The sequence below is a fragment of the Corvus moneduloides genome, chromosome 27 (assembly GCF_009650955.1).
Source record: "Corvus moneduloides isolate bCorMon1 chromosome 27, bCorMon1.pri, whole genome shotgun sequence".
In the NCBI taxonomy this organism is placed as follows: domain Eukaryota; kingdom Metazoa; phylum Chordata; class Aves; order Passeriformes; family Corvidae; genus Corvus; species Corvus moneduloides.
This window is the reverse complement of record NC_045502.1, coordinates 4,026,590-4,169,148: the sequence shown is the minus strand read 5'-3', so window position 1 is coordinate 4,169,148 and position 142,559 is coordinate 4,026,590. Positions and strand designations below refer to the sequence as shown.

Below are 142,559 nucleotides of genomic sequence, written 5' to 3'. Positions count from 1 at the left end.
CAGGCGGCTCTGAGGGCTCCGTTCTCAGCCCTGGGCCATCCCTGTCCCTCTGAACTCCAGGTCACAGCTGTCCTCCAGGCCGCTCTGCTGGGTGACTCCCGTGCAGTGAACTGTGCACAGCATTTCACTGGCTGGGCTTGCTTTGTCTTCCCTTTGTGCATTAAAATTTTAAAGACTGAAAAATGAGCCCTGAAAAAATGTCCTCACTCAGCAACCTGCAGTCTATTATGGCAATTAATCAAAGACACAATTTGTCAACTTCCCCTTGTTCTCTTATGCTTTATGGTCGTGTTGTTATTTCATCCACACAATAAAAAGGGATTCATCTTCATTGCTGGGGAAATTCTGTTCGGGACTGAGGGTGGCAGCCTTAGCTGTGCTCCTGAGCTCATGGCCCTGAGAGCTGGATTAATTTCTGTGCATTCATGAAGCCCATGTGGGTGTATTTTCTGTCCTGTTGTTATCGTAACACACATCTGCCACTCAGAGGGGACATCCCCACAGTCACAGCGGGAGTGAGGGCTGCAGGTGCCTGAGCAGGGCTGGGAGGGTGGCCCTGGATGTGGGGCTGACATCGAGCTCCAAAAGCAAAGCAGGACGGGCTGCACTGCTGGGGCACCGAGAGAGCCGCTGCAGTCGCCGCCTGTCACACTGACGGCGCCACAGAGCAGGACCAGGAGCCATCACTTCATCCCCGACATCACCAACTGCTCTGTGGCACCTGCAGGCTGAGATCCTTCCCAGGGCGGGCTGACACCCTCTGGCACTTTGATACCGATTATCAGTGCAGGAACAGGAGATTTTCCAAGAACAGGCACAGCAAGGGCGGCTTCCTTCGGTTCTCACCAACAGCCATTCAAATGGGGGGATTTCACCTCTCCCAGAACTTAACTCCTGCAGCAGAGCCCGTTTGGTAGAACGGGCCAGCAGAGTGATTGCAGCAGTTTGCCTTTCACTGTCTGACTTTCAGGGCTTTGCAGAAACGAGGCTTCCTCTGGATGCCTCCAGCAATTGCAGGAAGCAGCACAAGAGCACAATAATCGCAGGTCTGGACACACAGGGAACTCAAAGGCCCAGAACGCGGCCCCAGCCCTGTCCATCGCTGATCTGAGAACACCGGGGCACTAAAAATGAGAGCTCCCACAGCTCCCACAGCTCCCACAACATCCAGCTCCTTCAGCCCTCACAGTTTCTGTAAACTTTTCCAACAGCTCACGAATTAGAAAAACCATGCCCTGAGTTACAACTCCTCTGTATTAAAGTGATCATAACAGATTAGTGATAAATACGAAGTAATTGATTTTTTTTTCATCTCCTCCCTCCCCCAAACAAGCTTAAACTAATAACAATAATTACATGAAAGTGTTGCCATCGGGAAGTTTGTGCATTTCTGGCAGTGAAATCAATTGTTCCGAGGACGAATTTTATCTCAGGAATTAATCACTGCTGCCTTCAATTACTGCATCCCCAACATTATCCAGGATGTAGAACATGCAGGGGAGCATCTTCATTAGGAAATGAGGCTGTGCACAACCACCGAGCCTCGGGAAGGGAAATGGGTGGGAAAACTTCCCTGGTGGAGCACAGGGACACCAACACTGCCAGGCCAAGGCTTCCTGGGAGCTGCTAAAAGTGTCTCTTGTGCCCAGAAATAAATGATGTTTATCCCGTGGTTCTGTCCATGTCACTTCCACAGTGCCCAGGGATTCATGTCCCACAACGCCCCTTCCATCCTGGAGCTTGGAGCAGGTCCCAAGGGACACTTGGAGCATCTCTGTCAGGCACCTGCAGCCCCCTTCTTCCCAAAGTCAAAATCCTTTCTTTGTAATTCAGCTAAATTGCAAATTTCCCCTTCTAAGTGATACAAATTTGCTTTTGTGTGCAGCTGGGGGTGCTGGGCTGGGGAAAAGCCTTCCCACAGCCATTCTTTAATAATGTTATTTAAAGAATCCTTTAGGGACCGAGGAAAACTATGTATTTTAAACATTAAAGTATTATTAGTAGTAAGCAATAGAAGTGATTGTTCTGGAATAGAAAAGCATTTCCTGAAAGAATCTGTGCCAGCCTTAATTACACTCCCATTGTATTTTATCTTCCTGCTCCCCACACTGAGACAAAGGGTGGGTGGAAAATAATTGAAACAAGGTGAAAATGAGTGCTCATTAAATTGCAGACTACACAAGTACTCATTCCATGTGAGAGGGCTGTAAATATGACTTTTAATGAAGTTATGACATGCTTGCCAATAAAAGTCATTTACTTCACAGTATTACAGTTAATTATACACAGCTGGAGCCATTTATTGCCCATCCCTTGTTAACTTTGCCTGGGCTCATTAACCCTTTCACAGCTCTGTGCCTGTCATGCTTCCAGGCAAGAAGGAGAAGCCAAAGAAGCTGCAGGGATTTCAGGAGAAGGGGTGGGAGCGTGGGTGCTGCAGAGAACAAATGCTCCAGCTCCGAATGTGCACCCAGGTGTGGGAGGTACAAACCTGGAGGAACCCCCGCAGTTCATCCTTTGTTCCTCCCACCTGTTAATGGGGACTGGAAAATGGAACTTTGCCTGGATTTTTCTGGTTTGATGCAGCTCACAGCAGGTCCTTTGTGCAGTTCTTTCAGCTCCCCCAACATTTATCGCTCCTATGTCCTGGAGTGTTTACCTGGTTCGTGAGTTGGGTTTGTCGTGATCTGACCTGCAGCCCATTCAGACCCAAGACTTGTGTTATTCTGAACTGGGCAATGCCCAGATTTAAAAAAAACTATCCCAAACTGTTCATCCAGCCTGGCACTATAACATAATTTGCTCCAGTTTGCTAATGAAGACTAATTACCCCGATAATTCAGCATGGCTCTCTGTCCCTGACCGCTGCAAACCATCCTGCTGCTCCTCAGAATCCTGTTTGTTCCTTCTCCCTTCTCTTACTTTAAGCTCCTGACTGCTCCATGTGCCTTTTATTTAAAGGGGAATTGGCCACCGGCCTGCAGGGAGTCCTTTCATGGAGACTCCTGCAATCTTCTCCAGGAATACTCCAATAATTGCAGTGACTGGGGACTTGCACTTGGGTATCTGAGAGGAAGCAATAAAGGCATGGGGAGGACTTGTTTGTTAAACTCTGCAGAGAAGAGAAAAAATAATTGTGCTGAAGCCACAGGGCCTTCAGAAGCAGCAATGGGCTGGAGGGGTATTCAGACCTCTGGGATTTTGTGGTGGTGTTCCTACAGCTGGGACAAGAGAGGTGCAGGTTGGCAAGGGGGAGTTCGAAAGGAAGGGAACAAGGAGGAAGAAAGGAAGGAGATGAAGAGAATGAGAGAAGAATGTCCCTGTGACTTCCAGGGATTAGGAAGAGCACCTGCTGTGATCCGTGACCTGACCCAGCCATCAGCTATTGCACACCCCCAATTTAAAGCAGAGAATTTATTGTTTGTAACCCAGACAGTGGCTGTCATGGATGCAGGCAGATCCACGGGCTGCTTGGGAGCCAGGGGAGTGCTGCCCGGGTGTTGCCTTCTCCATGGGGGAAGAATTTTAATTTGAATTGTGCAGTTCGGGTTCCTGCACTGGTACCACGAACACTCTGCTCTACTGCAGAAGAACAGGATGAACAAAGGCAGCGAACGCAGGCACTGCTCACCTCAGCCACCAGAGCAAGCACGAGACAGGAGCTGCAATGGCAGCCCCTCTCCTGCTGAACGCTGAGGAGCCACTGGTGAAATATTAATTAGAGAAGGAGCTGAAACTTGTAAAGATAAAAACTTTAGGAATCGTATTCTAATGGCTGGAGTAGTTAAAAAGCAGAATACAATATCCAGCAAGTAATGCTTAATCTGTTGGATCTCTCTCCCATTGGAGATTTTTAAGGAGAGATTAGAGAAACACGAGAGGAGTGCCAAGTCTGGCTGATGCTGCTTTTGAACACGCGACCTCCAGAGATTCCCTTCAGCTCTGTTTTTCTGTAATTGCGTGTTGTGGAAGGCTCTGAAATTCAGCCTTTATTGAAAGACAAATTTAAAGCTTGAGAGAGTGCCTGAATATGAATGCAGCACCTCCCTCCCCCCTCCAGAATCTGGGGAAGTGATTAGGAGATCTCAGGAGCACAGTCAGGCCTCGTACTGGCTCCCCACAAACCCTCACTACTGTTCTAATGCCTTCTTTTAACTCTCTGAACCATCTCTCTTGCAAGCTGAAAGGAAATGGTATTTCACAGAATGCTCGGGCAGCCCATGCACCGGGAGCTGCCCGGCAAAGCCTCTGCTCTCAGGCACTCGGGGAATTCATGGACTGGACAGACGAGGGGAGAAGAGGCAAAGAGAAAATAACCCCCCGAATCCAAGGAAAATAAAGGCTGGAGCTGGAAGAGAATATGGAGATTTTAGCTCTGGTCTCCAGCAAAATTCCAGCTCCAGAATGTTCTTTATTCTGCTCTTTATTCTGCCTCACCTTTATCACTTCAGACAGTGCAGCGAACGATCAGAGGAGTCCTGACTCAAAGGGCCCCAGAGAGAACCTGGAAAATGCTCCAGCTCTGCTAATTTCCCAGGGAATGATCAGCTGAGGGTTGCAGCAGCTGTGATAAGAGGATTCCTGTTTACAGCAGCAGCCCATAACCTGCTCTTGTTTAATGGCACCTGTTTCATCCCCAGTCTGGGAGTCTGTCACAGCCAGCAACTATAAATTACTGCCACAGCAGTTCCTCACCACCTGCAGCCTCTCTGTGACCCATAAATCTCCCTGACATCTTTTTCCATGGCTCTTTTAATGCTCTTCATTTTCTTCCCTGCCTCCCTTTCTCCCCCTCTTTGCTCTGAAGAACCCAGCGGTTCCACCAGGAAGAAAGTGGGGAAAAGGAGCAAGAAGCAGAGAGCAATCAGAGTTTGTGGGGAAAGCTGGAGGTGAGAGCAGTGTGGGAATTAACAGACTCTGGACACAGTTCAACTCCTTTAAGTGCTTTGCAGTGTGGGAGTTGCTGAGGGGCTGGCAGTGACAATAAAGTCCTTACAACAGCAGCAGTTTGGTCCCAGGAATCAGCTGATCACAGATTTCTTTGCCGAGACCACTCAGTGTCCTGAGCCACCACGGGTCCTACAGGAGATGGAGCTCCCGCAGCTTTTTGGGATGACTGGAAGTCACTGGAGTGAACGTGGGACCTTGCAAGGTCCCTTTTCAGGTTCTCAGGAGTTCACAGAGACACAGCGACACAAAGGGCAGTAAGAACTCACTCCGTGCATTTGGATTTCACAACCCCTCACCAAACTGCAGCATCCTCTTAGCAGAGAAATTGCTTAACTGATTTATGTAATCATAATTTCCCCTCACACTCCTCGTTGGCTCACTGGACAATCTGACCACAGCACAGATATCTGCTCATGGGTTTTCTTATTTCATTACTCATTTTGCTTTTTGCTCTGTTACATTTATTTGATTTAGACAATAACATCTCTGTCAAGTGCAGTTTAATTGGTATCTAAGGCCTAGTCTGCATTTACATTTTACTGGAATAATAATGTTGCTAAGGGGGAGGATATTTTTTAGAAAAGACTTATGCTGCTCTGAACTCCTCGGTGGCTGCAATGAGGTTGGAATAAAAGTGATTTACTCTGGTTTGCTTCTTCCCCTACTCTGTTGTAATAGCAATCTAATTATAAAGTATGTTTATGCTGACACAATCATATCCACAATCGGGGTTTGTTCTTTCATTCTTCATTTGTCTTAATGTAAATTCTGCCGGAGGAAAATGCCACGTGCGCACACAGACACCACCAGCAGGATCATCAGAGCCCCCAAAATCCATTTGGGTGAATTCATCAGCAGATAATTCTGTCCCCGGGGCTTTAATCTCCTAAGATCGGTTTGTGGGGACCATAACTGCTCGATTTGCATTACAGCAGTAATAAAAGACTCCCACAGTGCTGAAAAAAATGCCATTTGTGGGACTCCCTTTTAGAAAATAGGATCAGCAGCGCAGTGAGGGGCTAAACTGCTGTTACTTACAATGGACATCAGATTCATTTAACCCTTAGAGCTCTGCACGCAACAGATCAATGAAACTTCACTATCAAACTGTCTTGATAAGAGAATCCCAGAGTTTCTGCCACACAATTCCCCAGTCTCCTATGGAACAGGCGAAGCAGAACAGCTGGAAACAGCAAAGCAGGAGCTGGGCTGATGTGGCTGAGAGAAAGGTAAAATGTAGTTAATTCCTGTGGGGGAAAAAACAATTACTGCTGTTAAAAGGAAGAATAAAGTGGCCCTTGTGGGAGGATCAGTTCGGGGAATGCACAATTAGGGGCAAGAAGGAACAGTTGCATTAATTGGTGCTTAGTCTTGTCTCATTGAAGAGCCAGGACTGCACTTTCCCACATGTTTGGTTTGCTTTGGCTTTGGTGCTTTGTTTGTTTTTGGGGTCTGTTTTAACTGCTCGTGCTGGCTGTGCCCATCTGTGAGGTTGGATGTGACCCTGAGCACTCAGATAATCCTATTTTTGTCTGGTTTAATCTCATTAAGTTCCTCAGTACCAGTCGAGATTAAAACCCATGACCAACAAATGCTGGAATAAAGATAAAATGCAAATGGTGTTTTCTGCACCTCGGTGTCAGGGGGTTCATAACAATTCCCAACGATGTGCAGCCTGGTATTAGGGCTGAAGAAGGTGAGCTGCGGAGATGAAGAGCTGTGGTAACTTTTCATCTCCCAGAATAAAGATAAACCAAAAGGATTACAGTAGAAGTTGCTCGAATTGCCCTTGGGCCATACAGCACGATGTAATTCTGGGATCACAACAGGAGCACCCTCCTCGAGGCAGCCCCACAGGAGGGGATTGGGGATGAGGAATCCTAATCCTGCTGTCGGGATGGGAATGGCTGCGGATGGGAGCGTGGGGTGGGAGGGGAGGTGATGGAAGTGGGGTGAACCTTGGCTGGGTTCTGGGGGGCTGCTGGAGACGAAAAGCAGCTGGGCTGAGTGGCAGCAGCACCGGGATGGAGCCAGGGGCTCTCAGAGGTGCCCAAATCCATCCCCTGCCTGTTCCAGGAGCAGCAGCTCCCAGGGGACGCCAGGGCAGAACAGCCTCGGCCGCCGTTGCCGTGACAAATAATGACAGAAAATGACTGAAGCCTTTTACAGGTAATGCTGCAATAAAAAATATCCCGGGGGTGATAATAGGGCTGGGCTCTGCCAGGGCTGGGTAGGGCTGAGGGCTCTGCGGGATGCACGAGCTCTGAGAGGAAGGTGAAGCTTCCAAGGAGCTTCCAAGCAGGATTTTAATTTGGTTTTAGAATGAAGTTGCTTTGGCCGCTCTCCCTTCGTTAAATCCTTGTTGCTGATGATGTTTGTGAGCTGCTCCCCCCAGGACAGGGTACGCAGGGCAGGAAATAAACCTCAGCCTGCACTGGGCTCTTTGAAATGGTGTAATGGGCACTGCTCTCTTCAGTGGGACAAAGGCAGGAATGGCACATTTCCTGCAGTATTCAAATAATCCTGTGCATTTCTGGGGTTTTCCGCTTCTTCGGTCATTCTAAATAGATTGTACAAGATCTGAAGGTACCTCACACTCCCAGGCCTGGTTTTAGGCACTGTACAAACATGGAGAGCTGCAGTTTCCTTTGCAGCTTCAAACACCACACTCACACTTTTATCTCTGAAAAAAACCACCCTGAACGAGTTAGCACCAGTTTCAATGCAAAAGAAATAATCCAGCAGTGTGGGAAGTCCATAATTTGCAGGCTCCTGCTGCTCCCCTTGGCCTGTAATGACCAAAGGCTGTCGGAATGTCATAATTCCAACGGGGAGCGAAGTTACAGCCGTAACACTGTGTGTGAAGGCATCAAACATTCATGACCGTATCTGAGGCTTTCTAGTCCATAAACCTTCTCTGAACTCAAGTAATGGAGTTATCAAAAAGACAGAGCAGCTGTTCATGGGGCCTGTGTGACATTCACGGGCTCCACCGGAATGTTCCGGAGCATGGAGCACCTTGGGATAATCAGAGCTATTGTATAAAATATGAGCCAGACCTCAACTTTCAGCTTTTTCCAATCTTTTTCCCCCAGGTTTGAGGATAAGCACGTTACTTGGTGCAGAACCAGACCAGTGATGGTGCTGGGACTGGGGACTCTGGCGCTGTCCTGCACACCCTGGGGACACTTAAGCACTGCTTTAATTCCAGTAACACATCCCCTGATGAACGCAGCAGCAAGTCTAAGGAGGCTTTGAGGTTGTGAAGAGCTCTCTGTGTGCTCAGTACCCAGCTGCTGTCCAGGATCTGTTTGCATGCAGAGCCAGCAGGGCATTCTGTTTTCCATATGGCAGCAGGGCAATAGGATTTGAGAGCATTTTGCTGGACAGGTCTTGCTCCAAACCTCGTTTCCTTGCCAGGGAGCTGGAAATCTCCTGCTCCTGTGTCACTGCAGAGCAGCCCTGGCTCTGTGTGTGTCTGACACCCAAATCCTGCTGCTGCCTGAGCTTTGCACTATTTCACCCTGTGCCTGACTAAACTTCAGAGCATCACACTTGCAGACCGTGCACGTAAATAATTTATGGGAAACGTTCTGCAGATTTTAAGCCTTGCCCTTTTGGCACCTGCGTTCTCATCTGTGGATGTTGCTCGTGTCATACAGGGCTGGGATAAATGAGCTTCCCCGTGAATTGGTGATGGTGGATTTTAGAAGAAAGCAGAAGTAGCTGTTATCCACGTAAATATGCAAAACTTTGCTGGTAACAAACTAGAAAAAAAAAGACTAATTAGTGTAATTACTGTCATTATAATTCTAATTTAACGGCACAGACTTGTATTGCAGCAACATCAGAGCTGTCACATTTGCAAACTGCATAATTGTATGTATTAAATGCTGTCTCTGTTGCATCCAATGTATGAAATGGGCTGTTACCTTAGACTGCTCCAAAAAAGAAGTCAAGATGTCACTAAAGGGCTGACTTCTCCTTGATTTTTCTGATTACCAGTGAAGGGTGAAACAAAAAGCTTGTCTAAATAAACGTCTTTTCAAAGTTTCCTTGACAAAATTCATAAATAGATGGTGAGCTGGAAATGCTGAATGAAATCATTCCAGGCTTGTCAAAGAACTCCAAGACCTGGCACCACTGCCACAGAGGAGCAGTTATCAGCATGGAAATGTGTTTTAGTCGTGTATTCAACATGCAGCTCTTGGCTGAGTGCAGGCTTGGGCAGAGCGAGAACTTAAAAACGGTCAGAAAGTTCTCCCAGAATTTGCCGTACACTGAGAGACTGGTTTGTTCCTCAGGCAACGTTAAATTCTTCTCATCCAGCGTTTGAAAACGGGGCTGGTGTTTGTCCTGAAGTGGCAGGGCAGGGATGGGGACACTTCTTCCTTTGCTTGGCCAGCGTTCCCAGTGGGATTCGCTGCCCTGGCTGGGAACAGACACAACCCAGGGCCTCGGAGCAGAGCCCTCAGCCAAAGCCTTCAGCTCTCGTGAGGAGGAATAGAAAACTCCAACAGGAGCAGAGTTTTGACATGACCCAAATGAAATTTCGAGTCTGAATCTTTGAACTGGGTTTTATTCCCTCAGACCATGACATGTTGCACGCCCTCTCTGAGCCCCCAGCCCTCCTCCAGCAGGCTGGGGAAGAGCATCCTGTGAGACTTCCTTCGTTAATATGTATTTATGCTTCTGGAGCACTCTTGACGGTTTGTTTTCTCCCCCTTTCTACATAAAAAATGAGTTGCTTTTGTAGCGCTCAGCATTGTGTTATGAATATTAATCCAGAGGGTTTATTTTTGTTATTCTAAATCTGCCTGTATCCTTTGTAAGAAGAAAAATGGGACATAATTAATCTCTCTGTTAATCTTGATATTTGCATGGAACAAGTGAAACAAGCTCTTCAAACCACTTGGTTGACTCTTAAGAAGTATTTACACTGCAGTTCAGAGGGAAACTAGAGGGCTTATTTATTTATTTATTTTCGTCATCTAAGATCCAATACACACAGTGGGAGGCAAATTTTTCTAATTCCCTGGGAGTTTTTATCTGGCTCGGTGCAGTGGGGGGAGGATGAATCCAGAAGTGCCTGCGGGAGAAGGGGTGGGAAGTTCCCAGACTGGAAAAGGGAACTTTTCCTGGAAAAGTTTTCCTTGGAAAACAAACCCCTGGCAGCTCAGTCCACAAAGCCGGGGCACAGCTCAGGGCAGCAGGGCAAGGGACGCTCTCCAGGTTTACACCCGGATCTGGTGTTTGGGAAGCTGCTTCAGGGTCAGACACGGGGGTGACCTGGATGCGCTTGGGAATGGTGCTCGCCGTCCCCGTTCCCTGCCTCAGGGAGAGGTGTGGTGCAGGATAAAGCCCATAAATGCCCGAGGAGCAGGGGCTGGCAGCAGCAGGGCTGGTACAGGAATAATTGCTTCCAAAGCCAAGCCCTGCGTATTCAAATCTGAGAACCAAGCTGGGCTCTGGTGTCTCCCTGCGCTGGGGATGTGGAGCAGGAGGAAAGCAGAGCTTTATTCCCACTGTCCCCAGCCAGGTGTGAACGAAGCCCTGCATAATCTGCCTTAGAAGTTCATCTCCTCAGAACTTCTCTGCCAAATTGCTGAGGGGTCTCTTCTTCTTTTGCCAAATAGCCCTTAACTGGGCAGGGAGATGGGAGCAGCCTTGATGGCTCTGGGGTTTGTTTACTGAGGAACTTGGGTTCCTCTGGGTACCAGAAGGACTTTTTAGGGGTGTGTGAATGAATACAGAGGATCGTGGAGCCCCCTGTAAAATGCTTTTGGGTTGTTGCTCTGTGTAACTTCCCATCCCTAAGCAGTGTTTTTAATGTGATTTAAATCCTTTCGATGACTTCTCTGTAGACTGAAGAACATGGAAAATAACAACAGATAGTGGACACCTTGTCTGGGAATGCAGCTTCTCCCAAGTCTCTGAAGTGTAATTGAGTTAATAACTGGTTAACCACTTGCTAATGTATAATTTTCTCATTTAGGCAAGGAAGTTGTAATTAACACATATGGCCTACGGATACATGCAGGGGTGGGAGGGGAGGGCAGGGAGGATGTATCTCATTTTCCTCCCTGTTTTTCCAAGTATGGATAGATTAAAATGTCTTCTTCTGTGGGAATTACATTTTAATGAACTCTAATATGTACCGATCCCTTTAACGAAGGGTTTTTATCAGTTCTTTTAATTACAAGGACCAGCTTGAAGCAAAAGGGCTTGAAAAGCTTTGTATTTAGGAGGAAAAAAGGGAGAGGGGGGCGAATCTCCATGACAAAGGAAGGACCTGTCCTTCCACTCGTGCTGCATCACCGCGATCTGGAATCCACTCTCAATAATTCACGCTGGGGAGGTCTCCAAATTCCCCTGCTGCTGCTGGAGATCCCTTTCTTCCCTTTTCTCCCCCGAATCTCCCACGGGGCTCACTCTGATTTCAGCCTTGGAGGGTGCAGATCCCTTCTCCCACTGTCAGCGCCGGATACTTCCTGCCGGGCAGGATCCTGGATGCCCGAAGTGCCGCTGATCCTTGCACAGGCAGAGGCTGTGGCATCCTCTGAGCTGTAATGTCACCCGCTGGCAGCAGGTGTCCCTTCAAGCTCGCCAATACTCCGCATTTAGATTTGTAGTTTATATGGCTGTGAGGGATATCGCCGAGATTACCTTGAATGAAACGCCTCCTGCGAATGTCCCAAATTTTATCTTTGTTTTTTTAGTGGCGTAGTCTGAGGAGTTGATTTGGGGTTTTGTCAATAATATTCTGTAAAAAGATAAAAACAACCCAAAAACCAACAAAACAAACAAACAAACAAAAAAAGAAGAACAAAAAAAGCTGTTGATGCCCCATGTTCCACAGTTCTAAAATTATGGTCCAAGAACACTCGTGGGTTTTGGGAAGGTGGATGAAGGGACTCCTGTTTGTTCTGGAGGAAAGTCTGAGCAGAGGCAGGGTGTGAGTGCTTTGTTCCCTACCTCCACACACAACGAGACTTCCAGATCTCAGGGTTTGCATGCCGTTTGTTCTCATCAGCAAAATTATTCTCATTTTGGAAAAACGAAGCTGCCATTGGAAAGGGAACCTGGGTCTTTCTGTTCCACACGGGGGCTGCTGATTTTTGGTGCCTCTAAACAACCCCAACTCCTCGGCTGTGCAGGGGAAGCTGCTCTGGCTTAGGAGAGCTGCAGGCTGCCTCCAGCTGTTTTGTAGGTTGGATAAAGGGAGGTTAGAGCTCGGTCCCAAAGGAACAAATAGATTGTCCTGGCCAGGTTCTGCAGAGCAAATCAGTCCTGCCCCCATCTCCAGCTGAAGCCCTGCACAGAGAGTGTCCGGGTTGAATTTTGCCTCCTCCTCCAGCAGGGATCACTCCGATGTTCTCCATCCCCCCTCGCACCTGCTGGAGGCCGTGGCATCCAGGGGGTTCTTGGGGAGCTCATTCCTCATTAACTGCAGATGGTTTCCAACGCTCAGAAATATAAATAACAGACACCTACGATGGGAAGAAGCAATAAATGCCTCAGACTCTCCTGGGTTGTGTTCTGTCTTCCTGTGCCTCCCCCCTCCTGCTCCTCTTTTGGAGCTCCTTCTGCGAGAGCCGTGACAGCCATTTCCCAGAATGTTCCTCTCCGTGTCGGTATCCTGGTGCCATTCTGAGCTCCCAGAGTTGTAAATAAGTGCCTGGTTGCCAGGGTGACGGGCATTTGATGATAGTCAGTTGAATAAATAAATATGCTGGGAAATTAAACCTCCTGGGTCTGCCAGTCCCTGAGTGCTGCTGCTCTGAGCTGCTGCTGCCATGGAGGGAAGCTGGAACCCTCCTGGCTGCTCCTCTGCTCTGGGCAGGAGGACACAGAAACCTCACCCTGAGCTGGGAACCCTCCTGGCTGTTCCTCTGCTCTGGGCAGGGGGACACAGAAACCTCACCCTGAGCTGGGGACCCTCCTGGCTGTTCCTCTGCTCTGGGCAGGGGGACACAGAAGCCTCACCCCAGCAGAATTCCACATTGGAATTCCTCACTTTGGCACTGCCCCTGCAGAGCCCTGAGCAGGCACCAGCCAGGTCTGTGCCAGCCCTGAGGGGTTTGGGGAGAGAATTCAGAAATCTCAGTGGAAATGGGATCAAATTGTTCAGGTTATACACAGGGATTGCTCTGCTCCACTTTGTCAGAGGGGTCTGAAGGCACCGGACACCTGGAACTGGTCAGCGCCTGCTGCCTGCCCATCCCTGGGTCCTGCAGGTCAAATTACACCCGTGGCAGTTCATCAGTTCCCAATTATTTTCCTTCTTGCAGTGCAATGTCTTTGTGCTAATTTGTTACTGTAACTGGGGGTAAAAACCAACAGGCTCTGAGGCCAGAGTCAGAGTCAACAAGTGAGAATCCTGTGTTTGTTCTGCTGGAGTTCGTAGGCACCAAGGAAGTGAGATCAAGCCTCATTATGGTATTTTGGTTAATTTGCCTGGCTCGGGCTGTTCCATTTCTCCTCTGCTGTGTTTGTGCTCCCCAGTGTTTTCAGCCTGCCCTGCATTCCCACCACTGAACTCATCCATACGATGCTGTCACCACCAGACTCCTGATGGATTCCTGCCCCGATGGACTCTGCTGCTTCCCTCCAGCCCAGGAGCTGATGGAAACTTCCCCCGCTGTTTGCAGCATCCTGCACAGAAAGCAAACCCCAAAAACATATGATGAGCTGCTGCCCTTGCAGACAACCCGCGACCGCTGCTGTCATCAGAGCAATCTGGGCATCTCTTCATCCTGCATTAACAGTTGGTGTTTTGATTCCTAATTCGTTATTTTAGCTTAAATCTTGACTGCCAGGGACTGCAGAAAACAGAGCAAGGGGTTATCTGGAATAATTTGTTAGAATTTTTTTTTTTAAGTTAATTAACTGTGAAGTTGACTTTTAAAAAAATGACCCAACAAAAACCAACCACGAGAAGGAAAAGTCGCATTAACTCACTGCTACTCAAACCCCAGATTTCCTACAGCATTCATGGTGCAGAAAAAATGCCCAGAACTCTGAACTGTGCTGTAAAAATAACCAGATTGGGCCTGTCCCCTGCCTTGTTCCCAGCACTGGAGGGATGGAGAGGAAAAGACAAGGACAGGCTGCACAAAAACCAGGTTTTTGTAGCAAGGAGAGCGTTTGCCATGGGATGTGCGGAGTGGAGGGTGTGAGGTGAGGCTGCAAAACTCACAAAGCACCTCTGTGGCAGCTGCTTTACACATTTCAGCCCTCTCCCACCTCCAGGTATTTCTCAGTTTGCTGCTTCCTTGCTGTGTCAAAAATAATTGGAATTTCCTGCTTGATTGTGTGAGCAAATTCTTGTACGGTTTCTGTGAAAATTCAACAAGAAAACAGATTAGACTGAGGAGAGGGAAGAGCGCAGGAGCTAAAAAAACCAAATAAATTACCAGAATCATTGCCACAGGTGCTTGTACGTGGAAGGAAAACATCTGAGCAGAATTCCTTCTGAAATAACCAGGCAAAAGCAGCTCCAGTGAGCGTTTGGCAGCTGCAGCCCAGGGTCTCTGGAATCTCTCAGTGAGGGTGAATCAGCAGCACCTCAGGGGCCCAACGGGAGTGATTCAGGCTCTGCACAGCCCATGGTTCACAGATTACCAGAATTAACTGTGGAAAGGGAAGAGGAGGAAAAGGCAGGGAACAAAGGCAGAACTGATAAGAGAAGTGTCCATCAGGTACCACACTGGGTGCTGATGCCAACATCAACACAAACCCACCCCCAGCTGGACTGGAGGGCCCAAGACCCCCCTCCAGAACCCCATGAACCCAGTGCCAGTAACAGGCAGGGCTTTTCCAGTCATCCTTCACTTTAAATGCTTTCAACAGCCCTGGAAGTATTCATGAATTCAGGTTTCCTCACTCCCCTAATCATGTTGTTGGCTTAAAATTCCCATTTAATTAACCTCCTCACCCCAGGCATAAATCAATAGCCCGGCTCCAAACGCTCCCCACGCTGATGGGGATTTTCATCGGGGCTCTCCTGTTGGAAATTGGAAATGAAGGTGCCTGCAGGAAAGCAGCAAACTGCTTGTGAGGAACTCGAGAACTGCAATAATGGATGTCCTCGGATGGGATGGGAAATCCATTCCTTGGAGTTCCGGGGGAGAAAGTGAGACCCTGAGCATGAGGCACACCCAGACAGAGCTCACTGGGCTCGTGTGTGAGGATGGATTGTGCTCCTGGAGCCTCAAGAGGCCCAGGAAGATCCTTAAAGTAGCACTGGCAGAGCAAAGCCAGCTGGAATTATGTGCATTTGCACATGAAAATCCTGCTGAGTGTTATTCCTCCCTTACTGCTGTCACCCCGTAGTGCTGGGATGTTTTTTAGTGCTCCCGGGTGTGCGAATCTCAGTCTGCTCCTGCTAAAAGAGGCGGGGGAGACACCAGGGGCTCCTGGCAACCTGCACAGCAAGAATTTATCTCTGTTTTTCCTCGGGCTGGGCAGAAGTGCTGCTCCCTGACCGTGGCACTGACACCAGCACCAGCAGAGGCGGGGCTGGCACTGGCACAGAGAGAACCAAACCACTGATTCTTCATGTTGTCAGTCTATTAATTCCTATCCAGAATTAATGACAAGGAGAGCAAAAGAAGGGGGTTCCTCCGTTTTTAAGCTTCAAGAAGAATTTCTCCATAGTTCTGAAACTCCCTGCTATTTGCTGATTTGGTGTCAAAGAGGGTTTGTTTTTTTCACAACTATTTTGCTGAAGACAAACTAAAAAAAGCCCAGTGCTGTAAGCTTAAAACTCTCCTTGATCTGTTGTTAAAGCTTGAGTACCCCCTGAAATAATAATGGGTAATAATGGCATAAATAATTAATAATCATGAGTTTTAATGAGCTGATGAGGTGGTAGAATGAGGTTGTTCAGTGAGATGTGATGGGTTTTGTGAGTACCTGCTCGAGTCAGGGCTCTGTCTGCAGGAAGGATCCCAATGTGTGAGTGCTGGGAATGCCAGGATCTTCCACAAACCCTGGGATGCTTTGCACACCTTGGTCACAAAGGCAAATCCTTGTTCTGGAACCCTTGAACTGCCGGAATTGCATCACTCACTTCACCCTGGCATTGCAGTATCTTCACCAGAGCCGCTGGATAAAGCCCTTGCTCAGGAAAGTGCTGAACCACGTGGGTAAAGCTCAGCACATCTCAAATCTCCTGCGGCTGGAGGACCTTCAGGCAAATTCGTATCTTCAGTTCTGTGCCTGTCACACCTCGGCTGAAGGGGGATTGCTGGGGTGTAACAGAAATGGGGCAGAAAGATCCCATCTTCCATGGGCTGGTGGCTTTTCCTTGGAGCTGGACACTGTGGCACAACGCTTGGGCAGGTTCCAACCCGTGGGGTTCTCTCTGTTTATCTCCAGTGCTCAGACTGCACAGGGTGATTTCAGGGCTGGGGATGCAAAGCTGAGTGTCTGTGACCAGGTAAGTCAGGAACCAGAGGGAAGCTCTCTCTAATTTAATGTCTGAGCTGAGCTTATTGCAAATCTGAGACAAACCTGGAGCCCCCAGGGCCCCAGGACACTGCTCAGGGCAGCAGCACCTCCAGCCCATAACCCTCCTGTCCTGCCCTTGGCAACGAGGGCACTAATTACCCCATGTCCTTCATTACCTCTCCCCTCAGCTGGGGAGGTTCCTCCCCAATTTCCCCTCGGTTTTCTTTACCCAGATCCCGTTCAGCAGAGTCCTGCCTGCAACCTCTGCGTTCCTTGACAGACTGGGGACAGGGATTTTCTTCTTTAAATAACCTGGAGGCTGCTGCTCTGCCCAGGCCAGAAGCTGCTCAATGACGCTCAATTTTCACTTCAAACCCCTCAGGATCAACCCGGTGCTGCTGCATTCGTCCTGCAGGAAGCAAATCTGGTTGGGGGCACCGTGTCCTGCCTGCATCCTGTAATGAGCATCGCCTTCCCAGGGCCTGGGAGGGGCTTGGCAGGCTCAGCTCTGTGCTGCTGTTCCAGGCCATAACAAGGAGCTCTTCAGAGCTCGAGGAGCAGCAGTTGGGCTTTGGTTCCTGTGCCTGGCTTAGGGCTCCTGGTATGGGTCTGTCTCTTTTGAGACAAACGGACTGTTTACTGCTTGTTGGGGAAGATGAAACAAGAAAGTCTTATAAATATGATTGCCTGACAAAAGATTTTGGGAATATGAAAACTACAGGCAACATCGAAATGAAAGCCACTTTTGAAATACCAGGTCTTAGTTACTGAACAACTGGAAAACAATGGTATGGCCGACTGAAGGTAATCCCCTCTTGATTGAACAATACCCTCTGCTTGCAGGCAGGTCCAAGGGTCAGAGCAGACCCTACTAGCTCAGCAGAAGGGGTCCAAAGAGTAGTTTTTAGAAGTTAAGATGTAACACTCTATGGTAATATAAGAACTCTTATAGGCTGTATGTAAATGCTATAGGATTTGTATCTTGTATTAGATTGGTTAGTGACAATTAGAATATTCAGTACAGAAGATGATTTATTGTATTGTAACCAGAACTTCAGATACTTCCATTCTATTCTCTTGCTCTTAGTTCCACTTCTACTCTTGCTCTTACTCTTACTCTTGCTCTTACACTCTCTCTCTCTCTCTCACCCGCTTACTCTCTTGCTCTCTTGGGCCTGCTCAGAGCTGAGTCTGGCAGCTCTAAGCAGTGCCCCTATACCCACACCCTTTGCAATAAACCCCATGTGTCCCAAGATCAGACTATAGAGATCTCTCGTCACCATCCGTCCCGTCTCCGACCGTCCCGACCGAACCCGCCTATAACCTACAACTGCTCACACGAGCAGGGCTACTGTGTCCATGCTGAGGATTTTGTTGTTTTTCTGATTTTCTGACTGGAGTGGGAAAGCCTCCTTTGTTTCCAGAGTCACCCTAAAATTCTCTGGTTTCTTGATTTGTGTAAGGGGGAACATTTTGATTATCTTTGAGGATAAAAAAAAAATCTGACGGCAGGGAAAAGAAAACCCCACGCTGGCCAACTGAGCTGTACATTTTTATTTCATACACAGAGTATTCCAATCCCTTCATATCCCAAAAGAAAGGAAAAGCAGTGAAGATCTATTTAGGAAAAACCCTCAAAGTGGGCTCTATTAGGAGGAGACCTCTCTGTGCTTGTAAATGGAGCTTTATTTTCCAGGGTTTAGGAGTTTAAGCCAAGCAGGCTTGCCCAGGTTTGGGCTCAGGACACACTTCTGGGTTCTCTTCAGGGTTCCCTGCCGTGCAGCTGAGGAGATGCACAGTGAGAGAGTCACTGCAGGCTCCATTTCCCCCTGTCACATCCCATTTATAAACTGGGGCTGGAGTGGGATGACAGCAGCCACCGCATGGGGAAGGCCTCAGAAAATAAATAGAGATCGAGGAAGTCAGAGATCATTAGAGCTGACACCACCTCACATGTGCATTAATTATGAATCCCCTTGGAAGAGGCTCGTTAGGCTGCTGGCGAGGGCCTGACGCAGCTCGTGGGAGCACTGACTGAACTCCTGGAAGATGGAAACGGAGAGCCCAGCAGTAAGCTTCAGCCAAGGCTCTTTAATTCATCTCAAACCCAGTTTGCTCAAGGCTGGAATTCTTGCCAAGTGTGTTTCTTCTGCAGACTGACCTCCAAGGTGTTTTCCTTGTGGCAAGGAGCTTTTCTGTGTGGAAGAAGTTGTTTTTCCCCGTGGGCTGTGTCACCACAGTCGTACTGTGACTTTCCCAGGGAAATCCCAGCAGTCCCCAGTGTAGCCACGGGACAGAAATGAAAGGTTTGGTTGTCACTTGAAGAAATGACTGCAACTCTTTTCACTCCCCGGGTAAATCCCTGTCTGTGAGGAGCAGTGTGAGTTCACCCTTTACTAACGGAGGGGGAGAAGCAGCTTGGAGCAGTGTGGAGATGATCCCTGCCTGGCCTCCTGCAAACCACAAAGCGTGGAACTTCCATGTAAACGGGAGAACCGGGGCTGGGGAATCATTTGTGTGCAGCGTTGCACAGATTTACCGAGACAGCACACTCGGACTCCTGGTGTGGCCCTGGCTGGGGCTGTGCCTGGTGCTCCTGGGCTGCCCAAAGTGCTCAGACAAAGCTCTGCTGGGGACAGCCTGGGCTCAGCAGGAGCACTTGGGGGTGGGAAGCTTTAGAGGGTTTAGATGGAGTGGTTGGAGATGTTACCTGCTCACACAGTGAGACGTGATTAAAGGCAGTTAATTAACCTGACAAGTGCCTTCACTGACATTTTACCTTGAGCTTATTTTTGTTTAACTGAAGAGGAACCCAGTTAAGCCATCGGTTTAAGCTGGATGTGCACACCAGAGGTTTGCCCAGGTTTAACTGGAGCACCTGAGGTAAAACAGCAGCAATTCTTGCGTGGGAAAGGTGCTCCTTTGGCTGCTCTGGCTGTGGTGCAGCTCCTCCTTCAGTGCACCTCCTCCTGTCCTCTGAACTAATGGAAACACAAAGGCAGGGCTCGAGGAGCTGCTGCCGGGCTTTATCCGGGCTCCTCTGAGCTCATTCCTGCTTCCCCCATTCCTGCCAGGCCATGGAGACACCTGGAACTCGTTCCTGGAGCAGCTCCTGTGTTCCCACCGTGTGTCCTCGCCGATCTGCCCCAGCTGAGCGCTGGCTCTGCACAGCTGCAGGGTTAAACCTTTCCCACCTCCCTGCTGCCCTTTGCAGCCCCGAGCCGGTGTCCTTTCCTGCTGGGAAGGGAGATCCATGTCCCAGGAGCATCCCTGGCTGCGTGCAGCCCGCGCAGCGCCTTCGGAAACGCCGCAGACATCGACCTCCCGCTGTAAACACGGGGCAGTCGTGGGGCTCTTAAATCCTCCTCCGTGAAAAGGTCAATGAAGGCGAGCAGAGCGATTTATCCAGAGTCAAATGGGGAGTGACTGATTGAACCACAGCCCCGGGCTTCGTCATCCACTGAACGCGGGTTTTGCTGGAGCTGCTGTGGCACAAAACCTCTCCAGAGCTGCTGGTGGAACTGGGGAGCCCTGGAGCTGTCCCGCCTCAATTAAACCCCAGAATTAATGAAGTTCGTGCGTTCCAAAGGTAGCACAGGGGCAGTTGCAGCAGCCAAGGCTTCCTGCAGCACCTGGGGTGTGCTGAGGGCCTGAGCTGCGGTTTGCCCCCGGGCTGGGACCTGCAGTGACACAATTCCAGTCCCTCAGCTGAGCTTTGGGGCAGCTCTGCAGCACAAAAAGAGAAGCAGAGAAAGAAACCCAGAGGTGTCCTTGGTAATTCCTGCAGCCCTTTAATGATCTCTCCAAGGAGGTGCAGCGTCTGAACCGGGAGGGTTCAGTGCAGGAAATGAACCTGGATTTAGTTTAATATATTCCCAACAATGTATTGCATGTTTGTAAGTGTTACAAATCAAACTCAAACGAAAAAATATTCCGCTGTTCAAACATTCTCACACGTAATTGCATTTTCACTGTAATAACATTATCAGAGCATCTTTCAAGCTCCAATTAATGCAAACCTAATTCTCCTTTAATACCAGTACCAGGAGGATTTGAACTTAAGAACACACAGATTTATCTTGGAGCTCCAGGATGATTTTCAAATGCCTTTTGTACAAGTTTTACACTGCGTGGAGCTTACAGAATGGAGCTGTGCTGATGGAGAGATCTGCATCCATTTGAGGACCTGGCTCTGGTGGTTCTGCTATTTGCACTGCAGTTTCTGTGCAGAATGGAACTGTGACCTGCAGAGACCGTTCTGATTATGCCAGATAATAAACGACAGACTCTGGGAATTAACCAAGATTCCCTGACTTCTATTCATAGCTACTTCTGTTATAACAAGTAAATAGGTAGAATTACTGACACTTCTGTTTAACTGCATCTTGGCTCGGGATGGGCAGCACTAACTTTTCATTTACTTCTGATTGCAGGCTGCCATTAATGGTAGAATGTATTACTGCAGTTAATGATAGAATGTTGTTGGTATTTTTTTACAGTGGACTTTTTTCCTGAGCTATTTTAAACCACTGTTCCTGAGAATATCAAATGTAAATGTGCAGAGCAGGCAGCACAGAACATTTCAGTCATGTCTGAAGTTGCATTAACATCACAGAAGTTGGGCGGTTTTTTTTATGGGCGCCTGTGAAACGAAAACAGGTGTAAAATTTGTGTCTGGTTTAAAAATTTATCAGGGAAGGTACACCAGACGTTAAGTGGGTCGTTTGCTCATACCATAAAGCTCAGTCACAGGAGAGGAGAGAAGGGCAAAGCCTTGAACTGTCTGTGCAGAACTGGGAGAGCTGGATCAGGCGAGAGGCTGCTCCCCGCTGCAGAGGCTGGCAAAGCGGGAGAGGCTGAGGGAACACAGATCACTCCTTACACTCTGAATTTGAGCCCAAGGTCACCCAGAGTCACACAGATTTCATATTTACAGCCTGAGCTTGTTACTTCCAGCCTGGAACAAGCACAGGGGAATTGGCACCAACAGGAAAATCCCAGGTCTGTGCCTTGATGGTGTCCTTGGCGTTAATGTTTAAGATCCAGTAGGAAAATCAGGAGGCTCCTGCTTGTAAAAACCCAGACAGAGGGATCGGGAGCTGGGTGGCATTTGAGGGTCTCAGATACGGAGTTAATGTGTCTGAAGCCATTTCCAAGCAGCCCTCTGTGCAGTGGGAACTGAGGAGGGCTCTAAAGAACCCCTGAACATCAGAAACGCTGACAGGAGCCTTGCCCAGGGCACACCTCCCTGGCCACTGGTGAGCACTCGTTGTGCTTCAGCACCTAAACCCCAGAAAAGGGGCAGCAAAAAGGAAGCTGAAACCTGAAGCTGGTAAAAGCAGATTTATCTCATGAAACCCCTTCATTTGCTGCTCTCAGGAGATCTGCAAAAGCCTTGAATAGGATTAAGGAAAGGGCATCGAGATGAGTGGAGCCGGATCAGCGAGGGGGTGCAGGAGGCATCGCTCCCTCCTGGGGAAAGATTTCCGTGCCTGGAAATGATGTGCAGGCAGCTCCGGATCAGCAATGTGCCCTCAGGTGGGGGAATAAGCAGGAAAGCAGCGCAGGAAGTGAAGCCAAACGCAACGAGGGGATCTTTGGAGGCTGGAAGGGTTTTCTGGGGGAGAGCAGCATCCTCCTCCCAGCAGACTCACTGGGGACATTTGGGGTTCCCTCCTCTCCTTCTGTGGACTCTCACCAGGGGTAACACACAATACATCAAACCTCCGTCCTTGCAACTTTTAAACGAAAACTAAAGCAGAGAGGAGAGGAGGGAGGGGTTGATTTCCTCACTGAACACAACCACAGCACAACCACTGCTGGACAGGGAGGGGGATCAGCTGAGCCGGTGAAAAAGATTTTCCTCCTGTACTGGGAAACTTTTACACTGCAGTATTTTCCTGCCCTGTCAGGAAAGGGACGTGTTCAGAGCTTCTACAGAGCGAAACTGAAGAAAACTGTTGGGAGATGTTGAAGAACCCGATTTGAGTCGCTGTTTCAGTGGGAGTTCCTGTAGCAAATTATAAAAATAAACCCCTCAAAACAAGTTCTTCGATGGCACCTGGCAGACCTTTAGTGTCAGATCAATATTTACAGCGCCAACACAGGGCTGCAGCAGCCCCTCTCTGTCCCCACAAAGGAAAGGTTCATTCCCTTTCCCCCTCTCCTTCATCCACCAGGAGACTCTTAAGTACAGCTCACAACCAAATGTTATTTACGTTCCTCGCTCCATTCAGCAACTGCTAATGAAGGCTTTTGTAGCAAGACTCCGAACTAATTAGGGTTAATTGAGCTTGCTTGTATATTAGCTACTGCAGCACTTGTCCTGATAATCAGGAATTTTGAGCACTTGGAATATTTTTGTGATTAGCCAGCCTAAATTTGAGTTCTTTTTGTGGCTCCCGTGGCCTTTGGTGATTGCTCTGATTGTAAACACGAGGGTCGCTTTTTTGCTGCCTTATTTCAGTGGGAAAAAAAAGAATTCGTGGTCGCAGAAGCAGCTGAAGCTCTGAGCCGGAGCTCTGCAGTGCCCGCTGGGGCCGGACTCGATGGTCTGCCGGGGTTTTCCTCCCGTAATGACTCCGGCGGGGCCATGCCAAGGCTGGAGGCACAGCCCTAGGTCTGGGAAAAGCTCCTTTTGCCCAAACCTGGCTCCAGAGACTTCCCTGCTACCGCAGCGATGGGAGAGGCTCTGCCCAGCCCCTGCAGACCCCTCGGAGCTGCAGCCGCCCGTCTCAGGGCAGAACTCCTGGAACATACGGCAGGAGCCCATTAAGCAGCACGTGGCACATGAATATTCATTTTCTTGTCTTTGTTATTTACATAAATTTAGCGCAAGGCAAGGCTTTTTACTGTCGCTTTAGCTTTATTTTTTTTGATAGAAACGCTGATCCAGCTGCACACATTTCCTTGGATCAGAGCAGTACCTTTTGTTTTTCTCTGGTTTTTTTTTTTTTTTTCTGTTGGAACTGAAAATAGTTTTTCTTTTTGGATGTTCAGTCTGGAAGTGTGTGGTTAGGTACACGGAGTGCAGGTGTATCAGACTTTCTGGGGCCAGGGGGAATGGCAGATCCCGGTACTCAAAAACAGGGAACGCTTAACGAGGAGCCGATCACGTGATTGCAGCACCGAATTTGGAGCCCGGACAATTAGAAGACGCTGTTAATAAAACCTGATGAAACAACAGCAAAACATCTCGGTTACAAATTAAATCTAGGGATACAAACTGAGGGGAGGGGGGAAACACCCGTGATGGAGGGCTGGAATCAGTTGTTCCAGCCGGGAATGCCAGGGATGCTCTGGCTGAGCCCAGCTCGCTGCCAGCAGTGGGTGGCAGGCAAAGGACAGAGCTGGTTCGGTGTTTAGTGCTTTAGGAAACGCTGGCGTGGGACGGATCTGGGATTTTGTCCTGCCCGGATCAGGGTGGTGGTGCGGGATGTGCCCAGTGCAGGGCTCGGCTGGGGGGCTGATGAACGCCCACCCCGTCTCTGCTGCTCTTTGCAGTCCTCAGCCCCTGCCTGGTTCTGCAGCTCGTGTGCCGGAGCCTGGCACGGGCTGCAGCGAAGGGGTTTGCCACAGACAGCAGCAGAATCGTCACTTGGGCTGCACCCAGTGCTTGATGAAAAAAAATCCTGTGATTGCTTCCAAAAATCCTGTGATTGCTTCCAGAATCCTGTGATTGATTCCAAAAATCCTGTGATTGCCTTCACTGCCGTTCTGGACACTCTCTGTAAACGTTTTCATTTACAGTTTGTGTGTCTTCACACTGGATACCGAGGAAAACGGGGCACAGAGCTCACTGTGGTGCAGGTGGGTTTGTCTCCTCATCCTGGTGTTGTTACTTGGAAGGGAATTTTCTCATTAAGCACCAGGAAAAGTATCCGAAGGAACAGGTGTCTGAAAATGAGTAATTCTGAGCAGCCCAGCAAGATGTGCCTGATTTAATTGTTGTGGGGACGTCGGTAGTTAGGAAACGCAGCCACAGAGGAACTGTTGATAGAAATGAAGGAATCTGATCTGGCAGAGCAGCCCAGCTTTTCTCAGAACGGGATCTCTCCTCCTGAAACCAGAGCAAAACCAGCAGCAGGTGACTGGGCTCAAGCACCCTGTTCAGCGCTCTTTTCACATCCCTTTGCCTCACCCAACTGGTTTTGATCCATTTCCACCTGCCTGTTCTGATCATAAACTTTGCTGGGCTAAACTTCTCTCCAGTTACACTTTGCTGGTTTACAACTATTACATTTTTTAATCCAGAGAAAAGGAAAATGTGTCCCCACAAAGCGTTGGAGTGGTGAAGGCAGCCAGAAGTGTGTCCCACGCAGAAGAGAAGCTGGGAGAGCTCTGCAATGACCAGGAGCCCTCCAAAAGCTGATTTATGTGAAGGTGAAGGGGGATAAAGAGGGAGCAGCCATCCCCCCTTCATCTGCAACCTTCACTTGAGCACTGAAGGTATTTAGATTTACCACTCTGGGTTTGGCCTGAAATACACTTCCATCCTGCCCCAGTGGGAGCGAAATAAAATTGTTATCAGTTATCACACAGAGATTTAAATTAAAGTTTTTTTCTTTCTTAGTGAAACTGAACTTCTAAAACAAAATCTCAGAGAAGAGGAATTAATTGCTGGATCTGCACTGAATCACCAAGAGACTCGGTTTTATTTCTGTGGTGCAGCAGAAAGTGCTTCATCAGGAGGAATTCACGTGGAGGAAACCAGGCATGTCCCACTTACTGAACACAAGTATGTCCGGGATGTTTAATTATCTTTTGATTAATTAATTTAACATTAAAGCAGTCAAGGACTGCAGCGTGCTCAGCACTGCACAGTTTGGTACCTGCGTGCACCCCCAGCTCTGCTGAGTTAAAGGCACCTTGTGGCTCTCACCTGCAGCTGCTGTAAATGAATTATTTCTTTTCTGAGCTCCTTCATTACCCCGAGGAGATGCACAAAACACACCCGAGCTCAGGTGATTTGCAGCATCTGTGCTGAGGATTTAATGCCATGTACTCCGTGTTTGCAAGGATAAAACATGGGGGGGGGCAGGTAAAACAAGTGTAAGGCATTAGATGAAGTACTTGGGAACCTCTCAGTGCGCTCAGAGTGAGGAGGAAGAATAATTTCCTTGGGTTATTGTGCATCTCTGATGGAAAATGAATGCAGATGAAGAAGCAGACACACAGCAGGCACTGAATACCAGAGGTCACCACCAACGTGGGAGTGTCCCCTGTGCCCCTGGCCACGGGGAGATGCCTCAAGTGGCAGCCTCTGGTCTCCCAAAAAGTTCCTCAGAGTTAAAAGAGGAAATATTTAATATGACCAGACAGATTGATTGCTCCAAGACCAGTAATCTGCAGTGCCTAATTAGTCAATCAAGTCAAATTGCACTTAGCAAACAAGACACAATTGCATTACAACGGGAACACAAAGGGGATTCTGTTTTTGTTACTGGTGGTTCGGGAGAAATGAGAGGGTTTCTTTGGAAAAATTGAGGGTTTCTTTGGGAAAATTGAGGGTTTCTTTGGGAAACACGAGGGTTTCTCTGGAAAAAGGGAGGGTTTCTTTGGGAAGCGCGAGGTGGGAGCTCTCAGCCAATTCTGCGGTCCTGCCTGTGGTGTTGGGTCTGTGAACCACCTTTCCTTCCATCCAGGAGTCCTTTAAGCAGTGCAGTCACACTGGGAGCCCTGCCTGGCTGTCCCCGAGCTGTGATGGTGAATAATCACCCAATGATCATTGCTCCCTGTGTTAATTAATGTCCTGCTCAGCTGTCGCGGGGCGGGGGGAACCCTTGGAGTACAAACAGAATCCAGAGAGTTTGGTTCACTGAGCACTGCCACAGAGATGGGACTCTGCTGACTTCCTCAAACTCCCTCCCCCGGGAATGGGGATTCTCAGAGGGCAGAGCAGAGACAGTGGAGGCTGTTCTTTCACTGTCTCTTTCCAAACACTGCCACACAGGAGCCGTAATTAAATGTGCATCCTTTGGAGGCCAGAGAAATGGATTTACTGCTGTGGGAGGCTCAGATATTAGAGGGAGCAACCGCTGCATAGATCACCTTCTCTGTGGAAGTGGAGTTTGGTTTCCTGTCTAAATATGGCAGCCTGGTAATAAAACTTAATTTATAAATTATAGATGGGTTTGGCCTGTAGGTTTTCTTGTTTAGTTTTGTTTTGTTGCTCCTCCCTCCCGACCCCCCTCCCTTCCTGTCCAGGTAAATGCTGAAGTGTTTAAAACACTGGTGGTGCAGGTTGGGCACGCGGCAGAATTAATCAGCCTGTCAGGCTCAGACCAGAGGCTGCAGAGAATGCACAGTGGTGTGTCATGGTTACTTAGCAACTCCAGCTGAAGAGGTTCAGGTGGAAAGCGCTGTCATTTTCCATGTGTGAGCTCTCCTCTCCCCCCTCCTCTGTATACGCAGGGCTTTTTTTCCCCCAACAGACAAAGTCTTTTGTATGTTTTAATGATCTTTCAAATTGAGTTTTCGAAAGAACCTGCTATTTCTGCAGGGCAATTGGAATTAAGTGATGAATTTGGAGGATCTAAGAGTGGCTCATAACAAGAGCAGGAGGTATTAACCCGGGATGGATAAGAACATCCCGCTGTCACGTGGGGAGCTGGTTAATTCTCCTGTCATTTTTCTCCTTGAAAGTTGGTATTGGTGGATCTGTGTGGGTCAGCACTGAGCCAAAGTTCTGCCCTGGTGGCACTGGCAGGGGGAACTGGTTTGCACTTCGCCGGCCCTGGTGAGGACACGGAGTCTGTCCTGCCAGGAGGAACTCGGCGGCTCCTGGAGCTGCCTCCTCCTGGAAGATTCGCCTCTGGCAGCAGGTTAAAAATAATAGCAGCTCTGAAAGTTTTATGAAAGCTTCGGGGTAAGTGTTACCTTAACGCCAGCAGCTGTAACACAAACAAGCCTTAAGCCCTGCAGTTTATGAAACAATAATGAGGACAGGCTCCAGGAGTTCTGCCATGTAGGGGAGGGGACCTGTGGGGCTCAGGGGGTGTGAGCTGAGTGGGGCAAAGGAACAGCCACTGGTGCTGAGCTTCAGCCCTTCAGCTTTGGATTGGACACAGTGGACACTGCTCCAGGCCTTGGGAGCCACAGAAAACTGGGATTCTGCTCTGCTGCTCCTGCTGGGGCCGGGGCTGTGCAGCCACTGCCACCTTCGTGTCACCCTGCAAGCCCTGGGGGGGCTGGACCAGAGCTGCTGAAACCATTGGTGCTTTCTCCCTTTGGCAACGTTCCAGAGGCTTCTGAACCTGGAAAATGAGTCTGTGCTACAGAGATGGAAAAGGGGCCTGATGAGGCTTTAATCTGCATCTCGCAGCTGAGCTGGGGATTACCCAGGGACCCTGAACCTCCCGCTGGCCATTCTCTGTGGGATGGGGGGAGATGGCTCTAACGCTGCCTTCTCCAAGCAGAACACCAGAAAATCCTTTCAGATGTCCTGCAGGAAGCTCGCGGCCTCTTCAGGAGCACTGAGAGGGACGGAGGTGTGTGGAGAGGAGTTGTCCCAGCCCAATCATTGCGACCACAGAGCTGCTCAGAGAGTTCGGGAAAATGCTCCAGGTGATCAGTGAGGAGGAAATTGAGCCCCTTAAGGACATGGGGCTGATTTGAGTTGCCAGAAAGAGCATGAATAAATAGTGCAATCAATGCCTGCTATAAATACACATTAATTTGACTGCAGCTCTCTTTCTCTTCCTTTGTCTCGAAAAAGAAATAGAAGCCAAGAAAAAGCAGGATTTAAAACAATAACCCTGAGATGCTGGAGGTGTTACACCTGAAGTGGGTGTCTCGTTTGGACTGATTTGATTGCCAGGGTTCTCCAGCCCCTCCAGCGCTGATCCTCAGGGAATTGTTATCCTGCACTGGCCTCTCTGGGGAAGAGGAACAAGGGCAGGATGCTGCACTCAGAAACTCTGAGGTGTATAGAGGAAATTGCTATAAATGTGAGGATATTTGGCATTTAAGGGGGAGATGGGAGAGGTGCATTGTGAGCTTCATTTTTGGGCAGTGATTTGCTCAGGTGTGAACAATGAGCCCAAGCCCTGCTTCAGATAAATAACAAGGCAGTCCCTAAATATGGCTCTGCTTTATTTATTGTTTGCAGGATTTTTATATCCCGGTGTTATATCTTGTGCTTCCATTGATTTTCACGGGCTGTGTAATTTAACTGTGCATTGATTCATTGGCTTTCCAGAGCTCTACATCTGTTCCTGTAATCACCTGGCTCTGGGTGTGAGGCAGACAAGGAATAACTCCGGAATCTGGGGCTGCTCCTGCCAGGTTTACTCACCAGTTGCTCTTCCCTCCTCACCCTCTCTGGTTTCTGCATTTGTTTCGTTTTTTTGGGAGCTAGCGATGATTCTTTGTGGTACCTGGGCAGCCTGGAATGAGATCCCGGCTCGGGGTTCCCTTGGATACCCTGACGCCTGTGTGACGGGTGATTAACGTGTTTTACAAAAGACTGACTTCAATGAAAATGGAAAAAACGCTTTTAGCGTTAAGAATATGCTGGAAATGCTTTCTTCCCCCTGCAGTTTGGAACGTCAGGGTAACATTATTTTATTACTCGTTCTGCACTTCCGCAGTGCTTTGTCCACGCAGGAGTGTAAATAATGCATCAGGATCTCACTGGGAATGATCTCAGGAAAACAATTATGCAGCACCATCGTTTCAGATGGCATCACCTGAATAGCAGCTTAGCGCTACCTTTAGGAAATCTGGGGGCCTCTCAGAAGTTTGGGGAAAATTGTGATGTAAAGGTCATGGGTTGGCAGCTGCCACCAAGAGGGAATTTACTCCTGTGGAGTAATTAAGTGGGATAAGGTGCAAGCCTGAAGAATAAATTGCATTCCATTGTGGGCCTGTCTTTTTAAAGTTATTTGTTGGGGGATTGTTATTTAAAAAAAAAAAAAAGCCTTGCTTGTATTCAGTTTATGAAAGGGGCTCATGGAATGTTTATTTCCTCTGAAGAGCTGCTGACAAGAGAAGGGGGGGAAAAAAATCATTGATTAAGTTTTTCCCAACTGTTAAATGGTTTGGAGGGGTTATTGTTGGTGGGATTTTTATTGGGATGTTTATTTTCCACAACAGGTTCCCAGTGGCTCTCTGGTGGAGAGCAGTTAATTCATCAGAGCAGAGAGAATTTGGGTTAAATGCATTCAGAAGTTGGTGTGCAACAGGGTCAGCCCTCAAAGGGTCAGCTCTGGGGTTGCTGGCACTGCTCACAGGATCCTGCCCACACACGCTTCTGTTCCACCCGAGGGGAGACAATTTCTGCAGAGCTGTTCACTGTCTTTGCTAAAAATCCCTTTACAGAAGCTCTCTGAAGCCGCAGATGATGCTGTGCATATCATTCTTTACTAAATCAAAGTGTGGGATCAAGTGTGAGGTTCACAGAGAGGTTTAGATTCAAAGATTGGTGCTCCAAGGGCGGTGGTGTTGGTGTAGATGAGCATCTACCTTTCAGTATTAAGCTTCGAGTTTCCGCAGACTTTGCTTTTTATAAAAAAACAGAGCTGAAATAGAGATGGAAGAGGGATAATCCTGACACTGCTTGTGATCTCAGCTTCCTCTGTGACCTTTTCTCGTGGCATTAGCTGGATTCTCAGTATCTTTGTGCTTCCTTCTCTGAATTTCCTGCAGAAACATGAAGGCTGCTGATGCTTCAGGGAGTAATTGTCCCCAGTAATTGTGCCCAGGGAATGCCTCTGACCAGCGTGCCCGTGGCCTGCACTGGTGTAAATGGGCAGACCCCTGGTGTGGCTGGTCTGAGCCCTTCCCGGGAGTGCTCAGGGCGGGATCAGGAGCAGATGGGCTCTGCAGCAGCAGGAGCGGGGCCGTGCTGTGCTGGGATGCATTAATGAGCGGCTTTGGGAGGGCTGGGAAGAGGCGCAGGGTGAGAGGTCAGCGCTGATTCCTCCTCTGATCTGCCCTGGGAGGTGAACCCGGGCAGCGGGAGGAGAGGAGATGTGAGGAGATGTGGGCGAGTGCGGAGCTGGTGTCTTTGGGCTGCCGGGCGTGTCCCGTGCTGGGTGTGTCACCTGCCAGGTGTGTCCCCTTGGATCCCTGCTGGTGGGTGGCTCTGCAGCCAACCCAACCCAACCCTCACCCCCGGGAGAGCCCTGCACCCCTCATTGCACAATTCCCTGGGGCACAGCTCCGGGAACACCACGGGAATGGATGGGCAGGGCACTCGTGGGGGGATTGTCCCCTTTGGTTTTTCCAAAGCCACCAGGACTGTGACCCACTGGAGCTCTGTGTGGAGCTGATCCCTTGGGTGGCCTGGGAGTGGCTGCATGGCCCGATCCCGTCAGCAGCACTTTAATTTAATAACTCCCCAGAAGTGGCTGCCACTCACAGTAATGCTGCAAAGTGATTTTGTGCAGTTCTTAATTAAGACCTGCTCGCAGGAAAAATCCTAATCCATTAGAGGTCGATTTATGCCTTGAAGCAAGGTCGATTTTTCTTTTCCTGCCTTAAATCCATGCAAAGGCGGAACTTTCTCAGTGTGTGAGCTTGGTTTGGCTTTTTTATCTGTTTGGAATTTTGATGTCTGATTGCTGCTGCTCAGCAAATGGCACACAACATGTCCTGGGCTTTCTGAGTTTTGTTTCTGGTCCGCTGCTCTCCCTCGCTCTTGAATAATGAGAACTGGAATGGGAAGTGTCTGATTTACCACTTTTTGCACCTGTTTTAACCTATCTATTTAACCTGTTTTAACACACGTATTTACACATACGAATAGGAATTAAACACCTATGGAAAGATCCTGCAGCTCTTTTCACGGGAGATTCCAGTGAAGCCATCAGTTGGAAGTAAGGAGAAATCTCATATAATTTAATCAAGAGATTGTAAACCCCGAATTCACAGAAACAACTGCAGCCTGCAGTGGGCCCCCACCACAGCTCTGCTGTGCCTCTAACGGGTTAAACCAAACTGGCGTGAAGAGAGCAGAAATGTCTCTCTGCAGGAGGATGTTTTTGGAATTCCTCAGCAGCGCTGGCTGGCCCTTGGAGATGTCCAGTCATGTCTGATGCACTCGAGCAGAGCTTGCTGCTAAACTAACCTTGATAATCCCGGGCTCCAGAGGCTGCTGCTCTGCCAGGGAGCCAGGGATTAATTCCCTGCCAGCCTCGGCCTCCACAAACCCTGCCAAGGCAAAAATCACATCCAGTTACCACAACTCTGTGAGTACAGCGCTGAGGAGCAAAAAAAAAACCAACAAACTTTTAAAGATGGAGCCTTGATAGACTGAAGAAAATTCTGGATGTGTTATAAACCCAGCCTCAGTTTAGTAGAGCCCACTTAGGAGACTTGGAGCTGCTTGGCCAATTTCTCCCTGTAACACCTGTTGTTCGGGATTCCACTGGAGAAGTTTGAGATTTCTGTTGTTCCAGGCTCTCATTTGAGGGGGCATTTGCACAGGTGTGCACCCACAAACTGGGGCTGTGGGGAGGATTCCCTCAGAGTGGGAGAACATGAGTCAGGGGACCTGGCACTGGCAGCCTGGGGAAAACACAACCCTGAACATAAAACACTGGGCATTTGTGCAGTTCTCTGTTGGTAACCCAGCAAAATTGGGTGGGCACAGGGAAAAAAAGCAGAGAATGAAAAATGAAGTAAAAACCTTTCCTGAAGAGTGGGATCCTTTGAACTGGGCTAATCCCAGCCCTAGGAGGATGAGAGCAGGAATTTGTGATTGAAGGTGCCTGGTGAAGAGCAGAGCAAAATTTGTTGAGGCTCTGAGCACTGTGACTTCAAGGGAGCATCCATTCGCCTGCCAGGCTGGAGATGCCAGCTCTGAAGAGTTAACTCTGTGCATCCTTCAGGGAGCACGGGCACAGCTGGTGGGGGCTCTGCTGAAAGAAAAAGCCTCTGGCAAGTTCCTGCTCTGCAGAGGCAGGAAGGGAGCAGTGGGTTTGCACAGACAGATGAAGCTGTTGCTCAGGATGGGAGCTGCTGTTTTCTGTCCAGCTGCTGCTCCATCCTCCCTGCTCACTGCTGCTCACAAAGCAATTTGTATTCTCTGAGGGGGCTGCTTTTTCTCTCCCTCGGATCTCCAAAGTTCAAGGTCCTCTTCTGGAAGCTGCATTTAACCTTTATGAAACAAGCTGGAGTCTCTGTCCGTGACCTTGAAGGATGAGGGCAGAGAGGGGAAGAAATACCACAGAGTCTCACCAGAGACACCTTTAGAGGTACCTAACAAAGCATTTAATTTAAAATGGGAGAAAAGGACACTTAACTCGAGTGGCAGGACCTGGAGAGGGGCAAAGGAACATCCTGCCACAGCTACGTTCAGGACAGGGGGTGACAGACACGTGAGCTGGACTGGCAAGGTGCCTTTTGTCACACGAGTCCTGGAAGAGGTGCCAGAGGAACGAAGATAAGAGCAGAGCAGGTGTGGGGAGAATGGAGCCCGTTCACGTGGCAGGTGACTTTTCATGATGGATGGAAAGGTTATCATCGCACAGATTGCAGGCGATAACGCTGAGGAAATGTCATTTCTCCGTTTTCTTTTTCCTGCCTTTGTTTTCCTGTTGATCGTTCGGATCTGTGGCACACAGAGGGGTCATTGCCTCTGCTTTGGAACTGTCTGGAGGCAAACGCTGATTGTGATGCAGATGGTTTGTCTGATGTGGTGCAGGGAAGAAATTCGGTCTTTGTGAGGCTCGGAGTGAATAGTAACTCCTGTGGTATTGATCATTAATCTGATAGGAACCTTCAAACAGACCTTGCCCGTTCGGAGCTGATGATAATTTTTGTCTCGGAGTTGTTCAGGAACCAGGAGGTGCTGCCCTGATCTTACAGGCGGGGGCTGAGGCACAAACAAGAGGCTGAATTCGGCAGTGCCAGAGGGAGGATCTGCGCAGAGCAGACCTTTAGGGCCGGGCAGTTGAGCTGTACCTGCTGAGGTCCCGCTGTGGGAGCTGTGTCCCCCTCACCTGGGGCCCTGGGGCTCCCGCAGCCTGTCAGGGGCTGCAGTTCTCTCCCCAAAATCTCCTCTCCACCTGTCACGCTGCTGCTCTGCCCAGCCCGGGCTGGAGCCAGGGAAATCAGCTGTGTTTAGTCAGACACTTGGGCACCAATCTGTTGATGGTGCTCCCGTGTTGTGTCATCCCTCAGAGGGCTGCGGAGTGGGTGGAACCGGGATAATTGGAGTTGTTGGGACGCTGGGGGTCAGGTCCGCAGCAGCCCTTGCCCCTCCTGACAGAGATCCCACCGTGCTCCCATTTCCGTGGGAGCTGCTCCCCACCGCAGCCCCAGCACGAAGTACCTGCTCTGGCACAAGCACACTCACCTCTGCAGAGCTATAATTGAGTTAGGGAGGTTGCCATGGCAACCCCTGCAATTAATTAAAGTGCTTGGGCACGGTAAGTTTATAGATGCAGAAAACATTTTCATACATAAATAGTGCAATCTGTTTGTGCTCCGAGGATTTGCCCCTTCCCTATTTCTCTCTAATCTCAGCTGAGAAATTGGGCTTTTTTTTTTTTCCCCCGTTTTTTTTTCCCTCTGGGGATTGATAAATCTTTGTGTTATTGCCCATAAAGTGGTAAATAAAGTCTCTGCAGTTCGTGTCCACCTGCTGAATGCTGAGCGAGCAGCACAGGGTGGGATGAGCCTTCCCAGGGCAGCCCAGGCCACTGTCCCCACACGTCTCCTGTCCCTCTGGGGTGGGTGGCTCGGGCACCGCGTGTCCTCCTGTCTGCTCAGCTCCGGGGCTCTGCTCTAACAGGACAAGGCACTCCCGTGGCTCCTGTGAGCCCAGCCCAGCTGTGCCACAGGTCAAATGTGTGACCTTGGGCAGGCAGCGGTGCCCATGCTGCAGCCCTGTCTCTGTCCTGCCTTAGGTGTTTGTTGGGGGGTGTTTTACAGAGGAAAATCACAGCAGCACCCAGCCCAGTGCCCCCAGCCAGCCCAGTGCCCCCATCCAGCCCAGTGCCCCGCACCCTGCACTTGGAGCTGGGAATGGAACAGGGAGGCCTCAGCAGTTTCCCTTTCCAAGCACTGAACTCAGGTTTGGTTCTTTCCCTTTCAATGCCAGTTTTTCTCCTCTTGATCCCACGCGGGGCTGGGGAGAAGGTTCCCTGTGCTGTCTGGAGTTTGTGTGGGGATCTGCGGCAGCGGCTGAGATGATTTGAGAGCTTGCTCCTGCCTCCTCCAGGGTGGATGGTGACCCAGATCCAGTAGGAATTGGATGTGTTCTGTCACCAGGATGGATCTGCAGCACCTCACACCCTCCAAGGGGAGGACAGAGAGCCCCAGAGAACATTTCCATGCAGGGCTTTAATCGATCCTGCCTGGTCAATAGAACTGTGCCTTTGTCACCTGTGTGCAAATCAAAGGCACCGACTCAGGATTGCTGCTGCAAGGCTGAGCTTTGAGCACTGAGCTGATCTTCAAACACCACCAGCTCCCATCTCCCCTCCCTGCTCTCAGGTTTGGTCATCAGGGTTGTTATCAAAGCACTGAGCACAAACAGGCTCCTAGCCAGGGCTTTCAGAGCCTGCTGGGACAAATTGTTCAGGATCACATCCACACATGGTCCCGGGCAGCCCCAAAGCTCCCAGGGAGGGTGCAAGGGGCTGCAGGAGTGGGGGGAAGGGGTTGGGAGTGTCCCTGGACACCTGAACACTCCAAGCAGCAGTTTTCTGAAGGCTCTTCTGCTCAGGGATGCGTTTTTGGGTTGCAGGAACTCTGTGCAGAACCTCAGGGATGGAACAACAGATCCCTCCTAAATACGGGGGCATTAGTGGGGTTGTGGTGCAGTTGATGCTTTGTTATATCTACCTAGCACGAGGGAGCAGAAATTAACAGGCTACAAGAAACTTCAGAGTTACACACCAGGCAGTACAGGATTTGAAAAATATAAAAGTTAAACCCGAAGGCATCACAGTGAAACCCCCGGGCAGGACAGGCAGAGCTGAGGAGGGATGGTTCCATCTGGACCTCATTAAGGGGTCAGTGCCAGGTGGGACGGGCAGAAAAGAGGCAAAGATAATCTCCAAGAGGACAAAAGCTCCAGAAGCAAAAGGAGAAAAAAAGATAAATGGTCGTTCGTGGCAGAGGAATGGATCGAGGCTGGCAAATTCCTGCTGGGGGTGAGTTCTGACCATGTTTTGTTCCTTCAAACTCTTTGCCACTTGTTCTTTATGCTGCACCTTTAGGAATGATTGGATGAAGGTGTTGGGGACAGTCCCAGCAGTGTCCGGAGAGAAGTCCCCGAGTTAGAGCTGCTGCCATAAAAAGGGGACACATTCTCAGTGTGATCTCCTGCCCTTCCCTGCATTTCCACCTCCTGGGAAGGTGCACATTTCACTCCCCAGCACTGTTCCCTCTCTTCCCATTATTCCATCATTTTATCCTCATGTACTCCAATGCACTGGGGATTTCTAAATGGTGTGTAAAATGAACATCTGCCATTGGCAGGGTTGGCACATCTGGATCCATTAATTTTTCATTATTTCCCCGTGTTGGAGGTCAGATGTTCACGATGTGGTAATGCAAGAGATTCCACTGGTGGGTTTAATGTCTCTGAAGCAGATAATTCTATTTACAGAAGTGTTTTAAACCCCCAGACTGTGAGAGCTAACTGCTAGAAAGGTTTCATTTTCTAATTATATTTTGTTTTGGATCAAGAATCCTGCAGAACTTACCCAAACACAGACCCATTTATGCCTTATAAAAGTTTGGAAAGTGGATTATTTTTCTCTCTGTTGTTTCATGGATGGCTCTGCTGGGGTTTGCTCTACCACTCGTGTGCTTTTTACCTCTTTCCTTTTCTAAGCAGGAGGAATCAACTGTTGGCATGAAGAGTTTGGAAGCAGAATAAAAAGAGGTCAAATGTATTAAACATACAAAGCTGATAGGCTGTAAGGTGACTCTGTTTTGGCACCTGGGCTAAACCGTTGTCACTTTTACTTGGTGCCACCAGGGAGGTGCCCCGATCCCAGAATCCAGGGGCTCTGGAGCTGTCCCAGGTGGAATTGTGCTGGGGTGGTGACAAGCGATCGGCAGACCTGGCAGTCAGAGCTTTGTCCTTGTGTCCTGGGCTGTGATTCCAGGATCCTCCCCGCACCCCCAGAGCCAGCTCACCCCAGTCCTTCCCTCCCTGCCCAGGGCTGGGCTGGTCCCTCCTGGCGCTCCCAGCAACAAAGGTCACACAAAGGTCACCCAGCAGCAGAGAGCTTCGCTGGAGTGGATGTTGAATTTCAATGGGAGGAAAAAAAAGTTAAGGAAGAAAGGAAGAAAGTTTTAATTTTCTTGGCATTTGCTGCGTGCGGAGCAGCATCGCCTCAGGCCGGGCTCGGTGCTGCGCTGGGAACAGCAACAGCTCAGCTTCTCTGGACTCTTCACTTCCACCTGGAAGGAGAAATTCAAGGACAGGGAAGGGACAAGGATAGAAGGGACCCCGCTGAACCTCTGCAGGGCAACATTTTTACCTGAATTTCGGGGCAGGGGAGACGATGAAATCCTTTCTCTATTCACTCCCAGGTGTCACCTCCTTCAGCCTTTTAGTTGGCCCAATCGACTTTGATTTCAGAGGCTGAAACAGAGATTTGTTCCCCCCCAGCTGCTAATCCAGCACTTGACATTTAACGCCAAGCTTGGTCCTGTGTTGGAGAAATGAATTTATTACGTCTCCTTGGCAGCTTCTCCCCCGTCTCCTCTGCATTCCCCCTGTGCCTCCCCCTCTGCCAGATGCCAGCCTGGAGCAGCAGTGACAGCCCCTCCGGGGACACTGGCAGTGATGAATGCTTCCAGGAGCAGAAATGGTGTTTTTCTGTGCCTGGGTTACAGCAGGAGCACCGTGCCTTGTTCTGGGTCCGGGGATTTTCTGTGTTCCCGGCATTTGGGATGTTACAGAAGCCGCTCTCCCTCCCCAGCCCCGCTCCTGTGGCCAGTCCAGCCCTGCGCGTTCTCGGGGTATTTCTGAGCGGCTGTCGGGGCAGAATTTGGGCAGTGAGGGAGCACAGGTGCTGCCAGGCAGGTTTCGGTCCTTGCAGAGGGGTGGGAGCTGCAGCCACTCGGAAAATCGAGGAGCTCAGGTCTCAGCTCCTGAGCAGCAGGAGGAGGTTTGCTTATCGCAAATGTTCAGCTCACACCAGGCTTGTGTAATTTCTGCTGGGAAATCTGAGGGGTGAACGCAGCCCGTGTTTCCACGGCGTGATGAGACTAAACAGCAGAACGCTCGCCCTGCTGAATATTTAAATGGGTGTCAATGACGTGGTGCTCGGGAGAGGGAAAAAACCCAACAAACCTGTTTTGTGTTGCTTTTCCTTGTGGCTGTAACGGGCTCAGCAGCGGGCACTGTGCAGGAACCGGAGCAATGAATTGTCTTTTCTTTATCCCAGCCCGAGTCCATCTCCCCCCGGAGCAGAGTTCAGCTTGTGCCCCTTCAGAGAGTCCAGATTTCCCTGCCATTCCTGGTCCTTTGCTGTCCTTTGGGGTTCTCCCACATGGAACCCTCTCCATGACAGGTTAAAAGTGTCACAGTGCTCATTCTCTGCCACTCGAGCTGCAGCCCCTGGACTTGAGCTGAACTCTTGTCTTTGAGTGAAGCCACTCTTCTGTCTGGCGGGAGGGGCAGTGATTTTAATAACTCCTGAATGGATTCATTAAAATCAAACGTTGGAATGAGCGCTGCACGTCGGGAGTCACAGAGGATAACGGCAGGCGGTGATGCTGGGGAGCTGTGGCATCTGCTCAGCGTTTCCTGGTTGTCTTCAGAGCTGTTGCAGGGAAACCTGTTGGATTTCTCATGGCATCCAGGACCGGCTTTACAACACCAGAGGTCTGGCAAATTCTGACTCTGGGTGTACGTGGATGTGCTCAGGGGTCCAGGTTTGGACAATCCTGTGCGGCCACCGTGCAGCCACCAGCCGGGATCAGCAGCTGGGGTTTGTTCTGCGGGCAGGGACAGAGCCCTTCCCTCTGCCATTAAGGGTCCCAGTTTGGCTCTGAGTGTGAGAATTAACATGTTTAGGTTCTGCTGATTGCCTTTAATTCCTGCCGTGCTGTCTCACTCTGCCAGCCCTGGGTCTCTGCTCCTGGAGGACTCCGTGTTTCAGGAGCCTGGAATAATAACAATTAATGCTCGGGTTTCTAGGATGGGTTTACTCTAATTTGAATAAAAGGCCTCGGAGGAAGGGTCAATGCACAGTGAGGAATCAATCTGTCATAAGCAGCCTTTGGTTGTGGTTGCTGTGTTTATGAGCAGTGAAGCTGTCCGGACAAGGCAGAGTTCAGCGCTGGGGCCGCTTGTGACAGCACGACAAGGTTTGCTAACACACAGGGTGGGTGATTGGAGGCACAGTGGGAGCAGAAGGAGCTGTGTCTGTCTCATTCCCGAGTTCTCCTGGAGCCCTGATCTGATGTGACTGTGCCTGGCACCAGCCTCTCCCCGCGTCCAGCCCAATGAAAGCTTCCCACGAACACAACTGTTGGGGAGGGAGTAAAAACCATTAATTTAAACTTTTCTCTGGTGTTTCTCAGCCTGGTGGATTTGGCTTGATTTTTAAACTGCTCAGTGAAACACCTCAGAACGTTCCCGGTGCTGTTAGGAATAATAATGGAGATAATGAGGTGATTTCCCTGGTTAGTGATAAAAAAAATTCGTGAAAGTGCTGGGAAGGATGGAGGGAGTTGTAAAATTCCTTGTGCAGAGTATCCAGAGGCAGCCGGAGCATCCCCTTGGCCTGTCAGGAACCCAAGGAAGGTTCTTATTCCAGGTGTTTCCTGCTCTGCCCAGGTACCACCCCCTCCCCTTTCTGTATTAGTGTCAGAAGATGTTTCCAGCCCTGCAGGGCACAGGCAGCATTTCCCATCTGGGCTCAGGTCCAGTTGTTAATTTACCCCCAAAATTCCAATTCCAGCTAGCCCAAGGCGAGGCTCCTGCCCTGGCAGCCCCTCATCCCTCCAGCAGGGTCCCCAATAACAGCCTCTGCTGCCTCATTACCCTTCTGCATCTCTAATAGCACCAGCTACTGGGGACTGAAATAAGCACGGAAAGAAATGGGCCCTGCTTGTCTGGGATATTTCCTAAGGGACTCGTCAGCTGTTTAGGAAAATGAGCCAGGATGGAACTCATTCTTCAAGGAGAACTGGGGGGGAATGCACTTTTTAAAGAGCAGCATCCATTTTTTGGTGCACATCTGTAATCTCCGTGAACTCGGGAGCAAGGCTTTAATGAGCCTCCTGTTTGCAGAGAGCTCTGAGTGCGTTCCCTGGCAGCGAGAATTAAACAGAGAAATAATTAGTGAAGGACAGGATGCACGTAAGGAAATCACAGCACCTTCCCAAAGTCAAAATTTAATTGACTTTCTGTGAAGCAAAACTGTGAAGTTCTTTCCCCGTCAATGTTAAATGCAGAGGGTTCAGCACTGCCACAGCCCCTTAAATTGGTCTGATGGTAACAAATCCTTTCAGGAATGGTTGTCACTCCTCGGGAAGTTTGTAAATCGCGTAGGAGCTTAAGGTACTTCTTCTTCCCTTGCATTTTAATGTTGTTGGTGTTTCCATAAGCCCGGGATTTCTGTTCCTTGTTTCCTGCTCAGTCTCAGCTCCCTGAATCTGACAGGAGACCGTGATAATGAGCAGTAAATAATTGCTAGCCGTGGGCAAGTGTCTGAGCAGGAAACCGGAACGATTCCAGGTAATGAGGGGGAAAATTTATCTGTACATCCATGAAATGGGGATGAGGGAATCGAGGGTCCTGCTCTCAGAGGTGTTTGTCGCCCACAAACGGGGTGACATTTCTCAGAAGAGCTCAGCTGCTAATTAGCACCTTTAAAAATCAGATTTTTTAGCCCAAGACGTCCCAGTCCTCACAGGAGTGACAGCAGTGGTTCGGGTATTTCTCAGTGCCGAGGCTCGTGGGGAAGCCTTGGACCTGTGCTTTGGGAAGGGCCGGGACCTCGTGGGGTGTGGGGGAAGCTGCTGCGTCCCAGGGAAGGGACGGGGGTCAAGGACAGTTTGTGTCCCAGGCGTGGCTTCAGAAGCTGCCCCGAGGGACACGATGGCACCAAAGAAAGGGGGGCTATGACTGCTCTGAGGGGAAGATGTTTGAGTGGGGAAGGCAGAACCTCTATTTTTCTTTTTATAACTTTCTAAAATTTTACTTTACTGGTGTTGGTTTGGGGCTCTGCATTGGGAACTCGCTGTAACCTGGCAGTCAGCACTGAGCTCTTTGCCACCAGCGCGCACCAGCTGTGATGGGAATATTTGCTTTCACTCCACTCAAAGCTAAATCAGCTGCGAAGCCTCTCTTCTCCCCCCTCCCGAGCGTGGTTCTGTGGCTGGACTCAGCTCGGTGCCCGGGGAGCAGAGCTTTGAGGGCACAGAGGAATTTCTTTGCTGTGGGAATGGCAGAGGTGCTCCCGGCCCTGCTGCTTCCCCCGCGCTCCTGGAAAGTCTTGAATAATCAAATGGGTCATTTCTGCTCAGCTGCTGTTAATTTATTGTCCCACCGAACCCAGATTTTCTGAATGTTAATGAAAAAAATACCGTTCAGCCCGGCTCCTGCCATTCTGCTTTATGACCTTATTAAATCTTACACTTTCTTATCATGTGCTGACAATTACTGGAGGACAGGCCGGGGCTCCTGCCACCAACACTCAGCGCTGTCAGCGCCACGGGCCGCGTGATTTACACCCCATGAACAGTCCTGAGAGACATTTTCACACTCCTGACAGGATTATATAACACGAGAAAAGGCCATTAACAAATACAAAGGAATAAGCAGCAGGGAGAGGGCAGGTGAAGAATGGGGCAGTAAATCTCTGGGCCTGGCAGCTGATAATAAAATCACCTTGCCGGGAAGATTTAATGAGCTGCTCACCCCACTGAGAGGGGAGGAAATGCTGGCATCCCGCAGGTCCCGGGGGTCTGGGACCAGTCCGAGCTGAGGGTGGGCTGTGGGCACAGCCTGGCCCTGGGGTGGGGATGTTTGTGCCCCTGGAATGTCCCTGGGAAGTCCTGGGATGCCCCCGAATGCAGGCACAGCCAGCGCTGCCCTCCCTGCAGGGCACGGGGGCTGCCCTAAATGCCAATATTTGATTGTTTCACACTCCCAAAAAGCCGGGGGTATTTTTTTCCCTCTCTCTCTGATTTCAGTGACTGCTCTTCAGCGCCCTTCCCACTAATTCTGGTGGAGCAGGTGATGGAGAGCTCCGAGCCCTCCTGCGCAGCCCAGTCTGTCTCACCCCGAGATCCCAGACAAAATTCGGGATTTTGGAACCCAGCTCTTTGAAGGACCTGCTTTAAAGCTCGTTTTGAACTCTGAATGGATTTTTAAGAGCCTGTGATTTATTTGAGTGTTTTTCTAACAAAGCTTTCCGTAGGACTTTGGGCACTGACCATGAGTTAGGGTTTGAATCTGCGAGTGGCTGTTGGTGAACTAAGGGGAAAAAAGAAGAAAAAAAAAAACCCAAAAACAAAATAAGGGAAAACAGTCTGCAGGTAAGTATTGGAATAAAATAAATAAAATCCAACTGATATCTCAGAAGAGGAAAAAAAAAAAAGTAAAAAAGCGCAAAGCTCCTTAGCAGAGCCCAGATTGGGATTTATTCAGTTTGGTTTAAATTAGTCCCTGGTGTTTGTAACCAGGAGTTTTCTCTGCAGTGTTGCCTCCTGTCACAACAGAAGGGTTACAGGATTTGAGTCAGCAACCAAATGGCCTCAAAGCACAGCAAGAAATAAACACAGGCAGGGAGAGCAGCTTTTCCTCTCCTTCTCTTTTCCCTGTCCCCACAGGAACGGGCTGTGCCAGAGCCTCCTGCTCTGGGGACATTTGGTGACACTAAACGAGTCTGGGACGTCTTCAAGGTCCTGCTTGGCTGGCGAGGGGCTCAGTGCCCCTTTATTCCTGGCAGGTTCTGGAATTACTCCTTTTGCAATTACATTAAGGTTCACAGTGCTTCATTAATCCATCTGCAGGTGAGTTTTGGGGACTTTCTAGTTTGATGCTCAAGGTCTCATTTAAGAGGTGTCAGTTCAATTTTTCTTGGTAGGTTCAGGCTTGAATTAGACAAATTTTAATTGACAGTTCGTTAAATGCAATCTTTCAGAGCTGTTTGCAAATTGAGTCCTTTTAAAATAATAATTTCTGAGATGCTTAAGAATAAATAGGTGGGGTTTGGTGTTGGAAATGTCACCTTGGGGTTGTGTTTTCAGAATGGCTGAAATGGCCCAAACCAGGACCTTCCCCCACAGCAGCCTCTTCTTGCAGCAGCATTTTTAAGTGGCTGTTCCTTAAATCCCAGTGCATGAACTCCTTATGATAGCAGCCACCATTTCCCTGCAAACACAATGAATCCCGGCTGGTTTTACAGGGCCTGTCGGGGCCGTTCATGCCGGTGCTGTTGGTTCTAAAGGGGGGTGTGACAGGAGATGGCGTTGGGTGTCTCTGCTGATAACAACTTCAGAGCAGGCAGTAAAATCTTGGCAGGAGATCCCGATTTATGGCACTTGTCCTGCGCCTCTGCTTTGCGTGCATTAACAACTCATTTTATTACAGCCCACTTAGGGTGAGGGCCGTGCCCAGGCTCCCATTTGTCACCCACGGAGGGTTGATGGTGTGACAGTGCTGGAGGTGCCCCAGAGCTTTGTCCCACCTTCAGTCTCTGGGATGGCCCGGGAAGGGTTTTGGGGGGCTGTTCTGAAAGGGAAATACACTGAATTATTAAAACAAAAAAAAACCCCACCCCCAAACCTCCATGGAATCCAACGTTGCCAGTGCCGTGCCTTGTTTGATCCCAGCAGTGAAGGGACAGCAGGGTCAGATGTCAGTAAAAGACTCTTTATTCATAAATAGCCGATATCCATTATTCTCATCTGTACATTTCTCTCCAAAGGCCGGGGCCGTACAGGTCTGAAACTCTACAGAAACACCCAAACTGTCCAGTTTGACTTCTCCAGGACAATATAACACAGCTGGTTGGCATTACCAAATATATATATGTATATATATTTATATATGTACATGTGCTGAAAAAAGAAGCCAGTGCAGCCTTTTCCAAGGAGTCTTTCCCAAGTATCTCTACTGTACAACATTCAGAATTTACATTGATAGAACAAGGCACAGAAAGTGTGGTATGAAGCCAAGGCCATGCTTTTGATCCCGTGTTCTGTCTCCCTTCCCCACTCCTTCAGCTTCATCCTAAAGAAAGCATCCAAAGCTCTGCCCCCCTTCACCCTGAACACACCGAGCCTGGGGCATGGAGGGAGGCTCAGGCAGAGCAGCCAAGAACCAACCTTTTCACAACCTATTTGTTGCAAAAATAAAGGAGCAGAAGAGAAAAGAGGTCTCTCTAGAGGAATACTTGTGGGTTTTTTTTTTTGCTTTTTAGAAGTTATAGTTTGTGTTGGGTTAGGTTGAAGTTCCTCCTCCCGTTTTCACCTAAGAGCTGGTCCAAAGTTTTGGAAGTTGAAAATGCAATGGGAATTTTGTTATCTCTTGTCTGACACTGCTCAGAGTCTCACCAGGCTGACCAGCATCACACTTTACCACAGCCAGATCAACAGAAGGTGCACATTTAACGTTTTTGTACCCATTTATCAGCTGGGATCGGAGTCACAGTGGGAGGAATTTGACTGAGAGGTGGGAGGAGGCAGCTCTGCTCGCTCCCAAATCCCAGATTAGGTGATGTCAGTTTGCTGTTCCCAGATCCGTACCAGGAATCTGGATTTGTGAGCCCAGGGTTCGTGTGTGCCCCGTCCAGCTCGGTGAGGTACTGAGGGAGCCCTGAGGCTCAGCAGTGAGGGCTGGGGTTTGAAAGGGGGAAGGATGCAAAAAACTACAGCTTCACCTAAAAATATTCCTTCCCCAGTGCCCAAATGGGGAAACCTGAAGGGATTGCTTGAGGAGACATCCCAGCCATAGGTCAACATTCCCAATCCCAGTGTGGGGAACGGCAGGTGCTGGGTGTTTCACACTGCCAGACCCAAGTGTCGTCAGTCCTGGCAGGGTTTGGGAGGAACCATCCCTGTTCCTGGGTCAGATCTGTGTCCTCCCCTCCCGCCATGCCAAGCTCAGTGCAGGACACCCTGAACTTCATGAAGTGCTACACATTTCCTGGGGCTGGACAGTGAGGCCTACGTACAGTGATGGGTGACACGGGTGACACGGGCTCCGCTCTGCACCGAGGGCTCACGAGGCACACGGAGGGAGCAGCTGTGGGCAGAGCCATGGCCCTGTGGGCACAACCACGGCTCTGCTGGCACAACCACAGCTCTGCCGGCACAACCCCAGCCCTGTGGGCACAACCACGGCTCTGCCGGCACAACCACGGCTCTGCCGGCACAACCACAGCTCTGCCGGCACAACCCCAGCCCTGTGGGTACCACCATGGCTCTGTGGGTACAACCACGGCCCTGTGAGTACCACCACAGCCCTGTGGGCACAACCGCAGCTCTGCAGTTACAACCATGGCCCTGTGGGCACAACCATGGCTCTGCTGGCACAACCACAGCCCTGTGGGCACAGCCACGGCCCTGTGGGCAGAACCACAGCTCTGCCAGCACAACCACGGCCCTGTGAGTACCACCACAGCCCTGTGGGCACAACCGCAGCTCTGCGGGTACAACCACGGCCCTGTGGGCACAACCACAGCCCTGTGGGCAGAACCGTGGCTCTGCTGGCACAACCACAGCTCTGTGGGCACAACCACAGCCCTGTGGGCAGAACCGTGGCTCTGCTGGCACAACCACAGCCCTGTGGGCACAACCACAGCCCTGTGGGCAGAACCGTGGCTCTGCTGGCACAACCACAGCTCTGCCGGCACAACCACGGCCCTGTGGGTACCACCACAGCCCTGTGGGCACAACCACAGCTCTGCAGGTACAACCACAGCTCTGCGGGTACAACCACGGCACTGCAGGCACAGCCATGGCTCTGCTGGCACAGCCACGGCTCTGCTGGCACAGCCATGGCCCTGTGGGCACATACCAGCCCAGGGACAGCTCAGCCCTGGCTGCAGGGCACAGTGGCTCCTGCTCTGGGCACCCTGTGGCATGAGGAGGGCACGCTGCCCACGAATCCTGGCCCTCCCTTGTAAAGCACAAACCAAGACAACTCCACAGCTCAGTTAAAGCAGCTTTTGCAACAGCTTGAGAACTACAGCCCCCCCAACCCCCCCAGCCCCAGACAAGAAACACCAGTAGAATCTGCACTATTCACCTCTAATACAAAAAATATAGTGGCAAATTCCTAGACATTTATTGGATTTTTGGACAGAACAGTGAACACGGATACGGACAGGTTCTCCTTCACTCGTGGCAGGAGCAGAGCAGCGGCTCTGCCTCGTGCCCTGCGGACACTGTCACCATCCATCGATGCTCCGAGTGAGTCCTTAATCCTAGAGTGATTTATTTCTTTCTGTCTGTGTTGGAAACGAGGTTTTTGCTACCATTGCTGCTGGTATTGGCAATGAGGAAAGGCAAGACTGCGTTCCAGTTTAAAATGTAACCATTAGTCTGGAATGACTCACGGCACAGAAATACCTGGGAATGGGTCATGATCACCAGCACCTGCAGTGGCAGTGGGGGCTGCAGGAACCGTGTGGGTTAATTACTGGATTTGCTCAGGAATCCTTTCGGTAATTTTAACCAGACCATCATGAATGTCCAAGGAAGGACAGATCTGTGTTCCATGTGCTGTCACAGAAACCCCCCAGAGTCCAGGGACGAGTTTCACCAAAGCTCATCCCAGCAATGAACAAGCCCTGGGAAACGCTCCACAGCAGGGGTAGCGTGGAACAGGCTCTGGGTGAGGGATGCTCACCTGCTCCTGCTGTGCCACAGGTGAGAGCTCCTTGGGGGAATCAGTCAAGGAGAGGCCAGAGAGGCAACCCTGGAGCTCATCCATGGCTGCCAAGGGCTTAAAATCTCATTTCCTGTTTTCCACTCCATTAATTACCAGCCAAGAACTAACGCAGCTCTTCACTGCAATCTGTGTTTGACAGGCAGAAACAGCCTGGAGAAAGAAGATTCCGATGGTGACCAGGAGCCCAGCCCAGTCCCTCCCTTGTTTCACTCACCAGGGACCTGAGCTGCTCTGGAATTGATCAGTTATTGAATGTGATAAAACTCATACAGCACTGCCTTGCAAGTGGGGAAGAAGAATGGACTTGCAGTGTGGTGTGAATACGCTGGACCCTGCAAGATCCCTTTTTGGTGATTTATACTGAGTAAGTGTCTCTGAAAGCCAGCAGTGCCCAGGCCCAGCTGCAGCCAGAGATAAAACCAATGACAAAAGCAGTTCTCTGGATTTTGAGAGAATTCTGTTGGTATCTTTTCAGCCATGGCAATAATCCCAATAAAACTTCCGTGGGAGTGCAGGGCGGTATGAAATGGAAATGAGCTTTATGGTGCTGGCGGAGCTGGAAGTAATTTTTAAAATGCAACCATTAGTCTGGAATGACTCACGGCACAGAAATACCTGGGCAAAGTGCTCAGGAAGATGAAAATCTATTAAAGCAGATTCTTTGGTGATGTGAAATCAGAATGGCTTCTTTCCTCTGAGCAGAGCCAGGGCAGCCACGTGGAATCTACAGGGGGTAAAATCACATTTCTCTTTCTTTTACTTCCTAGTTTGGGAAAATTGTTTTTCAAATATCGTAATTTATACAACAGAAGAAAGGAATGAATTTTTAATTTCTTGCCTCTAATCCTTTTCCTTTTGTAGAGGTGCTCCTCTACATCTGTGTTTTGGGTCAATTCATGTAAATATGTGCACAGGTTTCCAAAAGGTCTTTTTAAGAGAAAGGGAGAAAGGAAATAAATAGTTGGGGCATTTCTGGTCCACTTAAAGATATAAGAGCATCAAAACAGTCAGGAGTAGGAAGGAAAACTCGAGAGCTGTTGATATTCAGGTTCTCAAAGAGTGAGATCAGCAACAGAGAACTGCTTTAGCCAAAGGGAAGGAAAACCAGGGAGCAAAACCTAAAGGGCAAAATCCAAGTGAGCCCTGCCCCAGGCCACGAGGAAACAGTTTCCTTCTGGCATGGTCCAGTTTGGACATTTATTCCCTTTCAGGACATGAACTCCACGGGATTGTGGGTGGAACTGGGATTCCAGTGCAGGGCTGGGGTCCCTCCGAGCTGAGCTTTGGGGGACCAGCCCAGGCTGGGCTCTGCTCCCACCAGAGCTGGGTGTCCTGCACTGGGAGGGTCTCCAGAGCTCCCAAGGCTTGACAGAACCCCTGGGTGTTCCCTGGGGAGAAGATGGGAGGGCTGAGCTCACAGGAGCTCCTTGGGGCCCGGGATGTCAGGGGAGCTCCCAGGGGTTTGGAAAACAGAGCAGGAGGATGCAGCTCTCGGGAATGGCCCTGCAGCACCTGCAGGCCTGGCTGGGGCTCTGCTGGGGGACCCAGCCCCAGCCTGCTCAAGAACCAGAGCTGATCTAAGGCGCTGAGAACAAATTCCCTGCTGGAGACAGTCTGGGGCCGGTTTCCCCGACAACGGCAGCTCACAGACACTGCCGCTTTTCCCTGGATGCCATTCCTTATTTTGTTTTTTCTAATGCCTGACATTTTGTCCAACGAAGAACAGGTTTCTGAGGAGGAGGACTGGCAGTCACTGGAAATATAATTCCTGCCCAGCGAGGAGCATGTGCTGCTAAAAGCAGTGACAGCTTGCTGCCGGCTCTGCCGGTATTTCTGTCTGCCCCTCAATCTGCTGGCAGCCGCCGCGCTGCCCCTGCACGCAGGAGCTCCTGCCAGGCTGCGGGAGACGCTGAGCTGCAGGAAATGTTTGCACAGGTCTCAGGATTCCCAAGTCTCAGGATTCCCAAGTCTCAGGGTATTTCTGAGCTGGGAGAGCAGCGACATTTGCAAGTTCAGAGCAGCAGGAGCCAAGAGAGAGTTGTGGTGGTTGTTGTTGTTGTTGTTGAGGTTTTCACACTGCAATCCCGGGTGAAGGAATAGTTCCAGACTGGACCTGCCCTGTTGTGCTGCTCTCTCACGAGGCTAAAAAAGCCCCCAAATCCTTGTTTTCAGTTTCCTGCATTTCCACAAAGCTCCCAAAGCCTCATTTCTGTTCCTGCTTTCTCCTGGCTGTGCCCCTGGCAGCCACACGAACTGGTGAAGGATGGGGGTGAAAAGAATGGTCAAAATAATGGTGAGATTTGGCTCAGTACCAGCTCCACCAGGCCCTCGCTCACAGTGACAGCTCTTTTTGGTTTGGGTGAAGTCAGAAATCATATTTGTATGGAACGGATAAAAACGAGGCGAATTCTCTGGTTAGGCTCTGATTTTGGTGGTGAATTTGTAACTAAACCAAGTGTACCACAGCCAGCTCTGGATCCTGTGAAATTCCCGAAATGTGCAACAGAATCAAGGCCAGTGTTGGCAGTGCCGTGTGGGGTTTGTGGTTTCAGTCTGAAACCAAACCAAAACGAAGCTGTGCTGATTGCCTTCACCTTTCCTTAGCTCAGCCCCAGAGCATGAAGTAATAAAAATAAATGTCTCAACTCGCTAAAACAGGGCTGGAAATTTCCCGTGTGTTATTTGGTTATTTAAATCCACCCCCAAAGACAGTTTTTGACTAAGAAAGTTTGCAGACGTAGAAAATTAGAAAATTCCTCTTGCGTGTGCACACCCCCCAGTCTCAGGGAGAAGGGGTTCGTTCTGTCATTTTGGTAACAGGGCAGGCAGCAAAGCTCTGCAGCAAACATACATTCATTAAGGGACTAAATTTTTCAAAGAAATTATTTGGAATACACATGATATGAGATAATTATGAGATCTTCTAATTCCTCAAACATCTGAACAGGATAAGGCCAAATTTTCAGTTTTCCTGTAGCAGACATAAAGTGACAATGTGATGGGATTTTAAACCACTCTCGAAGTGAGAAACCTTTTAACCGGGGTTAACCTCCAGTGGCTCTAAATATCCAACATCATTTGTTGATTTTCACTAGGCATTACATTGACATGACTGGTTCCTAAATACACGATAACATTTACCTCTTATGGCTCTGTGTCCCTCTCCTTCCTGCCCCGGGGCTGGCAGAAGTGCAGCTTTGTTCGGGACACCAAAAGACGGATTTTAAGTGGAGAAGGACAGGGAGAATCTCATTTTCCTGATCACCAGAGGATTTTTAGCAGGACTGCTTCTGCTCCTCCCACTGCCACTGCTGTGTGGGGTGAGTCCATCCCCACGGGGCACAAACCCTCCTGTCCCCTGCCCCAGTGTCAGAGCCGGGCTGGCCGCGCGTCCTGGGGGTACAGAGGGACTAAAGCCCGTTCCTGCTGGAGGGGAACTCGGGCTCCTCGAGCTCGGGCTCTGCCACGTCTGAGACTTTGGAGTGTGTCCTTCCTATCTCCTCCAGGGCGCAGGCCAGCGAGTCCAGGTCCCCGTCGTGCTGGTGCCGCGCCTCCCACAGGTCCAGGATGACAGCGGAGGGGCTGCTCTGGGTGGCAAAGAACGAGAGATTCCTGCAGGGAAGGAGGGAAAAAGCATGAGGAGCAGCCTGGGATGCAGCTGCACCCTGTGCCCACACTGGGAAAATAAAAATCCTCCACCAGAGCTGGGGGGATGAGCTGAGGAGCCCCCCAGTGTGGTGGTTCCTCACATGGCACCTGCCCGGCCCAGCATAAGGACCATGACCATGAGCCCGGGGAGGTTCCTCACGTGGCACCTGCCCAGCCCAGCACAAGGACAGTGACCACGAGCCTGGGGTGGTTCCTCAGGTGGCACCTGCCCAGCCCAGCATAAGGACAGTGACCACGAGCCTGGGGTGGTTCCTCAGGTGGCACCTGCCCAGCCCAGCACAAGGACAGTGACCACGAGCCTGGAGTGGTTCCTCAGGTGGCACCTGCCCAGCCCAGCATAAGGACAGTGACCACGAGCCTGGAGTGGTTCCTCAGGTGGCACCTGCCCAGCCCAGCATAAGGACAGTGACCACGAGCCTGGGGTGGTTCCACAGGTGGCACCTGCCCAGCCCAGCACAAGGACAGCGAGCCCGGGGTGTCTCAGGCCCAGCAGTGCTGCCCTCAAGATGGGCAAACAAATCTGCTTCTGGGAAGCATCTCTGGGAAATGCAGCAGGGATTGGACAGGGAGAGGGATTCTGTAACAGCAGTTGATGCCTGTGGTCATGCAAAGACACACCACCTTTCATCTGGGATTTTCTGTTTTGTTAATGAGCAATTTTCAGGACCCTGCAGGGGTGATTTGCACAGAATTCAGTAAAACAAAAATGTTTATCCAAAACTGTTTTTCCTTTGGTTCAGATGTGGTTTATTGAGGTTCCCATGCAAAGCAAGAAACCAATGGAAAGTTACTTTGCTTGATTTAAGTATTCCTCTGCTCCCCTGGGAACACATTCATCGAGTTTGTGACAATCAGAAAATATTTTGTGAGGGAGCTGCCTCCACCGATTTAATTTAGCCAAGCGGAAAAAGCAAAGTAAGAAGTAAATTGGTTTTTACAGCATCTTTCAGTTTTAATAATCATAATATTATTACTCCTAACAGTAGAGCATGACTCTCTCTTTCAAAAATGTCTTTCCCTTAAAAAAGAAAAAATCTGCAGGATTCATTTTGGAATAGGAAATGCACCCATGAGAGCCAAGGGGATTTGTCTGGGGGAACGTGCAGCCTCCTAAGTGCTTTGAACACCTGTTTCCATGATGGACAAAATCCTTCTGCAGCCTTGGACTCCTGAGGGTGGACAGAAAAATGCCCAGCCCAGGACGAGGAGCTGACAGCTCCCAGCAGCTGCTCACGAAGGAAATGAGGAGTGACCCCCACTCAGCCCTGAGAGCCCTGAATTCCCCACCCGCACCCCTGGCACCAGCGAACAAACAAACACACCACCCCCTGCACAGTGACTAATTCCCACTTCAGGTGCAAAGTCCCGCTGCCAGGGCCCTGCCATCACCTGTTGATGCTGTTTTTCTGGGCCAGCATCTGCCAGTCCTTGCCCTTGGCGCTGGGGGCGTCGAAGGTGGCGCAGATCCGCTGCCGGATCGAGTGCGGGATCTTGAAGGCCTTGGGGCCCAGCTGGGCGGGGAAGTTGCTGTCCTCGTGTGCAAAGAAGGTGATGTTCTCCCTCTCAGTCTGCAGGGAACAGGAAAGCAAAGCAGGTAAAGGAAGAATCAAACCTGGGCCTCAGATTCCTCCTGTGGCTTGAATTGATACCAGAAAATGACAGAGCTAAGAGGTGCTCTTGTGATTTGGGAGAACATCACAAGGACTTCTGCATAAAAACCTTTAAAAGTGTTATTTTCCTTCTATGAGTTTTCTCTTTTGGTTATCTTTGTGTTGCAGAGCAGTGCTGGGTTTCTAAATCTTCAAGTGCTTAAGCCTGAAACATGGACACACAAATTTGTCTTTGTTTCTTTGTTTGTTTGGGTTTTTATAAACACCTGAATTCCGTAAGCACCTCAGCTCTCCCACCCTCCTTGAAATCCAGGTCCTTTGTAGATCTTTTCCACCAGTCTTGCATAACACGAGTCAAATTTCAGTGCATTACTCATCCGAGAGTGACACAGCATCAATATTAACCCACAGTGATGGCGCAGCCTCTTCATCCAACATTTCTGACACATCCCCAGGGCCAGCCAGGCCCAGCAATGGTGCTGCAGCTCCACCCCGGGCTCTGGCTGCTCCTGTTCCATATTCAGAGCGGGAGATGCTCCTGCCCTGCACGTGTGAGATAAGCACAGCGACCCGGGCGCTCCGGGCATTGTCACGCAAGGAGCAGCTCCGGGGGGGAGGTGTCACTTATAGATTTATTTGGCAGTCAAATTATCCTCCCTCTTCAATCACTGCTGGAGATAGGCATGAGAAAAGCTTCCACACCAGCAAATCTGTTTGAAGGCAGAGCTGGAACATGCTCTGGGGACTTGTGTACAGACAGGGCCCTTAAAAACACAGCAGAGAGGGGAAACATGGCAGCAGCAGCAGCAGCAGCACGGGCTGGAGATACAGAGAGAGCGGCAGAGGGGTTTTATGAAATGACAAAAAAGGAGTGGAAAAACACTCGGCCAGTTCTGAGGAGTTTTTATACAGGATGATGTCTGTGCTGCTCTTGCCCAGCTGCTGCACTCCCTGCACGGAGCATTTCTGGGTGCAGAGCTCTAATCCAGAGGTATTAATCTGGATTAATCAACAAAGATGCTCAATAATCTAAAAAAAAATGAAGCTGCTGAAGTTCTTGTTGCTGTGGGACGGACCAGCAGCTTGCTCAGCTGTGGGTTTGATCTCTTTCAGCTGTGAGCAGGGCCCAGGCCCCATGAGACACGGTTTGTACCCAACCCTCAGTGCTCTGCAAGAGCTTCTTGCTAGAAAACTGCAACCACCAAACCAAACAATAAATTATTAAATGATTGATAAATTATCATTAGTGCTGATGAGTCTCTGTGCCTTGATTTCTGCTGGAAATGGGATCTGCAAGGCTTTAAAGACTGGTTACAGCTTTGAGCAAAAACTACACAGGGAAGGGACAAAAATGGGGATGGAACCAGGGCCCAGGGAGGCTGTGGCCCATCCCTGGAAGGGTCCAAGGGCCTTGGAGCAACCTGGGATGGAGGAAGGTGGCCCTGCCCATGGTAGGGGTGGGACTGGATGCGCTTTAAGGTCCTTCCACCCTAGCCCAGCCCAGCCCAGCCCATTCCAGGATTCTGTTCTGTGACCCTCTCGCCCTACAAAACAGGGGGTGCCGGAGCTTTACCTCGAGGACGGAGGTCTGGATGTGCAGCAGCTGCTCGTGGCCCTGCAGCTGCCGGACGCACACCTTGCAGCACAGCTGGGTGGTGGCGGGGCTGAAGCGCTCCAGGGAGAAGGCGCCGAGCAGGGGCCGGGGGCTGCCGCGCCACACGCGGGAGAACGGCACCTCCTGGGGAACGGGCACAGCGTCAGGGCCGGGGGACGCGAGGGGAAAACACCCACCCACATCCTGCCCTGCTGGGGCGAGCTCAGGAACGTCCCCTCCGGCTCCGAGCAGCACAAAGCCAGTACGTGACAATTCCATTCATAAACACCAAGATTTTGCAGTGACCGGGAGCTCAGGGTTCATCCAGGGGAACAAGTGATGGGAAACTCTCAAAAAAGATGCTTAAAAACTCTTAAAAAGGAAGGGTTTCACTTCCTCCCCCTTGCCAGGATCAGGAGTCCTCTCTGTGTCTCCTTGGAATCACCCTGTACACAGAATCCAAGGAAAGGAACTTCCCACCAAGAGCTGCCCTGGCCCTGCCACCCTCCTCTTCTCCCCACAGCTCCCTGCCTGTGCCCAGCCCCAGGCTGGATCCCGAGCTGGGAACAGCAGTAGTAGCGAGATACTCACAGCATTAAAGGAAACATTAGAAAAATGTTAGAAGTGGAGCAACTGTAATTAGATTTTTTTCAGGGTAATCATCTCTGCTTTCACTCTGAGTAGAAGAATCACTCAGCTGAAAGGAGTTGTGTGAAACAATACAGAGCAGCCACGTGTGGTGCAACAATGAGTGGTTGGAGTATTCCAGAAATGCTCCCAGCTCCATCCTGCCTTTATAATGAAGCTCCTTGCAGACAGAGGGGCCGTAATCATCTCATGGCCCCAGGCAGAGCTGGATGCTCCAGGAGACGCGGGATGGGAGGCAAACAGCTGCTCTGAGCGCCCAGAGGTGCCTGCCCAGCTCTGTGCCATGCCCATCCCTGCCTCTGCTGCTGCACCACCCACAGCTTCTGAGGGATCCCCGGTGGGAAGGGAGCCAAGCTCTGGGCAGCTGCTCCTGCCAGGCCAGGACAAACACAGGCTCTGAGCGGAGTCTGGAGGAATCCTGGTGCCACCTGCCACCAGCTGCCTTCCAGCCAGCTCCTCCGCGTGATTTATTCATCTGCTCCGGCCTTCGAGCAGCATCGCTGCTTGTCTGAGACATCATTTCCATAAATCTTCCCTCCCCACACTGCCCGTGGCGGTTTTGTTGGTGGACCAGAGACATTCCTGGAACAGGCTGTGTTCAGTTGTTCCTGCCAGGCAGCACAAGCAGCTGCTCTCACAGGGTGGGACGTAGGAGAGGAACCCAGGGAACACTGGAAGAAACTCCACGTGCAAAAATAGATTCTTTTCTCTATAAAGAGGCTGGAAGCAAACCAGAGCTGTCACCAGACTTTTCACTGCGAGGGAAGCACAGAGCCAGGGGAGGTTCTGCAGCTCCTCTCAGGAACAATGATTGTGTTTCTGAGCTGCCCAAGCCATCCCAATTACGCTCGGTTATAAAATGTAAATATTCCTTTGGGTCGGGGCAGCCCCGGGTCAGCCCATTCTGGCAGCAGAGGTTTTGCACAGGCTTTTTTCCAGCCCTGAGTCCCTGCTCTGATCAGGCGCTAAATGGCACTTGGAGGTTGAATTCCAGACATTTATTCTTCATGTTTGGACAAGGGATTAAGAGACAATAAATTAATCAAAGTATGGAGCTCCGTAATCTGCTGGGAGCAGAACTGAATTTGTTGCATTAGGAGGAAACTCCTCTGATTTGATTTATTTTGGGGCACACACTGGCAGGTCCTCGCTGTAGAACTGGGGCATCCTAATCCTGCTCAGTTTGGCTTTTAAAATATAGGTAAGAGAGGAGAACAAATGAAACACTCAAAAGCTCTTCTCCCTAAGAAGCTGAAAAGGATTTCTTTCTTCATTTCTGAAGTTGTAGCCCAAATTCTCCCCACGTTGTTAACAAGGAGAGGCTTCCTCTGGCTGTGGGTCTGTGTTTGTAACTTTCAGAGCCCACTGCCCTCATGTTTTGGAGAACGTGGCAACACATTTAAAACAGGGTTTTTGCCAAAATCCTGGAGGATGGATAATTGTCTCCCTGCCTCTGGGAGAAGGGAGATTGTGCATTTTAATTGAGTGCTGTATGTTAAAACCAGCCCACTCCATGTGCCAGCACATTCCTTAGGATTTCCAGTCACCAAAATCCTTGGAAATTTTTCTTTTGTTTTGATTTTTTCCTTTCTGGTTTTCAACAGCCTCTTTAATTAACGGAGAAGAGAAAAAACCAATTTGCTGCTCTTCAGTTCTAATTCGTGGTCTCTGCATGCTGTGATTTGAACTCGTGGTTACATTTAAATGTCATTTTTAGCCATATTTCCATAGTTATGTCAAAACTGGAATGACAGATATTAGAAACATCTTGAGGAGTGGTTAAGTTTGAACAGGAATATTTGCCTTCTGTTGGAGGCAACAGAAATGAGGGAAAGCACAAGCATTTCTGTAAAATGACAAATTTACAGCGTTCTGTTATAAACGAAATCTGTGTTTGTCAAAATCAAGAGGCAACATGTTTTTGTTAAATGCTCGGGAGATTTAAAGCCGTTTAAATAAAAGGAACCTTGGTCTCCTTTGGGTTCTGCCCACCCCAGTGCAGAGGGAAGCAGGTGAAATGCCAGGTACCTGACACGCCGTGAAGGGTTTGATCCTCCACAGGAAGGGAGGGACGTCCAGCACTGAGATCTGGAGGCTGCAGGTGTTGCCTTTAAAATGCAAAAGTTTGGGCTCCTCCAGCAATTGCCCTCCTTGGAGTCTTTCATCTGAAACCACTTCCTGCAAGGGAGGAGGAGGAGAGAATGTTTTCAGTATAGGAACAAACCCCAAATCTATCAAAAATCCCTCTCTGTGGAGGTTCCTGGTTCCCCCCAGTGCTGGATGCAGCAGAGGAGTTTCTCTCGTGGGCAGCTGATGGGGTTGATCTTTGTATTTCCTAAAAGGCTGGGTTTGGGTCTGGGCACTGCCAGCCCCATTTCTGGACAGATAATGGTGGTTGGGCCACTGAATTTTTGGCTGTCTCCCCACTCCAACACCCCCAGTGCAGCCCAGCACAGCTGGACCCAAAGCAGCCTTGCTGAGAAACTTCTCTCAAGGCTTTACAGAGCCCTCAAACACTTCAGGTGAAATCGTTCAGTTCCATTTCCCGTCTCTGGGGCACTTTCAGAATCTCTGGACAAGACCCTGAGCAGTCTGAAGGGCAGACTCTGGGCAGGGCTGTGCACTACAGCCCTCCAGAGCTCTGTTCCAAGCGACATTTTTATGTAATTCTGTGAATTTAAAACGTAATGGCAGAAAAAAAATCACCCCTGCCTGTACTTAAGCAATGTTTGTTCCTGTGCTGTTGCAGTAAAAACACCAGTGAGGAAGGAGAGGTTGCAGAAGTCTTTAAAAATCAGCAGGCAAGCAGCCCTTCCAAATTACCTCTCTTAATCCGCACAAATTATATAAAATCGGTGTCCATCTGAGGGGTTTAGTGCTTGTCAGGACCGGAGTCATCGTTAGAGGAGCTCCTGGAATCGTTGTGACCTTCTGGAAATTCAGTGCTCGAGCTCTCTGAAACTGCACTAATGGATTTCTATTAGATTCCAATTTTCACAGGCATTTGGTCTGGTTTAACTCCTGGCAGTTGGGTTCATATGAAGGAAGGAACTGGGAGACTTCAGGTTTTGGTTTCCAGCCACAAAGGGAGCAGATTATTTCTTAACTATTCTCAGAATTCCTGGAGCATGCTGGATGTTTTTGAATGCTCTGGAAGTGCTGCTCTGCCTTCAGCGACACTCGTGGGCTGGGGCTCCTCCCACAGCAGCAGCATTTGGGCAAAGGCAAAACACAAAGGACTTGGGTCTCTCAAGTTTTCAGAGCCAGGAGTTTCCCAGCACACCCAGGACTTCATAAAGGGCCACGTCAGCTGCTGAAGAAGCAAGGAGAGTTTTCACACAGGGAAAAAGTGAAAAATAATGACTTTTGTCTCTTTATATAAACCTGCACTGTGCAGGATTAACTGTCAAACGCAACTTGGCAACCCCAACTCCGATATTTTATCCAAAAAACTCTTGTGTTCTTCATGTTCCCCACTAATATTGACTTGCTTTTGAGGGCTGTACCATTCCATGAATGCAGAGTTGTCTCAGTATCTACAAACACCCCGCTCTCGCTCCTGGGAACGCAGAGAACTGGTAATTATTCTTCTGATCATTTCCTCCAGACTCATCAGGAAGACACCGGTACCCACTAATTGTCTAAGTGTTATAAAGAGGATAATTACAAAGCCATTGTGAGCCTCTAACAATCCTTTTGGTGCCTTGGCTTTTATTAGAAGCACAGAGGCAGCAGCGTGTGCTTCAGTCAGAGTTGTGTTTCCACTCCTGTGCGACGGGAAGAGGAAGGTAAAATTCATCTCCCAACAGTTTGCATTTCAGTTCCCCAAAGAAAAGCATTTTGTTAAAGCTTCTGAGTTTACCAAAAGCCAGCGAATGTCATTATTTTGTCCTGGAACACGGCGCAGGAAAATCATTTCAGTTGCCACGTGGGGATTGGTTTGGTTTTTTTTTCTTACAGGAAATGCAGGATAATTCAATTTTTGTAAATCAGGGCTGGGTGAGTTTGGGCAGCTGAGAAGATGGCAAAAAATGACAAAAGAGTTCGGCTACCCTAAAGCTCTCCATGTAAATCCAGAACTGCAGGAAAATTAAGGGAAATATTCTAATGGTGCAGCAGTGGCTTAAAAAATGCAATATTCTCATTGGGTTAAGTTTGGGGCTGCCCAGGGAGTAAAAGGATGTCAGCATTTTATGGAAAAAGAAACAAAGCCCAGAGGAGCAAAGTGAAGCCATTTACCTGGAACGCACAAGGGGTGTTATCCATACAATAAACCCTCAGATTGTAATCCAGAGAATTGCAAGACAGGCAGCCAAAAACGGCGACTTTCAGCTGTCGAACGGCGCAGTCAGAGATGGGTTCCCCAATTAGAGCATAAGTTCCAAAGCTGTTTAAGAGAATGTGACAGGCATAAGGATCCAACAGGCAGTAGCAAGAAGTAGTTTCCTCTTCCACAGACATCACTTCCTGCAAAATGAAATTCAGGTTTAAAAAGAATAAAGCGAAGTCGAATCAACAGGCCTCGACAATAGGAGTCATGGCTTTAGTTCTTTATTTATATTCAACTGGAATGCAGAGTGTTGCTGAGAGCCAGGCTGCACTTGGGGAAAGGGAGAAGGGGGACTGCTTCCCTGGGTGAATATTCCCAATTTAGCCCTGAGTCAGCCGGAGGATTTATGGCCATGCCCTGTGCAGAGCTCGGTGTGTACTACGATAACAATGATGATGCGTAAGCAATTCTAGCGGCTTTTTTCAAGTGCTCTTGACTTCCTGGCTAATTTTTTCCCCCAATCCCAAGTTAAAAAATTACCTTGAAGGTTCAAGTCAATAAGCAAACCTTGAACAACAGCTGGGGTTTGACTTCCTTCCAGAACTCCCATTACAGCCATGCTTACCTCCAGCAAAAACTCCCTCTGCTCTGCCTTTGCTGCTCAGTCCTGCCCTGCAGCCCCGCCAGGAGGAGCTGCACCCTGTGACCCTGTGTCCCTTTGTCCTTCTGTCTCTGTGACTCTGTGTCCTTCTGTCCCCGCGTCCTTGTGTCCCTGTGTCCCTCTGTCCCTGTGTCCCTCTGTTCCTGTGTCTCACTCCTCAGTGATTCCAGGCTGCTTGTGGCCAGCCCTGCTGGAGCTGCCCAAGGGCTGAGTAAATCTGAGTTAGGAAACCTGGCCTGGCCTGGGGATGGTTTAAAGCAGAGCAAAATCCAGGTCGGGGTTCAGAGAGGGAAAGGACAGGCTGCAGTTATGGGATCCATGCATGGGTTTGTAGCCATAAAGTTTTGCACACCTTGGCAAAACAGCCGAAAACAATTCTGCTGCTTCTTCACAAAGTGCAAAATCTTGGTTTTGTTGCTGTAATTGTTTCTCTCAGCTGTCTCTCTGTGCCTATCCCTGACAGAATGTCTGACCTGCGCCTGCACCAAGGGTTAATTCCACTTCCATCGTGGGCACAGGCTGGGGGCTGAGCTTACCTCCCACTTCCCCTGCTGAGTCCTCCTTTTGAGGTGGATGTTCCAGTGCTGGGGGTCGGCGTGGGCGCAGTGCGGGATGGTCAGCGCGAAGGGAGTGCTCACGCTCAGCTCGGGGGGCCCGCAGCTCACCTCGGGCCCCAGCAGCACCTCGGGGCCCTCCGGCTCGAGGCTTGGGGCAGCAAAGACAAGAGCAGCTGTCAGGAGTGAGAATTCACTGACATTCTGCTACAGAGTAAGATAAGCTCATTTCTGCTCCTTTCACGTGGAAGCAGCAGCTGCAGATGAAACAAACCCATTAGACCCATCTAACTCCAATCAGTGGCCGGTCAGTTTAGGGTTCTGGTATTTAAAATACATTTCAATTTGTTTAACCCAAATCCAGCACTGAAACTGCTCTGTGCCAGCCAGCCCCGCTTCGAGCACCAGCTGGTCCCGTCCCTGCCGTGCTCTGCCTTCAAACGCTGCCATCAACAATATTTTCACAGGAGCGAAGATAAAACAAATTATGGTTTAAAAAACACAGGCTCATAAATTTTTCCAGATTGTGTGTGATCTCCCTGCTTTGAAAACCCATTTATATTCTGCAGGAGGAGCGAGCCCAGTGACTTACACAGGCTCAGGGACAGGGCTCTGCTTGGATTTAGGACTGGGCAAAGTGGAACCATGTCTGTGGCACCAGGACAGGCAGGGGAGACCCCACCAGCACAGCTGAGCTCCAGGGATTCACCTGGGCTGAATGAACGGCTGCTGCATCCTCTGCCTGCTGACTGAAATGTCGGAGAAGAATCTGCTTTTCTTCCCTCCCACTCATATTTAACCCAGCCCCGCATCCACGTGTTTTCTGCATCTCTTGGAATAAACACCTGGGCGGGAGCAGTGCCAGAGCAGAGGAGACTCACTTGGACACTGAGCCAGCAATGAAGTCTCTTGCCCTGTGGGTTTCGGTGCTGTTTGGTTGTATTTTAATTCACTGGGGTTGTGTGATCCCCATTATCAGCTTCTAAATGACTGGGCACGCAGCTCCCTCCTCAGATTACAGCAAATGGTGTTTCCAAGATAAAAAATGAGAGGAGGAACCTCAAACCAAGATAAAAATTAGGGAAAGGACCTCAACCAAGACAAAAGTAAGAAGATACAATAATAAAACCAGGATATAAAAAGGGGAAAAGCCCAAGCTCACTTGGATACCCCATTCCAGTGCCCCTGGTGACACCCTGACGTGCAGCCCTGGGCTCAAATCCCTCAGGTTCCAAATCCAAGCTGGCTCTGCACAGCTCTGCCATCTCCCAGCTCGGTGGGGCTGTAGCTGTGGGTGCTCAGAAAATGCACTTTGAAAACACCATCCCTGCTGGAAAGGCTGGAATGTTCCAGGCCCTCCCTGCAGTCTGTGTACCAGTGTTGCTGAGAGGGAGACTGCAGGGGAGGAAGAAAAGCCACAACAGGGTAACAAAAAAAGGCCAATTTCTTGTTTTCTTTTTTCAAGTGCCACAACAATAAATTCTGCCGAAGCCTCGGTGCTTCCAAGTGTCCAAAAATATCAAAGCACCCCCGGAGCCTGAGCTGCAGCTGCTGAGTTCCCCCTGAGCAGGGAGAGGAGAAGGGAGCAGCAGGCCCACGATCTCCTTTGGCAGCATGTCCAAGGTTTCCATGGATTTCACGGGAGCATCGCTCCAAGGCCACTTTTGTGTCCCTCACAGGGTCACAGCAGGGTGGGCACAGCAGCAATGGGGACGAGGAGTGACTCCTGCACGTTCCACATGCAGTAAAGGCGGCAGATCCATGATCCTGGGTCTGCGTTTGTGTGCTCTCACCTGGACTCCTTCTGCGTGATGGCCAGGTAGATCTCCCAGGAACTCTCCTCAGGAATCGCTCCGTGTGGGATCAACAGACTGACCCCTGCAAAAGAACAAGGGCAGGACTGACCCTTGGGAAGGGCAGGGATGTAAGGGAAAGGGAACACACACCCCAGGGACCAGCCCTAAGGGAATGTTCCTCTGAATTCCTGCTTGGAATGGCAACGTCACCAGATGAAAGGAAAAGAAATGATTAAAGGAAATAAAGCTGTTACTTTTCCATTAAAGGAAAAGACATCTAATTTCCCAAAAAGCCTCTTGAAAGCTCTTTCCCTCTTTCCTTTTTGAAATCAAACCTGATCATTGTGGGGTCCCGGGGAATCTCGTCATGGAGAGAGCCCCTGCCCCAGCCTGAGCCTGCAGGGCGATCACCCCTTTGTTCCTACACATCCCAGCCCCTGGATCCAAGTGACCCCATTCTCCTTTTACACCACCAGAGGGGATCAGAAGTTAACAAGGGAGTTTTCCACTGGGTACCACTGGAATTAAACTGCTTTATATCTCCCTCTCAGGAGACGAGGGATGTGTTTGACTGCATCTGTCACACACTGCAGAGCCTCGGAGAGGCACTGACTTGATCACACTGGAATTTACAACTGCTTAGCAAAGCTGATCTTACATAAAGGCAGCAGAATTACATAAATTGCAAGTGGACCAAATACATATTTTAATAATCTAATTGATGGGACTATCATTACATAAAGTAGCTAAATATACAGTATGAGGGAATTCTTAATTCATGCCTTCACTCAGTGCCTCTGCAATGTTCCTTCCTCAACACAAATCCAGTCTGTGGAGAAATGCAAACATTCCACGTGTTGTGCATGACAGTGCAGCCCTGGACTGTCGCTGTTATCAATCCTCTCTAAACACAAACCACGTTTTTTATGGTAACCTTTAACGCACCCGTTTTATGGGACACGAAGGATAAAGCTCTAAATCATCCAGTTCAACCAGAGAGCAGCAGATAATCGCAGAGCCACTGGTCAAACGAAAACAAAGCTGAATTTAAAGTGAATAAATGTCACTGCAGTTTGAAGGATGATAACCCTTAGCTGGCAATGGGGTATCTGGCTTTTTGTGCTGCCTTTTGGAGAGAGAAGATGCCCAAGGTAAGGATTGTGGCTCAGGGTGAAGCAAACACAGCCCTGTGGTACAACCGCAGGGCTGGGACCCTGACAGCCTTTGCTGGCTCTGAGCTGCTGTTCAGCTCATTTCACAAACAATTCTGAAGTCTCAAAGATGTCCCACACAGCCCTGAAGTCACGGAACTCCTGACACAAAGCAAAGGGAACATCCCAGCCAGCACCCAGCCCGGGATGGGGCTGACTTGGAAGGGCCCCGCTGTGGGAATTGTGCACCTTTTGCTCCAAGAAAGCGGAAACAGACAGGCAGGAAGGGGCAGGACCCTGGTGGGCAGTGGGGCTGTCCCCAGGCCTGGCTGTCCCTCTGCCCCCCAGGCAGGGCTGTGGGGCCCGGTGCTGCTGCTGGAACGTGAGCCCCTTACATAAGATCCAGAATCGACCCCTTCCCGGGGAGCCTTTCCTTTGGAGCAGGATCCAAGCAAGCCACAGCTCTGATTAATGTGACTTTCATGCTGAACACATCAAGAGAGGCAGTAATTTAGAACAGTTCAAACAGGCATAATGCCTCCTCACTCCTCAGCCCAGGCTTCCCTCTGATCACTTGTGTCCTGTGTGGGCAACGTGCCCTACTTCCCAAAATTTGCATTAACGGGGCCCCTACTTCTCCTTTCCTGGCATTTTTTTTTAGATTTCGTTATAAAACGCGGCATCAGGCAGCCTAATCTAAAATTCTTTTATGTGCTTTTAATGAGAAAGGATCCACCCACCTGTGTTTGGAACCACCAAACGGCCCCCCAGGTGCCCGAACAGGGCCGTGGTCCTCAGCTCGCTGCTGGTGGAGATGGAGGCCAGGTTCTGGATGTACATAGCCTTGTTCCTGGCCTGGATTGTCCCAAAGGCCCTGTGGTTCCCGTGGGGGAAGGTCCCGGGGTGGGCCTTGCCCTGGTACTCAGCTCTCTCGGTGACACCCAGGGACACCATGAAGGAGCTCTGCACCTTGACCTTGATGTCTGCCAGGGGGTTGAACAGCGACGACTCCGTCATCAGCTCCTTGTCCAGGGGGTCCTGCAGGCAGATGGGGCCGCTGTAGGTCCTGCTGACCGTCAGGTCGGGCTGCAGGGACGAGTTCAGGAGCAGGGAGTTACCTGTGGGCACAGGAGCAGGGGGGTGTCACGGAGGGAGGGGACACCTGAGGGATCCCTTCCCGAGCCCTCCCCGTTCCCGCTGGGACTCGCTCTGCCCTCCTCGAGCTCTCAGAGCTCAGAATCACACCAGGCCACGTCAGAGAACAGAGGAACTGATGCAAAGATCCGACACACTTCATGCTTCCCACACCTGAGGCAGCTCCAAGGAATCCAAGGAGGAGCCTCCTTTTGTTTTGGATTCAAGTTTGTGAGTTTGCCCTTTTTTCTCTCTTGTTGTTTTCTTTCCTTACATTAAACCCCACTGAGTGACAACATCTTCCCGCAGACCTTTTACACAAACCCACAACGTCATGCCTGAGGGAAACTGGGCTGAAAGAGAAGTGGGACAAGAGTAATACAGGGAAAGACACCACAGTTATTCATTTAGAGGCATTTTACCTCAAAAAACACTCTGAAAAATGAGAAGGAGTGGCTGGATTTAGGGCCTGAACCCTTGAGCTGTTTGGTTTTGTGGTGGGATCTTTTACTTTGGTTGTTTAGTTTTTTTAGTTGGGTATTTTCAGAGCATCCAGAACGAAAGGTTTTAAGCATTAAGGCAAGCAAACAATTCCCCAGACTCAAAACAAGATTCAAACTGAACCACAAAGGAAAATGTTCCTATCTGAGGCAGTCATTGAGATTTACACAGCCCTAATTAAAGGTTTGGATTTAGAAATGGATGAATGAACCTCCTTCAAACGTCCTTGTCTGCCAAGCCCTTTTCCCAATTTCTTGCAAGTCATGCTTGGTGAGGAACGTCTCCAGGAAATAAAGAAACTGTAAAAACAACACCACAAAACCCCCCCAAACAAACTCTGCAACATATTTCCCTTTTCTGAAGAGAGAACAGAGACATGGGGACACTTTCACACCCCGCCCACACTCCCACCCACCCACAATCAGGCAGGTCTGAGGTAGAATGGCAGCACAGCATCAGAGAAACATTCTGCTTTCATCCCCATTTCTCTCCCTCCCCACCTTCCTGCTCAAAGGAAACAACGTTCCTGAAAACCCGAGCAGTGATTTTAGTAAATGTTTTGTCCGTATTTTATGGCACTGGTGGGGTTTTTTCTAGAGTTTTAGGGGTCTTTTTTAACAAAACCAGTTTTACACACATTTATTCCCCACAGACTGTGGTGTCTGTGTGTTACAGCAGGTCACAAACCACTTCCAGCTGGGGGTCTCAGAGTATCAGTAAAAGAATAATCCCTTTTCTTGGAGTGAGGGCAAGGTCTGAACTGAGAACAGGAGGGAAGCACAGCTGTGCTGCCTGGGCTTGCTTTGGTTTGGTTCTTTGCTTTAGTTTGAGCTTTCCCTAAGTCAGTGCAGAAGGTGGGGACAGCATTTCTAAAGCATCTGGAGTGTGGCCAAGAAGGATTCTGTGCCTGTGGGACACCCCAGAGCCAGTTCCAGGGTCCCTGGCCCTGCCCTGGCTGCCCCAAACCCCCCTCCCCAAATCCAGGCGTGCCTGAGCAGTGGGAGCTCTGCAGAGAAGAGAAGGAAATTGCCGCACTAACCTTGTCTGACTGTTTTAAAATTAAAAGTCTGGAAGCCTCCCGTGAGTGCAGAGGAATCAATGACATCCACGCCGTACTCACTCTGACTGCGCCGGTACAGGGTCACCCCCAGCGCCAGCACGGCCACCGCCAGCACCGCCGCCGCCAGCCCCGAGTACAGCGCGATGTCCCCGCCGCGCTCCACATCTGCGGGGACAAGAACAGCGCTCAGAGCGGCCGGGGACACGGGGGGACACGGGGGGACACGGGGGGGACACGGGGGACACGGGGGGACACAGGGCAAGTGGAGACACCGACGTGGAGCTGGGCAGGAGCACAGGCAGCGCTGGAAAACAAGGGCTGAGAGGGTGAGCGGAATTCCCGATGGATCATCACAAACTGGAGAGCCTGCTCTGGGTCAGGGATGGATCCCTGCATTTTGCAGAGCCTGCTCTGGGTCAGGGATGGATCCCTGCATCCTGCAGAGCCTGATCTGGGTCAGGGATGGATCCCTGCATCCTGCAGAGCCTGATCTGGGCCAGGGATGGATCCCTGCATCCTGCAGAGCCTGATCTGGGTCAGGGATGGATCCCTGCATCCTGCAGAGCCTGATCTGGGTCAGGGATGGATCCCTGCATCTTGGAGAGCCTGATCTGGGTCAGGGATGGATCCCTGCATCTTGGAGAGCCTGATCTGGGTCAGGGATGGATCCCTGCATCCTGCAGAGCCTGCTCTGGGTCAGGGATGGATCCCTGCATCCTGCAGAGCCTGATCTGGGTCAGGGTGGCACCGTGGTCCACCCAGGTTTCAGGTGGGCAGGTTGGACGGGAAAGGCAGCAGAGCTCTCCCCTCTCGGAGCACGAGCTGTGCCATCGCCTCCCGTTCCCGTTCCAGCCCCACGGCAGCGTTAACTTGGGTGGGACTGCAGCCAGGGAGGGCTGCTTGAGGCACCAGCAGGAGTTTTCAGCAATTGCTGCTTTCCAGGCATGTGGAAGCTTTAGACTGGAATTCTGGAGCTGATCCAGGAGGTCATGAATCCTGAGAAGCAGCCTGGGACAACAGCAGCGCTCCATCCCCCCCAGCCATGAACTCACAACCAAGCTTTCTACGACTTCCAACTCTTCCAGCAGAGAAAAGGAATTCACTGCTGTGACAGAATGGATCCAAATGAAGCCTGCAATATGCCATAATTGAAATATCCAGCCCTGCTATCCTCGATCTGCTGGGATTTGGGAAAATTAAATCATGAAATTAAATCACTTGGGAGGTCCCCTTAGGGGGTCCTTGGGTGGCTCCCTGAATTCCCAGCTCCAGGGTGGGGGGAGGGAGCCCAGAGCCCACCCTGGGCATGGTCTGGGTCCTGCTGGGGGCTTCTCCTGGCATGGCAGAGCCCCGGGAACAGAACCTGGATTTACTCATGGCCAACGAAAGCAATGAAACATCACTGGGAAATGCAGAGTGCTCAGTGTCAGTGAACGAACTGCACTGCACAGAAATAGGGTGGAAAGTTAAAATCAGCATTTAATAAATAGCCAATTACGGAAATTACTTAATTACTGTTTGGGAGGAGGCTTCTGTTGTGCTTTTCTGCTGCAAGTCAGATAATTTCATTTTAGCTGAGTTTTGAAAACGAACATGAAAGTTCAGACTGTTGAGATGAAAGGAAGGAGCACCTCTGGGCAGCATTTCCTTGGCTCAACACTTCCGGATGAAAAAAGTGTCTGAAAAGTGCCAGCAGCCCCAGCTGGACGTCCTGGGAAGGGGCTGGGCACCCACAGCTCCCTCCCAGCATGGAAACGCCCCAGGAATGGCAGCACCAGGACCCCCAGTCCCTAAACCCTGCTCCAGGTGCTGGGAACAATGCTGGGACTCCAATCAAAAGTAAAATCAAATGTTTGGTTCAAACATCCTTAACAGAAAACATCCCTCCCATCCCCGCTCTCCAACTGGTCCCAGTCAACCCCAACCACGAGATTCCAGCATTCCACTCAACCCGAAATAAATGTTTTGGTATCAGTTTTACCAGAACCACTATTTAGCCACAAAAATACCCCTGCAAAATTTCTGCTGTATTTTCAAATAATCTCCAAATGGAAAATGGTTCTGCTTTTCACACATTCACAACTTGCTGGGAAAGAAAAAAGAAAAATCACAAAGTTTGCATGGAAATATCAGCTTTGAGGAGGAATCCACCTTCTGTGGCAGGTCACGGCAGGAAACCACACTGAACAAACTCAAGAAGTTACAAAATTCAACTTCTTAGAACAATTCCACTGCCACATGGTTCTACCAAATCAATCACTACAGAGAAGCATTTTTTTCCCTGAAGCATTTTTTCCTCACTTTTTCCATTAGATCTCCCCTTGAAAAATGCTGGGAAGAGAATTTTGAGCGTTTTAGGCTCAGTTAGGGACTGCAGAGAGGTAAGATATCGGCTGACAATGTAACAATGGGGGAGGCCAGATGGAAAAAGCAAATGCAAACCCCCAGGGGCACAAAGGCAAACTGGAAATGGCTCAGATCAGACCAAGACAACACAAATCCCGATCCAAAGCCCCACTCCCACAGCTCTGTTTCCTTCCCCAGTACCAGGTGCAGAAAGCAAAGTACAGATAATAATTACATTTCTATTCCTTCCCATTTCCTATTCCCAAGCTGCTTTGATGTTACAGGGAATTAATTATGAAACGCTATTGTTGACTTAATTTCTGTGGGTAATGAGAGCAATGAATGAGGCAGGAGAAGGGAGGTGATGGATCTCCAGAAACCCAGGAACAATTGGGGTCTTTCCCAGGGAGCCATCGAGAGCTCGTGGTTACTGCACCACAAAGCATCTTTAACTGTTCCCTTTGCATCATTACTTTAAAAAAGGAAAGTGCAGAAAATCTGAAATTACCTCTTCTGCCTTGCTGGGATGAGGAATTACTGAGTCAGAAAGGTGCAGAAATATCCTGGCAGGAGAAGTTCCAGCCCCCAGGACAGCAATGGGGGGAGAATCTCAGAATCTCCTGCCCTCCAAAGCAGAGCATGAGCCACTCCTCAGGTGCTCACTGTGAGCAACTGCAATTTCTGACTCTAAATCTCCTCAAGTGCTTCAGCCTCTCCTTTTCCATCGATTTCCACGCCAGGCAATTCCAGTTTCCCACTTTTAAACCATTGTACGTGGGTTAAAGATGAGAGGGAGAGCACAGAATCCAAAAAAAATGGGAATGGTTTGACTCAAGCAAAATCTTTCTGAGGAGAAGAATTTTCTTTTCATTGAGAACTTTAACTGGACACTGGTCTATAAATTTTATGATTAAAACCTCTCACAGGAATTCTTTCTGAGGTTCCTTCCCTGTAATAAAATGGTCGCTGCTCTGTTCCGTGGAGTCACCCAGGTGATCCCATAACTGCCCCACTGCCAGGAAAAGCCACCACAAACCCCAAGGGACCACAGAGTTCAGAGGCAAAAGATCCTTTCCAGGATTTAGTGGATTCTTAAACAGCTTTATGCTAAAAGGGGCAAACTCAGAGTGACTCAGTATTCCCTGAATTACTCCCATGGAACACAACTCCATGAGAAAGGAGCCTTTCTTCTTGATTTAGGATTTTGGTCTTTCTTTAGAAACAATCCCTGTTTTTTTTTAAAGTAATTTTCATCTCTTCACCTTCTAATCTTTTCTTTTGGAGAATTCCTTCCATGGGAGATTAGAAATTAAGGGAAGGAGGAAAGCGTGGGAAATCTGGGGGAGCACGGTGAGGTTCTGCTTTTATTTTTTTCCCAGAAGGGAACAAAGTGGAAACCAACCAAACAAACTAGAGAAGCAAACATTTATAGTCAACCAATTATTCCTTAATGAGCTGCATCCTCCCAGCCCAGGGGCGGGAGGGACCCTGGCAGGCACCGCGAGTTTTATCCCTTCCTGCTCCAGGATCCATGTTTGTGGTAATTGCAGCCCATTTTTCACTCCACCTCCTGACACTGTTACACAACATTTATTGAAAGCACATTTGATGGTAATGAAGTTTCTATTAACTATGATTAAGTTTCATAAAGCACCTGAAGATAATTTAAGATGTGCAGGAGCAGAAAATGAAACATTTGGTTTAGTACATTAGGAGACGTAATTGATTAAATTATCTCATTTACAAGGAGTGCTTTGCAGGGGCTGTGCAGGGCACACAGCAGGGACAGGAGATCCTGGGATCCTTGGCAGGAGATCCCGGAGGTTCTTCCGCTCCCCTTCCCGAGCTCCTGGTCACTCCCACAGCCCAAAGCCCTTTTCCTCACTCTTGGAGCACGAGGATCAAAAGTCAGGAACTCGGGTAAGAGATCATTCAGTGGAGCAGGTTGTCCCTCAATTATCTTCATAATTGGCTTTGATTTTGCATTGCTGATGAGTCAGGAAGTCCTGGAGCAGTTCCGGCTCCGAGAGCAGCTGCGAGCTGCGCGCTGTGTCCCTGCCCCGGGCTGGAACCCAGCCCCTTCCATCTCCAGGCCTGTCACAGCCCAAATCAATCCCACTGCAGCTCCTTTTTGGGTCAGTCAGAAAATCAAGCCATTTGACTGAGATTCTCTCCATTTTCTCTACGAAATGGAGCTGCACAGACGAACAAATGGAACTCACTGCCTGCGCCCAGCCTGGCACAGAGCAGCCATGGGGGGGACTTCTCAGGGCGTGACTCTGGGGACACCCAGGCAAACCCAAAGCAGAAATGCTCAAGGCAACCTCAGCACCTTTTGCAGCTCCCTAACTTTGACTTTGGGTACCCTGAGAAACACTAAGAACCAGGAATGTGAAATCACAGAATCACCAAGGGTGGAGAAGCCCTCGGAGATCACCAGCAGCACCACCGTGGTCAGCACCAACCACGGCCCCGGGTGCCACCTCCAGGGCAGAGCACTCCACCCCCTCCCTGGGCAGCCCCTGCCAATGCTTTACAGCCCTTTCCATGGGGAAATTCCTCCTGATGTCCGACCTGGCCCTCCCCTGGCACAGCTCGAGGCTGCTCCCTCTCGTCCTGTCCCTTGTGCCCCTGGTGTCACTCCCCTGTCAGGGCTCTGGGCAGAGCTGCAGGTGCAGGACAGCAGCCCCAGGGCAGTGCAGAGATGATCTCCAGGCACAGGGAAAGGCACAGAATCGCCCTCCAGGTGAAGCAGGAAGCCTGGAGGGAGCTGAGCAAGGTCAGAGCCAGCAGCAGAACCAGATCTGCACCAAGGACCCCAAACTCTTGCATTAATTCCTGTTTTTCCAATTCCAAGTGCTCCAGAGATCGATGCCAAGCCTGGAGCCAGGGCTCCCTGTCAGACACAAACCGCTGAGGATGAGCACTCCCCTGGCTCACCCTGAAGCTGGGAGCACAGAGCTGCTCCCAAGATGCTCTCAGCAGATGCTAAAGCCTCTCATAAACCCTTGGCTCCTACTTAGCTCCTAAACAAATAACCCAAATGGCAGAGAAGATGAGGAAAATCATATTTACAAGAGAAAAAAAACAACTTACTTTGGGATTTTATTTCATGAAGAGATTTTTTATCTGAGAGAGAGAGCGAGAGGGAGAGAGGGAGAAAGTTGCACTTAATAAATTTACATGGAGCATATCTATTTCCTATATTGCTTCTGTCTCACTCTATAAATGAAACATTTTCTCCTCATTTGCTGACAATATGAATATTTTATGTTGTCCATATTTTTCTCTTCATCTTCTTTTTTTTTTTTCCCCCCCCCTAAATCTCTTTCAGGATGTTCCTTCACAGCAATTTCTCACTTGGTTAATTCAGGTTATTTGTTGGCTCTATTGGATGTTGTTGTTTATTTACACCTCAGCAAGAAGGAAGTTCAATACTTTGCAGTGGATCATTGGCAAAGAGAGCCAGGTCAGAATTAATGATCCCTTTGTGTGTTTGATGTATGGAAAGGCTGGTGATGGGCACCTAAATTAGTTATAAAATATAAAAACGCCCAGTTTATTCACGTTTTTGTACCTAAACACCCCAATAACGGCACCTCTCCGTGTGTTTATGAACACACACGTCCATGTGCCCCCAAGAGATGCAAATAGGGGATAAAAGGGGTTTTCTGCAGGACTGACCTCTCAAAAATGAGCCTTCTCTGCCTCCCTCATACCAAGCATCTGAGTCACCATTTATAACCTAAAACCTGCTGAAGTAATCCCAAAAATGGGAGACTCAGGTAGATTATGAGGCTCCTTCTCTTGTTTCCAATGTTTGTGAGGATGCTCAGTTTAGAAACACTTAGCCCAGGAGATCGTTGGATTTTAGCTTTGCCACAAACCTGGTGGGATGGGATTTTTTCCCTGCCCAAGGCTGGTTTTGGTTTCACAGGAAACTGAGGCACAAAAACACCCAGTGAGGAGAGTCAGACCGGAGTCTGCAGGGGAGCAAACTCTTCCCTGCTGCTGGCACGGGGCTGTCTGCAGCAAACTGCAAAGGGAAAAGCATTTCCCAAGAACTGGGAGATTCCTGGATCCAGGAGCCTCCTGGCAGCAGCACCAGGGCTGCCTGGAAACTGGAAAATGAAATGATTTGTGATTGTTTGGGGTGCATTAGTGAAAATGTGTTTGCAGTTCAGTTCTTGTGGCCCTGCTTGTTTGTTTTGGTGTTGGGCACTGGGAGAAGAAATCAATAGGTTTTGAAGTCAGGAAAAATAACTTTAAAGCAAACAGATAAAAGTAAAACAAAAAGCTCTCAAAAAAACCCCTCTCTCTTTTATTAAACAAAGAGAAAGCTTTCACCTCTGCAAGAGAGGGAGAAATCCACCCTGGCAAAGCATCCAACTGGGAATACTGGGAAGGAATCAACACTGAGAGAACAAACAGGCCAGAAACCAGTGAGGTCCTGGGTCTGTCTGGGCTCAGAGTGACCTTTGCATCCCAGGGAGTCAATCTGGCAGCCCTGGAAACCTTTCATCTCTACCAAGCCCCACAGAAATCTTCCTCCTGCATCGAAGTTTGGGTCTGCACAACTGTTATGAGTTCCAGAAGAAATTCCCTGGAGGAAAAGCTCTTCCAGTTGCTCCTCAGGAAGGACAGGACCATGGGGATCCACCCAGGGAATCCAAGGCCAAAGGGAGCACGGGGATGTTCCCGTGTGCTGTCTTTGGGTTATTCCCAAACTCTCCTGTCAGGGACCGAATAAAGAACCTCAGAGTTGATCCATTTTATTCCCATTTCATTCAGTGCCTCCAGATCTGAACGTTCATCCCAAGGATCAGCATTTTCCCAGCCAGATCCAGGCTGGTTCTTCCCTGGTGTCCTCCGTTCTCACCCTCCCTTTCAGCTCAGTCCTTATTTGTTAACCAAAGGAATGTTTCTATTTTTGCCTCACAGAAGGAGCAAAGTTAACCAGTTGTGCCTGATAAAAAACCTCCCAGAGATTGCTTTGCTGTGGCTCAGGGCTGCATTTCCTCCACAACTCCCCACGGGATGAGAAGCGGAGAAGGAAAGGCACATACTGGAAGATGAACAGGGGAGAAGAGATTTTTCAAAAATAGGGTAATTAATTGCATCAATTGCTGTTAGCTGAGAAAGCAACTCCAGCCCTAAAAACACTGTGGCACAAGGACACCGGGACAGCTCCAGCCATAAAGGAGAGATAGGATCACACTCGGAGATGGAAGGAGCAGGAGACACGGAACACTCCAGTCCAGCTGAACCCACACGGAAATGCAGCTCTTGGAGCAGAGGCTGGGGCTGCTGGACGGGCTTGGAGCCACCTGGGACAGGGGAAGGTGTCCCTGCCCATGGCAGGGGTGGCACTGGATGGGCTTTAAGGTCCCTTCCCACCCAAACCACTCCAGCATTCTGCGACTCCAGGACCTCCCCAGCCCAGGAAAAGGAGGGAATGAGTTTGTTTGAACCCCAAAGGCCTCACAGGGCAGAGCTGCCCCAGCTCCCTCGGTGCCAGAGGTTCCCTGGCACAACCCTGGCTCTGTCCCTGCGCCGCAGGGCATGGGCGAGGTGTGGCAGTGACCCACAGGCTGCCACAGGACCCCACAGGGGAAAGGAGGGAATTTGGGGCAGGACAGGAACATTTCCCACCTGCAGTGTGGCTGTTCCTGAAGGCCACCTTGAACTGACCCTGGGGACACCACAGACAGGGCCCAGGGGATGGCAGGGCCCCTCTGTGCAGCCTCAGCTGCAGCTCCTCACACCCCTTCCCACTCGTCCTCCTGCCAGCCCCCATGGATATGCTGATGGACACTGGGATGGATTTGGGATTGATCCAGCCAAAGGCAGGGACGGGCATTTGTCGATGGATAGGGAGGAGAAAACCCCAGGAAACATCCTGGGATCACCACACCAGTCCCCAAGAGCTGAATGAACGCCCTGCTCCCAAATCCTCTCTGCTTGTTCTTTCTTAAAACAGCGGGAAGGAAAAAAATCTGCATTTCATTTCTGCCCTTTAAAACACCAGAGCCTGTCTGCCTGACGCCTCGGAGCTGTTCTGCAACCCTGGGAATTTAAGTACTGGGATACACAGCCAGAGTGCTGAGTGCTCCTTCCCACCAAACCCCAGCAAAATCTGATTGAAGGTCTCAGCTGAGGTGTCTCTGAAGCCTGAATAAATACACAGGATGCTCTCTGCCACTGGGAAAGTGTTAAAATCTCAGGGCGAAAAAAGAGAATTCATTTTGTTTAGACAAGAAAAGGCAATGCAGAACCACAGAAACAAGGACAGAGGAGTAGTTAAACACGACATTAAAAACCCAGACATATCCTTGTTTACATCTCTCAGCCCTGGCACTCCTGATGGCTCCCAGGGCTGCTGTTCCACCTGACAAGGCGACAGCCCCTCCACAGGGACAGGAGCGGGCTCAGGGCAGGGATAAACTCACAAATTCCTCCCGTGAGTGGCGCCTGCGCAGCTGCAGGGCTGCTCTGCCCAGCTCCCTGAGCTGTGGACAGCAGCAGCTTCCCAGTGCCAGATGCTTCCCAGACATTGATGAAGTGCAAAGCCTTTCCCAGGGAGCTGCAGATTTGCCTGGGTTTAACTCCTGTTAAAGGCAGCAAAAGGAGCAAACTCTGACCTTGACCGGCTCCTGCACCCGGAGCTCTCATGGGGGGGCTTTGCCTACTTGCTTGCAAGGAAAGGCAGAGGCTGAGGAGCACATTTGGTGGTGGAGGTCAGAGTTACACCCTGCAAACCCCCTGGATTTGGGTTTTTAGGATCATTCACAGGCAAGGAACGTGCGACACAAATCCAGCGACCCGGAAAATTTCAAACCACACACGGAAAACTGCCTCCCTTTTCACGGGAACAGTTCGGACACGAGAGTCCCACCCACACAGGTTCCCTGGACTCCAGCCCACCTTTCAGGCCAGTCCTAAAACCCCTCCCCAGCCCAGCCAGCTCACCTTGGATGCACAGCCCCTCGGTGCAGTTCTCCGACTCCTGGCTCAGGCCCTCGCAGTGCTTGCCCCCGTTCCTGGGGGCTGGCGCGGCACATTCCCGCACCCTCAGGTGCTCACACTCGGGGCTGCACACCGACCACTCGCTCCACACCTCCCAGCTCCCGTCCACTGCGTGGGCAGGGGGAAAACCAGTCAGCACTGCTGGGGAGGTCCTGCAGCAACGCCTGTTTCGTCTCTCTCCCCCATAACTCCATGTTTAATATATTTCAGAGCGAACTTTTGCAAGATAAATAATGCTTTTAATGAAGTTCTCCGCTCACGTTTCTGTGTTTCTCTTTCTGGCATTATCAACATCAGCTCCCCTCTCTAAACTAACCTCAGACCCCCACCCAGGTCCCTGATCTCTCCCCCTGAGCCAGGGGCTGTTCTGGCAGTGTTTTGATGGTGCCAGGGTTAAGTCCCAGCCCTGACACACGTGGCAAGCTCAGGCCAGAGGTGCCTGGCACTGCACTCACACCCACGCCAGGCTCGGCCTAAACACGGCTGCATTTCCCATTCCCTTCTCAACTCCCTGCCTGCTGCTTCCCACCGAAAGCTCTCTGTAAACATGGTCCCCAAAGCCCTCCCTCCCCTGGGGACTCACCGGGGCAGAGGGAGGTGCAGGTGATTTTCTGCACGGACATGCCCTCGCAGAAGGCTCCCCCGTTGAGGGGCGCGGGGTTGGTGCAGGTGCGCGAGCGTTTCTGCCAGCCCCGGCCGCAGCGCGCGTTGCAGCTGGACCACTCCGTCCATGAGGACCAGCCCCCGTTCACTGCAAAACACCAACAGCTGTGGGGCTGTGGGGCTGTGCCAGAGCCCTCAGCACCGAACCCAGATCCATCCCAGCGGGAAGGGCTTGGCTGTGTGACCCTGCGTGTGCCACATTCCAATCAGTGCAGCAATTGCAGCACAAATCAAAGCAGGGCAGCAAGACCAGCACAGCCACCTCTGCCCCCTCCAGCCCCTCCTCACTGACCGTAGACCACCACAGTGGCTGACAGGCTCCTCCTCTTGGCCACGATGTTGGCAGCCATGCAGGTGTAGTTGCCCGAGTCGGACAGGCGCGCCTGGCGGATGATGAGGTTGTGGTCGGCCCTGGTGTCGATGTTCTCGTCCAGGTTGGAATCGATGGGCTCCTCGTTCTTCAGCCACTCCACCTGGCAGGGGAGGAGCACAGGAAAACGTGGAGGAGGCCAAAGGCACCTCATGACCTCATTAATTGGGTGGGGAAATGATTCCTTTGACTGGTAACCTAGAAAAGCCGATTTTTCCTCAGCCGAGAGAGAATAAGAAATATTTTTACATATTGCTCCTGCTGCACCATGCACTGTATGTTCAAACACTTGGACAACTACCAGTTCTATAAAACAGATAATAAGTATTATTAATTCCACTTTTTTGTGGAATATACAAAATTGATACCAAAAAAGATACAAAATTGCCTGACATGGCACACAGAGGAAGAGCCAAGTCATCATCACAGATTCCCAGCTGACACAAACACCCTGAGAACAGAGGCCATTAGTGTTTGCTGCCATGCTCCATAAACCCTCTGAAATGCTGTGTACGATGCATTCCAATCCATCTTCTCCAGTTCACCACCGCACGTCTCCGAGCACACCCAGGAATCACCCGCAAGGCACCTCTCTGCTCAAAACATTAACAGAAAATAGTCAAGGCATGGCAAGCTGCTGCTACAGCAGTGCAAAATTAAAAATAGAAATAAAATCAACGGATTCTATTAAAAGACCAAAGAATGGGGGTTATTTAACAGCTCTTCTAGACCTGCAGGAGCTCTGGCTGTGCCCTGCAGTCAAACTCCCTTCTCCACTCCGTTCAGATGAATAACCTTGTTTAGCAACTTGTGGAAGGACTTGGAACTTTGTGGTAATGAGCTTATGGCTGTGGTAGCTGCAGGCATTCATTAGCACTCAGCTCTGCGCAGATGGGCTGCAATTTGTACATTTTCCAGTTCCTAAACAAATCTGCAAATGCTGACCATCAAAGCCAATTACATTTGGTGCCAGACAGCAGATTCCCCTCCACAGCAGCACTCACGGCTTTGCTGGGACGGATCCAGCCCTGCACGTCCTGGCCAAGGGCTGGAAACTCACTGGGAAAAGGCTCCAGGTCTGGGGCACCTCATCCTATGGAATTAGATCATGATTTGACCCATCTGTGCAAAGAGGAGTTACCTGAGTGTGAGGTACAACACCACATGTTTCACACTGAAAATGGGGAAAAGATTTTAGCTCTGTGATCCCTTTGCCATCTCTCTGTCCTCCTGTACCCAGCCCTCCCTCCCAGCCAGGGGACTCTTCCCCTGTGCCTGCAGGAGCCTGGGCACAGCTCGGGAGCAGGGACCAAGCAGCCGCACTAAATCCAGCCATGCCAAACCTTTTCCTGGACAATATCCCTTGGAGTGTGTTCCAGCCAAGCCTAACCCTTCCCTGAGCAGCATCCCTTGGAGTGTGTTCCCTTTTCCTGTGGTCTAAGACACAGCACAACCAACTAATTCATTCACTGCTCAGTTCCCCTTCTGCAGTTAACCTTAATGCTAATTATCCGAGGGGGTTTCAGCAAAGAAATTAGGAATTCAATTTAAATTATGGAGCAGCCGCATGGGCATAAATCAAGTGACAGGAGTTCGATGGTGAATCCACTTTATGTGCAGTGAAATGGGCAGAGAAATGACAAACACAGCCAGCGTTCCCAGAGTTCATTACTTCACAAGTGTGTTTATAAATTCTGACTCTCCTCGGGTCGGGGGTTTTTGGGGTGGTGAGAGAGGTTCAAGGTCCCCATTCCTGTCACCCTCACCCTTGGGGCTGCTCCAGGAGGGAGCACACACTGATGTGTGCTTGCTGAGTCTGGAATGTGGGGTTTGGTGAAGAGAAAACATTAAAACATTTACTTTAAAGCAGAGCATTTAAAAGAATGATGATCCCAGCGAAGGGAGAACATTAAACAGACGGAACATAAACACCAAAGTGTTGGGACGTGAGATCAAACCCTGATTTGCCAGGGAGGATGGCACTGCCAGTGCTCCCCTCATTCCAGCCCCCCTCCCCTGAAGAAAACCAGGTTTATCCAAAACCATGCCCTGCTCTGCCTCATGAGATGGAGGCTTTCAAAGATGGGGAACCAAGGGATGGATTTATGGGATAAAAACACATTTAAAGGAGTCATGATGACAGAAGATGTTTGTCACTGGCAGGGATGTAACCTTTGGGAAACTTCAGCCCCCGCACAAACACACACAAAGCAACCAGGGAAAATGAAGGCAGCAAAGAAGCTACAAGGTCTCTGGACTGGAATGAGCCGTGGGGTCTGGACTGCAGTGTCTGAAGGACAAACTCAAAACTCCTCAGTGTTTCACTTCCCTCACTGTGTCAGCAGTGCAGGTCACACAGCTGCCTGTAACAGAATTAAATCCTTTTCCTTTTAAGAATCAGTCTGATGATCTTGAACCAGACTTTAAACCTGCTATAAAATGCTGTAGATTTATAGAAAAATATCTGGTTTTTCCCGCTGAAATTCAATCTGCTCAGAATTAACCCCTCTTCCCTCAGTTTCCAAGGAGGGCTGATCACATCAGGATCTGCGGCTCCGGGGGCAGGCAGGGATTAACTCGGCCCCTCCGTGCTGGGTGGCAGCAGCACAATTAGCATCATCATAAATTCCTTCCAGTTACAAAAAGCAATTATCACAGACCAGCTTAAGGCATTATCAGAGTAAAATCAGCTCAACACCCCACAGCCTGGGCAGATTATGGAGTCAGAGAACTCTTCTCCGTTAAAAACAAAGCTTATCCCAACTCATCCACTAAGAGTCCTTCACCAGTTACTCTGATGGACATTCAAACATCCCAAGACCTGGGAGTGAATTTTTGGCTTTTTTAGTGATCTTGTTTGACATTACAACCAGATTTAGTACCCAAGGCAGCTCCCAGCCCCTGTGGGCACAGTGATAATTCGGGAGGCCAGCAGACAAAGGGCCTCCTGTCCCTGCTTTTGGATTATCCTCTGCTGCCCTTCAACCACCGCGTGTGCCTTTCCCAGTGGTCACTCCCAGACACAGCCACATCTCAGATAATGCTCACAGTGCCAGCTTCTCCTCAGGGGACAGTCAATGGCTTCCTGATGCGAGATAAATGCTCCAGGGTTCAGAGATGGGGCAGGTGGCTCATGGAAGGATTCTTGTAGCACAGCCCATGGCGATGTTTTTCTCTCAGAGCAGCAAAAACCTCCTTGCCTTCCTCTAACATGGAACTCCCGCTCCTAAAAATTCAAGCTGGAGGAATCTTCCACAATGTCCCAGCTGGAATGAGGGTGGGGATGGGCAGGGCAGGTGCCCCATTCCAGGGACACGCTGAGGGGGCAGAGCCTTGGTCACACTTTTATCTCCCTTCCTACCCTGAGCCTCAAGCCAGGAGGGGAAGCCTCCATCGGCACAAATCTCCATGGGGGTTTCACACAAACCCAAGGGCAGTGTGCTGGCTGCTCCCTGCCTTTATTATCGTTATTTTATCAACACCATCACAAGCCACTAATGCTGCTCCGGGAGCCCCTCACAACACCCGGAGCAGGTCAGCTGTATCTACCTGCTGCATTTTTTAAAATTAATCCATGGAGGGAACTCTGTTCCCGAATCATTTAATCACAGCACTGTCACACCGGACAGGTAAGCATATTTTTCCTTCATTAGATTGAATATATAATCTCATTACAGGAATCTGACATGCTGAGCAACCCATAAACCAGCCTGGGTCATGCTGGGGGAGCTCGGAGGAGTCTGCTCTGAGGGGATGTGCTTGGTGGTGGCCAGAGGGATCAGCTGAGACCTCCAGTGCTGCTCATGCCCATTTTCTGGGCTGTTATTTCCTTTGCAGGGCAGGCAGGGAGGATTTGCTGCACAAACCTCCATCATCAAGGGGAGAAATCCTCACTTGTGGCCACCAAGGGCCACAGCTCCTCCTCTGAGCTCCGCCCAGCTTGCTTGGAAATCCCAACCAAACATTCACACTGATGGAAGATCCAGAGGAGAGAACACAGGCCAGCATGGGAGGGGGTGAGTCAAAATGCAATTAAAATAAGATTTGGAATCAGCATAAAGGGAGAGGTGACAGCCTGGACGTGTGCATCAATTTATAGTGGTAGAGGTGGGCAAGGAGCTGACTCAGCCAGGCTATTTTGGATCACTGGGATAAAGAGCCACTGCTAAAAATGCCACTGCTAATGGTACCTTGTCTGCTTGGTAAAAACATCATCAGATCCCAAGTAAGTTTATCTTTATTCCTATTTTTGGAGGAATAAATTCTACCATTAACTGGGGCACTGTTTTTAATCTCCATGCACAAATGCTGAACAAACCAGCATTAATAACCCCAAAGGTCATTAGCGGGGCTGGGGTGGGAGTTTCCCAGTGGGACAGAGCACACACATGGCCCGACTTCAATGCTTTTATGGTGAGCAGAAATAAACGACCAAACCCTTGTCCCTGCAAAGCTCAGCAGTGCAGGTGAGCAGCTGAGCCTCAACTTTTGTTTTGCTAAGTACCTCCACATTGAAGGATACAGAGAAATCCATGGATCTCATCCTAAACTGTGCCATGCTCACTGTGATCTCAGCTCTGTGAGTCGGGGGGGTGGGTGAGAAATAGCCCCAGGCTGAGGGATGGAGCTCCTGGAGCCCCATCAGTGAGGTTTTACTTGTTCTCAGTGCACAGACGTTTGGACAGTAATTCAAGTGCTGCTGACACTGGAAAACCCTTTTCAGATAAGGCCATTGGTGATGATGTTTGCAGGGCTTTGCTAAGGTGGTGTCCCGATAGGCAGGATCACATTTATGTAGGAAATGTTTGGAGATAAGGAAACTGTCACAGGAAGCTCTCAGTAATTGGAAGCCAAATCCTTCCAAGGCTGTAATTTCACTGTTCTCACGAGTTCTGGGGATCATTAATACCTGATGATGTTGCTTTTTGTTAGCAGCCTTCAGATGTGATCAATTCAAGAATGTAACTGTGAGGTCTTACAGGAGTCACAGAATGGCCTGGGTTGGGAGGGCCCTGGAAGATCACTGAACACCCTTTAGATTCATTACAGAATCATCTCTTCGTACACGCTGGAGTCTTTCAACCCAAACTCTACAGAAATACAGTTGTTAGTTAACAAATGTGTGACGTTTGTGTGTCACTGAATGCTAAATGCAACAGGCACCAGACTCGCAACTTCCCGCTCTCTCTTTTAATGCTGTTTACAAGTAGAAAAGGTGTTGATCTCTGTCCCCAGAGGCAGAACATTCCCCAAACCATGAAAGCACATCTCAGTGCCACAGCACTGCTGAGTGCAGAGCCACCAGTGGGGCCTCCAGCTTGTTCAGTCCCCACCTCCATCGCTGTGAACTTCCCAAATCCCCGCAGGACTCGCTCACACAATCATCCCCATGGTTATAAACACAGTGATAAAGTCTCATAACTTATCCTTTCATGTTCAAGCATTCAAAATTAAAAACATTTCTGAAAACAGGGCCAGAGAAACCAGACACCACTGCAAAGCAGCACATCAAACCCAGAGAAGCCCCAGAGCACATGTCTGTATAAAAAGGAATTATCTATTCAGGGGAACTACAAAGTTATCTCCCTTCTTTTTTCTTTTCACTTTAGCAATCTAATTCAGAAGCGCTTTGCTCCAGCATTTCTATTTCATGACCTCGCTACCTCCTGGCTGTATTGATTTATTCACAATGAGCCAAATCTCAGAAGGAAAACAAACATTTTTCTGCTGGAAGAAAACCCTGTCCACAGCTCCTCTGCCCACCTGAAAGGCAGCACAGCCCCTCGTCGTGGAGACAACATCCAAGGGCTGTGTCCACGAAAGGGGATGTGTGCAGGGACTGAAGTGCTTCCAAATGCTGCAAAATGGACAAAATCAGCAGGAGAGGCACCTGGAGATGCTGCTGAGGGGATGGGAGCAGGGCTGGAAGTGCCACTGATTCGGGTGATTGGTGCAGGGACAGAGGGGACAAATGGAGTGAGAGATTTCACACGTTCAGCCAGGGCAGTGGCAGGACAGGGAAGAGCCCAGAGTGTCCAGCAGGGTGTTGGGGTGGCAGTGGAGCAATCCCAGAGATGGGAGGGAAGGGCTGGAGCAGCTCCAGGCTGAAGCAGCAGCTCTGCCCTCAACCCCGGGGAGTCCTGACCACTCCTGAGCTCAAACCACCCCAAATTCCCCTGCTGCCAGGATAAATCACAGAACAGGATTACTGGGAGCAGCAGGTGAGGAAGAGCAAGGCGTGGCTGAAGATGTAACAGCACATTAAATAAATGGAATTTGGTCTGGTTCTGTGCTGTCCACAACAAACAGCTCAAACAGAACAGCTTTAATGGAGCCCAGGTTTTATAGGATAAAGAGGCTGATGTGTCATTAGACAAAATAAAATCAGTCCAGAGCAGCATGTCCTGTATGAGCCATGACAGTTCTCAATCTTTGCTGGATGGGAAACTATAAAAATTATGAATTTGTTCTTAAAAGCAGCTAAAAATCTCAATGTAAATAGCAGATCAATCACAAATGAGATATTGCACATAACCAGGCAGGGTCCTGAGAGTGAAATATCTCCAGTGAGAAATGAAACACATTCATTGTACTTGTAACTAATATCCCTTAAAAGTAAAGCAAATATTGCTATTGCAGAACCAGGATCCATAAGCACCTGTACAAATGCAGGCTGTTTGCACTGAGCAATCCCACTCTGCTCCCTGTAACTGCACCAGGATTCATGGCAGGCTGTAACTCTCAGCCTGCTTTGGTGGTGTTTTACGACAGCCCCATTATCCTGCCACGTCCCGTTTTAGTGAGCGCGTGCCAGCCCCATAAATACACAAACCTATGTAAAACAGGCTCTCGCTGCTTTTGGAATCCTTGCAGCTTTTGAATTTTATGTGGGTTTTGCGTTTTGTTGATGTGCTAGCGGTGGAATGTGTGCTGCCCAGAAGAGAAATGATTTTACATTTCCATTAAAAGCCCCTGCGGTAAATAAACCCTTGGAACTCAGGCAGAGATTCCTGGGAACATCTACAGCACTCCATTAAAATGTCAAAATCTGTGTTAAACGTTTGAAAAAGCAGCACTGGATGCAGCACATTTAAATCTTAAATATATGCATATATTATGTGATAAAGATATTTTAGAGTATTCCACAAACCTCTGCAGAGCACTCAACAGTAATAGTTCAGTAACAGTAAACTATCAGTAATCGTTTAGCACAACAGCTGCCCTTTTATGACAAAAGAAACCCAATCCCAAAACAAAAAACAAGCGAACAAAAAGAGCCCAAGACTCCTGAGAACTGCATCACAAGCAGAGCAGACAGGAGGAGCAGGGAGAGCTGCGAGTGCCTGCTGATGCTCAAACACCCGATTTGGTCTGAGTGTTTATTCCTAAGAAAGCGATCTGGGGTGAATTTTAAGGCTCAGGTTTGCACCTCGTGCCTCACAATGGGCTTGGCTGCTGCTCCCCCTCTCCACCCCAGCACTTCCCGGTGGGAATTGGCTCCCCCAGCTCCTCCCTGCAGGTCTCAAGCCCCTCAGCATCGCTCAGGTGAAGATAAGCAGAGTCCAGCAAGTGAAAGGTTGGCCTTGGGTTCATTTGTGTGAAAGCCTGAGGTTTATAAACATTTATCTCTAGTATTCAGAGCTTATGTGGCACTTTAATACCAAGGCAGTGACGTTTCTAAGGGACAGGACAGAGCAGTGGTGACAGAATTTATGACCCCTCGGGGCAGCTCTGGCCCCATTTCGAAGCACTCCCAGTCTCACACCTGCAGATTTAAGATGTCCCATTTCCACATCAAACCCAGGCCTCTCGGAGTGACACAAACGACCCCTGGAGCTTCGCTCCAGTGCAGGAAATGGCAGCTCCCTGTCCGATGGAGGAAACATTTAAAAACCCGATTTTCAAGCCCACTGAATGAAACAGGAACAAGCCCTGACAGCTGAGAAATCCAAAGCCCATCTGTCACTGACGGAGGAGGCAGCAGTGACACTCCCCCAGCAGCCCACGACACCTGGCTGAAGGATTACCAGCTACTAAAGCACTTTTATTTTTTGCTCCTGTACCAAAAAGAATTAATATTTTACACTCTGAGGCACTAATAAGGCCGAACACACAGCCCAGAGATTATCCCAAACTTCATTAAATGGGTGTTGACCAAGGATTTTCCAGGTTACAGCTCAGCCCTGCTCTGACAACAGCCATGGGGCTGGGAGAAGCAGGCAGTGGGAAGGAATTAGCAGCGAGGAGGGTGGAATTTATTGTGTTTGCTGACTGCTGCAGGACCTGTCTGTCACCCTGAGTCCTCCTGAGCTGGTCAGAGCTGCACAGGGTGACAGAACGGAGCGTTCCCCTTCCTCACTCCAAGGGAAATGCTCGTGTCACCGACTCTGGCTCAGTTCTGAGTCCTCACAGCTCAGAGAGAGGAAAACCCCCTTGGCAGAGCACAGGGGGGCACTGGGGGGTGAGTGGGGTGAGCAGCCAGCATTTCGGATGTGAAATCCCTCCAAAGCTGCTTTGGCCAGTCGGGAATGAGCAGCTCTGCACCGCGCAATGGCAGGGCTGGGACACAGAACATCACAGACAGCGGGGATTTCTCAGGGGTGAGGGCTTTGTACCCATTTAGGAACACACAGCCTCATTCTCCGCTGCACTTGGGGGATGGATTTAAAGCTGAGAGCTTTGAGAAGCATCTGGGTGACCTCACATGGCTGCCTCAGGAGTGGAAACTCCTGCAAGGGTCTCTGTGACCCTGCAAGTGAAGGGTTACAGGACTTCACATAACGTGGGAGCATCCCAAACTCTTCTACATGGCATCAGTGCCAAACACCACTCGAGTCTTTTTTTTTGTCTTCTCCCCCACCCCAAAAACTGAGGAGTTTCAAGAAACTGAAGATAGCACAGACTGGAGAAAACTTATTTAAGGGAAGACAAAAAGGTCAGCTAAGAAGATAAGGAAAGAATGTGTCATGAAATTCACTTGAGGAGAGAAAGAAAGAGAAGGAACAAAAGCTCTTTTCTATATTCACTGTACAGAATGGAGCAGTGCCTATGAACAGACCAGAAGTCCATGAACAGGAAGCAAACCCAACCCGTGCCACTTGCTGGGTGACCCATGGCCTGAGGTTCTGACTGCAGGCGTCCCTGCTTGCCTGACCCCAGGCAGGGCTGCACAATTGCCCCTTGATAAACCTGATCAGGACCGGGATGAGTGAAGAGGAGACCGTGGGGAGCAAACAGGGAGAGCTCTGAGCTCTGCTGGGACTCCCCACACGTCCCCTCTGCTCTGAATGGGCTCATTTGCCTCAGTTTCCCTCTCACATCCTCCAGGCTGAACTGAGCCATTTATCAGCCACACTCAGGGTCCAGGAGCTGAACACAGGGGGCACTTTATGCCAGGCTAGAGGTTAAGGACATGCCCTAAAAGTCATCTGAAAGCAGTGTGAGGCTCCTTGGAGCTGAGGAGCTGCTGAGAGAATGACACAGAGTAATAACCCAGCCGCCATAAACAACTGTGAACCACAGAACACAGCAAACACCAAAAAAACAGCACAGCCCAAGGGTGAGAAACATTTCACCTCAGTAACTCGACGCTCTTTTCATGCACCTGTTTAGGCTGAGTGGAGGTTTCTCCCTGGTACCAGAGTGATGTGGAAGGGCAGGCACTAAGGGAGAGCTGCTGCAGGGGGTGCCCCTGGAGGAAATGCCCCGTGTGTGGTGCCCCTGGCACACACAGGGCTTTAGAAATGTCCTTCTGACAGAGAAGCCTCTCTTCCCTTCCCAGATTCCTTCCCAAAGCACCGGCTGTGCACAGAGAGCAAGGTCGGCCTGGAGAGAGACCCTCACCTGCCAGGCCGAACTGTGGCTCTGGCAAAAGCAACATTGCAATCCACATTTCTGAGGAACTTCCCTCCCTTCCCCCTCATTTTCAGCAAGGACAAAATCAGAAGCATTTCCTCTGAGCCCTGTGGTGTGAAACAACCCCAGGGATGCACTCGGGCTCAGGGGTCCAAGGCCAGGTCCCTGCCTGGATCCCTGAGGGTCCCCCCTGTCCCTCAAGAGCCCACCCTGAGCCAAAGGACACAATTCCTGCCCACAATTAATAAATATCTCCCTGGGGAGGGGCTGCTGAGGGACTGGAACCAGGCCTGACTCCTCCCCAGGCCAGCTCCACATCAATAGTGAAAGGAATGGCTCTGGTCCCACCGAGCCCCTGCCAGCAGAGACTCTGCAAGAGTTGAATCAACATTTGCCACAGCAGGGGATTTTCAGCTGCTCTATTTAAATGCTGCATTTTCTTTTTCATTTCGATGCTTAACTCATAAAAACTGCATTTATTTGGGTTGGGTGCTGATGCCTGCAAGCACAGCTGCTCACCAGCTCTCTCTGCTTGCTATGTAAATGCATGAGAAGAGGATTTAAAAGCCTTTTCCAGCCTGCCCAGCACCAGGATTTGGGTTTTCTTCCTCTCTTACTGCTGTGGTGATGCAGCCAGGGTGCCCCAAACCCCCACACCCTCCCAAAGCAGAGGTGTGCAGAGTGGTCTTGTGTTCCCTGCTTTGCAGAGGAGAACTCTGGAGATGGGAAACTGCTCCCAAAGAGTGCAGGGGCAGAAATAAATCCAGGGTGGGCTGTAGGGGCAGAAATAAATCCAGGGTGGGCTGCAGAGAGGCTGAAGGCAGCTGAGCTGGACCTGCCCAGGACAAGCAGCAGCTTCAGGAGCAGAGCCAGGTGCTCCAGGATGTGAACCTGGGAAGGAGGTGCCTGTCCCTGGATTCAGAATGGTTTCAGCATTCCCTAAGGTTATCCAGACTATCTGAAAGGGTAAAACATGAGGGGAGACCTCGGTTAACTCGGTTCTCTCCACTGCTGCTGCCACAGGAGGATTTGTTGTTCCCAAACCCAGGCACATCCACAGAGTTCCAGCACAAGAGGGGGACTTCGGGAGTGCAATCAAATTCTTGGAAAGGGGCTGCAGGCCCAGGGAGCTGCTCCTTGGTCAGCCTTTGCCTCCAGGCGTGGCCAGCAGGAGCAGCTGGAATGTGCTGCTGAGGGAGCCAGGGCACAGCAGCTTCACCCAGAGCTTGCCCAGCCCGGTCTGGGGCTCCTGAGGCAGCCCTGGAAGAGCTGAGCTGGAATTTTGCTGCTCCCTATTTGTAATCCCTGGATTTTGCTCTCACTGATGTGTTACTCAGCTTAAAGACCATTTACCAAACAGAACTGTGTGAGCAGAGCAGCCCCAGAGTCACACAAGCTGCCATTGCTGGGAAATTCATTCCCACAAGCTGAGTTTTAAGCCATATTCACTTCAGACACGCTCAAACTGTGGATCCAGCCCTTTAATCCTTCTCCTAACTGATTTTCCACTTGTTGTGTGCAGAAACGAACACGTATAAAAGCAAACTTAATCTGGGTGTTCCCACTGCTGCTGGAAGCCTCTCTCCTTCCGAACAGATGGCAGGAACAGACACTGCTCCCAACAAAATTCATTTACAGGAATTCTCCCTAAAGACCCTCTGCTTTGGATCCCTGTGTGATCCATCCCTGCTGTCCCACCCCACCACCAAAAAACTGAAGAATGGGATTAGGACAGAGGGGCACCACTGGCCTGTGCAACCCCGATGATGCCGCTCAGGTAAATTCCCTTTCCTGCACACAGGCACAGGGAGGGGTGGGCCCCAGGGCACACCACGGCATCAGCACCCCTGGGAGAGGATCAAGTATTTCCTAACCAGCACCAGGAGCTGCTGGGAGCCACTCACTCAGTTCTGGCCAAGGAAACATCAGCACCAGGTGAGAGGATCTGAGCAGTGACCAGAAACGTGGAGAGGAACAGTGGAAATGAAAGGTTCTCCCTCCTGGGGAGGTAATTCCAAGGTAATTCCAAGGAAACTGTGCCAGCCATCACTAGAAAATATCCCTGCCTTCCACACCTTCAGGGCTGATGACAGGAATTTTCACATCAAGCTGTGGGACAGGTTAAGAGCATTTATTTTAACACTTCTGGCCTTAGGTTTAGGAGAGTTTCAGCACCTCCAGGGTCCAGAAAGAACAGTTCCAGGGAAGAAGATTTCTATCCCTGATCATGGGGCTGGTTCCCATAACTAACTGGGAACTGAGGTTTCACTCCAGGTGTGAAGAGTTTGAACTGCAGGGGCTGCTCAGAGCCCTTCCCAGCCACTGCCAGGAATGCGTTTGTGAGGGGTGGTGGCCAGCACAGGGAATGTGTTTGGATTTTGGGAAAACAGCGTTCCTGAAGCTCTGCACTCGGAATAACCAAACTAACAATGCTCCAGACGTTCTGCACTCGGAATAACCAACTCTCCCCAAGGGAGAGGCTCTGGCTCGGAGCAGGGAAGGGGCTGGAGCCTCCTCCCCCCCTTGTTTGCAGCTCTCTTTGGGCTGAACAAACACCGACAATGTCCCAATCAGCACCCACTCTGCATCTCAACACTACGAGCTCCTTTGTCCGGAGTCATTTCCAGCCTTATGTTTCCATCCAGGGCTGCATCCAAACTTGAATGAAATAAATTCTTGGATCAGAACCACGGATTCGCTGCCAGCGCTGGGGTTTGTAACCCTCAGCACTGCTCAGCACCCACAGAACAATCCCTGAGGGAGCCTTTGAGGCTCAGTTATTCCTCAGCCATGAGTTAAACAGGGCAGGCTGTCCTTAAACTTAGAAATAAGGCTGAGTTTATCCCCCCAGCCCAGAGCCACGGTTTAACTGGTTTAACCCACCTTCTAAAGACTCACTCACTTGATGAGCCCAGAATTAGCTTGAGCCTTTATGGGACATTTTATTGGCCAAAGCAAACCTGACCTGGTGAGATTTACCAGCTTTATTAGCAGCAATAACAATTGTACTGTCAACAGCAGTAAATCAGGGTTTGTTGGGAACTCCTCCATGTTAATCTGGAGCAAGCAATTAAAATGTCAGGTCTTCATTGGACATGATTCCTACCTTCCATGGAAGACAGACTCCCTGTTTAACTGGGGAATGTAAAGCTGCCAGCTCAAAGAATTCTAAAATCCTCAGTAAAACTCAAACGGACCAAGGCTGTTTTGGGAGCCACACCTTTGGGGGTTTGTTTTGTCTACAAAACAGATCCATTTTCCAGAGCGCACATTCAGCAATTCTGGCAATTCTCTGTAATGCAACATCCATTTTTCTGGTAACGAGTGAAAATGCCACGGAGCCGAGGAGAAGGTCGGAGCAGAAATTGGACTGACAGAGTAATGCACACCAGAAACCTGGATACCAATCCAGCCACTCACTGAGCCCATTTCTGCCTCATTTTCCTCTCCTTTAGCACTTCTGCCTCCCTGATGGTGTCTCTGCATTTCTCCTCTTTATTTCCAGGGACAGCTGCTCCAGACCGTTCTCATTAACTAAAAGCACACATTTCTCCGGAGTTAATTTTCCTTTCTTCCTCCCATTCTTACCAACCCCAGCCACACTGGGGATAAGTGGCAGAAACAACCCCTGAGTGATCCCTGCTCTCACTCCCCTGAAGGTGCTGGGGAGAACTGCAGGGTGCAATCAGAAATGCAACATTTCCCTGGGTTTTTTACAGCCCCTGCAGCAGATTTTTAAACACGACCGACTTCAAACCTCTCCCTCCAGGAGCAGCCTGGTTATTGCCGTTTTAAGGCATCCCCGTTGTTTTCCTGTTAAGATCCAGCTCTCATCACAAAAAGCCTGTTTAAAGCTAAGCCAAACCCCACCAAACTACTACTTGCAGCAGATTTTCTCTCCCCAGCAACCATTTATTGTAATATTTTTAGGTTTGCCTTTTTCTCTGTCTTGTTTTTCGAGGAGAAAAGTAATTCCTGGGAAATTAAGCAACAATCTGCTTTTGGTTTGGAAGAACAGGACTTGAAAACCATCTGAAAACCAGGATTTCTCAGCAAACAGTCCAGAATTTGGATAAAAAGCCATGCTTTTGAAAACTTAGCAAATCCAAAAAAGACACTTGAGGCGTTCTGGGGGAGAAGAGCACTGGGACCAACACCTCCAGCACCCCACGGGAGCTGAGCCCTTTGCTTCCCCCATCCTTCCCCCATCCCAAAGCTTTTTCCTGTGCCCTCTGTCCCCATCCCAAACCTCACCTCAGCTGCGGGGACACCCTCAGGGGGCCGGCAGTGCAGGACAATCATCCCCTCGATGGGAACCTCCTTGCCCTGGGGGTCTTGCTCGAAGTTCTTCCGTAGATCTGCAGGGTTGGACACAAGAATTCATCACAATTGGCATTCCTGCCCCAAAGCTCCGTGGGGGCTGCAGGCTGAGCCACCCTCCTGGATCCCTGGATCCCATCATCTCCAGCTGCATTCCCATTTCTCCGCTCTCCAAACCCATCTGTGTTGGACACAAGCAGTGCCAGAATCCCCAGCCCAGGTTCCAGCCGTGCATCCCATCCCAAAACTGGAGAGCTCAACGCAGGAACCACGTGGAATCCCGAGGGTGAGTGACTCCAGGCCTGGCCTGCTCAGAGCAGTGCCGGATAACTCTGATCTGTTCACATCTCACCCCGAAAGCTGCAGGGAGAGGGGGGAAGGGGCTGGGAGCAATTCACAGAATCACAGAATGAACTAGGTTGGAAAAGACCTTTGAGATCATCAGGTCCAACCTGTGACCTTAGTTCCACGCTGGGGACAAATTGCTCCACTCCAGACACCGCTGCCCAGGTGATAACTGAGATTAAGAAATGTCTCAGAGCTGCTGCAGCACCTCTGGGCAGACCAGAACAGACATGGAGAGAGCTGGATCCAGCTGGGATCACTGGATCCCAGACACGCCCAGGACTCTGTGGAGTCTCCTTGCTGTGGAAGCAAAGCAAAGCCTCGGGAACGTGCCTTGCTGCTCGAGGTGTTCCATTAGGAACTCCCATCGCCTCCCCACTGTCTCAGGCTCCACAGTGGGGATTTACTGACTCAACTCCCTGCCTTGCTCACACCTGATGAAACAGAGCCTGGCACTGCAGCGCCTCCCCAGCGCTCCCAGATATTTTACAGAACGCCTGAGGACTTATCTGAGCCAGCTGCTCGCTGCACAAAGATGCTCTCAGTGCCTGCACTCTCCTCTCCATGACTCTTTGTTAATGTCGATTTTCCCCCCCAGATAACCAATATCTTTTCCAGTGCTCTCTTTAAAAAGGCATTCATTAACAGCCGGGCTGCGCTTGTGCCTACAAATGCCTTTATTAGGATGAAAAACAGAGCAGGATCCGTTTGCTCTGCCTTCCCCACTATCACAGAGAAATACTCACCTGCTTCTTTGGAGAAATATAAAGTGCTGCAACGCTGTGGACTCGATTCACAATTCAGAAACTTGGGGATTTAAGTGCAAAATAAAAAAAAAAAAGGATGAAGTGAAGTCGCCAGTTCCTCAGTGCACAGGGGCGCTGTGAGGACGTTCTGGCTTCTGCCACAGACTGGACCTGCAGGGTCTCATCCCTGATCCTCCTCAGGGTCTTCTCCAAGCCATAAATCCGTGCCCCAGGATGTTCCCTCTGCAGCTCCTGCTGTGCCTGAGGAGCCCCTTCACCTCTGCCCCCCCGAATTGCTGCTTTTCCCATCAAAACACTCGGCTTTGAGCAGGAACAGCACAGGAGCGGGCAGAGAGGAGCTCAGCTCCCACACAAAGCCTCCAGGCACCCTCAGAACACTCCAGGCTGAGCTGAAGAGCCTCTTCAGAGCAGTGTGGGGTTAATGGGGTCTCTGGGGCACTGGGAAGAAGAACTGGTCCCACAGTGAGGGGTTTAAAAGCCCCAGCACACGGCTCCTCCTGCTCCTGCTGAGCTTGGCTCAAATTGCCATTTTGTGGGGCTGGGAAATCACAGTGCAGAGAAAAGTCAATAAAAATTCAATTCAGATAAAGGTCCTTTCAGCTCGGCAGTGCAGGGGAATTATTAGCTCAGTGTTATGACAGTTAATGCAGTGAAATAAAAAATTGAATTTACACGTATTTAGACATTCAGACTGAATCAGCCAACAAAAAAAATCCGCCATTAATGAAATGAAGGTTTCCTTACACCGTCCTTTTACTTCTGACAAATGTTTGTTTTATCCCGTTAATGTTTATCCTGTTAGAAGACACCATTTTATATTGTCAAGAAGTGCTGGAACACTCCCTGGAAAGTCTCCCTTCAGGGCTTCTCCTGTGCTCCAGCCCTCCTCTCCCAGGGAACATTTCTCCCAGGTCCTTGCAGGCTTCCCAGGACTGCAAAGGGGAGACCTGAGCTGGGGGTTAACGGGAAAGGGCTCACCACAGACTGGGGGAAGCAATCCTTGAATTCCCTGCTGGTGTCAGGCTCTGGTTCTGTCAGGAGAACACCCCAGGTCTGATTCCAAGAACGGCCTGAGGCTTGGACGGTGACAGCTGTGTTTGGGGTTGTGTCTCTGCTGTCCCTCTGGGGGCATTTGGTGCATTTCCCCCTTTTGCAGCTCCCAGCAGGGTCTGTGGGTGCTGAGTGACGATGCCACAGCACATCAAGGATGTCACAAGTGGAAGATCATCCCCCATCCCTAAATGTCTCCATGGACAGCAGCTCCATCATTTGTTCTCGCCAACACCAGCTCAGTGCCCTGCAGGAATGCCAGGGTTCCCGTGGCAGCCTCGGCTCTCTTTGGGATGGCTTTGTCCCAAGAAAGGAGGGATATTTTTTCCTCTGCTGACACCTGCGGCTTCCTGGGATGTTCCTGCATCCCATGGGGAGGGTTTGTACAGACAGAGGTGCCTGACCACCTCCATGGATATTTAACCCCAAACCCAGCCTTCCCACCCCTTAACCCCCCAGAAAAGCGGGATTTACTCACAAGCGATGCGCACGGACGCCTTCCTGCTCTTGGAGGTGCCCAGGTGGCTCCAGGCCACGCACTGGCACCAGTAATCCTCCGGGCCATGGAAATCCTCCACCTGCTGCCTCGTCACATTGATGGAAACCTCCCGGACCTTCAGCCCTGAGCGGGGAGAGGCAGAGGATCAGCAGGGACAGGCACGGGGGTGAGGCCGAGGGGACCCAAACCTGTCCTTTTAATCAACAAAACAAGGTTTTCCATCAGGGCAAAGCTGTAATTACTCGCACAATAACGAACTGCCACTAATTAAACTCTGTAAGATGAGCAGGTCATAATGCACTGAGTCCCACGAGTGACGCTGGGGTCTTTGCAACACTCAACACCTCCCTCAGAATCCCCATCTCTGGTGCCTCCTTCGCCCAGGATGTTTGTCTGGAATTCAATCATACACAATAAAAATGTCTTTCAGTCTGACATCTCCGTGCCCTTGAAAACCTCCCTTGAGCACCGTGGCCCTTCAGAGCAGGAGCATTTCCCTCAGACGGAGCCTGAAGGTAAATTGCAGACCTCCAGAAGCCTCACACGCCTTTGGTGTTGCACCCCTGGGATATTCCCCAGACCTGCAGCCACCTCGGCATGACAGCCTTGGGAGAGGAAATCCAATCCAAACCCGGGTTCAGAGGCACTGGGAACCATTTGAGAGAGTCAGGAAAACGTTAAATGAAAATAGAAAACAATCCCTCCTTGTTCTTCCTCCTCTCTCCTCCGGTGCAGTCCCCAGACAGTTATTTCCCCTCCACTGGAAATGGAGGCAAACCCAATCTCACCGTATTTCATGCCTGTGGAGTTTATAAAGCAGCAAGAATTCTAAACCTGAACTCCATAAAAATTGGCTTCCACTTAATCTCAGGCATCATTAACAGCTGGGCATCCGCTCCTCAAAGGACTGGGAAGTCAATGTGCTCCTCTGGCAAGAGCGGGGACGGGGTTCACTGGGGATGCTCCAGAGAGGGGAAACTCAGACAAGCTTTAAATACTATAAAAAATACAGAATATTTGATACTTTTCCAGCAACAGGCAAAGGGGATTTTTACTCCTTTTCATTAAGCCTGGCTTACAATGAAACTCAAAGACAGGGACAGACCCTTGACAGCTCCCCAAGTTGTCTCAAGAATCCCTTCAGCCCCTCAAATATTTATTCCCCCTGCAACAAACAAACACAGTTTACCTGGCTGCTTTTATTTACATTTTGTTTTCCCCGTGTTGGTGCTGTTTTCAACAAAGCTGTTTACAAAGCCTCCCTTTATTTTCTGACACGGTGACAACAAACCCGGAGGAACAAAGGCTCTGCCAGAGACCCTGCCAGGAAAATGCACCCCCTCAACAAAACCATCCCAGCTCTGCCAGCCATAAATCCTTGGATTCTGGCACAAAAATGTTTTGCTGAGAGATCCGTTCAGGTTTAAGGTAAGAGAAGCTCCAGTGAGTTCCCTCAGAGAGGATCTGGGTGCTGCTGACAGAGCAGGGCTGCCCTGGCTGAGGGTTTGGGATCCCACCAGCCATTCCCACCTCCAAGGAGCAGCTTCCCCAGGGGAAAACCCTCCCTGGATTAGCCCGAGCTGTGCTGACCCCACTCACACACCCAGGTCCTGCTCCCTCTGCTCCTGAGCTGCTCTGAGGATTTTGGGAAGCAGCAAAGAGAAGCAGAGGTGTGGGAGCTCCCCCAGCACAGCCCCTGCTCACAACAACAGGATTCTGACACCAAGCAAAAAATCATCACTTGATGATGAATTTTGGAGAAGCTGAAGCCATTTCTTGGCTCCTGGGTGCTGCAAATTTCTGAGCAGGCGTCAGTGAATTCAGGCATTTACAGCTCCAGATTTATTAAGGCGGAATATTCTCCAGCCTGGCTCTTCCTTTCATTGACATGGCGTTTAATTAATCTATAAATCAGCCTGTATTTAATGTGGCAAACAAAGAGCACACGGTTTGGGGAAGCTGGCAGTTCAGCGTTTTGAGAACGGGCCAGGTAGGAATTCAGATCCTCTTAAAGGCCTCCCAATTTACCCATAGACAAAATAAATGCATCCAAAACTGCAGAATCTCGGAATTGCTGGGGTTGGACGGGACCTCTGGAGAACCTGGGGTGTTTGGGGGAAGTAATGCCTTGTTTATGGAGAAAGTGCATCTATTTTCATTTGTTTTAGGAACAACGACAGAAAGCAAACCTATTGGGAGGAGAGGAATATTCTTCATTTATCACCCCTGTATTTCACCAGCAAACACATCCACCTGCCCTCTGCACCCCGAGAAACGCCGGGAAAATCGTTCATGGGGAGTGACAACGGGTGAAAAATCCGTGCAAATAAAACCAGGCACCTCATAAACAACAGCAACATTTTACCTGCGACTCCAATAACTCTAATAAGCACTGCGAGCCCAATCCTTTAAATTATTGTGCAAATTAGAACCATCATCTTTTGTTTTACAGTAGAGCCGTGCAGAATATCAAGTGCTGGCTGTGGCACTGATATGCTAATGGGCTCTGCTGGATGCTCGAGCTGCACGCAGACCGACGATGGCAGCAGATGAATAATTGCTCTCCGTGTACTAAACATAACAGAACTGCAGAGAACTTCAGCATTTGTCAGCTTTATTTGTTTAAATGAGAAAAACACTGACAGCAGTTATTGCTGTAATCCTTCCAGTTATCAGACAAGCAAACTCTGCGAGCCTCTGCTGAAACCCCGACCTGAAATACCTGTGCAGGTTCTGGAGTGCCCAGGGCAGTGTGCAGGAAATGCAGCCGAGGGGATTCACCAGCCCCTCACTTATCACACTTCCATCACAGCAGCGTCCACGAGCTCGGCTCTCCCTTGATGAGAACAAAGTCCCTGCTCTGCCACGTTTGGGAATAAACAGGAAAAGCAGAGGCAGGGCAGCAAAACCACCACAGGGACACTTCAGGCAAAGCCTTCCAGACGTTCCCAGACAGCAGCAGTGTCCTACAAAACCCTCCCTCTCCTGCTGCTGCTCCACGGGCTCACAGACACTCCTGGGCTGCTCTCTGGTTTTTATTCCCCTGCCATAAAACCAAAATTATGAAAAATGGGGCTCAGTGCTCATCAGGGTGACAGGGCACACCCTGCCTTGGGACACCCCCGAGTGGCACTGCAGCCCCTCTGCCAGGAACCCACACAGGTGCTCAGACACATTCCCTTCATCCAGCACCAAATCTGCTCCGGTCTGGGGTTCTGGTTGCTATTTTTCACCACTTCCTCACATCCTCTTGGAATTTTGATCCCACACAAGCACTGGAAGGATGGAGAGGCATGGAGCCCTTCAGTGCAGTGAGGCCCTGGAACCCCCCCTTTAACCAAAAGCCCAATTTTTGGCACAAATCCCGGTGCAGTTGTTCCCAGCTGGAGCCCCCAGGGCAGCGGGACCTGCGCTGTGCTTGGGGACAGACTCGGTTGTGCCCCAGACTGGACTCCAGAAACGAGGGCATTACACATTAATGCCAAAAACCCCAACAGGCTGCTGCTCACTGAAGGCTGAGGAGTTCCAAACTAATTCCTGGCTGTGGGTATGGATCATGGTGAGAGAATTCCCTTCAGTGCTGCCTCTCCCTGCATTTTTGTGCCCATTCTGAGGCCCACTCTGGCACTTTGGGAACACCTGGACCCTGCCCTGCCTGCACCACGCTGGTTTTTGGGGTCCTGACCTTTGGGGCACCTCCACCCCTGGGCTAATAAACCCGACCCTGCAGCGTTTGTGTGGCCAGGGGACGTGTCCCTGCCCGTGGCAAGGGCTGGAACTGGGTGGATTTTAAGGTTTCTCCCAACCCGAACCATTCCGTGATCCCAACCCTGGTCCTCTGAGTCTCAAACCTCAACCTTAAGCTCCTGTTACCAATCTTGGTTTATTCTGTTATTAACCCAAAGCTTAGAAAACGTAATTGCAGCACTCACAGAGAGATTTTCTGTAACCATATGGAAGGAAAGCTTTTAGGGATGACATTTCTCCCATATTGATTCAGCAGGGCCTTTAGAAGTAAAGGTTATGCCTATTAAATTATTTCTGAAAAGGTAACTGTAAAAAATTAAAATTCATTCAGATTAGCATTTATAAAAAAAACCCCTCTAATACGAAATTTCTTCAGAATGTGTCACTTCAAAAGAATGCCAAGCACTACTTTAGGAGGTGCAACTTCTTTTTAAATGGCATTTTTGCCTCTAAAAAAGGGATTTCTTGTGTTGCTGGAGAAGGTGTTGTACACACAGAGCTCCTGCCAAGGCTGGGGGTTGCCTAGCAATGCTGGGATTGGAGAGGGGAGAAAAGCAATAACACCCAGCATTGTGGAGCACAGCATTAAATTGGTGTGCAATAGTTATCAGGATGCTGCTAAATGACAAAAGATACAGGCACTGCTTGCAGCTGATCACATCTGACCACTCCCAAATCTCTCCCTTCTCATTTTCTTCTCTTCCACACGCGCTGGACACGGTGGATCTCTCCTGGTTGGGTTATTCCCACCCCAGTTCCTGCCCTGGCTGGGGGCAACTCCGGGGCTCAACCCAGCAGGAATCCCATAAGAACTGCAGTTTCCCGATTTCCAGCTCCTGCTACAAATTGAAACAGAGGAACCCCAGTTCCCTGCAGAGCTCCCTGGCGTGGTCAGGGTTAGGGTCAGGGTCAGGATTAGGGTCAGGGTCAGGATTAGGGTCAGGGTTAGGGTCAGGGTTAGGGTTAGGGTCAGGGTTAGGGATCTATCCCGGACATGACTCCTGGCTCACCTGTGGCCTCGTCCAGGCTCTCGTGGGACACGTGCTCATTCTGGTGCACCCACTCCCCGTTGCACTTGAAGAAGATCTGCATGGCAGGCACGGCCCTGCAGCGCAGCACGATGGGGTTGCTCTTGATGATGTAGGAATCGTCCGGCTCCTCCAGGAAATGGGGCAGAGTCCCCGGGGCGGAGGGGATGGACTCGGGCAGGGATTCGCTGTTCTCATTTCCTGAAAGGCATCGACAGGAAAATTCACATTTTTCGTGGCTTTTTCCACCGTCTCGTTTTGTTGCTGGAGTGAAAAATCCACTTTGGGTCTTATTTAAGATCGGTTTTACCCCGGGAGCACCCGCAGAGCTCAGCGGCTGCCAGGCTGGGCTTTGCAAGGACACACACACAGAGGAAAGAAATCAAATAACTGAAGTGTAAGGACTGTCAAACACAAAACAGCATCAATACCATCCCAAAACTGCCCCACAGGTGGGGAACTGAGGGTTCAGAAGCTGCAGAATGTGAACGTAGAAGTTTTCACCACTTCTACACATCCTCTCAGAATTCTGATCCTCAGCTGCCATCCGGGGCCAAGGGCATTCCTCCAGCAGGGGATGAGCCTGGGTGCCTCAGTTCCTGAACTCCAGAGGCTCTGGAAGAGAGGCTCTGCCTTTCTAACAACTCCCATCCAGTCAAATCCTCGTTGCTCCTGTCAAACCTGGGAAATTCCCATTGATCTCCAGCAATGCTGGAATTTATTTCAGTACTCCGTCGGTTTTTGGCGAAAATTCAGAGGAAAGCAACAAATCTAAGTGGGAAGGGGATTGATTTCTGAAGAAAGATCAGAGAGCACTGAGCACACCCAGTCTGGATAACAGAGGAGACGTGTGAGGATGAAGGGAGCCCGGGATCAGAGAGGAAGTAGCTGAGGGCACGAGAGATCTGACTGAACCCAAAGCAATGAAATTAAGGCAGATGAGAGGGAAGTTGTGGTGCTGTGAAGGAAAACTGAACCCTTCCCGTGTCTGGGAGATGACAGAATGATGAGAACGTTGTTTTATTTCTGTTAAATCCAGGTAGCTGTCCCTCAGCACGGAGCTCTGTGTGTGCAAACACTCCCCGAGCTGTGCTGGGAAATCACAGCCACCTTCAAACGAGTTCCGTGCTTTAAACCCCTTCTCGGGGTGCTTTATAAAATATTATCAGAACTTTCAGCGCTCTACTCCTGAACGCTGACGCCCATTTCCATCCTGTCAATCTCCAGTAACGCTGCGTCCCTGCAGGCTTTATTAAATCCCAGCTTTACGGGAAATAACAAAAAACGTCACGATGAGATTTCAGAGGGGCTTGGGAAATCTCAGGCTCCCGTCAAGGCTCCACAAGGCAGCAGCACCCCCCGTGCGCAGGGAGAGCAGCAGCTGAGACCACAAGGATCACCCAGCTGGAGAATTTCCCCTGACCCTGCGCCATTCCATTGAATTTGCTATTTAGGGCAAGGCACGGAGGAGGAAATCCCAGCCCCACTGAAATCCAGGGTGAATTTTTCCCAGCAGGTCTTGTCTGGATTGTGTGGTCTGGCTTTTTGTGGGGTGTCAGGGAGCTTTTGGGGCTGGGAATGGCTCCTTCCCAAGGAAATCCTTTCACATGACCAGGTAAATCCAGGAGCATCTTCATCGTTTTCCTTTGAAAATCCAGCCAGCCAAGGCCCCAGCACACACAAGCAGGAATGGCTTCCCGTCCCCAGCAGCCTCAGCCAGGCATTGCTTTCTGCGGGACGTTCATGCTCCAGGTGGAATCAGCACAACATTCCCGAATAAATAACATTTTACCCATTTACCTGCAGGAGCTGCTGAGCAGAGCAAAGCCTCTCCCAAAGTGCCCTTAATACTCAGAATTTTACCTTAATGCCTCTCCCTCTGTGATCACCTTTGCTGTGCCCTCACTCGAATTCAAATTCCCCTGGAAGCTGCTGGAACTTTCCCAGGGGCTGACTGCAAATCCCCGAGGTTTTCCTTGTCAGGTTTTGGGATTCAGGCCCTTCGGAGCTACACAAAAAAAGCTGTTTTGTAGCAGCAGCAAATGACAGAGGAGCAAAGCCTGACACACAATTCTTGTGCTTTTCATTCCTGGAAAATTACCTTTCAGGAAGGGTTTTGTGTTTTATGCTCTGCACACGAGGCCAAAAGGGACTTTAAATCTTTTTATGACAATAATAGAAATGAAAAAGAAAGGAGGGGGGAAAAAAAAGTCAGGAACAAACATTAAATTCTTCTCTGGAATAAACACACTGCTGTTGTCAGAGCATATTAGGAAATGTGGACAGCAGCAGACAGGGATGAGTCAATATTTCAAAACTGATTAGGGTAATTTAGATGTTAAAATGAGATGTTTAAACCAATGAAAAACTATGAGTTCTGAACTTTTTTTTTCAAATTATGAATTATTTAAAGTCGGCAGCATTATCTTTCTATATTAAAAAACCCCCAAAAGTTAGAGGCGCCCCTAACAAGCCACGTGAATAATGATAAATGCAAACAAATCCAACAATAAATTGTGCAAGGACTTTTCCCAGGTTTCTAAACACAACCCGTTTTACACTTTGGTGGTACCAGAAAAACAGAGCTCTAAAAGTCCCAGACGGGGCTGACTTCCTCCCTCTCTGACCCTGCAGCCCCGGGAGCAGAGGGAGCTGCTTTCCCTCTCTGCCTGGGGGTTTGGGTTTTTCTTGATTTCTCTGACTGCCCTGAAGCGATTCCTCCATTCAGGGGCCATTCCCACATAAAACCGATCCCAGTTCCCTCCAACCTCCTTGTCCTGCTCAGGAATTCCTCTCCCTTGGCCTCCTCTTCCCAAGCCTCCTGAATTTACAAATCCTGGCAGCAGCACTGGGTTATTTCCTGCTGGTTTGGACGTTTTCTGCCCCCAATCCAGAAGGAAAAAGTCTTTTCCCAGCTGAACATCCCAACCCCTCCTTGGGACAGGCCCATTCAGGAGCAGAAACACAACTGGAGATGGCCAATATTCCAAATATTCACATTCCTCCCCTTCCATGTATCCAACACCTCTGATTCCTGCTGGACTTTAACCCCCTGGGGCCAGGATTTCCTCCAGCACCAAATAAAGTCAAGTGCCTTTCCCTCGTGTGCTCAGCTTGCCAGGGAAGTCAGGGGATGGAAAAATAAAAAGCCTGTTCCAGAATAGAGAATTTCCTCCTGCCTGGAACGGTTTCCATGATGAAATTTGAGTCATTATTCAGTCAGAGAAGCAACTCGGTGAGATTTGCCTACATTTGCTTAATCAGATGACCCCGGCCCCCACGCAAAGTGTGTTTTTTGGAAGTCGCTCAGAAATTGATGGAAATGGCAGATTTTGTTGCCCACGTGGAATCCTTTAAAGCCTTTGTTGTTTCCCCTGGCTCAGGGATTTGCTGGCGCCCCAGGACAGGGTATTTAGCAAGGACTGAGCACAGGAGAGCCACAGGAGAGACTGGGAGACACAGAACCAAATCCTGAGGAGCCCCACTCCACCGGGACCTCCCAGCTCATCCCATTCCACCCCTGCCACGGGCAGGGAATCTTCCACCACACCAGCTTGCTCATCTCCATTTATTCCTAGTTCTTTAATGCTTTTAGCAGGATTCTTGATTTTTTTTCCTGGCTGCTGTACAGCAAAAAGCCAGATTTGGTTTCATTAATGAACTTTAAATGCCTTTGCCCAATAATACAGTGGATTTTTTACTGCATAGTGACATTTTCCCTACAAGGAACACCCCTCAATATATCAGTGAATCCTTCAATAAATCAGTGAACTCTCAGTAAGTCAGTGAACCCTCAATAAATCAATGAACCCCATAATAAATCAATAAACCCTCAATATATCAGTGAACCCTCAATAAACCAATGAACTCCTCAATAAACCAATGAGGCCCTCAATTAATCAAAAAGCCCTCAATTAATCAATGAACTATCAACAACCAATGAACCCCTCAATGAATCAGTGAACCCTCAATAAACCAATGAACACCTCAATTAATCAATAAATCCTCAATAACTTAATGAACCCCCAATTAATCAATAAACCCTCAATAAATTAATGAACCCTCAATTAATCAATGAACCCTCAATAAACCAACGAACCCTCAGTAAATCGGTGAACCCTCAATAAACCAATGAACATTCAATAAACCCATGAACCCCGTAAGAAATCAATGAACCCTCAGTAAATCAGTGAACTCCCAATAAACCCAGCACGTCCATGGAGCCCTGGTGGGGAGCCAGGGATTCTGTAAAACCCCAGCACCCAGCCCAGCTCATTCCTGTGCTTCCGTCAGTCTCTCCCCAGTTCCCAGCCCACGCTGGGACTCACAAGTGCTGCAGCTCCACCTCGGCAATCCAGCCCCTGATATCTGCATTAACTTCTCCAGACCCTCCCACTTCCCATGGATATAAAGTATAAACTTCCAGCGGCTCTGCCATAATCCTTCCCATCAAATATTTGGGCGACAGGTGGAAAATTGTTCTGCCAGCTGAGGAAGACAAAATCCATCCCTCCCGGCAATTTTTCGCAATGGAAACTCCAAAAAATGAATGTGCAATAAGTTGTGGAAATAAATCTGGGATATCATCAGGCGCAAGCAGCGTGCTGGGAATCTTCAGGCGCAAACGAACCCCGCTTATCTGAGTGTTAAAAATCTCATTTCTCCCGCCGAGTGCACAGGGTGACACACCCACTGGGGCTGCCACTCGAGACCTCCACCTCTGCACCTGGGCTCCTCCAGCTGGGACCATGGATTGAGCACACCTGGGGACATTCCCTCCATTCCCTGTGGCTCAAGAGCCAGCCTGGAAGTGACTGTGGGGAAGGGAAGGGGACAAACACTGCCTGGAATCAGGGCTGGGGCTGTCTGAGAGGGACAGACGAGCTGGGAGCAGCCCCTGCCACAGCCTGGACTCTCCTCTGTCCCTGGAAGGGAAGCCAAGGCTTGGCCAGCTCCTCCTCTCCCCGCCAGGAGCACACCCAGGGTCCCTCATGGAGCAGAAAAGCTCTGTCCCCCCAGGACTCCCATTTCTGGCACTTTTTCCCCCACAGCCCCTTTTCGCCCCAGCTTCTCACCACCAGCAGCACCAACGTTGTCACCCAAATCGCTCCTCACACAGAGCCCGCCTGAGAGTGGCACCAACAGAGGCCCCGGGTGTCACCGGAATGGGGCTGTGGCTGCTCTGGCACACACAGAACTGCTCCTCTGGAAAGGCTTTTCTGCCCCTGAGTGAGGCCATTTTCCCAGTCCTCCCTTCTCCTTCTTTCCAGTCTCCTCTCCCAAAGCTCCCAAGTCCTTGCTCAATCCCTGTGCCCCTGGCAGAGGCACCACTCACTCACACCTTTATTCCTGTAAAATAGAGAGAAGTTTAAATTATCCCACCTTTACCCACAAATTCCAGCCTTCGTTCTCCTCTGACTCTGCCAGAATTACTCTGGAGCTCCATGCAGGGCTGCACTTCCAGTCCCATGGAATTCATTAAAGGAATTTCCACCAACCACCCTGTCCCAGGCTGCAGCAGGGGAGGGCATTTATTTTCCCCAGCGAGGATTAATTTGTTGATAAAACATTCCTGGCCCTTCCTGTGCCACAGAGATGAATGTGCATCCCACTGTAATCCCTTCTGGATCCTAAATTTATTTATATCTGAGCTATACATATTTATAAAAATGATATATTGCATTTATTAAATATTAAGGGGGTTACGAACTTGAAGAATCTTTTACCCGTTCATACATTTATTTAACAATCTAGATTTTTTTTTCTTTGAGCAGCATGCAAGCAATATAAATCTTTAAAAGGAAAAGGATTCTCCAGCATCCCAAACAGATGGATCTGAAACTAAAAATCCCCCAGCACGGGGTGTGTGAGGAGTCTCAAACTTCTCCCGAGCACAGTGACCTTGCTGAGCATCAAACTCCACCATCAGCCCCTGCCAGGAGGGAATTACAGCCTGGAAAACGGGGACTGGGGGGCTGGAATCGCCACTTTCCGATTGCACCAGGACAATTCCCAGCACAAAAGGAACTTCCCCTCCCACAGATCCCTGTTTTTAGCCAGAGCCGGTTCCACACACGGGGAATGGGGAATGAGCCGTGAATCACTGCCCTCCTGGGATTATTTTAGATTTATGTATAAAGGTACCAAGGAAATGAGAGCCAGGGGCTGTCCTGGATGGATCAGGGGCTGTGATCGCTGCCAGGGGAGATCCAGAAGCAGGAACAGAGGCAAGAGGAGGCTCCATCCCTCAGGGACCACCCAGCAGCTCCAGCACAGCCCCACAGTGTCCAAAGCGACACCAGTGACGACCCTGCCCTGCCCCTTCTCCTGGGGACACTGCTGTGCCGCTCAATGAATGACCCAACAATTCCTCCCCAGGAGCCCTGAATGGAGCATTTCTGCCCAGAACTATCAAAAATCCCATTTATTGCCCAGCAGAGTGCCTGCAGAGCACAGAGTTCACCCCGAGCGTTCTCCCAGGCTGAAATCAAACCACAGCCCCCTGCCCAGCGCGGACAACCGCAGCTTCCAGGAGAAATGGATGAACGAGGGAAGGAGGGGACTCCCCAGATTAACTCCTCTCCTACTAAAAATGTCATGCTTCACCTGCTCATGTGGATTCCTGCCTTGCTCCCAGAGCTGTGTCTCTGATGAGACGTGGGTTCAGTTAACCTTAATTACTGAGACAACGATATGGAAATGCTCATTTGGAAAAAAAACCCCACAACAGGAGCTCAGAGAGAAACTCAGCTTCATTTCATGCAGGCTGAGTGAGAAACCAAGCTCCAGAAACGGGGCCTTTATTCCAATGCTGAGAGCTTGAGACCACGGCGATAGTAAATGATGAAATTACAATTTAGGGACACTCAGTGGCCGAGTAAGACATCACAGTGCAATTCTCAACAACTGAGCCTTAAATCCCTGATGAGCTCATTAAAACTGGACTGAGGAGTGCTGCAGCTCTTTCTGCTCCTTCAGGTAACTCCGACTTGCTGAGAAAATTGGGACCATTAAGTATTAATAGACGTAATTCCAACATACAGTGCCCAATTCAAATATGAGTTTAGAGGTGAAGAATACCAGATTCCCCAAATTCCTGTAATATCACGTATTAGCTGTTTTTTCAGGCATTTCCAGTCCTTGCTGCACTTTGCACAAATTAAATTTAATGATGGATCTTCATATTCTGTAATTTTATTTCCTTGTGATTGGGGAAACAAACTTTATCTGCAGTTAAACAACGCAGTTTGGGATGTAAAATTTTATAATGTTTTTTCTTACAAAACCAATTTGGGATTTCTGTCCAGCTTTTGAAGTACCCAGTGTCCCTTACTACAGGAAAGATCCAATTAATTGATGTTCTCTACACATGCAGAGAGGGTGAGCTCCGGATTTTTAGATCTCTCTGTAAACTCCATCAGAGCAACAAGTGGCACTTAAGGAATATTTTGACATCGTGACTGCAGCAGCTGAACACGGCAAACCAAGGAGGGGGAGCTGTGCTCTGGGCACTGGAGCGGTTTTGGGTTCCACACGCAGGGACCAGCCTGCTCTGGCTGCTCATTTTGTGCTTTTTCAGGGTATTCAGCTGCAAATAGCTCCCAAAACACGGCCTCCATGCAGTTAAAATTAACCAGTGAAGCATCCCGGCACTGTGATATTGGTCCAGACCTGTGAGGCATTTGGATTTGTTTCTGTTACTGGAGCTCCCAGCAGCTGTTTTCTGCACTAGGACATGATCAGACTTCTGTGGTGTTAATTGTTTGGATAAGGGAATATTTTGCAATTCTTCTTTCACTCTTCCCTTTCCAATCAAGTAACTTTGGATAAAGCAACGAAAGCAAAGATGTCCCACATGAAACGGGACAGCAAAGCCAAGCCAAGCCGACCCCACCATCCCCAAGAGCTGCCCCTGGTTTGGAAGGGAGAGAAAACCTCGCTGCCTGCTCCTGATCTCCCTGGGACACCCTCACAGTCAGGGCTTCCTCCCACGGGCCTTTCCTGGAACTTTTCCCCCTTTTTCCCTGGCTGAAGCCAGCCCAGAGGGTGCTGAGCCCCTCCAGACCCTGCCGGGGTGAGCAGGACAGACCCGCCTGGGACGTGCCCAGCTGAGGGCTGGGGCAGCATCCCCAACCCCAATCCCATTTCTGTGAGGGATCTGCCCAGAACCATCCCCCAGGCAGTTGTTTACCCGTCTCTTAACTCATTCCCCGTTATCCCCCCCGCTCCATTTCCCTCCCAGTGAATCAGATTTCGGGGTGGTGACACTCCCCTGACTCTGCTGTCACCACTTCACCTCCCTTCCCTGTCACTTCTGCTGCTGTCCCGATCGGGAGCTTCAGCTGCCTGTTTACTCAGCCCCCCGTGGGGGAAGGAACAAAAGAATCCCCGAAAAAACAAAGGGAAAGAGAAAAACAGCCCCAAAAAAGCCCCCATTTGGAAATGCTCTCCCGCAGGAACCTCCCACACCAAACGCCCCTACAGCTGACAGTTTTGTGCAGCACAAAGATTAATAATTTTCAAAACCTGACATTTTCCATCTGAATCACAAGCTACTTTGTGAGAAATCTTTTCCATATCCTGCTCCATGCTGCTTCTCACGGAGAAGGGCATTTTAGGCTGGGGCTGCTTTTGTCATGTTAAAGACCCGGCAGATTTACAGCTGCTGGCTCTGCAGAGGAACTCGTGCTGCAAACACGCACGGGGGGATCTGGATTCCAAAGGATCCTCGTTTCCCAGCCGCATTCCCTGCACTGAGATCCCCACGCCGCCACATGCACACCTTGGAGAACCCAAACTCACCCACCCTTCCCCTCCCTCCCATCAAACCAAAGCCCTCCCCAGTGTCCCAGCTGCCTCTTCCATGAATTTCCCCATTTTCAGCCTGGTTTCGAGCAATTTTACTCAATATTGCAGTTTCTGATCTTTTGCAGAATCTCTACAAGGCTTCTATGACAAATGTTTTTACAAATGTTACGAAATTCTATGGAATTTTCCAGATCTCCACAAAGGGGCCTGCAGGTGTCACCAGCTCCAGGATCTCCAGCATTTACTGATGGGAAAAATTCCTGCCTGTGGGGTCAGGGAACACCGGCCCCCTCTGCTTCAGCATTTCAGGAAGGGCCAGCCCAGCACCCTGAGAACACCTCGTTCATCCCCTAAGACTGGAAGAAACTTTGAGGGCGGGATTTTGGGTTGATTTCTAAAGGAATATTTTCACTTTTCCTTTTTTCTGGACTCCACAAAATCAGAATCTCCCCAGCTCCTGCTCAGTTAACAACCCCTATTTCTTTTCTGCGTGGGAAAGGGAACACCACGACCCAAACAGCTTTTCCAGCAGATAAAAGGCTCTGGGGAAGGAAGGGCAGTGATTTTCCTCAGGTCTTGGTCAGGACTGAACTCCTGGCAGAGAACAAAGCCGCCCCTTCTGATTCCAATTCACACTTCAATTTTCCTGAACCACACTCCTTGTAATACAAGGCATTACATCCTCCATAACTTATCCTCAAATTGCTGGTAATTTTTATGTTGAACAAGCACCCATTTGCAGGCGTTTTTGTGCCATTAGGAGCGGGAATATTCCAATTTGGAAGTGGAGGCTGCTGGCTGGTGAAGCAGCGTCGTTCCCTGTAATGCAACCCACAGGCTGAACCCAGAATGGCTCAGAAATATGAAATACAGACCTTGGGACTGAATGCTGTGGATTTTTATAGCACCCAGAGCTGGAAACCTGATGAAAATCTGGGGTTTTTTTGTCCCTAACAGGGCAAGGGAAGAGGGTGAGCGGCCACCTCTGCGCTCTCACAACTCACCAGCCGCTCTCAGAACAAAAAGCAGCAATGACATCCCACAACGCTCCCATTCTTTTTCCCCCAGCATGTCAAAAACTATGGAGTATGACATTACAATCCATCTCCTTCAAGCTCCCCGAACATGATGCTTAAGTGGCGTTCCTCAGTGGTGGGAGACGGGGGGCTTTACTGGGTGTAATAAATGTCATCCCTCAGTGACGGGTGAGGGACCAACTCCTCCGGGAGCTGCTCCCGCTGCAGCTCAGCCCAGCTGGGCCAACAGCCAGAGCAGGCTGTTGATCCAGCAATCTGCCCCTGATTCCATCATTCCCCACGTGAAGCAGCAGCACGTTCACACCCTGCTGCATTCCCACCAATCCCTGTTTTCCCGATGCTCTCCCACCCTCAGGGCAGGTGAGGCTGGCTCAGCTCCTCCAGCCCCATCCAAACCCTGTCTGGAACCTTCCCTTTCCTGGTGCTGTGTGAGCAGCTAAAAATAACCCCCAGCCGGTGACAGCGAGGCAGCACCGAGGCTCCGATTCAGCTGCAAGCAGCTCTCAGACTGTTTTTAAAAAGTCAATGAGATTGGAGCACATGCTTGACTCGCAGCTTGTGCCGAGCTCCTCTGCCAAGCCTGGCGGATCTGTGGATTGCACTCCGGGAGTGCCGGGGGTGTCTGAGCCCCCCAAATGCTGACACCCCGACAGAATATTTAACTCTTCAACAGGATTTGGTTCAGACACGCGAGGGAGAGCTGGAGTCCATCTCACATTCCCTGTGCCTCTCCCTTGGGATCAGCAGCACGGGGAGCTGCTCTGATGGAACGGGCTCCCTGCAACGCGTCCGTGCTGGAAAACTTCAAATTCCTGCTGCTTCCCAGCTGGATCCCACTGATCAGCATCGCAGGGAACAGAGCGAGACACAACAACGCACAGACAACGCAATCCCCGCTACACGCACACAAACACCTCCAACAAAGGGTGGCAAATGTTTTCTAGGACTGGAAGCCCTCAGCACTTTGTCACTCCTGGCAGCAGCTCTGCCAGAGCAACACACGCTCCCGCGGTTCATGTTGGGAGCCGAGAACAGAGAGGAACGACACTGGTGACAATCTCGTTATTAATAATGTACAAAGCCCTCCCTCATCAGCTCAGATGGCCTGTCAGAGACAAAGGCATCCCCGGGCTTTGTTTGGAGGCAGAACAAAGTGTCGAGGGTTTCATCTCGCTTCTGAACGCCAACTGATCCTAAAGAGCCTTGGGAACATCGCTGGGGCCGTGCCTTTGACAGGGACAGGCTGCTGAGCAGGGATCCTCCCCACAGACACTCCCGGAACACTGAGAACTCAGCCCAGCCCATCCCAACGAGCTGCTCCCATCCAGCCCTCATTCACCCCATCCCAGACCTGCCCCAGGACGGAAACCTGCTCCCCTCCACCTCCAGCTGTTCCTCTGAGCAAATTCCAGCATTGGGAGGGAAGGAGAAGCACCTCTGGGATGTGCCAGCCCCCCTGAGACCCTGCAGAACCCCTCAGGTGCAGCAAACAGCCCCAGCTGGGCTCTGCCCCTGCCAGCTGCACCCTCTGCTCATCTGTTACAGGAACAGCTCTGGGAAGAGCAGGGAATTATTCAAGAGCCCTGCTCCAGTGCCCTGTGAACAATATCCTTTTCATATCTGCAGGATGATAAAATCACTTGTTACTTCACTGCTGCTTGAGTCATCCTCTCGCAGCATTATTAACCCCTGCTCACAGCCTGCTCGGGGACTCAGAGCCCTTTTGTTCCAAGACTTGAAGATTTATTTGTCAAGTCTGACAGCTCTGATCTCGTCTTGCAGGGAACAGCAGTGCCTGAACAGGAATTTATGAAATCATGAGCTGCAGGAAATAGCCAAAATCACGGCAAGGGTTGATGTTGGAAACGAGGAGGAGATAAACAACAGAGAGATAAAAATCTGCATTTCCATAAAAAAAGACTCACTAAAAAGATCTGAAAGCATCAAGGAACAGGGCAGTGATAGATCTCACGTGTGCTTAACGTGTGGTTTATAGAATTTTAAGAAGATATAAAAACATTTAGACTCCATCCAGACATCTTTCATTCTGCAGCTTGAGAAAACAACAGGTACAAATGAGACACATTCAGTGTAAAAATGAGACTGTCTTTGCTCTTGCCCACGTGCTAAAATGAGTGGTGTTACCTTGGGCTGAACTTAAATACATGAGGTTGGGAAAGAGTGATGTGATTAACATCATCAGGCCTTCCCAGGGCAGTGTTATGACATTTTGAAGTCATTTTCCTCATCACAGAACTCCATAATCTCTTGTGAGAAATGCAACCCACGGGCACAGGCAGCAGCGTTCCCATCAGGATCTAATCAAACACGAACAACCCGACTCGAGCAGAGCCTCCCCACCCCAAATCCCAGGGGTGTCACACTCTGGGTGCTCTCAGCCAGCACCTAGCTGACACTGGGCTGGGTATTTGAGTACAGACCAAAGACCACACCAGCACAGAAGTTACAGCCAGCCCCGCTCTGGTGTGAGGTTTTGTGTCTTATGTAAGCCAGGAACCAAAACCACAAATCTTAGGATTTATGGACATCCAGAACTGCCTCTAGCATTGGGCTGGACATTAAACCTGAGCCCTGTCACAGTGCCCACCCTGAGCCAGCCCAGCAGGGACAGACCCTGCCAGGCCTCGGGGTCCCCCGGGCTCAGACACCCCCAGGCACACCAGGAGCTGTTTTGTCTCTTCGAGGAGAATCAATCAGAATAAATCAGCACAGATGAATTTCACCTTTGCCAAAGCCCAGCCCTCAGCTCATCCATCATCCTCCATCAGTGAACAGGAGCAGAAGAGGAGTCGATAAAAAATGCTGAAGTACCACCCAGGCTGTGCTCACTGTGCTTTTAATTTGGTAAATAAATGCCTTCCGCTGGGATTAAACGCTCTGTGATCCTGGGAACGGATCTACAGGCACAGCTCCCTGCAATGGCCTCAGATACTCAGCCCAAACATCCCTGCTGCTCCATTTCCAGCATTAAAAGGGGTATGAAAACTCTGGAGTTCAAAATAGAGCCCTTTTTATGGTTTCATGGAGTCTTAACTACACAAACAAGGGATGTGTGTCTTACGGGGAGAAGCAGCAGTGCAATAATATCCCAAAATCTGGTGGAATACACTGTTAATTAGGCTGAGCTGAGCCCCAAAAGGCACATTCTGTCTCGTTTTTTGAGGGCTAATTAAGAATAATATCGAGGGGGAAAAAAAAATCCCCATGAAATCCCCGTGTCTGAATTAAGCAGCTTGGGCAGGAGAAGGGGTTCTGCTGCAGGGTTTCTTACAGGGCTGGGAGGATTTTCCATTCTGGTCACCTCCTCGTTGATCTGGTTTTTAAATAATGCCCACTGGATGGTGAATATTTAATAAGTTTTCCTTATGTTGGTATAAAATCTGGCCATAAAATGAAGTGAAAGAGGAAAAAAGGATGCTCAGAGGTTGGATTTTACAAGCGCTCTGTGGTCAGGGGTTCATTTCAGGATGACTCGGGACCAGCTTGGAAAAAAACCCCAACAAAACCCAGAAAAGCCCAGCCAAGCAACAATTCATTGTCAGGCACATCCAGTATTTCCAGTGCTGGGATACGAATCCCAAAGCCTGGAGTTTGCAATGAAGAGTTTTGCAGAGGTGAGGAGCAGCCTTTGGGGTTTGCAAGGAGCGGCTGTAAGAGCAGATGAAATTCCTCCTTCCCCCTGGAATTAAACACCACAACCACAACCTGCTCACGGGGCAGCCGCGGCTCTACTGGAAAAATCCCATTCGGAATTCCAGGGTGCAGGTTGTGGGAGAACTCATCCATCAGCACAGCACAAGGAACAGGCCAAAGGCAGGAGCAGCAGCAGGAATATCCCTTATCCAAGGGATTTCCAGAGCTGATGAGCATCCCCCAGGCCAGGGGAAGAGCTCTCGTCCCCCTCCAGGCAGAGATGAAAGATTCCCTGTCTGGAATTGCATAACCAGAATGCAGCAAAGCCTTTGGAAACACAAACTGCCTGGTTCTGGGCTCGATGGCAGATCCCATCCATAAATTAGCTGAGGTTGTGGAGGCTTCAAGGAGAACTTTTATTCCCCACGTGCTCCCTTATTATGCTCAGTAATGCACAACACAACACCCGCACTGACAAGCACCAGAGGGAAAAGGAATAAAAGGAGCAGTAGGGAAGTAGCAAAATGAGGAAAAAAACCTGTTCAGCAATCTTTAATGAGGTCCTGCTGGTCTCTGGCTGGAGCTTCTAAGAGCGAGGCAGAGAAATTCCACGTAATTACAATAAAAATCCTTAAATACAAACTGGATCCAATCTGGTTTTTAAGGCAACAATGGACTGTTCCTTTTGTGAGTGGCTCTGATGTCAAAGAGTAACTGAATAACAAATCTCACCTTTCTCATTTTTATCCCATTTCAATTTGAAACTCTGGATTTTACACTGGTTTTGCTTGGAATAGACACGGTCTTACTCTTGTCTGCCCTTTCTTCTTGGTTCAAGAATGGGAATTTTCACCTGAGCACAGCTCTCTGACTGGCAGTGGCATCATCTGGGGAGCGAGAAAAGTGCTTTTTGAAGAAAAAAACCCAAAACATCAAAAGGAGGCCAAAGAGGAGCCTGGTGGTGGCTCCTGGATGTGTCTGGATAACCTCGCCCCCACCCGCTGAGCAGGGACTTGGTGTTCAGGAGACGAGCTGGGGGTGTCAAACCTGCTCAAACACCAGAAGTGCCCCCGTGTCCCCTGCACTTTGTAGCCACTGACCCCGGGCCTGCCGGGCGATTCCTGCCTGAAAACACCAATTTGTTGGAGCTGCAGCCCCTGGGTCAGGGACTTGCTCTGCTCTCTGCTCTCTGCTCTTCTCTCCCCACGGGCCCTGCTGCAGCTGAACCTGGGCCAGGACGTGTGGTTAATAAAATATGAACTCAGCTGGGGGAAGAGGGGTTATTCCAGGGGAGGAATAAATTCCAGGATAAATTCACCTTGTCCCTGCTGCAGGACAGAATCCCAAGCCCTGAAGCTGCAGCACCTAAAGCTCTTGTCATTCCCCCTTTTCCCTGTCCCCTTGACAGCAGTCACACTCACAGCACTTTTTATCTCTTGCTAAAAGCAATATAAAATTTTTATCTCTTCCTCTGTAGCGACATAAACAGGGAAAGCAAAACACAGCCGCCCTGGGGAGAATTCGGGCAGCCTGGCCCTGTTTGTTTCCTAAAACTCCCCTTTTATGGCACCTGCGTTGTCTCTGTGAAATATCACCTGTGCTGGTGACAGAGCAGGCAATAAACGCCCTCCTCCTGCCGGGACAGCAGTGGGGAGCCATTAAGGGACAGGGACAGGACGGCAGCTCAGGAGGCAGAGGGACGCAAGAATTGCTGCCTTTAATATTCATTAGTGCCAAACTGAGGCACATAAAGGCATTTTTCACTGCCTCCTGACAAGCCCTGACGCATCTGGAATGAAAGAATCCGGCTGTGGGGCTGCTGGCAGCTCCAGGTGGGGCTGCCATGGGCTCAAACTCTGCAGGTCCGGGGCAGCGCGAGCCCCGCTCGGCACAGCGCGGATCCCAGCGGGGAAAATGAGCAGTGGAGTTTAGCCTGGCGCTGAAAGTTGCTAAAATGATAATTACAGGAAACAAAAATCCCACTGCCTCTCAGAGGAACATATGATTCAGCCACATTTAGCTGGTTTGGGGAAAAATACCGGCTGGTGGGGTCCCGTTCCCAGCAAGCACTCACATCGGCAGGGGTGGCACCTCCAGTTTGCCCAGTACAGCTCCTCCCAGTTGCTCCACCACAACCCCTGGAGCTCCCTCAGGGTGTTCTGGTCATCCCCTCCACCCCATAGAACCCCAAACCTGCCTCAGCCAAGCAGGTGAGCTCAGGAGCTTCCAGAGCGAGCCACGGAATAACAATTAACAGGATAATGACCCTGAGCCCCAGCAAAGACAATAATCACATTTTGGGAAAGCCAAATGGCTCCCGGCAGGGTTCTGACTAATGGCACCATAATTTACTCTAACCTCCACGTTTCCCACTTCACTCTGTTCGTGGATTTCCAAGTGACACCGGAATTGTGTTGTTTGCACTTTTAATCTTGTAAAAAAACCTTTCCGGCAGCCACACACATTCCATGGGGGAGGATTCCTAATTTATGTAAAGTATTACAGAAAATGATCTATATGACAGTTTGGTGTAAAATGCTAAATGCAAGTCATTACTCACTGAAGATAATTTGAGAGTATTGTGTCAGGGGAGACATTAGATTTCAGAGGATAAAAAGTTGGAATAGGTATTCACATATTTATCCAGATTTGCATAATCAACTGCAGGAGGTGGTGGGTGTTCTCCTGGGCCCAACTAACACATAATGAACTCAACAACAGTTGGGAAACTTTCGATTATTTCCCAAACTATCCACACAATTCCTGGTTTTGGGGGGGTGGGTTTTGGTCTTCCAAAGGCAGCTGTAGTTCCTATCCTAGAAAAAAGCCCGTTCCTGGATTCTGGTGGTGTTTGGAAGCAGCCAAAGCTGGTCCCAGCTGACTGAGGGGATGGAGGCACTGCAAGGGCAGTTTGGTACCTGCTCAATTAAAACGTTTATTTATTGCTCCAGCTCTGCAGCGGGAGGACTGAGCTCTTGTTCTCTCGTGGGGAAAGGAGTCCCACTTCTCCCAAGCAATGGGAGAAGGGGTGGTGATACAATAGACCTGAACAATCCTCATTTATCCCCGGCTATCCATGGAATTTGGGCTCTTTCTGTGCTGACACCACCCAGGGGCTTTGCTGGAGTGTCAGGGAGCAGCTCCAAGCTGCTTTCCTCTGCCAGCTTCAGCCTGCTCCTCTTCAAGGAAGAGCTATTGATTTTGTACTCCGGAGAGCGATGCTCGAAATTACAACTGTCCCACTGGAAATGATCCCTTTTCCCCCTCAGACTGGTGCAGCAGCCAGAGCACATTAACTGCATTCCAACCACTCCCATGCCCAGCTGCAGAGCTGGATTTACACCAGAGAACAGCAGCATTTAACCCAGACAGCTCCTAGCGAGGCACCTGGAAACATCCTCCATACCTCACCAACTTTGGGGCAATTTCCCCGGAATTAAGGAGCTGCCAGAGCTGCAGGAACCCACACAAAGCCCTTCTCCCAGCCAGAGGAACTGTGTGGCTCAGCCCTTCCCTCTTCCCTGCTTCTCCTCCTGCCGATTCCAGCTCCCCCAGCCTGGAGGTTTTCCTTTCCTGCAGGGTTTGCGCACTCGGAATTGGGGCTTTCATCGTTCCTCTCCTGGTGAGGCCTCTGTGCCACCTGCAGCTGCTGCAGCTCCGTGTCCAGGGAGGGCTGGGAGGGTTTGATCCTCCCGGCTCCCTTCTGTTCCCGATTATCCCGGATCCACACTAACCCTCTCCCAGACAGATAAGCAGCTCCCCATTGCCAGGGCTCGAATAAATTCAGTTTAATTCAAGGTGCAGAGCTCTTGCTGTGGCACGTTCCTGTCCCTGCTTCTCCATTCCCATCCTTAAATTTAGGACCTTAAATTTAAGGGTCGGGAAGGGCCCAAGGGCACCTGTGTTTTGAGGACAGCAGGATCCCTCTGCCAGGCATGAAGGAATATCCTGAACCCTGCAGGCACTGCAGCTGTGCCTCACCACACAGGGACCCTCAGGTGTGTGACAGGTTTGGTGTCCCGGCATTTCCCCAGAGCTCAGGGTGGCACGGGAGCGACACCCTGAGCTCAACAATCCCCAGCCCACGGAGACACGACTCAAAAACATCCCTGAAGGAAAGGCACTTCCTCCAGAAAGGCAGGGAAGGGCCAAATACCCCAAACTGCACCTGCAGAGCACCCCCGTGTCCCCTCCTGAATCCCAGCAGGGCCTCCAGCACTCTCTGACTGGACTGGAATCATTCCCAGGCACTTGCAGAGCTTCCCTGCCTGTCTTACCCAGCCTTTTCCAAGCCCTTACTTTTCATCCCTTACTTTTTCCATCCCTCACCAGGTTTATTTTTAATTAAAAAAGGAAAAGGCAGCACTGCTTTGGATATCCTGGAGCCCCTTGCAGGTTCCTCCCTGCGCTGCTCGAGGCCCTGAGGGAAGGAGATCCAACTCCAGTTTTGTTTTCCTGGCACAGTCCCTGTGCCCCGCAGGACTGAGCCTGCAGGGACAGCAATTCCAGCCCCCAGATGGGAGATTAGAGCCCTGTCCCAGTCCATCCACCAGTGTCTGGCTCCGGGACACGGCATCAGCTGCTGGAGATTTGGGGATTCCAGCGAGAGGAGATCTGCACGTGGAGCAGCCAGAGCAAAAGCTCTGGGATTTGGTGACAAAAACACGGCCAGATCTGAGCTAATTCCTGCACCATCCGTGCTGTAAGAGGTGGGTTTTCCAGCAGGATTTGCGCTTCCACTCTGATTCCTGTTGGTTTCCAGCTCCAGAATTCCAGCTTTGCCCAGGCCCTCCCTGCTCCATCCCTCAGCAGGTGAGGGGCAGTCACAAAGGTCCTGCTCGAGTCCCTCACACGCATTTTCCCTGGTCGTGGATTCTAAAAGAACACGACAGAAGATTTGGTTCAATGCTGTATGAAAGAATCGTTGTAAATTAAAAATTAAAAAGTATTCACCAGCTCCAGAAAGAGTTCAAGCCCATCTGTTACTATAAATTACCTTTTGTTCCTTTATCTTAATGGAGCCATATGCCAGGGGCTGGGAGATGACAGCTGAGTGTTCCTCTCTCCTTATCTCCTGTTTGGATCCACAATTAACACCGAGCTTTAATCACAATCACACACACTCTGCATTCCCTGGCAGGGCTGGGGCAGAAGCCTCCGGATGATTCCACAGCAAGGGTGTGAGTCAGGAAAATCTGGATCTCCTGCAGCTCCCCTTGGCTTGCTGGGGGTCACTGTTATTTATAACCAATAATTTCCATTAATCCACAGTGATCAAAGTTCATTTGGAGTCTCTGTGAAGTTTCTGCCACATCCTCCAGTGGACCTGTGCTCAGCTCCCTGCGTTCTGTGGAGCTCCAACAGCCCACGGGACCCATGGCAGTGTTTTCCCAAGTAACTGAGATGTAATAAACAGAAGTTCCCGTTGGATGGGTGGGGACAGCACACACCGGAGCCAGCCGGTGCAACTGGAGGGGCACAGACGGGAAAATCTCGCCCAGCACTGGCTGGAACGAGCAGACTCTGCACTAAACCAGACAAACTGTAGATTTGGGCACAGCCAGGTTCCCAAGACATGCTGGCATCCCCCTTGGCTCTGATTCCAGCCAGGCCCAGAACCACACACCAGGCCTGCAACAGCCTGGGTTTAAGAAATAAAATTAAAAAACCCTTTTAGAACAAACCCCAGGGGTTTGACAAACTCCCTGTTTTGCTCATTTTCTATTTAAAATCCCACTCAGGAGCTCTAAGAGCAGACAAAGATGGGCTTAGTCCAAACTGATCCCACCATTTTTCTCCTTGAGGATGAACTTCAATCCTCGGAGTATTAAAGCCTGGAAATGAGGGATTGATAAGGACAGCAAAGCACATCTCCCTCCCTCCTTAATCTCTCCATGAGGGTTTATCTTGTCACAGCCCAGTCAGGCTGGATGATCTCAGACAGTCCCATCACCAGCTCAGGCACGGGCTGAGGCTACAGGCTCCTGAAATCTGCTGGAATTGGGAACTGCCCTTTCCAGTGACTCTGTCCCTCACTGTCCCCTCACCACCACAGCCAATCAGCAATCCTGCCCTACTTCCAGTCATTATTTAACCTCAAGATGCGACATTATCCAGCTTTAGTCATTATTTAACCTCAAGATGTGACATTATCCAGCTTTAACGGCACCAAAAACATTACAGGAATAAAAAGACACTTAATGGGCACCCACCTTCAAATCCCTAAACCAACCCCTGCCATTCAGAAAAACCCAAACCACCAAAACCCCACACCACCTTAGAAAACCCTTCCCATCCCTCAGCCTGGCCATACCTGGGGGAACACCTTTAATGTTTGAGTTCACCAGCACCTGCTGAAGGTGAGCCCCACGTGTTTGAGCTGCAGCTCTGACTGAAAGCCGACACAAGGTCAAGTCACCAGAGCTCCCATCCGTCCTCGTTAGCTCCACCAACAGCAATTCCACACCTGCACACTCACAGCTTCCTCCTAAAACCTGGAATGAAGATTTAATGCTGCCCACCAGGGACGTGCAGAGGGGATGGACACGGTCCTGCCTCCCCCACAAGGTCAGGCAGGGCGGAAAAACTCCTCTTCCAGGGAAAGGACTCCCAGCAAAGCCTGGCCTGGCCCTCGGAGGGAGGAAGGAGGGTTATTTGGAGGAATTATTTTCCTGTTCATGCCCTAATCCGTGCTTGGGGTGAGAGTAAACACAGCTCCAGCTCGGGTCTGTTTGTGCTCATCAAAACCTTCCCAAAGCCCAACACACAATTTAAAAACACCCTGTCAGCTGTGGGGAGGAGGAAGCAGCCGAGCTGCAGACACGAATCCTCCCTTGCCAGCGCTGATGCGACACCTGGATCAGACACTCACTCACAGCCTGCCAGGGATGAGCAGGAGGCGTTGCTGGAGCACCCAAATTTCCTGCTCACGGGAATGTTGGAAAGTGACTCCCCTGGGCAGAAACCCCCTCGAGTTCTGGGAGATGCCAAGGGAGGGTTGGAGAGAATTCCCTGAGCTTCCCATGCCAGCAGAGCAGAGCCAACAGTGCTCTCCTCCTCCCCAGGAAAGCAGCAAGTTCTCCTAAAAGGGAGATTTCAGCTCAATACGAGGAAAAGCTTTTTTGGCAATGAGATCGTGAAAGTTGCTCTGGGAAAATGGGAACATCCCATGTTTACACCCAGGCTGGGCACGTTGGAAAGTGCTCTGTGGGGAACAGCTCTGCCTGGGCAGCACCAATCCAGGGAGATAATCCCTGGTGGGACCCCCAAAGTGCTGCTTTCCTGCCCAAAATCCCCTCTGGCAACACCAAGAGCTGCACACCTTGAGGCAGCACCTCAAGGGCAGCCAGGAAGGGGTAGCAGCATTCACACCTCTCCTGGTCATTAACAATAATAATTAATAATAACTTCCTTCTCCAGCAACATCCAGGCAGGAAAGGGCAGCCCTGGAAGGGAACGTGAGGGGGAACTCTCTGTGTCCACCCTCGGTGTCACCTCCCACCACAGAAAGGACCAGCTCTGTAATTTTTTGAAACATTTTACTATTAAAGTCTGAAATATATTCAGAGCACCAAATGACACCTTCCACTAAATGTGCTTTTTCAGCCCCTAGCCAAGTTTAAAAATAAACTTTGCATCTGTTAGCATTCTATTTCTGCATAAAAGGGAGCAGAACAAATCCTTATAATTTTAAAGATAAAATACTCCACTGAAGATAATGCCGTTGCACCACTGCTGGGTAACTTCACAGCAGCCAAAGACTCCGTGTTGTAAACCCTTTTATGAAGCTTTAGTGCTTGGAAATGAAATTGTAAATGGGGAAGCGCAGATTGCTTTGATTTAGAAAATTGTTGCCATTAAAGAGTTTACAATGAAGCCGGTGCTGCGGCGCCGTCGTCCCCGAGGTGTGGGGGGAAAGAGCTCCCAACTCCTCATAAATATCATTGATATTCCGGGGCCGCTGCTCAGTGCGGCAGGAAACATCCTGCCCGTCCCTGTGCAGCCACACAACGCAAACCCTCCACGAGGTGCATTTTTATCAGCAAATTCCTTCCCACTGACTCTGGAATTTCTTCCTCATTTGATCCTTTGATAGTACAGATGCTTTTGTGCCTCAAAGATGTAAAATCAAGGGCTTTGTTTCCAGGCTTCTAGCAAAGCTTCCCTGTCACAGGGGTTCAGACCAGGAGGAAATTTCAGTGCTTCAAGAGGGTTGTTATTTTTTTTTAATATCACCATCCATTAACAGAGCTCTGAAACCTAAATATTGATTGACTTCTGACATATTATTGATGAAACCACTGTTTCATGCAATTTATTCCTACAGACATTATTCAGCTTTAAATTAAGTTCAATGATTATTTAAATTATTTAAAATGAAATTATTAGTTAAATTACAAGCAGCAGCAATTTAAATTGTTATGAATAAATAACAATTTGAGAGATCAACAAGTGTTCTAATTGGTTTTAATTTGTACATGCCAAATATCCTCTCAGAGTAATGAGAATAAAATGGATCCAGATCCAGAGGTGAATTTTCAGACCAGATGTTACCAGGGCAGCTTTTCACTGCTCTGATACTGCCTAGACCCAATTTCATTTTGAATTAAGTAATTGGCTCCTGGTACAGATAAAAGGGGCCTGGACAAGCACTCGATTTCTCTTTTTATCTCCTTTAAGGACAATAATTAGTTCTGCATTCAGAGCTGTGTTCATCCCCCTCGTTCCTCCCACAACATCGCTGCTTTGAATGGGAACATGGAGAGAGAGTGAAAAAAAAATAACAACAAAACCGAGAGTTCAAGGCCAGAGCAGCTGCAGGAACCGGGATTTCCAGGGCCGGGCCCAAGCCCGAGCTCATCCCCGGGGAATGGGGACGAGCCTGCCCTTCCTCAGGGATTGTCAACCACATTGATCCCTTCGTTCCCATTTTGTAGAATGCAGCAAAAACCCCCAAAAGCTCGAGGCTCAGCACCCCCAGGTCGGGCAGGTTCAGGGGCTCGGGTTCCCCAGCCCAGCTCCATGGCCAGGGATCAAAGAGCCCCGGAGCCTCCCCGAGGGGTTCCACACCGCCAGCACGCTGAGAAACGGGGACAGCCCTCATTTGTGCCTGTCCCTGCACGGCCTGGAGACAATTCCAGGATAAATCCTGCTGGAAGTGCCCTGGGAAAGCCCCGAGGCTGCTCCTGAGCTCTGGAGCTGGGCTCTGTTTGGGTGGTCCCAATCCCTTCCCCTCCACCCCGGGCTGTGGCTGCCTTTCCTTTTCTCCTGGTAACTCTGAAATCAGGGATAATGGGATGGATTCTGTCCCTCTGGGAAAGGATCAGCGTTTGTTGAGGGGTTTTACATGACTGTTCATTGCACCCACACTTCAAAGCATCTCCAGCCCCTCCTGAGGAAAGCACAGCAGTGCTCGGAGAGGATTCAGGGCTGGAAGGTCTGAACAGAACAGATATCCCAAAATGGGATTTTATCATGGGATATCCCGAGCTGAGGGACCCTTAGGGAGCAGCACCCAGCTCCTGGCCCTGCACAGACACCCCAACAACCCCACCCTGAGCATCCCTGGGAATGGGTAAGGAAAGGTTTTGTCCCCTCTGACCATAAATAACTCCTCTGCTCTGGCCCAGCAGCTTTAACCTAAGAAGCACCTGGACCCCAGGGCCGGGGGACTCCTGCGTGCAGAGGCTTCTTGTGCCTCAACAAAGGGAGATTTTACAGCCCATCAGCACAAAAATCAACACCAGCACAGCTTCTGCTGATAACTCAAACACGCAGCCTGCCACGACGTAAACCTGACAAACACCCTATGAAAATATTGCCATAAATCCCCAAATCCCCCATTTTCTGAACGTTTTACTGCCAGAGCTCTCCTGAGCAGCTGACTGTGGATTCCTCAGGATGCCTTCTAGGTTAAATAAAGAGCAAACCCCAGCGTTGCCTGCATTTGCCAGAGCTTGCAAAAATGCAGCCGTGGCCACCAGCACCGATAAAACATTTTAACTGAGCTCTAATTTAAACACAACCTTTGGCACTCACAGCCAGCTCCCTGAAATAGTGCTGGAAAGGCAGATTTATCCCGGGGCTGAGCAGTGGCACACGCCAGGGAGATTCACCTGGTTCAGATTCATCCAGGCCCAGCCCAGGGAAGCCTCGTGCCTCAGGTAACTGCTAAAGTTTATAAAATCAGACCCAAACCCGCTGCATTTCAGCCCAAAGCTTCAACCCCCTGGCAATGCATCCCTTCTGCATCCACAAGCCACCCTGTAAAGTGGCCTCTTTGCACTGATTAATTTTAGGGATTATCTGAAAATCCCACTTGCACGCCATTGAAAAGAGGAGGGGAAAAGCCACGAATGGAAAAAAAAAAAAAGGGGGGGGGGGGAGTTAAAAAAGCGAGGAAAAAGGAAGGGAATGGGTACACAGCACAGGAGCTGTGGCATTTCCATCCCCAGAATGTCCAAGGTGGCACTGGAGGGCTGGGAGCTGGAAGGACACTTTCACCAGAGCTGGACAGCAAAGAAAACATTGCAAAAATCAGCCTGAAAGGGAAATCTCCAGGAGCAGAAAAACCAGAAAGGAGTAAACCTGAAAAAATCTCCTCATCACTGGCTTCCAGAGACTCACTGCTACCACACCAAAAAGGTCATCGTAAAACCTCCCAAAACTCCTGTGAGCAGCTGGGCAGGAGGGAAGCTGCCAGGGGAACAGCAGCAAAGCACCAACTTCAACACAATCCTCTGACAGAAACAGAAATAAAGGGGGAAAATTCCAAGTCGGTTTTGTTGCCTCTGCAGAACGGCTCCTGGGCTGTCCCCGTGGGTTGTCACCATCCCACCCCAAGTCACATGGAAATGGAATTATTGCCAGCTCCAGAGCACTTGGCAGATTTTTATTTCTAATTGTTTATGAGGGGAGGCCCCATTCTGAATTCTTTTTGAAGGGTTCCAAGCTCTGGAGCTGCCTCAGAGGAGGTTTAGGCACTGATGCACAGGCACACGAGGCACTGAAGGGTTTTTGGCAAGCAGAGCCCGCCCTGTGGAGGATCCTGGGCTGCTGCAGAGCCTGTGGTGGCAGTTTGTGACATTTCCAAGTGGCAGCAGTGCCAGAGGCAGTCACAGCGCAGTGCCAGTGACGTAGGTGACAATTATGTCATGGTTAAGCAGCTCGGGGTTTGTGCCAGCCTCAGAGAGGGGGTGCAGGGCAGAGGTCATGGTTTATGAAATCCACTGACAGCAGTAATCCAGCGGAAAAAACCTTAATTCACAAGCAATTAAATCACTCTTCAGAGGGAAAAAAGCCCAGCAGAACAATGCTCTGCTAGCAAACTCCTCTGGAATTCTCTGCCCAGCCTGGGCTTGCTTGCTCCTTCCTGCTGTGCCAGGGGGAAAATCCTGGTTTGTACCTCAGAGACCCAGCACTGAACCTTGTCCCTGTCACCCCACGGGGCCTGGCTGGGCACTCGGGGGTTTCAGGAGCTCAGGCAGCAGCACCATTGATACTCCCAATGGTTTCATTAGAACCCCACTAACAATCTCCCTGTGCTGCTCGGCCCCTCTCTGTGCCCTGAGCAGCAGAGCCTCCAACCAATTCCAGATTCCCTTCGCTGGGCTTTTCCCTGCCAAGTTATCCCATCCCAGAGTCCCTGGAGGATTTGCTGCCAGCCAAAGGAGGGCTCTGTGGAACCTTTGAGGGTCTCACCCTGAGGGCAAAGCAGAGTCCTCCGGGGGGAATTCATACCCCAGGGTCCTTTACCCCAAAGTTTCCCTCATTCCCAAGGCTGTGGCCAGGAATCCTTCTCCCAGACTGCTGGGAATCTGAACAGCAGTGTTTTGGTGGTTACAAATCCCAGCCACACTCATCCAGCTCACCCTAAAGAGGAGTCACCCAATGCCCCCAAACTCCTTCAGCCCATTGCAGCACAGGGTGGATCCCACAAACACAGAGCCTGCTCCCGCAGCCAGGACAGGAAATCTGAACTTAGGGATTTCAGGAGAACTCTGGGAGATGGCAGATCCATCAGGAACATGGCCTGGAATAGTCCAAATACAGATTGCTGACACACATCCCCCCCCAGTTTCTGTCTCTGGCACCAAATCAGTGCTGGCTGGAATTCACAGCACAGCACTGAGGTGCTCTCACCTGTTTGGGTGGGAAAGGATGGGCTCTGCTCACCCCAAAGATTTTGGGGTTTGCTGGTTTTTTTTTTCTTCCACAAAAAAAGCATGAAATTAAATTTGTGGGCCTAATTAAACAGAAAATGACTCGGGTTTCAGTCCCTGGGCAGTGCCTCGCAGCCTTGAGTGTGTTAATTGTCCGCACTGAGAGCCCAGAAATCCATCCTGCAGTCAATCAGCTGCCGAAGGAAGGAACCTGCAGCAGACTTTATTTATTTATTTATTGTTCCGAGGGTATGTAAAAAAGGAAAACCCCAAGCTCCACCACCTCCAGGTGAAGCAGCACTACTGTGCCAATTATCTGAAGCCTAATTAACCACAGAGGAGTGCTGCCTGTGCAGCATTCTGTAAATAAAATTCTGCTTTTCATCTGGCAAAGCCCCTTGGGGATAACCAAACTTCCATTCCCATGGTCTGACCTGTGCCCGCAGTTCAGGGCAGGGCAGGGAGGAAAATACAGATGCAAATCTCTGCAGGTTCAGCACTTTCACCACAAACCAAGTGGGAAGAGTCCACTGCTCCATTTGCTGTGTTAACCCACCAGTTTTAGATAAAATTCTGCTCAAATGCTCCCAGTGAGTCCCTTTTGTTCCCAGCTGAGCCCGTGACATCAGCAGCTGCCAGGCCCAGCTCTCCAGTACTAATTGGTTCTCACCAGATCCATCACAGAAAAGCTTCTGACATCCTCAGCTCCAACTTCAGCAGGATTTAAAAAATTAGTAAATAGGCCTGAGGAGTCACATGCTGCAGCTGTAATTTAGCAGAGGCTATTTTTGCACTTTAATTTTAATGCAATTTAAGATATTAAACTAAAAACGGTCCCTTCGAGATGCGCTGCACCACCCCAGCTCCTCGGTCTGGAGGATAACGCAGGGAAGCTGTGCCAGCGTTTTATTATTTAAAAAGTCCTTCTCATTTAGGGTTTGATCCATTTTACCTTCCTTGACACAGATTAAGTCATTAGAAAATTAATGGAAATCGTCTGCAGGCCAGCAGAGTTTTATTCCTGTGGGCCTGCAAACGTTGCTGTCACCCCTGGGGGAGAAGAGAATGCAGGGGAGGGGCCGGTCCCTGGGCAGAGCCCCCCATTCCCTGCCCAGCACAGACCCTGCTCTCACAGCCGGAATCTCTGCAGGCAGCAGGTAAGGGAGGAATGGGGCAGGCAGCAAGGTCTGCTCTGATAGGAGCAGGAAACTGGGAGCATCAAAGCCAAGCCAGCAGCAGAGTCAGGGCTGGGGCAATTCTCCCTGCCAGGATTTCCCTGGATTTCAGGGGCCTTGAGAAGCAGACCCACCCCCCCACGAGCAATCACTGCAAACCCAAAAATATCCTCTGCCTCTGGTGGGGACAGACAAAGGGAGCTGCAAGGAGCAACATCTCACCTTTAATGGAGGTCTGGAAGGGACTGGTTATGGGAGAAGAAGGAAAATCCTGCAGCTCATCCTTTGCCTTCCTTCCCTATTTCAGCCATGGGAACATCCACCAGGAGGTTTTAAACTGATTTTAGTTTGTATTACAGCAAGTGATACCCACTTACTGATGGTTGCTGATTTAAGGCTAATTAATAAAAAGCTTAAATAACCCCCCCTCTAACAATTGGGATTGTAGAGCCCAGGACTTTTCACATCTTGCCCTCTCCGAATCCCTCCAAAAGGATCACTGGGTGTTTTATTCCCAACACTCCAAGCCAGACGTAAAGCCCCTGCCCAGGAGGGAGAATGATTTCAATAATAACATTTTAGTAAGTTACAAACTTTTCTTTTTCTCCCTCATCTGTCAAACACTGAAATCCTTTCCCAAAAGTTGGGAATGAGCAGAGGCTCTTTGTACACAGGAAAACGGGGATTAGGAATTGAATTGGTGCTTCTGGACGGGGAACTGACGCCTTTCCCGAGGCAGCCACCCCCAATTTTCCACCTTCAGCACCCCTTTATTCCATCCCCTGCTCAGCTCTGGCCTCCCACACCCCACTAACCCCAGGGGATGTCTCACAGCAGAGCTCAACCCTAAATCCAGCTGCTCTCCAGGCAGGATGAACTCCCTGAACTGCCGCGGCATTTCCCAGTGCTCAGCCCCAGCCCAGGGGCGCTGATAATGCCATTAAACACTTGTCAAGGCAGATTGGAGGGCAGGCAGTGACTCAGGGCTCCAAAAAGTGCTTTTCATCCCTTCATGAGAAGACAGAGAAGCCGTAAGACAAAGATATTCTTTGAAGTTTCCTTTCCAAAGGCAGGCACTGAGACAGAATATTTGTTCTCCTGATAAGCAGCAATTTATGAGTTCCCAGCCTTGCTAAGAACTGCTCCAGGTTCGGAGGAGCAGCACTGGGGGTTTTATCTGCCAGGGCCAGGCTGACACAAGGAAGTGCCTGATACCAACACTCCCAGGTGAAAGGCGTCTACTCAGGGCATCCTGCTCGCCTTCAGGTGCAGGATTAATCCTGCCAAAATATGATTTATGTTGGACTCTCTGGGGCTGAGATAAGTCAAAATAGAACAAAAGACACGTTGGGTCTGTTGACTGGAAAAAAACCCCAATAATACCAAGCAGTTACTGTGTAATTTTACCGAGGAGAAAAAGTCTTTGCAAAGTAATCATGTCTTCAAGAAATCCCACCACATTAATCCTCCCAAATCCTGCTCCCGAGATGTCTGCAGCAGAGGCTTTGCAGCACTCAGGAAACCTCCCTGAGAGGAGCTGTGGGCAAGATCCAAACTGTGCTGAGGGGTTTTGGGGCCAGGGCGGCGCTGGGGTGTCACAGAGAGGGGGCAATATGGGAAATTGTACTGGGGCCACACAAACCCATCAATGGCAGCCTCTGCTTCCAGAGGAGACACAGTGGATTTAAAACTCAGCTGGGCAGGTTCTGGGCCGGCTCCTGGCTGGATCACAGGGCCCCTTCTCTGTCGCCGCTCGAGTTCCCTCAGGCAGATGAAGGTTTGGTAGAAGCTGAGTTTACCTGACGCTGTTCAAACAACAAAGTTTACACTTCCCCGCGCCCAGCAGCTGCTCTGTCAGCTGAAAACAAACACGGAGCTGTGGAAAAGTCAGACTGCAAGTAATCAAATTATGGACTGGATTAATTTCATTCTTCTTTGTCTCCTGTGTCGCTCGTGAAAACAGAACCTTTTTGGATGCACCACACGCAGCAAATGAAGAATTGCTGGAATAGCCACAGAATTCCCCTCTGGCTGCTGAGCTGGGGGTAGGGAAGGTGTAGGGAGGGAAGTGACAGAGCTCCCCCCTGCAGGACCTTCTGACGGGGACTCTAGGAGATCCCCAGTGCCCTAAACAAAAACCAAAAACAAACAAACTCCACAAAAACAACAACAAAAACCCCAAACCAAACAAAAAGAAACCTGAAAAAACCAAACAAAACCCTCCCAAACAAACAAAAACCCAAACAAAAAACCCCCCACCAATCAAAAAAAAAAAAACCCAAACCCCCCAAGGATGCGCAAGGCTGTGTCTGAGGACGACCAACAGGGCCACCCACCTTTGTGAATTCAAGTCTTAAAGACCCCTGACATAGTGCCAGGACTCTCCACAGCCCCCTTGTCACAGTGTCCCCCTTTTTAACCCCCTCATTCCCGAGGAGCTGTGGTGCCACAGCAGCAGGGGAGGCTCCCCCAGCAGGGACAGCCACGGGAGATTTGCTGATCTGATCTCCAGCAGAAACCCTTTAATGACAGCCCAGAGGTCCAGTCCATAAACGCAGGACATCGCCCCGGCCCCGTACCCTGAACGGCCGAAACCTTCATGAACACCTGCCAGGGACAAACCTCCCACCACTGCAGAGCCCGTGGAGACTCTCACCCAAATAAACAAAACCCAGTCCTCTGATCAGCGCTGTTTGCTTGGCCAAAGGCATCATCTGGGGGCAGCTGCATCGCCATAAGTACCCACTCAAAAAGGTGCAAACGTGGCTGCAACCTCCTTGAACCACGGAGCAGCACCCAGCCAGAATCAGGGATGGATCAGAACAGCTGCCCTGATCAAAATCCGGCTCTGTCCCTTGGATCCTGTAATTCCTTCCCAAAGCAGCACCCCTGGAGCACAGCCAGGAACCTGCCCCACCTCCCTCAGTGGTACCCAGACAGGATTTGGGACCCTTGTGCAGCTGTGGTTCATTGCTGGGACACAGCAGCAGCCGAGAATTCAGCAGAATTCCATGAATTGTTCTCATTAAACCACCCAGAGCATTTTCAGTGGCTACAAAGGGGGGTTCCCCCACCGCCTGCAGTGCCAGGAGGTCTAAAACCAGACAGCAGGAAGAGCTCAGGCTTAAAACAAGTTCTGTGCTTGTTCCTAGGATGGGAGGTGTTTTTATTTCTACAGATTTTATTTCCATACCTTCATTCACCCTCAAACCCCTGCCCCTTTCCAAACTCAGACCTGACTTAATCCCACAGAGGCCAGGGAAGGGAATCTGCCATCCAAACCTGGAGAAAAATACTACAGGTCGGCCAAAGACACAGCTACAAATCACGAAACAACATTTCCACCTGGAGGCTTTTGGATGTCAACTACATTTTGTTCAAAATATTGGAAATCTGAGGCTCAGGGATGCTCCTGGGAGCTGCAGGAAGTAACGAACGCTCCATGGTGCTGAACATGACACAGTGCAAGAGCCAGTGGAGACTTCCACAAGGCTTGGTTAAATCAGAAAAACACTGCTGAGAGATGCTGAGGGGTTTTGAAGGATTTCATCACGTCTGCAACTCATTTACAGGGAAAAAAAGGAAAAAACATCACACTCACTACCCCAAATTGAAGTTTTCTTCAGAAATGCCCTTTCGATCACTACTTAAGCATTATCTAAAACTACTTTTGATACAAAACCGGCAGCAAACGGCCCTTGGCTCATTGTGATCTCATCACAAACTACTTTTATGATTGTTAAAGGTCATTTACTCCACATGCACTGGACTCCCCTCTGTCAGGGACCCTTTTCCCCTGCCAGAGGTGCCCTCTGGGGGATTCCTGCTGCTGAGAACTCCCCACGTCCCTGTGCAGGGGGCCCCTGGCCCTCCTCGTCCCCCTCTGCCAGGAACCCTCAGCCGGGGAGGACCTGAGGAGCTCTGTGGCCATAAATCCGAGCCCTGCAGCTCTGGATGGGTCCAGGCCCTGCTTTCCCACAGATTTCCAGCAGCCTGCTGGGCCAGGCAGGCTCTGGAGGGGCTCTCCAGCTGTCCCCATCATCCAGGAGGGCCGGGGAGCTGGGAAACGCAGCGGGAACGGGGCTGGAGCAGCACCAGCTCAGCTGCCAGCACCGCGGCTCCTCAGGTGTCTCTTCTCTCACCCCTGTGGGAGCACCCACCTCGAGCCAGCTCAGAGCACAGAATCCCCCTTTTTCTGTTAAATCCCAGCTCGTTCCTGCACATTTGGAGCACAGTCAAAGCCAGCGCTTCCCTTTCTGCCTCACGAGGCACAGAGAGCCCCGGGGCTGCCAACTGTGCCCTGTGCAGAGCCAGGCTCGGGCTGGGCACAGAACATGTCCCTGTGTCCCTGACAGGGCTCAGAAACCCCCAGCAACAGCACCAGGAGCAGGGAAACATGAAATGGCCTCCCCCAAGATGACACAAATCACTCCTGCCCTAACGGAGCTCCTTCCTGCCTGCCCAGCCCGAAAAACAGCTTGGATCCCCTAGAAAACATTTTATCCCCCTCATAAAGCGTTTCAAATACAGATCTTCCACAGGCTTGAGAAGAAAACATTATTGGAGTTATTTAAGTGAAAAGCTGCAGCCCAGGCCATGCCCAGAATCAGGAAGTTTCTCCTCTGTGGATTCTTTTCCCTCCTCCACAGGGAGGAAGGAGAGGTGGAAAGAGGATTTGTTTGGGGAGGTGGGAAGAAGAGGCAAAAGTTCCTCTTCTGTTTCTTTAAGGCATCAAAAAAAAAAAAGTTGTATTTCAGAAACTCAACATCTCATTGTCCTCTCTAAGACCAAGACAAAGATGTGACAACCCCCAAACAAAATTGTCCCAAAACTTATCCCAAACTTTAGGGCCTTCTGCTTAGGCTGGGGCACATCAGCAGGAATTTTGTCACTCATTTCACAAACTGCTCTGCCACCCCTCCCAAGGGTAATCCTGGTTTTATTCCTGCTGTCCCGGCAGCATTTCTCACATTGCAGCTCCCAGGCTCGGGCTGTTGAGCACAACTGAAAGCACAAAATGAACAAAACCAACCCCAAAATCCTCGGGAAGAATTAACGATGAGGCCTTGGAGGGATTGCAGCAAGTTCTGGAGCTCAGCAGCAGCCAGGTCCCACGTTAGTGACCCTGAGACTCAACCAGAGCAGAGCAGGAGCATTTCAATTTCAATCGTAGCCGAAATCAGACCCAAACCAATCTGCACACAAACAGGCAAGTCACAGGGCTGAGTTCTCTCTGGGAGAAACCCATCCCCCCTAATGGGACCATAATCCTGCCAGATTCATCGATGCTGACAGATTAAACACTTGAAATTCATCTTTTATTTGGTTAGCTCGTTTGACACAAACAAGTCCTGCATTTTTAACGTTGCAGCGGGAGGAGCAGGAGTTGTGCTGCTGCTGTGGGAATTCGGCACAGCCACGAGCCGTGGGGCCAGATGACAACAGGGAGGGACTCACTGTGCCACTTGTGACCAGCCACCACTGCTTAGCTATTGGAAACTAAATTAATTTCACTGAATTAGGAACCTAATCTTTCCCTCTGTAATTAGGAAAATCCCATAAAGCTGGACTGACAACAAGAGAGGACGTGGGGATAAATACATTTATTATAAATAAGATATACCAGGCCTGGTATAATCCATTATTCCTGCTTTGTGATGGGCTCCAAAACCTCAGCCAAAAGCAGAATGGAACAAGAGGCAGAGAAATCAGACAAAGCTCCAGCATCTCTCACCTCCTGTTCCTCCATTTCACCTCCTATTTCCCCAGCTGGAGATCCACCAAGTCACTCCCTTTTCTCCACAAATTCGACCCATTGATTCCATCGGGTTTCCAGAGCTTATAAAGGTAAACAAGAGGATTTTGCACTGCATTTATTTATCCCTGCAATAGCTCCTTGCTCTCTTCTTACATCAGGAAATTGCTGCTCAAGGAGGCTCCAAGTCTTCAGAACACAAATCACGCAGGAGAGGAATTAAACACCAGATTTATAACTCTATTTTAACAAATCTCTGTTTTTTTCACAATTACTCCGAGATCTCCAGGCAGGACTTGGTCTGGAAGCCCTGGGTGAGGCCACAGAGCTGAGGAGGACTGAGATCCATCCTTGGTCCCCCAAGCCCAGCTTTGCCAGGCAAAGTGCTGGGAACTGCTGCCCAACATTCCTGTTTCATCCCAGACCCTCCGTGTTCTTCACAGCCAAGTTAAGAGACACCAAAATTCCACCTGGAAGCTCTGTATTTTTTAAGTGTAAAAAAGAAAACAGACAAAAAAAAAAAAATAAAACTAAAACAAAACAAAAAAAAAACAAAAAAAATAAAATAATAAAAAAAAAAAAAAAAGCAAAAATGCCCACAACAGCAGCCATGGAAAAAAATTCATTAGGGATGATGGTGTCTAAGTGTAATTAAGTGCAATTCCCTGCACGGAAATTCCTAAAAGTACTTGGCACTAAACAATATTGGGCAAGTCACTGGATTTAATAAAAGTCTCTTTCTTAAGAACATTTTTGAATGGTTCCAAAGGCCACGGAAGGGGGGGAGGGGAGGGGAAGGTGATGAAAATGTTCATCACCTCTGTGCAGGTGAATTCAGGGTGCCCAGGCTCCTCCATGGCATTGAACCCCTGCCTGCAGGGTGGCCCAAAATGTGATTTATTGACCCCAGCGAGAGCCGATGGGACACAAACCCTCCACACTCAGCGGCACTCCTGCCCTGAGCCAAGGCCACGTGGCACAACCAGACCATTAAAAAGTATAAATAGAAAATGAACCGTTTTTGTGTTTGAGGCAGATGAATGTGACCATCTGCTCCAGCAGCATCCCAAACCCTCTGAAACAGCAGCCTCTGGTGTCAACATTCTGCTCTTTCCCTCAGACTCCACCTTCAACCAGAAGCAGGACTAAAAATACAGCAAATACACAGCCCGTGGCCCTGAGGCCTCCTTTGCTCTGTGATTTTCCATCTTAGCATAAATCACATTATTTATGTCTGGAACACACTCCAGCAGAACAAAACACGAGGATCAGTGCTCTAATCCAGACAAAACCTGAGCATATTCCTGTCCAAAGTCAGACTTTGCCATGTTCTCTGAATTCTCTCCCAAACTGTTACAACACATCACAAACACAGCAATAAATGCAGAAAAAATACAGGACTGAACAGAAGCCTCAACAAAATAATTCCAAACCATGAACCCCTGCATCCTGCACACCCAGTTCTGCCATCCTGCTCTTTTGAGAGTCCCCAAATTCCCCACGGTGCTGAGAAAATAATGTTTGTTTCAAACCCTGAGTGTCCCTACCTGTGAAAGGACAGCAGAGCTCCACCACCCACACCACGGCCGGGTCACCCTGGGGAGCCGGGAAATGGGAGCTGGGAAACGGGCCCCTGCAGCTCCTGAACCGACAAGGAAGGGAGCTGATTTCCTGGGAAGCTCCGAAGTTAAATAATGAAAATATTGCCAGAGAAGCCCACATGAGACCCTGCAGGGGAGCGGGAGGACGGCTCGGAGCAGAGCACGTGGCTGTGATTTTAAGGAGACAAAAACCCAGCGCTATCTGGATGGAGCGACTCGAGCAGAGGCAGGAGAGGCTCCAGCAGCACCCAGGTTCTGCCTGGATTTGTGTTTGTGCTGTGCCAAGCCCACACCCGGCAGGAGTGTTGACAGACTTTGGGAGAGATAAATCAATGTAGGGACACCTGTGCCCTCAGCTGGGGCTGGCACAGCAGAAATGTCCCAGCCAGCACTGCTGAATGTCCCCAGACACCTTCACTGTCACCAGGCTGTGGGAGCAGAGAGCCTGGGACAGCCTGACAGAGCACCAGGAACAACCCACACCCCTGGGATGGGGAATGGGGCACCCCAAAACCTTCCCCCAGAGCAGAACTGGGCATGGCCAACCACCAGCAGCCCCCAGAGCATCCCTGGGGGCTCCTGCACAGCCCCGGGCTGGGCATGGCCGAGGTCTGGGGGAGGATCCTCAGGCACACAATGAAATCCCAGCCCGTTTATGATGAAATAACTGGGGGTTCATCTGATTTACATAATTAAATGCAAGACAAAAGGGGCAGTCTGGACACAACTGACACCCCAAGTCCTGTCCTCACCACCAGATTTATTTCCACATCAGTAGAAGCTGCTGTTTTCACCCAAACTGAGCGTTGTTCCTCCAGAGCCTGGTTTGTCCTGCTGCACAGCACCCCTGTAAACACGCAGCTCTCTGAGCAGCAGGTGATCGCTGCTTCCCACGGCAAAAAAAGCCATTAAAAACCCCTCAAACCAACAGGAACGTTCAGAGATCTCTGCTCCAGCAGCTCCCTGCCCACAGACCCACCCCACTCCATTAGGTGGCTTCATTTTATCACCACAAACCCCGCGGTGCCCGAGCTGCGCAGTGAGAGCCGCGCTGTGGAAACAGGAAAATCCCAAACAATGCTCATTTAACACCAAATCCACTCGGATCCATGAAAGCCGTGTAAGACAGAGCTCCAGGCTTCGGGATCAAGATGCAGCAGAATATTAACACTCAGGTTCAGAGACATCTTTATGCAGAGATGCACAACTCAAAATTAGTTTCGAGGCATCAAGGACATAATAAATATTAGTGACTCTCTGCTCCAATTACCATCCCGTCTGGACAATTTTTTCCCGTAAAAACAAAAGCCCAGAGCCATCCATGTATATTCATTCCAACAGATTGAAAATGCCGTGCTAGGGGTTTCCACAACCATTCCATTTGTCTTTAATCCCCGCTCAGAACAGAAACCTGAGCACAATCTGTCTCTGAGGCAGCTTTGAGACAACTTCATAAACTAAAATCTCACAGCTCTGGGGCTGGAGCTGAGCTTTAACTGCTTCAGCCAGAGCTGCCAGTGAACAACACCAGGGAGCACCAGCACCGACACCAAACTGCCCCAAAATTGCTGTTCTGCCTCACGACGACGCCCAAAACTCTGCCCCAGCCCAGAGCTTGGAACGTCCAACCTGGCGAGTTTTAATTAAGAGTGAAATTTGTTACTTGGCAGCAACAAAAGCATCCTGCAGCTCCATGGTCTGAAATCCCAGATCCTGACCACGCTTCCCCCAGAGCCAGAGCTGCCAAAGGTTCCCCAGGTGGGAGACACAGAAGGCTCCGAGCACCCCACATCACTGACTTAGGCACACGCCTATCCCTGTGCAGGCACCGATGCTTCTTGATCAAAATATTTCTTAAAAATTAGGAAATATTCTTTTTCATTCTATTCCCATCATTTATTTAACTGTCCTACAAACCGGTGCTTGGTTGGGTTCTTCCCCCCCCCCCCCCCCAAAGCACCCCAAAAAGGCACATTTTGTCTGTTACACGAAAGCCTCTCGGCTTTCCCGCTGCTGGAGCCGTAATTCAGTGAGAGGTCCGGGCAGCTGAGGTGGCCGGGGAGGCTCCAGGACCTGTGGCGAGGCGCCACAAGCCCGTGGCTTCCTGAGGATGGGTTTCCCTACAGACACCAGAGCCCAAAAATGCCATACAAAGGAAAACGGAACCGCAGACACGCCGGGTGTGCGAAGAGAGAGTTCCACTGGTGCCGAAGCAGCGAGAGGGATCTTTGAGGAGCCACAAAGTCTGATCGCTGCATTGTGTAGGAACGAGCGGCTTGTGATGAGCCTGACAGAGCCCAAACACAGAGCTTGCCTCATCGCCAGCAGGTGCCTTCCTCCGAGAGGGAGAACGGAATCCCCGCCCGCACAGTCCCGCACTTCCAGCAGCCGGAGAAGCCCAGCCAGCCCCGCCGAGCTGCGGGACGCCGGGCGATGAGGGCTGGTGACATCCCCTGGCTGGCTGCCCTGCAGAGGTTACTGCGCTCCGGTGATTTACCGGGAAAAAGTTACATAAAAATATAAAAAAAGAAGGACTCGGAGCATCTCCAGTGCCTGCCTTGCACATGGAAAACATCAACCCCAGTGCTCCCATCAGCCGGAGGCACCCGCGCTGCCTCACAGGGATGAGACCGCGCTGCCCGGCGGGGTCCCTGAGCCTCCCGACGCCCATCCCGGGACAGCCCGAGCGGTACCCGGGCCCAGAGCCAGCCCGGGAGCAGAGCCAGCCCCGGCTGCGCGCCCCGCGGGATGCCCACGGAAGCTGCTGCGGCTGCACCGCACCGCGCGGAGCGCTCCCTGCCCGAAACCGCAGCCTGCGGGGGATGCTCCGCGCTCCAAGGACCTGAACGGCCGCGACCACCGCCGGGACCACCCCGAGACCCCGCAGCGCAGCCAGGCGCCGTCGCCTCCGGTCCCCGCGGCGGTGCGGGTGTCTCTCCGGGAGGTGGGATGCGGGTGTTTCTCCCGGCGGGTCCCCGCTATCCCCCCGCCCTGCGCTGCTCCCGCTCTCTCGTCCCCGCTCCGCCATCCGCCGGCGCTCCCCCCGCTCCGGAGCAACCGGTGGGAGCCCCGCGCCCCAAAGTCGCCCCGGGGAAGGCAGAACGAGCCCCGCTTACCTCGCAGCGCGGCCGTCCAGCTGCACAGCCCCAGCAGCAGCAGCAGCCGCCGGTGCAGGCGCGGAGCTCCCCCGCCCATGCTGAACCCGCAGCGCCGAGGATGGAGCCGGGATGCGGAGCCCCGGGGATGCGGAGCCAGGGATGCGGAGCCCCGGGGATGCGGAGCCGCTCCCGCTCCCTCCGGAGCCGAGCTCCAGCCAGAGAATTCGCTGGGGACTGGGGGCTTTTTGGGCGGTTTTCCCCGCTCCTCTCCCCCGCTCTGCCTCGCTGTTGGGGTCCGGGGGATGCGGCTCCCGGGGATGCGATGCGGGCTCCGCTCCCCGCTCCGGCCGCCGCCGACTCCGGGGCCGCGGCGCGCGCCCGCATCACTAATGAGCCGCCCCTCCCCCCGCAGCCAATTAGGGGCGCGCGGGGCGGGTCCTGCCGGCGGCGCGCGCACAGGTGGGGGGGAGGGGACACGCGAGACCCCCCACCCAAGGTGCGGCGGGGGAGGGGCACCCAGGTGAGCTGCAACACGCCCAGGTACGCAGGGACGCGCCCGGGTGCGCGGGATGGGGACACGCCCAGGGCCCCGCCCTGCACTGAGGCCCCCCCAGGGGTGCGGGACCCGCCAGCCCCGGCCCGGGAGAGCCGCTGGAACCAGCCCCAGCCCTTCCCCCTGGAGCCCCGGGGCCAGGCTGTGACACCCAGGTGTGGCCCTGTGCCCTCCCTCCCTGCCCCTCTGCACTCTCCCCAAATTGCTCTACCTTTTAAACTTGCACTTTTGTCCCCAAACACCTAAAAAAAACCGTTCCTGTGACCAGGAATGGGATGAAAAAGCCCCCCAAGCCCATCCCCCCCATTCTGGGCTGTTGTTATCAATATTGCAGGGGGCTGTGATCTGAAATTCTTGTTTCTTGCCAGCGGCAGCAGTTTCCCTTCCCCAGCTAATTGCACGCCAGTATTTTTATTACACCTGATCAGGACACACCACGAGGGTCCAAGGCCAAAAAATCCTGGCTCTGCTCGAGTGAAACCACAGCTGCTCTGCTCTGGATAAATCCGATCACTGAGAGGTTGGGAAGCAAAGGCAGCACCTGAAGGAAAGGGGATGGATGGAGGAGGGACTGTGGTCATAAAGAACTGCAGCTCTGCCAGGCTCTGTCCTTGGATCCAGCCAGGGCACAGGATTCGGGGATCAGTGGTGTTTTCTTTGCAACGGGCAGAGAGGGAGAGGAAAGGGGAGAAGCCACAGTGAATGTGGCGGGTCAGAGCTTCTGAGGGACACAAACTCCGCAGCAACGGGGCAGGAAAAGGCCCAGAATGAGACCTGGGGTGGAGATTCCCACAGCACAGGGCAGGAGCAGCTGGGCCACGTTTGCATCGTGCCGCCTGCAAGGAATTCTGGCTGTGGAAGGCGAGCGCCGTGGGATTCCTGGCCAAGGTGTTGCAATTTTGTGTCCACTCTCCTTTTCTTTTGGAAATGAACTCCACTTCCATCGGGGCTCATGCCCATCCCCGCTCGAGCAGCTGCACTGAATTCACCCCTTCCCAGCCTCACCAACTCCAAACCCTGCTCGTATCTCAAGTTTAGGGGGCTCAGCCACTGCTGACAAAATGTTTTGGAGTCCCTGCCTGGCACAGGCTGGGAGAAGGCAGCAGGATTGGTTCCGTCTCCTGAAGAACAGGGCTCGGCCCCCAGTCCTCCTGGCTTTGTACTGACTTCAGGAGGAAACAAATAATTAAAGCAAAAGGAATTTGTAAACAGAATTTTAAGAGAGAGAGAGAAAAAATCAATATCTGAGCACAGCACATCAGAAGATTCCTTATTCCCTCGCCGTCGAGTGTTTGCCAGGCTCGAGCTCACAACGAGGAGTGGAGCTGCAGAGAGCAAATATATGAAAAATACATTTTCTTCAGCAGCCTTTTAGGTCATTTCTCTGTGTTCAACGCTGCTGAGGAAAACAACAACAATAATAATAATAATAATAATAATAATAATAAAAACCCAAGCCAAACACAAACCCCACGGAGGAGCAGAGCTGGGCAGCTCCACGGGAAAGTTTTCACGTGGCAGAGCATCCTCCCAAGCCTGCCCACGTCAGCGCAGCCGCTTCCTGCTGCACACAGAGCCACTTCTGCCTCGAGCCCCACTAATTATGGATTTTTGCCTACGCCACGGAGTCTGTGTTTGGTGCTTCAGATAAAAATACCGAGTCCTCAGTTTATAACGCAGCTCTGATGGGGAAGGAGAGAGCAAAAGTAGAAATAAGGGCAGCAGCTGGTGGCTTCAATCAGCGCACTTGGAAATGGAAATAAGCAGAATATTCCACAAAAATAAAATCTCAGGGTGAGGCAGCTTCTTCTGAGCTGGTGGAGTGCAGCTCGAGCTGAAGTTATGCATCCTTCAAGCGCTGCCGCAGAATAAATAATAATAATACAGAATAAATAGAGAAATAAAGCTCTATGCACACCAGGGCACTTCAGTGATTCCAGGAATGGAGGCCTGGTCCACATTCCACATCTGGGAGCCTGCATTTCCTGGAAACTCCAAGCCTAAAGTTTGAGGCAGCTGCATCAAAACCCCACCAAAAAAGAGAAGTCAAAAAGGACAAAGTTGCTTTGGTTTGGCCTTCCTTGAACACCTTGACCCAGCAGCCACATCCCAGTGGGAAAACGCTCCTGGGAGCGGCAGAGAGAACCTGGAACCCAAAATCTCCACTCCAGAGGAACTTCTGGGCACCTTTTCCCCCATCTCAGGTTTGTTCTTGTGCCACTCAGCTGGGCGCTGAAGAGATGCCTGCAATCTTCATTACCTTGCTGAACACACAGCACTTCACAGCTGCAAAGGAAATCTTTGCGGGTAGAAGCCGCCAATACCCCGATCATTCTCAATAACCCACAGAGCTGCAGGCTGAAAGGGGGGGAAATAAAGAATAAATCAGCTCCTCCGTCCTGGAGGCTCAGCAGAATGTTCCAGCTGAGCTTGCAAAGGTGTTCTCAGTCTCTGTCTCTGCTCAACTGCAGCACGAAGCTCTGCAGCTGGGTGATCCCAGTTCGGCTGTTGTTTGATGGATGCCCTTGGAGAACCCCCGTGTGCCTCGGAATAAATCAGGATTCTTGTCACCTGGCTGTCAGAGGAGGGCTGGGGACACGGATGAAAGGCAGCTGCCTCGTTTTCCTGCTCTCGCAAATAAAAACATCCCCGGGAAGTGACAGAGCCGCTGCTGCTCTGAGCGTGTACAGCGATGAAAGGAGAAGAAACGCACCCAAACCAGGGATGTTCATGGCAGAGAGCACCGGGCAGGGAGCAGCTGCAAATATTCCCACCTGAGCGGCAGGTAAACGATCCAGAGAGAGCAGAACACCCCCGGGAACGACAGATAACAGGAATTCTGTGAGCACTGAATGGGCTCCGCTGTCCCAGCCCAGCCCGACCATCAGGAGCCGTTCTCGGGCATCGATCCCGCGGAGATAAAAGTGTCGGGTTCCACAGGACACCTTGAACATCAGAAGCTGCTGAAATTCAGCCTCTTCTTCTTCCTCTGCCCTCGGGTGTGTGACACTCTCCAGCTGCCCCTGCTGTCCCAAACCCATGGAGCTGGAGGAGCTTTGGATCCCCTGGCATAGACAGAACACATCCCCTCATCCCTGCCCCGTCCAAGACCCTGCTCTGCCGGGCCAGCAATAAAACAGATACTGGATATTAGTTCTGTGCAGCCCTTTCTCCAGCCCTGCCCCCGGAATTCCTTCCTCAGCACGGGGTCCCTGTGTCCCCGCAGCCCAGGGGGTTCTGTGCACCCACAGCCTCCTCCTGGGACGTTCTGCAGGTTGGGAGAGCCCCTCACAGGTGAGGCCTCTGCATTTCCACAGCTCACAACACAGAAATTCAAAATTCATAATGCAGAATTTTCAAAATTCGTGACACCAAAGAAAAGTTTCATCATTTTCTCCTCCTCTTGTGCCACATCCTTCCCTCCTCTCCACACAGCTGGGCTTTCCAGGAGGCATTTCATGGGGTCTGTGTCTTTATACGACCTTGAAAATCTCACAAAATAATGAATTACTGCCCCGAGCAGCAAGACTCAAACTGGACCCAGCCCCAAAACGAGCCCTGGCAGAGAGAATTGCCACAGAATTTAAACACGTCTGATGGCCTTTAATCAGCGAGGCCAGGCTGCACTGCAGCCTTTGGGAACAGCTCCCGTTTGGATTTTGCAGTCCCCTCAAGTTTTGCGTTATTTTGTCTCCATATCAATAAAAAACAAAAAATAGAAACCCTTTTATTTCAAAGGATAAACTTCATCCTCCTCAGAGATGAGAAAAAACCTCTTTAAAAACCCCCATGATGTTTCTCTAAACAATTCCCAGCCACTTGCTTTCAAGTGAAGTCCCCATTTGATCTGTCACAAGCCAGCAGCTCTGATGAGCTAAAAATCTATATTATTTTTTAATTCATTAATCTAAGATGAAATACAATGCAATTATTTCCCTGTGTTTACTCATTCCAAAGATCGGCAGAGAGCGCAGAGCAAAGCAAATCTGATAAAAAGTAAAATGCTGGAGTGGCTGGCCAAGCTCAGGATGGGGAACTGTGCATTAACACGCTGAGGGGCACAACAGCTGAACTTCACCCATCGATTTTAGGAACCGTAAGACCCAGGCATTTAGAAAATGTCATAATCTTCATACCTAATTCGCTCTTTGATTTGTATTTTGGGGAAATGAGCTGCGCTCGAAATTCCACCTGCAGCACTTCCTCCAATTTCAGCATTCATTATTATTTAATTATTATTTAATTATTATTTATTATTATTTATTATTATTTAATTATTATTTCATTCCAGGCCCTTTTTATATTTGTCCACGTAAATCAATGCTTTGGTCTCGCCTCCACTGGCACATCCAGGGGTTGTGGATAATAAGGAAGATAAGGAAGGCCTGGATGTGGCACTGAGTGCTCTGGGCTGTGGACAAGGTAGGGATGGGGCTCAGCTTGGACTCGGTGACCTTGCAGGGCTTTTCCACCCTCAGAGATCCTGGGATTCAGTGACAAAATCTGAGTTTCCTCTGGATGTTGCCCCGTGCAGCCCGAGGAGCCTGGGAAGGAGAGAGCAGCCATTTAAATAAATTAAATTACACTGCAAACATGTTTGGCTGGATCAGGGACACTTCCCTGCATTGTCCTGGACTGATCCCACAGTTCCACTTTCCTCTGCCCCCGACGTGGAGAAACCTCACAGGATTTGCCCCTAATGAAGCACAGGGCTGGAGGCACCCAGGTGTCATCACTGAGTTGCCTCCTGTGCTTCTGCAGTGGCCACCTCACCGCGACTTTCCAGGAACAGCAGGAAAGGGGGACGGGGCCTCTTTGCTTCATCATTCCCATTTAATCCGTGGCTCGGAATTGCTCCTGATCAGCCCCAAATCGCGGAGAGCAACGGCTCGGTGACCTCAGGAGCGAAACACAGCAAGGAGCCGAGATGTTCCTGAAGCATCAAAACATTCGGAGAAACGAGAGAAAGGCGCGGGGCGGAGGGGTCACTTCCCACGCCCCCATCCCATGCCGGCAGCCAGGCAGCCCTGCTCCCCTTCCAGCGGGATCGGGGGGCAAAGCACCGCCTAGGGCCGGGATTCCGGGATTCCGGGATTGGCGAGCACTTCTGGCTCCGTGCAGCAGAGGGAAGCAGCCGGCGCCGAACGCGGCCGCGCACGGAGGATGCGAGGATGGGCTGAGCCCGAACGCGGCCAACTCTGCCAGGAGTGATCACCGAGGGCGGGGGCTCGCTGCAAGTGGCCCTCGGTGAGAGATGAAGTGGAATTTCCTCCGGCTCCAGGGAAAACTCTCTGCGCTCAGGAAAAAGAACCCAGCAGAGTGGGATGCAGGGTTTTGCTTTGCTTGTCCAGACTTGGCTTCAGGTGTTGGTGTTTTACCAGAAAAACTTACTACAAACACAAAAATTTCCTCAAATCTTGAGAGTCTCTTAAGAATTTACCAGTAAATCTGCTTTACTAAATGGAAATACATCCCCAGGTTCCACTGCTGGCAGAAAAAGGAGAGGAAATTTTGCCTACAATTGATCTGAACTATCTAAAATCCAACGTTTTATGTCTTTGGTGTGATTTACCTTCACGCAGGAGCCAAACACTGCGTAAAGCTCACCTCTGGACCCTTCTCTCCTGCAGTTCTGGTGTTTGTCAGTCCAAAACACCAGAGGAATTAAATGCATTTAAAGACACCCAGCTCTCCTTCACATGTAGAGGAGGCAACAGAGCCCCCAGAGGTGTTTCCTATACGGGGACTGCAAGTCCCAAACAGGTCAGAGACAGCTGTGATGCTGAAATCGGATTTCATCCTGGACAAAAGACTGGAATTTACCTGCCCTGCTTCCCAGGGCCAAGCATTCCCTCAAAATTCCCAGGTGAATCATCCAAGGCCATCCCTGATCTACTCTAACTGCCCGTTACCATAAATTTGTGAAAGATGCAGCACAACAAACCCCAGAGCATGGACTGAAGCACGCACATTTGGGAATTTCAGTGTTTTCCATGGGGTTTTCCCTTCAGCCTTGAGCCAGGGCACCCCTTTCTGCCTCGAGTCCCCTTTCTGCCTCAAGTCCCCTTTCTGCCTCGTGCCCAGGGAGCTGAAGGAGACAATTCCTTGATCCTCCTATAAAGACAATTTGTGGGAAGGGAGGCAGAAGGAGACAGCCCAGGTAAGAATAATTACAAAGCCATCAAAGGCCCGGATCATGTGATAAAACCCTAAGACTAAATTGCTTTGAAATACAGATTTTTTACTTTCCTCAACACTTAAGGTAAAATAATATAAAATAACTGCTGTCTCGCGTTAGAACTAAAGGTTAAAGGCTGGTAATTACTGATTATTTAAAGGGTGGCTGTAACGAACTAAGATAAAGAGACTCACATTTCTAAGCCAGGACTATATTTTAAGGTGGGAACGTGACTGCTCTTGGATTTGGAGCCAAGCTGAGATTTGCAATAAAGTTCTCCCAGTCCCAGGAAATGTGCAATGCTCCAGATAAGAAATGGATATTTTTTAGTAGGATGTTTGTATTTCCCATGTCGGTAAACACCCACATTTTAATAAATCCAGGGGTTTTGCAGAGTCAGACACAAACCCAATTCTTGCAGCGTCGTGTCAGGGAAATCTGCACTTCAAGTGACACGACCTTGATATGAAAAAAGAAATTAAAGCCAATGCCATCACTGTGTATTGCATTATATCACCAAAGCAGAGCATCACACCAGGCTTTCGGAACATGATCCCCAGCAAGAGAATAAATTCTCAGCCACACAGAGATTCCTTTAACCTCTGATTTCAAAGCCAATCATGACAGGAAATAAAGCACTTTCATTTAGCTTTTCAAAGCTGGAAAATACATACAGAGGAATAAAACAAAGCAAGAAAAAGCACTGAGATTAATAAGGAAAAACTCCTCTGAGGAGGTTTCTGTTGGGCAAGTCAGTGCTTCAAAAATATTAACTTCAGCTTTGCTGAGTAAAAGTAATTATTTTCCCCTAAGTCAGCTGATTCCCGGTGCCTTTTCATCCATTGTCATCTCTCGTTATTTGGGATATTCACAGAGCTCGCCGTGATTGCGTTATGGCGTTAAGAGAATGAAATTCCAATTTAGAAGATGCTTAGTGCTGGAAAACCTTCGGCTCTGGCTGGGGCGCAGCTCCTGCTTTGAAGTGCTCCCCCCGCACCTTCAAAGGCTGCAAACGGCCCCAAACGAGAGGCGATAAACCCCGTCAGAAACTGGGAAATGAGGTTTGAACCAAGCCCTGCCTCCCCAGAGAGCTGCGGCTGCAAAGATCCATCCCAGAGGGAGCCTTGGGGAGGAAATTCCTCCTCTTCCATCGGCTGCTGCTGCCCTTATCCCTCCCCATCGCTGTGACCACGGGTCCTATGGATCCCCGACGGAAAAGGAGGCACCGCGGGCTCTTATCAATGGGAATTTGGAGAGTAGGAGCAAGGATGGCAGAGCTCGAGGGTGGCGAGAGGAGGGCAGGCGGGTTTTTCGATAAGCAGCCTTGTGCTGCAGATAAGGCCGGGCTCGCTCTCCCCACCCTGGTTTCCCTGGCAGCAGCACGAAGATGAGGAGCCTTGCCCTGGATTTGCGGATTCTGAGCTGGGAATTCTAAAGGTGTTGGAGCTTTGGGGCAGGGAGGGAGTTCAGAGAGCCCTCCTGAGCCTCAGCACTGCAGCGCTGTCCCCAGGTGCCACAATCCCCTGGGCAGGAACGAGCAGTGCACAGAACATCCCTCCCCTCAGAGCCGGGCAAATCCAGCCTTTCCTCATCCCTGAATCACCATTTTGCCGATCTGTGGGTCAGGAATGCCTCGCTTTGTTT

At 50.2% G+C, this 142,559-nt stretch overlaps 1 protein-coding gene across 2 annotated transcripts; it reads right to left on the bottom strand.

Moving 5' to 3' along the window:
* Window positions 1-45,601: 45,601 nt before the first annotated feature.
* On the bottom strand, window positions 45,602-134,569 carry UNC5D (unc-5 netrin receptor D). 2 transcript variants are annotated; one of them, XM_032091946.1, is made up of 16 exons: window positions 134,203-134,569; window positions 96,878-97,096; window positions 92,100-92,243; window positions 89,394-89,497; window positions 75,207-75,387; window positions 74,835-75,002; window positions 74,195-74,359; window positions 64,859-65,044; window positions 62,925-63,302; window positions 61,031-61,115; window positions 59,220-59,388; window positions 57,992-58,219; window positions 55,781-55,930; window positions 53,084-53,248; window positions 51,290-51,468; window positions 45,602-49,843 (listed from the first exon to the last, which is right to left on the bottom strand). In XM_032091946.1, exons 1-16 carry the CDS (start codon window positions 134,279-134,281, stop codon window positions 49,642-49,644), a joined length of 2,802 nt encoding a protein of 933 aa, XP_031947837.1. In that variant the 5' UTR covers window positions 134,282-134,569; the 3' UTR covers window positions 45,602-49,641. The 2 variants fall into 2 exon arrangements, with proteins under 2 accessions (XP_031947837.1, XP_031947838.1); XM_032091947.1 differs by having other exon boundaries at window positions 64,940-65,044.
* Window positions 134,570-142,559: the final 7,990 nt, after the last annotated feature.

What these genes read in the sequence shown, in the direction of transcription:
- UNC5D (XM_032091946.1), bottom strand. Translation starts at nt 134,281, where the DNA reads ATGGGCGGGGGAGCTCCGCGCCTGCACCGGCGGCTGCTGCTGCTGCTG. An exon ending in AGCCACTGTGGTGGTCTACG is followed by an intron (nt 75,003 to 75,206) that starts GTCAGTGAGGAG and finishes GGTGTTTTGCAG; the next exon opens with TGAACGGGGGCTGGTCCTCA. An exon ending in TTTTAAAACAGTCAGACAAG is followed by an intron (nt 63,303 to 64,858) that starts GTTAGTGCGGCA and finishes CTGTGCCCACAG; the next exon opens with GTAACTCCCTGCTCCTGAAC.